The following is a 144179-nucleotide window of genomic DNA, read 5'->3' as shown; positions in this document are numbered from 1 at the left end:
AAAGAGTGTCATAACCACCTCCTGCATGTGTACTAAACCTGCTCAACTTCATAATTGAAAGTGTAATTTAACTGTGTGACTGTAACATTGGTATAATATTAGGACCACTTGAATGTCAAAGACATATGTGTTTAAAGAATAGTAATCTTTCAGTTGGGATTATATGAACCATACATTTTGCAGTTAACATTAGGGTGTATCACAAATTATAAGGACACTGATATACAACAGAAAATTCATCCATCTTGTAAACTCACTTGATACTTTTCATAAAAAAAAAGAGCAAATCATCAAAAGAACATGAGATTTGCTGCAAGAATTTTGCTGTACAATGTATTCTTCCACAGGAAAGTTTTTACTACACATGAGGAAATTAGAGCTGCTAAAACTATGGAATACGGATAATGAAAGACCTATTATTCCAGTGTACAGTAGGACAAGAGAGGAAGAAAAGCATGAACAGAGAAGTTTTAAAGAAAATGATTTCACTCCAATGAGGAAGGAGACATTAACAGTTATGTTTCTGGGGATTGAGGTGGATTAAATGATGTGAAAATTTAGGGAATGGTGATCCTAGTAAGATTTAAATTTAACTGTGGAGGAAAATGAGCAGCATGGTTTAAAAGTACTTAATGGACCAATTCATTTACTAGAAAGAGAGATATGGCCACGATAAATTCTAACTAAAAATTGGGAAGCAAAACAATCAATGAACTGCCTTTGAAAAGGTATTGTGGGAATAGTCAAATACGTTCTTACAATGGAAAAGACTTGACAATCAAAGCCAGACCTCTCTGGATGATGGAAAGAGAGTCAGATGCAGGGAAAGACACATGTGACATTTATGAGGCTACTCAGTGAGAACCATGCTCAAAATAGGATGTTCAGAAAGAAATTTGAAAAATAAATATGAGCAACTAATAGATTGAGAAGAGATTGGCAGTTAACATAAATAAGAATCCAGGATTCGTCTAGAGGTATAAAAATGGTAAAAGAGTAGCAAGAGGAGGGTTGAGAACTAATTATATACTAAAAAGGGGTCCTACTATGGATAGGGTGATAGAGAGTTTTGAGAAGATTTGTAGCTCAGGTTGAGGTTCTGGATGTAGGTTTGCTCGCTGAGCTGGAATGTTCATTTTCAGACGTTTCATCATCATACTAGGTAACATCTTCAGTGAGCCTCTGGACGAAGCACTGCTGATGCTTCCTGCTTTCTATTTATATGTTTGGGTTTCTTTGGGTGGGTGATATCATGACTAAACATATGAATGGTGATGTCAAACCCAAACATATAAATAGAAAGCAGGAATCATCAGCAGTGCTTCATCCGGAGGCTCACTGAAGATGTTACCTAGTATGGTGATGAAACGTCTGAAAATGAACCTTCCAGTTCAGCGAGCAAACTTACATCCATGGATAGGGTGAGGATGGCTGATTTACTAAATGAGGTCTATGGCAGCAACTCCTATCTTGGCAAGGACAGATGCAAAGTCATAGCTAAAGAGGAGATAGTGTGATGTTGGATGAGATAAAAATTGATAAAGTGTTTGGAGTTGACCGATGCTGAATATCTCAGATCCAAGACTTTCCAGGTTAGTCTCTTAAGTTAAGTCATCTTCAGATGCTTCTGAAATGACTTTCCCTCCATCATCATGTCATGAAGAGGGTATGTTTGTCAATAATTGTAGAGTGTTCGGCCATGTTCATGATTCCTCAGATTCTGAAGCAGTCTATGTTCACATCCAGGAAGATGTGGACAATGCAAAATACTAGCCAATGGCCATTGTTATGACACAGGGTAACCCCCTCTGCTAATTTAAAGTGATGCACAGAGAAGCTCACCTCGCACCACAATCTGTTGAATTTTGAGAGGCAAAAGACTATCCCAGAGGTCACTATTTAAAGTAAAAATTAACAATTTTATTCTTTAAGTCCAACAGTTTACAACTCCTTTCTCTTACATCTATCTTTTCCTCACACTCTACAATACTGGTCTGATAAATTCCCTCTTAAGTTTACGGCAAAATCAATTTCAAAGCCAGTCTTCAGATAGTCTTCAGATGTCGAACGTTCACTGTAGATTCTTCGAGGTTGACTTTGGTGTTCTGCTGCACAAATCTCTTATGGACTGGTACCTTTCAGGGTGCTATTCAACTAGCAGTCTGTTTATTGGTGCTCATTGCTGTTCTCCCCAACTGTTCAAAATATCCAGCTTTATACCCCAAAACATGGGATCATTTCATTGGTTTGATGTCATCCCAAGAGTAAAATTCAAATTTGATTGGTTTTGGTGTCTGCAACATAATTTAAACTGATTGGCTAAATTTGAATTTGTTTTTGTACCATGGCAACACAGCACCAGCTATTTGTGTCAACCAAATGTTACATTTTAAAATCTTTTAGCATACTCTGTGCCTCTTTAAGTTAGTGCCAACTTCCAGTCTCTCTTAAAGGTACAGTACGCACTTACACCATCACACCATCTCCAACAAAAGAGAATCTAACCATCTACCTATGGCATTTAATAGTATTGACACCACTGAATTCTTCACCATAAATATCCTGGGAGTTACTTAACTGCACCAGCCATATGAATACTTAGCTACAAGAGCAAGTCAGAGGTTGGTAATGTGTGGCGAGTAATTCGCAAGGCACAAGTCAGGAGTTTTATGTAAGCCTGTCCCAGGTGTATGGATGAGGACAGCTCCAACAACACTTAAGAAGTTCAACACTATCCATGACATGCAAACCACTCAATTCATTTATTTATTGTCATGTGTACCTGAGTACAGTGAAAAGCTTTATTTATGAGCAGGACAGGCAAATCAGAGTAAGCAAAAACATAACAGGTGAAAAAAAACTTAAGAGAAATATAGGTTACATTGCACAGGGTGTGTGCTAGGCAAGATCAACATTAGCAAGATCAGCATTATTTGAATTAAGAGAGTCCATTCATCGGTCTAATAATGGCCGGGAAGAAACTATTCCTGAATTTGCTGGTGCGTGAGTTCAAACTTTTGTATATTCTGCCTGAAAGAAGAGGTTGTAGGAGAGCATTACTGGGGTGTGATAGGTCTTTGATGATGTTGGCAGCCTTTTCCATGGCAATACGCCATGAAATGAAGTCCATGGATGGAAGGTTGGCTTCTGTGATGGTCTGGGCTGTGCTGTGCACACAAACTTCTTACTGTAGTTTCTTACAGTCCTGGGCAGAGCAGTTGCCATACCAGCCCACTATGCACCCGGACAGCACACTTTCAATGGTGTATCTGTAAAGGTTGATGAGGGTCCTTACAGATATGCCAAATTTTCTGAGCACCCGAGGAAAAAGGGACATTGTTGTGCCTTCTTGATGGTTGCATCTACAGGAAATCCAGGACAGGTTGTTGGTTATCATCACTCTTAGGAACTTGATGTTCTCCACCTTCTCAACCTCAGCTCCGTTTATGTAGATGAGGGTGTGTTCTCCTTTCTTTCTGAAGTCAATGATCTTTAGGTTTGCCGACATTGAGAGAGCTACTCTATCCACCACCCTAAGTATTGACTTCTTCCACCACTGCGACACAATGGTGGCAGTACACACCATCTACAAGATTCACTGCTGCAACTCATCAAAGCACTTTCCAAACTCTCAAACTACCACCAAGAACAAGAGCAGAATGAAATTTCCCCCCTAGGCCACACAATCTTGACATGTCATTATATCATTGATGTTTCACTGTCACTAGGTCAAAAATCTGGAAATCCCTTCCTAACACCACTGCAGGAGTACCTACACCAGAAGGAATGCAAAGTTTCAAAAAGGCAGCTAAATACTAGTTTCTCAAGGGAAATTAAAATGGACAATAAATGCCAACCTTACTGTCAATTCTCATATCCCATTAATTAATTTTAAAAAGCTAGAAAGGCTAGCTGTACTTAAAATTGAAAAGTCAACATAATTGGAATGGTTGCATTGAAGTATGCCAAGTGAAATGAGGGTGAAAATTGTGGCTGTACTGTGCATCCTTCTTAGATATGGGGAGCTGATGCCAGAACATTGAAAATTACAGATTTTGTTTCTTCGACCTTCGACAGAGGTGTGCAAGGATACAGGTCAACCTTTTAACTTTAGCAGTGGAAAAACTTTTAGATATTGGGATGAAATTACAAAATAAAACATACTGTTAGATGTGATTCTATGATTGTTCTGCAAGCGCTGCCTAATCTTGTACACAAACAGCTACAATACTAACCAATTTAAGATAATCAGTAAAGCTCCTAACTTAGCTCATTTATACTTGCTAAAAATGATAGGGAATACAATCATGTCTTGTGCTTACTTGAAGTACCAAGAAACTTAGGAACCCCATAATTCCTTGTTGCTTTCTCCATGGCAATGTTTTAGCCAATCAGCACCCCTTTCTCCTATCGTAAATCTTGTGGCCTTTTTAGGAATTTAAAATTAAGTTGCATTTGAAGAAATGTGGATAAGTTAAAGAATGCTAAAATTGACTTGTTAAAAACAAATCGTGCTTAACACCCAATTTAGATTTTTTTGATGAGGTCACAGAGTGCTTTGATGTGTACATGGACTTCAAAGACATTTGATAAAGTTCCACATTGTAGGCTTATGACAAAATTAAAGATCCTAGTGACAGTAAACAGTATCGATGAAAGGTCATTTATTCAGATTAGACTAGAGCTAAGTATATATTGGTGACCTCTGGGATATGCTTTTCTTGATGCTTATTAGTGATTAGAACAATTGAAAAATTTGATGGAGACATATATCTGGCAGAATTGTGAACTGCAAGGACAGAGAAAGACTGATAGAAGCCATCATTACATGCCAGGTTAAATAAAACACAGAATAGAGAATTCATAAATAGACCAGAGAGGATACATAAACAAATTATTGGAGAATGGGCGGTTGTAAAAATAGAAGGTATATGGAACTGCAACTTTTATACGAGAAGGCATGGAGTATGTGGCAAAGAAGCTATGGAAGTTGTGATGAACCTTGGTCCTTGCTCAGCGGCAATACTGCTTCCAATTCTGGGCACTATACTTTAGGATGTAAGTGATTTAGAGAGAAGCAATGAAGATTAATAAAAATTGTTCTAGGGAGGGGATAACTTTAGTTAGATTTAGATTTTATTGTCACATAACTGAGTACAGGAATACAAGATACAGTGAAAAGTGCACAGTTGCCATTCTCCAGTGCCATCTTAGTATACAAAAGACAGAATTAGAACAGAAGCAGAAATTAAAGAAACAGCCAAAAGAAATGCCCAGATCACTCCCATGCCTCTGCCATGAGTCCTCACCACCAGACAAAAAAAAGCCACAAAGTCCATCCCTCAGTCTGCGAATACTCAGGTGCCCCAGGTCCACGCATGCTGCCTCCATGCCACTGCCTTTGCCATCAGATACCTGGGCTCAGCCATGTCCTGGAGCCATGCTGCCGCTACTGGAACCATGTCACCATTCTTCAGCACTATCTTGCCTCCACTGACATTGCCACCATAAGCCTGCGCTGGGCTGACCTCGGTAATGCAACCACTGCTGAAGCTGCTGGGTCCCAGACTGGGCTCAAATTTGACGCTGGGCCCATCACGCCAAAGCAGACCGTGCCTCATTCTGGCTTACGTTGCTCCCACTGCCACCTCCTGGGACTGCCATTTCAGCAAAGGAACCTGCCACTGTAGAACTGTGGTGGTTAACCTCCCTACAAAAGAGAAAATTATGCGAAGATTTGACATGTTTTCAAGCATAAGAAATCAAGAGAGTAGGGAAAAACTGCTCTAATTTGTGGAAAGGTTGAAAACCAGAGAATACAGATGTAAGATGATTGGCAAATAAATGAAAACCACCATGAGGAAATTATTTTACACAACAAGTGTTTAGGGTCTGAATCTACCAAATCCATTTAATCATGTCTTTAAAAAGAGAATTGGACACAAAGAAGAGAACTGGATAAGTAATTGAAGGAAAAATAATTGCATGGCTACACAGAAAAAGGGTTACACTCGAAACGTCAACTTCTCCATCTCCTGATGCTGCCTGGCTTGCTGTGTTTTACACAGAAAAAGCAGCAAGACTGACTAAATTGCTCTTGCATGGAGCCAGCATGGGTTTAAAAGGCTAAGTGATATTCATTATCTAATGCTAACTAAATCAGTAGTACCAATTAATGGGAGTCACTCAGGACATTATGGACTCACTTATTAGTTTTCATGACATGGGAAATTCTCTATTTCTATTCCCTCGGCAAAATAATTTCAAGAATGCCTGAGGGAAAAGCTTTACTGCATAATAAGATTATCAGTCAGATTAAATAAAGTATATGTCAGGTCATAGTATAACTACTTACCCTTATGATCCAGGCTAAATCGAAGAAAACAATTTTGTATTGAGATTAACAAACTGTTTTACTCCGTTACAGATCTCCTTCATAATATTGTTAGAAGGGCCATGCTGTTGCATTGTCAACATGGAGTTGGTCTGATTCTTCAATTTTCAATTTAAAACTTGACATCTATCAGAAAAATTTGCCACTCCACAAATACAATATTTTCATAAACCGTACTGGCCAGTAGATTGCTTATAATGCTGTTCCAGTATATGATAAATTAATCCATCAGCAACCAAAGAAAAAACTGATTAATTTAAATAGCATTAGTTACAGGAACAACTCATTCTCTCCATCTGTGCTGGATTTAAACTTTAATTTTAGATGCTTGAGATGCGCATTAATACATATTCTGTTGTAAGTCTTGGCTATATTAACACCAAATGGACATCCAAAACAGAAAGAAAAAGTCACATGAATACCAATTTTAATAGGAGAAAGTTAAAGATGTTTCACATTTCATTAATTAAACTTACTTCAAGAGAAATTTTCATATCTTCAATTTTGCAAATGAGAGTCAGCAATCCACAAAAACTTACAAACATCAATCTGGTTAGAAAAACATAAATAAGTAATTGTGTGTGTATTTTTATGAACAGGCAAACATATAAATTAGGAAAAACAGTAGGCCATTCGGCCCCACAAGTTTGCTACGTCCCTTAATAAGATCTCTGCTAATCTGTTTGAGTTTTGAATTCGATATTTGTATCTGCTCAGATAACCTCTGAGTCCCTTGCCTAACACACGTCTGTTTACTTCCATCTCATAAATATTCAATAATCCCGCTTCCGTCAGCTTGAGGCGGAGTTCTAATGTTGCATTAGCTGCGAGGGAAACAGTTTCTCTTCAACCCCTATTTTCTAAATATCATAGAGTTTTGAATTTAACCACAAGATGGAACATAGTTACCACATATCCACCTTGTCAAGACTACAAAGGATCTGACAAAATTCAATCAAATCACCTTCACTCTTGTAAAGATTAGACTGGTGCTCGAAAAGCACAGTAGGCCAGGCAGCATCTGAGGAGCAGGAAAATCGATGTTTCTGACAAAAGCCCTTCATTAGGAATTCCTAAAGAGCTTTTGCCTGAAACATCGATTTTCCTGCTCCTCGGATGCTGCCTGACCCGCTGTGCTTTTCCAGCATCTGCAGTACCCACTTTTGCCTAGTTCACTCTTGTAAACTCCAGTGGGAATTAAGACCAGTATATCCAACCTTTCCTTGTAAGACAACCCACTCAATTCAACCAATTTAGTATACCTGAACAAGCTTCAATGCGTTTATTCTTTTTTCCTTAAATAAGGAGACCAAAACTCCACACTGATCTCGATATGGTCTCTCTAATGTCCTACATAATTGAAGAATTAGATCCTTACTTATATTCTCATTTCTTCTTATAATAAAGGATATCATTCCAGTAGTCTTATTAATTAATTTCTCTACCTGCATACTAATGTCTTAAGTCTCATACCAGAACACCTAGATCTCTCTGTACCTTAAAACTTTGCAGTCATTCTCCATTTAAATAATATGCCGATTTTTGAATAACTTTACATTATACTTAATCTGTCATGTTTTTGCCCACTCAGTCAATCAATCTGTTTGCAACCCCCATGTCCTCTTTCACAATGTGCTTTCCTATCTATCTATGTGTCATCTACAAATTTAGCTGCCATGTTTTTGATCCAATCATCTAAGTCATTGATATGAATTGTAGAAAACCACGGCCGCAGAACAGATCCTTGAAGATCCCACTTGTTATAACCTGTCAGTCAGGAAAAGACACATTTAAGCATATTATGTTTTCTGCCAGCCAGCCAATCCTTTATCGTTAATTCCTAATGTTATTTTTTATCCTGTAATTCCTATAAACTCTGACTGAACAATAATGTTTTATTTGGCACCTTGTCAGATGTCTTTTGGAAATCCAAGTACATCTATTGGTCCCACTTTGGCAACAGTATCTGGTAGTCATTCAAAGAACTCAAATAAATTGGTTAAAGATATTATTCTTCCACATAACCATGCTGACTCTTCCTAATTACCTTGAGTGTTTCTAGATACCCAGCTATAATTTTCTCAATGACTGATTCAAACACTTTGCCCACACCTGGCATTAGGTGGCTGGCTCTCATTTCCTGTTTTCTGTCTCTCTCCTTTCTTGATTAAAGCTACTTTTCAGTCTGGTTGAACTGTTCCAGAATCCAGCGAATTTTGGAAAATTAACACCAATGTATCCACCAAATCATTAGCCATCTCTTTTAATACTTGAAGGATGAGTCCATCATAATCCAGGGGTTTAATCATTGCACCTCCAACACATAATACCACTTCTTTATTACTGCAATTTTACAAGCATCTCTTCTTTCACCTCCTCATTTTCAGCTATTATTGGAATCTTGCAATCTATATAAAGCCCTGTATAGTTGACATTTAGAAATAAAATTGGAATTATGCATCTCATGGTAAGTAAAATCATAGTGTTCTTGTTAATTCAAATAATCCAGAACCTTTCCACATTAAGCATATTTTTTCCTGCCTGTGCCACCATTTGTATGATAGATGAAAACTGAAGTAAGGCACTGAAATGTGTTCTACTATATTTACCTTATTGTCTATTATTTTACATCTTTAAAAACAAATCTATGAACAGAAAAATTAACTCTTGATAAAGCACAAAAGGTGCGTAATGAAAAAAAGTAAAGGAAATGGCATGAAACAATTACGATTTTCAAAAAACATATTGTACAAAGGGATGGTCAGAAATCAAACTAGTAGCACAATTGTAATTGTGGAGCTGGGGAACAGTGAAGGAAGAAGAAATCTCCTTCTCAAGCTCTTTCCTTGCCTAAGACATGGTGACCCTCAGGTTAAACCACTAGTAGTCATCTCTCTTTAATGACAGTGAAGCCTTATGGCCTTCTGAGTCTGTGGCAACTTTACATGTACGTAAATAAGTATTAAAGGAAATAATCTAGCCATAATTTTACTTTAGATTAACACCCCACAACATTAACTAAAACTCAAATCCAACAACGAGATTGATTGAGTATTCTAAAGGGAAAGTAGAGAAAGATAGTGTTCGTTATGACATGGAGATGGAGAGCCAAATCAATTTCGCCTCTTTATCCCTCCATTCGCAACACAATAAAATTAAAGTACTCACTGACCCTCAAAGATGCCCCATTGTTCCTAAACAGACTTTTCAAATAACCAAGATCAGATTTTGTGAACAACCTCCACCAGACACCGAGTTTATAGCTTAAACAAAATAATGTATTAATTACACAGCAGCTTTAGAAAGTAAAGTCAAACAACTAGGTAATCTAATGTCTATGATTTAAACCCAATCTCCTTTGATTTTACACTCCACTCACACAAAAACAGACAAACATAGTTAAGGGATAAATCAAAAATAAATAAATTGGTCAGTTTACTTAAGCAGTCTTCCCAATCCATAGTATCACGGGCACTTAGGATTGAATCTTGCCTGGTTTCTGAAGACATAGTCAATGCAAATAGCTTTCAGTCAGCTCCAAGGAAAGTTCACTTGGTTCATATTACAGATTTTATTCTCCAAACATTCAATAAGTTGATAAAGGGAGGATAATCGGTGAGCACTTCAATCTCCATCTTGTAACTTTGGTATCCATAATCCTGCCATCTTCTCACAGTTCAAAACCTGTGCTAATTTTGCTTTGTCAATCTCTTGGCAGTAACCTGCTTGTGAGGGCCCTGTGAGGTAACATTCAATCATCTGTCACCTGTCTGAGCATAATGCCTCTCCTGAGTCAAAAATTCAACCTGCAATCAACTTCCTAGCCTCATCAACCAGTATCAGTTTGTTTGTTCTCTCTGAAAAACATATAAGCTACTGCTCACAGTCCAAAGCACACGATCAACTCCTAGCTTATTTTAAGAAGTAATAAAGGGGCAACAACTGCACAACAGAAGTATAGAGATTGTTTAGGAAGCACCTGCTGATAGTGCTGGGCAAGTTTGTCCCACTGAAACAAGGAAGGGATGGTAGGTTGAAAGAACCTTGGATGACAAGGAATATGTAACATCTCGTTAAGAGGAAGAAGGAAGCTTACTTGAGGTTGAGGAGGCAAGGATCTGACAGGGCTTTAGAAGGTTACATGATAGCCTGAAAGGTACTGAAGAATGGACTTATGAGAGCTAGAAGAGGGCATGAAAATGCTTTAGTGTGTAGGATTAAAGAAAACCTTAAGGCATTCTACACATATGTGAGGAACAAGCGGATAGCCAGAGTGAGGGTAGGGCCAATCAGGGACAGTGAAGGGAACTTGTGCCTGGAATCAGAGGAAGTACGGGAGGTCCTTAATGAATACTTTGCTTTAGTATTCACTCCTGAGAGGGACCTTGGCGTTTCTGAGGACAGTGTGAAACAGACTGATATGCTAGAGCAGTTTGATGTTAAGAAGGAGGTTGTGTTGGAAATTTTGAAAAAGATAAGGATAGTTAAATCCCCTGGACCAGACGGAATATATCTTAGATTACCACAAGGGAAAAGATTGCTGCGCCTTTGCTGATGATATTTGCATCCTCACTATCCACTGGAGTAGTGCCAGATGAATGGAGGGTGGCAAATGTCATTCCCTTGTTCAAGAAAGGGAATTACAGACCAGTTAGTCATACGTCAGTGGTGGGCAAAGTATTGGAGATGATTCTGAGAGACAGGATGTATGATTACTGAAAAACCATAGGTTCTTTAGAGATAGTCAGCATGGCTTTGTGAGGGGCAGGGCATGCCTCACAAACATTACTGAATTCTTTGAGGATATGACAAAACACACGTTGATGAAGGTTGAGCAGTGGATGTGGTGTACGTGGATTTTAGCAAGGCGTTTGGTAAGGTTTCCCCATGGAAGACAGAGGGTGGTGGTAGATGGAAAGTATTCAACTTGGAGCTCGGTGACTAGTGGTGTTCCACAGGGATTGGTTCTGGGACCTCTGCTGTTTGTGATTTTTATAAATGACTTGGATGAGGAATGGAAAAGTGGCTTAGTAAGTTTGCTGACGCTATGAAGGTTGGTGGAGTTGCAGATAGTTGGAGGGCTGTTGCAGGTTGCAATGGGATATCGACAGGATGCAGAACTGGGCTGATAAGTGGCAGATGGCGTTCAACCTGGAAAAGTGTGAAGTGATTCATTTTGGAAGGTGGAGTTTGAATGCAGAATATAGGGTTAAAGGCAGTATTCTTGGCAGTGTGGAGGAACAGAGGGATGTTGGGCTCCACGTCCACAGATCACTCAAAGTTGCCACCCAAGTTGATAGGGTTGTTAAAAAGGCATATGGTGTGTTGGCTTTCATTAGCAGGGGAATTGAGCTTAAGAGCAGTGAGGTTAAGCTGCAGCTCTATAGAGACATGGTCAGACCATATTTGGAATATTGTGTTTAGTTCTGGTCGCCTCATTGTAGGAAAGATACATTTAGAGAGGTACAGAGGAAATTTACCAGTATGCTGCCTGGACTGTTGTTATGAATGTTGAAGACGTGTACTGTACCTTTAACAGAGAGGGAATATTGTTTTGCACCAAGTTGACAAGCACCTGTCATATGACTAACTAGCAGTCCTAGAGAATGCTGGAAAATTGAAAATATGTAACATTTGGCTGTGAAATTGATACCTGAGTTGGTTGTTGTTTTGACAACAATTTGAATTTAACCAATTTAAATTATGACCCAGGTTACTAAAACGCAATTGAGTTTGAATTTGTTGTGCTGCCAACATCGAACCAATGAGACGATCCAATGTTGGGCGTGTAAAAAAGGTAGGCAGTTTGAAAGTCAGACAGAGCAACTGCCATTTGAAACATTCTATCAAAGGTATCCTTCTATATGAAACATCTTCAAAGTAAAAAGAAAGATGACTCCAGGAGATCTTCACCTGGAAGAAGAAAGACACCAGAGACGACAGCCACTGTGTGGGTTTTGAAATTAAGTTGATGTAATTTTAGTAAGGGTTTTATTGGAACAGTATATTGTTATAGAGTTGGGGGCAGGTAATAAGCAGTTAAGAGAAAGAGGGGTCTTAGAGTTGTGAATAGTTGTTGTTTAATGTTCACTTTTAAAGAATAAATTGATATTATTTTCTTTAGATACTGGAATTTGTGACTTCTTTGTCACTCATACATTAGCAGATTACGAGGTGAGGTGAGCTTTTCTGGGTGTTTGGTTTAATTAACTGTGGGGTTCACTGCTATGTCGTAACAGTTTGGGAACTCATCATGACATGGCTGTGAACCCTTCTATTAATTAAACCAAACACCCAAAAAAGTTCACCTCGTCTCGTAATCTGTTAAAATGTAAGTGACAGAGAACTCTCAAATTCCACCATAGTCTGGGCAACTGATTATTAATACAGTGACATGACCACTATGTCATCACAGCTTTGATTCCTTTTCTTACCTGTGATGGAAATCATGGTCCTGTAGGTCAATCTCTTGCCTGAAGGAAGGTCCAAAGGGAATCACTGTTGTATTAAAGGAAACATGGCAGACATGGCAGACAGCAATGTGACAAATAGCCCAATGATCTATTTCAGTGGTGCTGGACCTGAATTCTCTTTGAAATAGCCCTATCACATTTTATACTTTTTAAAAAATGAATTGTAACAATTTAATTTTAGGGTAAAGACAGATAGCAAAAGTTTCTATAAAATATGAAATTAAAGAGTAAACATTGTAACATGTCTAAATAAACATTGATCCTTTACAGGATGAGAAGGGGGGTTTATTAATGGGATATGAGGAAATGGCTGAGGCATTGAACAGATATTTTGTGTTGATCTTCACAGTGGAGGACACTAATAACATGATAGTAATTGACAAAGAGACAAAGGTAGGTGAGGACCTGGAAACAATCATTATCACAAAAGAGGTAGTGTTGGACAAGTTAATGGTAGACAAGTCTCCTGGCCCTGATGGAATGCATCCTAGGTACTAAAACATATGGTAGGAGAAATAGCAAATGCACTTGTGATTATTTTCCAAAATTCATTGGACGCTAGGGCAGTTCCAGCAGATTGGAAAACAACAAATCTGACACCACTGTTTTAAAAAGGAGGTAGACAAAAGATGGGGAACTATAGGCCGGTTAGCTTAACTTCTATAATGGGGAAAATGCTTGAGTCTATTATCAAGGAAGGAATAGCGAGGCATCTAGATAAAACTTGCTCCATTGGGCAGACGCAGCATGGGTTCATGAAGGTCAGGTCATGCTTAATTAATCTTCTGGAATTCTATGAAGACATTACGAGCACAGTGGACAATGGGAACCCTGTAGATGTGGTGTATCTAGATTTCCAAAAGGCATTTGACAAGGTGCTGCACGAAAGGCTGCTGCATAAGGTAAGGATGCAAGGGGTTATGGGCAATGTATTAGCATGGATAGAGGATTGGTTAACTAATAGGAAGCAAAGAGTGGGGATAAATGAGTGCTTTTGTGGTTGGCAATCGGTGACTTGCGGTATGCCTCAGGGATCAGTGTTGGGACTGCAATTATTCACAATTTACATAGATGATTTGGAGTTGGGGACCACATTAGTGTGTCAAAGTTTGTGGGTGACACTAAGATGTGTGGTAGAGCAAAGTGTGCAGAGGACTGTAAAACTTTGCAATGGGACATAGACAGTTTAAGTGAGTGGACAGGGTCTGGCAGATGGAGTACAATGTTAATAAATGAAAAGTCAACCATCTTGATAGGAGTAACAGTAAAAAAGACTAGAATGGTAACAAATAATTGTAGCATGCTTCTGTGCAGAGGGACCTGGATGTCCTTGTGCATGAATCACAGAAGGTTGGTCTGTAGGTACAACAGGTAATTAAGAAGGTGGATGGAATTTTGTCCTTCATTGCTAAAGGGATTGAGTTTAAAAGTAGGAAGTTATGTTGCAGTGTATAGGATGCTAGTGAGGCCACACCTGGAGTACTGCATGCAGTTTTGGTCTCCTTACTTGAAAAGGATGTACTACCCCTGGAGGGGGTGCAGAGGAGGTTCACTAGGTTGATTCTGGAGTTAAGGGTGTTGGCTTATGAGGAAAGACTGAGTAGATTGGGATTATACGCGATGGAATTTAGAAGAGTGAGGGAGGATCTTATAGAAACATCTAAAATTATGAAGGGAATAGATAAGATAGAAGTTGAGAGGATGTTTCCACTAGCAGATGAAACTAGGACAAGAGGACATAGCCTCAAAACTAGGGGGAGCAGATTTAGGATTGAATTGAGAAGGAACATATTCACCCAGAGGGTTGTCAGTCTATGGAATTCCCTGCCCAGTGAAGTGTTGAGGCTTCCTCAGTAAATGCTTTCAAAACTAAGATAGATCATTTTTTGAACAGTAAAGGATTTAAGGGGTATGGTGAGCTGGTGGGTAACTGGAACAGAGGCCATGTAAAGATCAGCCATGATCTTACTGAATGCGAAGCAGACTTGAAGGACCAGGTGGCCTACTCCTGCTCCTAGCTCTTTTGTTCTTATATTAGCAGAGTCAGCAGATTTATAAGAGGCACATATTTGACTAATCTCATTTTTAATTAAATAACAAGCCCGGTAAAGGGACATGTAAATGTTGTGTATATGGATATTTGAAAGGTATTTGATGAAGGATCACCACATTGAAAGCTCTTGGAATAGTCCATGTCAACTTGGAATTAAAACAAAACAGTGCTTAAAGGCAGAAAACAGCAACAGCTTTTCAGAGAAGAGGATAGTAGATAGTCTCAGTACTAGCCCCACTCAATATATAAATAACTTGCTCTTGGAATATAGAGTTACATTTCAAAATGTGCAGATAATACCAAACTTGGAAGTGTTACCAATTACCAGTAACAAGACATTGACTATCAGAATAGTGATGGAACTTCATAACAAAGAAATATGGGGTGAAGTATTTTGGCATAAGAGATTATGATTAGTGATATATATTTAATGGCATGATCCTAATGAATGAGCGAAGGGATCTGGGAGCTTATGTGCACCACTTTGACAAGCATCCACTCTCCACCACCAACACCAAATTGGGTTTCATTAAGTACAAAAGCAAGGAATATTTTCTGAAGCTTGATATAGACTTCGGAGCAACGCACAACCCTCCATCCCCTCCAACTCCAACATCACGATCAAACCAGCATAGAATGTGGTCACTGTGATAGTTTGGCACACCGACCGCTATACCGCTGAAGCCAGGCGCCAACTTGTTGATGCCTCCTCCAATTGCACCTCAACCATGACCTCACCTTCCATCACCAAACCGTCATCTCCCAGACCATCCACAACCTCATCACCTCAGGGGATCTCCCAGCCAAGGCCTCCAACCTCATAGTCTAGGAACTCCGCACCCCACATTCTACCTCCCCAAAATTCACAAACCTGACTGCCTCAGTTGACCCAATGTCTCAGCTTGCTCCTGCCCCACCCAAACTTACCTCTGCATACCTAAACACAGTCCTGCCCCCTTTAGTCCAGGTACTCCTCACCTATGTTCGGGACACCACTCACGCCCTCCACCTCCTTCCATGACTTTTGTTTCCCCAGCCCCAAATGTCTTATCTTCACCATGGACATCCAGTCCCCTGTATACATCTATCTGCCATGATGAAGGCCTCCCATCCCTCTGTTTCTTCCTCTCACATTGACCCAACCAGTCACTGACACTGTCATTCGACTGGCTGAACTGGTCCTTACGCTCAACAATTTCTCTTTCCAATCCTCCCACTTCCTCTAGACCAAAGGGGTAGCTATGGGCACCCGCATGGGCCCCAGCTATGCCTGCCTGTTCATTGGGTTTGTGGAACAGTTTGTCTTCTGCAGCTAAACTGGAACCATTCCCCACTTTTCCTCTGCTACATGACTGCATTGGCGCTACCTCGTGCTCCCGCGAGGAAGTTGAACAGTTCCTCAACCTCACTAACACCTTACAACCTCATGTTTTCCTGGATCATCTTGGACACCTCCCTCCTCTTACCTGACCTCTCCATCTCTGTTTCCAGCGATTGACACAATACAGACATTTACTACAAACTCACCGCCTCCCACAGCTATCTGGACTACACCTCCTCTCATCCTGCGTCTTGTAAAAACGCTATCCCTTATTCCCAATTCTTCTGTCCCGGCCGCATCTGCTCCAGGAAGACAAATTGCACCGTAGAACATCCAAGATGGCCTCCTTCTTCAAAGACCGCAATGTCCCCTCCCCTCAATGATGCCCTCCAGCACATCTCATCCACTTCCCACACCTCCGCCCTTAAACTTTATCCCTCCAAACACAACAAGGACTGAACCCTCCTGGTCCTCATCTTTCACCCCACCAACCTCTGGATATATCACATCATCCTCTGCTATTTCTGCCGCCTACAAACAGACCCCACCACAGAAATATATTTCCCTCCAACCCTATCAGCATTCCAGAGAGACGATTCCCTCTGCGACTCCATTGTCAGGTCCAGCTCCCACTTCAACCCGCCCTCCATCCCCGGCACCTTCCCCTGCCACCGTAAGAAGTGCAAAAACCTGCGCCCAGACCTCCCCACTCACCTCTGTCCAAAGCCCCAAAGGATTCTTCCATGTCCGACAGATTTACTGTACTTCCATACACATCATCTACTGGTGTAGGATCCGTTGCACCTGATGTGGTCTCCTCTACATTGAGAGATTGGACACCAACTTGCGGATCATTTCAGAGAACATCTCTGGAACACCCGCACTAAACAACCCCATCACCCTGTGGTTGAACACTTTAACTCCCCCTCCCATTCCGCAAAGGACATGCACCTACTGGGTTTTCTCCACCACCAAACCCTAACCACCTGATACCTGGAGGAAGAAAGCTTCATCTTCCACCTTGGGACCCTTCAACCACATGGGATCAATGTGGATTTCCTTATTTCCCCTCCCCCCCATCTTATCCAAGTTCCAACCTTTCAACTCTGCATCACCCCCTTGAACTGTCCTAACTGCCCATCTTCCTTCCTGCCTACTGCTCCACCCTCCTCTCTGACCTATCACTTTCACCCCACCTTCATCCACCTCCGCATAACAGCTACCTTCGTCCCACCCCCTCCCATTTATCTCTCAGCTCCCTTGGTCCACAAGCCTCATTCCTGATGAAGGGCTTATGCCCGAAATGTTGATTCGTCTGGTCCTCAGATGCTTCCTGACCAGCTGTGCTTTTCCAACACCACATCTTCGATTCTGATCTCCAGCATCTACAGTCCTCACTTTCTCCTATAGACTTCAGAATCTTTGTAAAGGCTACAACAAGGGTACTGTATCCAGTTCTGGTCACTATAATTCCCTAAGAACGTATGAGTTCTTGAGAGGATACAAAAAAATTACCAGAATCGTTCCTGGGATGAGAGATTTCATACACAAGATTAGTTTGGAGGAATGGTTTTCTTCTTGAGCACAGGAAGTTGACATATGGATGTATAATATTGACAGATTTAAACATGTTAGGCAAAGAAAATATGTTGTGCTTAGCTTGTGATATAAACCAAGGACACAGATTTGAGGTTTGGGTAAGAGATGCAAGGAAAGAATGTGAGAAAGAACCTTCTTCTTAGTGAATGTTAAATAATTTGGAATGCTCATTCCACGACTCTTGTAGGCAAAGACAACAATGACTTCAAAGGGAACCTGAATGGATGCTTGTACAAAAATAAATCTGCAGACTGTGGGGAGAGAATCGGACTACTCTACAGAGTCCACATGGACTCCACCAGTCATATAGGCTTTGTTTGTCTTCTAATGGGTCTATGAATAGACAGACAATCATTATCAACTGGGCTTTCTCAATTTTATCATGTAACACAATCACAGTAGGTATGGGGTGGCATTGGCATAGTGCTAATATAAAATCTGGTAATATAGAAGCCCAGACTAATGCTCTGATTCAGATCTCACCATAGCAGATGCTGAAATGGAACTCAAAAACAAAACCCTGTCGATTGTTTTAAAAACTTATCTGGTTACGAATGTCCTTCAGGGAAAGAGATATGCCATACTGATCTCATCTAGATTTGACTCCACAACCACAACAACATGGTTGACCCAACTGCCTCAGATACTGCCTAACAAACCACACAGTGGTATACAGCTGGTATAAAGTCTAAGAAAACAAATTAAACCAAATGAACTACCCAGCATTAACCCAGGCATTAGACACAATGGCAGATCCAGGCCCTCTGATTCTACAAAGACTTTCTGAATACATTCTGGGGAGCTGTGGTCATACCTTACACATATACAGTCCCAAACAACATCATCAGCATCACTGGTATGTCCTGTTCCACCAGAAGGACTCACCCACTTGAAGTAGTGACAGAGTGGTATACAGAAGGGATGAAGTTACTCTGGGAATGTTCAACATTAACTCAAGACCCCAAGAAGATGTCATGTTGCAGCTGTACAGGACATTGGTGAGGCCATTTTTAGAATACTGCATTCAATTTGGTTCAATGGTAGAATTCTCGGCTGCCACATGGGAGGCCCAGGTTCGATTCCCGTACAATGCATTGTAGCATCCTTTAAAGTGGGCGGCGTGGTGGCACAGTGGTTAGCACTGCTGCCTCACAGCGCCAGAGACCCGGATTCAATTCCCACCTCAGGCGACTGGCTATGTGGAGTTTGCACATTCTCCCTGTGTCTGCGTGGGTTTCCTCTCACAGTCCAAAAGCATGCAGGTTAGGTGAATTGGTTATGCTACATTGCCTGTAATGTTAGGCGAAGGGATAAATGTCAGGGAATGGGTCTGGGTGGGTTGCGCGTCGGTGTGGACTTGTTGGGCCGAAGGGCCTGTTTCCACACTAAGTAATCTAAAATTCTGGTCTCTCTACTCTGAGAAACATGTGCTTAAACGTGAAAGGATGCAGAAAAGATTTAGCTAGTTTTGAGAAGATTTGTAGCTCAGGTTGGTTTCCAGATGTAGGCTTGCTTGCTGAATTGGAAGGTTCATTTTCAGATATTTTTTTCACTATATTAGGTAACATCATCAGTGAGCCTCTGGATTAAGCACTGATGGCATGGCCCACTTTTTATTTGTGTGTTTAGGTTTCCTTGGGTTGGTGATGTAATTTCCTGTTCTTTTTCTCAGGAAAGGCCTGAGTAGGGCTTAGTAGAAGACTCACGCCACTCCATCCAAGAATTCCTGAAGACCAAAGACACCAAGCTAGAATGGGACAACACATCCATCCGAGGACAAGCCAAACAGAGACATGCATGACAGTTCCTAGAAGCATGGCATTCCAACCGGAACTCTATCAACAAACATATTGACTTGGATCCCATTTACCACCCCTGAGAAAAAGAACAAGAAATGACATCACCAACCCAAGGAAACTTAAACACAAATAGAAAGCAGGCTATGCCACCAGTTCCTCACTGATGTTACCTAGTATGGTGATGAAAGGTCTGAAAATGAACCTTCCAGCTCAGTGAGCAAAAATACATCCATATTTATAAGGATATTGCTGAGATTGCAGAGTTTGAGCGATAGAAAGAGGCTGAATAGGCTGTGATTTTTTTTTTCCTCTTGGAGCATTGGAAACAGAGGGGTGACTTTAGAGATTTATAAAAACATGAGAGGCATGGAATAGGGTGAATAGCCAAGGTATTTTCCCCCAGGTAGGAGAGTCCAAAACTAGACAGCATATGTCTAAAGTAAGGAGAAAGATCTAAAAGGAACTTGAAGGGCAATGCAGAGTGCCTATCTGGAATGAGCTGCCAGAGGGTGTGGTAGGGGTGGGTATAATTACAACATTTAAAAGGCATCTGCTTGGGTACATGAATAGGAAGGGTTTGGAGGGATATGGGCCAGGTGTTGACAAACGGGACTAGGTAAGTTTAGGATACATGGTTGGCATGGGTGAGTGGAACCATATTATATGACTATGAGTCTTGTGGATAGAGACTTGAGCAAAGCTTCCTGTTGATGACCAATTCCCATCTATTCCTGATGGATGAATCAGCACTCCATGATTGAAGGAAGCATAGAGTATATATTAGATTTGGGACTTCAAATATCTATCACCAAGATTGGTTCAGTGGCACGAGTACTGACCATGCTGCCAGATCCAAAAGGATACAACTGCTAAACTCATCTGCAGGTGACGAGGGAACAAGGAAAGATGCACTTGACCTTATCACCACCGATCTACATTTTGCAGTTGCATCTGTTTACAATCATTTTGATACCTCTGACCAGCACAGTCCTTGTGCTGTCTTCACTTTGAGGATACCCTCCACTTCTGCTACAGCATTATTCCACTGTGCAAAGTGGAAGAGGTTTCAAAACAGCCCAGCAACTCAAGAAACAATATGCTAATGACACTCCAGCCCTGGCAGAACCTGTACTCTCAGCTCCCATTAAAGCCTTCTATGAAAATGGGCAGAAGAGCTGATAGGAAGTGATAGTGACAACCCTCAACATTAAGGCAGCATTTGAGTGAATATGGCATTAAGGAGTCAGAGCAAAACTGGAGCCAATGGGAATCAGGAGAAAGCTCTGGCTGGAGTCAAAACTAGCAAAAAGGAAGATAGTTGAAGTCGAGGAAGGTCAATCATTCACGGATGTAGGTGTTTTTCTGGTATGGCCTATGCACAACTCTCCTCAGCTGCTTCAGTAACAACTTTTCCTCCAGATTTTTTGAATTCAAATTCCAGCATTTGCTATGAGAGATTTGAATCTGAGACCCCAGAGTATTGATGGGATCACTAAATTACTCACCCAGAAAATACCACTACATACTGTCTCCCCTCACAAGGTCAGAAGTGGGGATGTTCACTGATGATCACATTGTTCAGTTCCATTTGCAACTCTTCAAATACTAAAGTATCCCACATCCAAATGCAGCAAACCCGAGACAACACTCAGGCTTGGTCTGATAAGTTGTAGATAACACTTGTGCCACACAAGTTTTATCCAATAACCATCTCAAACAGAAGAGAATCTAATCAACTCCCCTTAATATTAAGTGGCATCATCTTCACTGCAGCCCCTGTATCAACATGTTGGGAGTTAGCAAACATGGACCACCCACTTAAGTACTTGATTGCAAGAACAAGTCATAGGATTGGAATTATGTGGCAAGCAACTCATACCCTGACTCTTCAAACTCTGCCTATCTCCTACGAGGCAAAAGTCAGGAGTATGATGGGATACTGTCCACATGCCAAGAGAAGTGCAGTTGTCACAATACTCATCAACATTCAGATAAAGCAGTCTCTTTGATGATCATTCCATCTAGTAATGTCAATATTCACTTTCCCCAATGCACAGTTGCAGAAGTGTACGATCTAAAAGATGCATTGTAGCAATGTAGACAGGTTCGTATGAATATTACCTTCCAAATCTGTAACCTCCATCACCTGGAAAGTCAAGCGTGTCAGATGAATGGGAACACCATCACCATCACCTGCAGGTTCTCCTCTTAAGCACATCCTGATTTGGAACTATATCATCATATCATTGGACGGCATGGTGGCACAGTGGTTAGCACTGCTGCCTCACAGTGCCAGAGACCCGGGTTCAATTCCCACCTCAGGCAACTGTCTGTGTGGAGTTTGCACATTCTCCCAGTGTCTGCATGGGTTTCCTCCGGGTGCTCCAGTTTCCTCCCGCAGTCCAAAAATGTGCAGGTTAGGTGAATTGGCTATGCTAAATTGCCTGTAGTGTTAGGTGAAGGGGTGAATGTAGGGGAATGGGTCTGGGTGGGTTGCTCTTCGGAGGGTCAGTGTGGACTAGTTGGGCCAAAGGGCCTGTTTCCACACTAAGTAATCTAAATCTAAAGAAATTGTCACGCACCCAAAATTCTGGAACTTCTTTTGTAGCAGCACTGAGTGCTCCTCAGCTACTGTATTTCAATGCTACAGCTCATAAGCACCTTCTAAAGGGAAATTCAGGATGGGCAATAAACAATGGCCTAACCAGTGATACCCACATCTCCCAAATGACTAGAAAAAGACAGCAATGAGAATATTGCTGCGATAAATATGAATTTCCTCAAGGAGAGCAGTCTTTAAGGAGTGCAAATAAAATAAAGGAATAGCAGCTCTTTCATTCCAGTTAGTGGACAACTACTGTATGCTTTCAAAACTAAAACTGGAGGCAGCAAGTACAGGTCTGCAGGATTGAAAATGCGAAGGAGCAAGTGAGGTTTCCTTGCTTAACACACCCTGGTAAGACTGGAATTTTTCAAGATTTGGGACATGTGCAAGCTTGAAAACTTCCTCTCAAACTGTTAGGAATCTCTCCCCCGGGCATCGAAAACAATGCCCATTTCGGAAAACTCTCCCAATTATCCCCTAGCATACATGCAGAATGTGCTGAAATGTGATATACCAATTAATCAAATCTGAGTAATAGTGTTTTAGCTCCATTATCGTATTCAATGGCAATTTAGAAACAAATTCTGTGGCTATAAAGATAGCAAGCATAAAGTTTTAGGGTATTGAACAAATTCCATTCTGGGCACCTAAGTTCATTTGGCATTGTTAGAAGCTAGAGTTTCCTCAGTTCAATCTCAAAAAGTGTTCTTCATGCATCGGTGACATCTTTTCATCTCCCACAGTACTGAACCCAGTGCTACTCTGGTGTCAATTTAGTGCTATTAAGAGCAGTTTGTGATGCACATCCATTCCTATCAACATGATTAAGATCAACGCTGCTGCACAGGATCTTTGATGCAAGAGTGAGGATCCTTTCATCCCATTTGAGTCAGCATTGAACCCATAACTCTTGCATCTACCAATTCAGATGCATCAAGTCCCCCTTGGAGACAAAGTAAAAATGCACTTTATACACTTTTAAACTGAAATTTATTGAAGAAAATAACAAATATTCATTAAAACATTCGAGCACTTTGCACATCTGTTCATTATTTATAAAGCAGTTTTATTTTCAGCCTACAAAAGGACACGTTTCTTTTTCAACAGCCACAATGGAAAGAATTAAAATTTTCTTCCAAGTAATAAGGGGACTCTTCCTATAAACCAAAGTAAATAGGTACATAACATTATACCACTGCCCACATTCTATTTTCACAGTGATTCCCTTTCAAGAGATGAAGCCCAGTTCACGTTAAGCCTGAGAAACAGCTGCAAATAAGAGCAACCATTAGATCATCTCCCAGTTGAATGTACCACAGTTCTTTTCATATTAACCAAAATATTAACCCACATGAAATGATATGCCCTCGTCAGTGCTGTCATATTAAACAGTGTTTTTGTTCAATGGGGAAGAGAGTATATTTCAACTTAACATTCTACAATGTTTGGAAATCAATTAAATCCTAAAACATACTCTGATAAATACAATCTCTTGGATGAAGGGAGATCAAAATTAAAAGTACCAGAATATGGCCTAAAAAAGAATTCAACTTGTGTTTATTAGCTATTGTTTCCCAAGATATTGAAATACCTGTGTATATCTCCAGCATTAATATTTTCCTCAGGTTTGGAGTATGAAGTTGGGTTTTTTTGACCATAAAGGAAATACATGCAGAATAGTTGATACTAGTCAACCGTATAAATCTAAATTCTGAAATTCAACTGCAGCAACAAATCTCTGAATGCCAATACTTTCAAAGACTGATACAGCAATGCAAAAGTTATCCCTCACAATGCAGAATTCATTTATATAAATGTAGAAAATTGACCAAACCTATTTTCAGATATTCAATGGAGATTGCACATCACCAGTAACTAAGCTTAGTCCGCCAGATTTTTTTTGGGGGGGGGGGGGATCGGTTATTGAGGCCTATAATTACACTGTCATATTAAGGCATATGTGATAGCTCTTGCATTCACCACAATTCTTTACGAAATACTTTCACACTATCTAGTGCTCAGAAATATCATAAATAGGTCTTTGATAACCCCAGGAGTGCTAACATTTTGTTTTCCAACAGCTGTCTTAGATCTCCACATGCTCAGCATTAAAGCACCAAAAATGACCTGCCAATGTCCGGTGCTGGGCACATGTGTAGCAAAATAGGCTAACTAGAGCACTGTGTGCAAATAACTTATTTATATTTTTACCTATTATGTTGGTTAATGCACAGGAACTATTTTCCATTTTTAGCAGTGTCCACATCAGATACACTTTGACTAGGTATAGCACAGGTTAAATTCAAAGAAAATATATTCTATACTTTCCCAAACATGTGTCAGAACAATACCTCCCATTGCACTGTACTTTTAATTTCCCATTTCAGATATTTCAATGAAACTGTCATCTTAATGAATTCACAGTATTAAGCAGCCCACGGTTTAACAAGAACAGCACTAAGCACTGACTGCAGACCTGCTCAAATCGATATCTAGTCTGAAATTTACAGCCAACAGCAAGAACCACCTTCAATGTAAAATGAATTCAAACTCAAGTACAAGAAGTGAAAACTCAGCGAGTGCTAAACTTAATATCCCATTTCTTTCTACATTAAACTGCAAGATTTCCCCACAGAAACTTTTTTTTACATTTTTTCATCACAAAGTTTAAGAGAACATCACTGGGAGCACAGCAGACTCTTAACGTAAATTTATTTGCACTGTGAGCACTTAGCTAAGGGTTAAAGTTGAAAAGCCTTTGACTGAATGCCCAACAGTCCCACATCATTACTTGTCATTCCTGCCTACTCCACCACTCCAAAAAGTAGAATGCATTACACTCATCCTGTTAAATAGGACAACAGTCAGTGAATTATTATTATATTTTCAGTAGGCAATTTTACATTTAATATTTGGCCATTTTTAAAAACCAGACACTAGGGAGAAAATGTCATTTTTGTCAGTCTTCCCTGGAATTCCCTTCCACATAAACGAAGTGTCCTAATTCAACAGCTCAGAATATAGTGATGAAACAGCTGCAAGTGAAAAGGCTTCCAGGCATCATTGGTTCACTTCATGGATGCTCTGTAGTTGTTTTACTGTTTATAAAGGATTCAGTGCAACCCTCTGATAATACCAGCAATCCCACTGTTGAATTCATAGTACTGCCCCAGTACTCAATGTATTCTGGTCAATTCTTCAACAATTTTTATCAGATCATCTACAGTTGCTTCTCTCTTCATTCCACTTCCATCATCAATCTGAAAATAAAACAAAGTCACGTGAGTGTCTGCAACGAACAATCCAAGCAGCATTTAAGATTCTTCCCTGATAAGATGCAACTGTAGGATAATTAAGAAAGGAGTGCCGACTGCAAGGCAAGGAATACTGCAGAGCAAAAGATCCTAATCAAACAGAGCAAATCCTCAGTAAACTGTAATGTCATCTTGCTGAAACTTCTTCAAAAGGGATTAGCGAACTATTTGGCTGCAGATGAGATCATAATGCAATTGTATAACTGCAGGCTGCAAATGCATCCAAATAAAACAAAGTGAGTGCATAATCTTATTTTGAAATGATACATCTTAAATCTGTGAACTGTCATTTTTCTTCATTTTTAACCATTATATTTACATTGGGAGTTTGACAAATGTGAACTTATGTTGCGATTTCACTCTCCCACTAGTGATTGCACTGCAGTACTTTTTCCAATAAAAGTGTTATATCATGAGATCATATAATAATTTTGCATTATAAATGTGCACTAAGAGCATTTTGCTGTTCTGGGAAACTGCAAGATAAACACACCATTTCAGAGGTGGCCAGAGTAAGTCTACTATCCTCAGAAACCTGGTGTTTAACAAATGTGTTCCTTTATGTACCAGAAGTGATGGGAAACACAAGGTTTAGTGAGAGGAAGGAACTGAAGTAAATCTGTACAAATCGAGAAAAGGTGTGGGGAAAAATTGATGGATTTGAAGACTGGTAAATCCGCAGGGCTTGATCATCTAATACCGAGAATACTTATGGAAGCGGCTCCAGAAATAGTGGCTGCATTAATGGTCACCTTCCAAGATTCGAGAACAGTTCCTGTAGCTTGTAGGTTAGCTAATGTAATCCCATTACTTAAAAAGAGAGGTGGACAGAAAACAAGGAATTGTAGACCAATGAGTGACATTTGTACTGGGCAAGATGCTAAAGTCCATTCTCAAGGATTTTATAACAGAGCACTTAAAGTGGTAGAATGAGAGACAGTCAGTAGGAAGTTACAAAAGGGAGATCATGCTCGATAAATCTACTGGAATTCGAGGATGTAACTGGTAGAGTTGATTGGGGAGCCAGTGGATGTGGACTTGCAACAAATGTAAGAGATTAATATGTAAAATTAAAGCACGTAGGATTGGGAGTAGTTTAGAGAGATGAATAGAAACAAAGTGGGAATAAATGGGTCTTTTTCTGAATGGCAAGCAATGATTAGTGGGGTACATAACAGGGATTGGTACTCAGACCCCAGCTATCCACAATAGATGTTAATGATTTAGATGATGAAGCTGGAGAAGGGTGAGCTGTAAGGATGCAGCAGACAGGTTTGGATGTGTGATTTGGATAGGCTGAGTGAGAAGGAAGGGAGGAAGAGATGACCTAGGGTGTGCAGTGAGAGAGAGGGACTCACTGAAATCCTTGTAGAGGGAGGAAGAGATGACCTGGGGTGTGCAGTGAGAGAGGGACTCACTGAAATCCTTGTAGAGGGAGGAAGAGATGACCTGGGGTGTGCAGTGAAGAAGTGAAGGGCTTATGCCCGAAACGTCGATTCTCCTGTTCCTTGGATGCTACCTGACCTGCTGCGCTTTTCCAGCAACACATTTTCAGCCGTGAGTGAGAAGGAAGGCAAATGCATGGCAGATGCAGTATATTGTGAACAAATGTGAGGTCATCCACTTAATAGCAAAAATTGGGGGCAGATTATTGTTTGGATGGCTGTAAATTGAGGGGAGGAAATGTTCAATGAGACCTGGGTGTTCTTGTGCACTAGTTGCTGAAAGTAATATAGATGCAGCAAGCAATGAAGACAAACCATATGTTAGCCTTCATAGTGAAAAAAATTTGAGTACAGGAGCAAGGATGTTTTGCTGCAATTATACTGGGCACTGGTGAGGCCACACCTTGAATCTTGTGTCAGTTTTGGTCTCCTTATTTGAGGAAGATTACAGAAGGAATGTAGCAAAAGTTTACCAAATGGATTCATGGGATGCCAGAACTGATGTATCAGGAGAGATTGAATTGGTTTGGATAATATTCACTCGAGTTTAAAGTATGAGGGATGGTATCTCATAAAAAAAGCATAAAATTCTAACAAGACCAAACAGGGTAAATGCAAGGAGAATGTTCTTTATGGTGTTAAAAATCACACAACACCAGGTGATGAAGGAGCGTCACTCCGAAAGCTTGTGTGCTTCCAATTAAGTCTGTTGGACTATAACCTGGTGTTGTGTGATTTTTAACTTTGTACACCCCAGTCCAACACCGGCATCTCTGAATCATGACGTTCTTTATGGTGGGAGAGTCCAGAACCAGGGGTCATAGTTTAATGATAAGCGTAAACCTTGTAGAACTGAATGAATAAATGAACTGAATGAAAAGAATTCTCATCGAGGAATGGTGAAGTTCACCAGCACAGAAGGTGGTTAAGGCCAAATCATTACATTTCCAGGGAGGCAGATATAGCTCTTGGGGCTAAAAGGATTTGGTGGTATTGGGGATTAGGATAATGAGTTGAATGATCAGCCATGGCATACATAATGGCAGAGCAGATTCAATCGGTTGAATGGCCTACTCCTGCTCCTACGTTTTGGTTCTAATTTATTTGCTCTTGCTTTCTATGTGGCACTAGTGTTTATGCTATCATATAGAAAAGGCATTCGCAGTAATATTCTACACATACCCAGTAATTTTCCTTGTATGTTCGTATACTGTGGACTAATCTTGCAATAGCTGAAAATTGAAATATAATGAAAATCTAAACCAAATTGCTGGAAATCAAAAATAAAAGCAAAATGTTGTAAACGCTCAACAGGTCAGACAGCATCTGCAGCGAGAATCTGTTCTTAACGAAAGGACATGAACCAGCAACATTTTGTTGCCCGATATATCCTCCCCAGGATAGTGCCCTAAGCTCAACCATCTTCAGCTGCTTCAATAACCTTTCCTTTATTTTAAGGTCAGAAGTAGGGATGTTTGGCAATGACAGACAATGTTTAGCACCATTTGCAACTCTTCAGATACTGAAGCAATATTTGCAAATGCAGCTACACCTGGACAATATCCAGGCCTGGGCTGAAAAGTGACGAGTAACATTCACACCACAACCATCTCCAATAAGAGATCATATAACCACCATCCTTTGTCATTCACTGGCTTTACCATCACTGAATACCCGACTAATAGCATCCTGGGGCTTACCATTAACCAGAAACTTAACCAATTCTCAAGGACAACTAATGGCAAACAATAAACTATGATCTAGACAGTGATGCCCAGGTACTATGAGTGAATTTTTAAAAATGCACAAACAGTCATTGCAATAATAGCAGCAAATAACGCCACCTGACTCCCCAACTTGTCCACCATTCACATAGCACAGGTCAGGAGCGTGATGGAATACTCCCCACGTACAGCCACAGAGTCAGAGAGATGTTCGACGTGAAAATAGACCCTATGGTCCAATCGGTCCAACTTGTCCATGCTGACCAAATATCCTATTTGCCAGCATTTGATCCATACCCCTCTGAACCATTCCTATTCATGAACCCATCAAGATGACTGTTAAGTGTTATAATTTTACCAGCCTTCACCACTTCCTCTGGCAGCTCATTACATACACGCACCACATTCTGCTTGAAAAAGGTGCCCCTTAGGTCCCTTTTAAATCTTTCCTCTCTTGCCCTTTAGATTTAGACTCCCCTACCCCAGGAAAAACACCTTGGATATTTACCATATCCACACCCCTTATGATTTTGTAAACCTCGATAAGATTACCCCTCAGTTTTTGACACTCAGGAAAAACAGACCAACCTATTCAACCTCTCCCTGTAGCTCAAACCCTCCACCATGGCCATGATTTAGAGCTGCCAGTGTTGGACTGGGGTGGGCAAAGTTAAAAATCACAACACCAGATTACAGTCCACCAAATTTATTTGGAACACTAGCTTTCGGAGCACTGCTCCCCAATCACCTGATGATGGAGCAGCACTCTGAATGCCAGTGCTTCCAATTAAACCTGTTGGACTATAACCTGCTGTTGAGAGATTTTTTAAAAGCTTTGTCCAATCCTGGCAACATCCTTGTAAATGGATATCGGTTTGCTCACCAAGCTGGAAGTTTTGGTTTTGGTTCCAGCTCAGCGAGCAGACCTACATCCAGAACCTCAACCTGAGCTAAAAATCTTCTCAAAACTTGCTTATCCTTGTAAATCTTTTCTGAACCCTTTCAAGTTTCACAACATTTTCTGACGGCAGGAAAACCAGAATTGAAAGCAGTATTCTAGAAGTAGCCGAACTAACATTTTGTACAGCCACAACATGACCTCCCAACTCCTATACTTAATGACTTGCCTGGATAAGGGCAGTTCCAGTAACACAAGCTTGACACCATCCAATACAAGGAGAAAGTGAGGTTTGCAGACGCTGGAGATCAAAGCTGAAACTTTATTGCTGGAACAGCACAGCAGGTCAGGCAGCATCTAGGGAACAGAAGATTCGACGTTTCGGGCACATGCCCTTCTTCAGGAATGAGCAGAGTGTGTTCAGCAGGAGAAGATAAAAGGTAGGGAGGAGGGACTTGGAGGAGGGGCGTTGGAAATGTGATAGGTGGAAAGAGGTCAAGGTGAGGGTGATAGGTCGGAGTAGGGTGGAGGCGGAGAGGTCAAGAAGAAGACTGCAGGTCAGGAAGGCGGTGCCGGGCTGGAGGGATTCGGCTGAGACAAGGTGGGGGGAGGGGGGATGAAGAAACTGGTGAAGTCCAAGTTCATCCCCTGTGGTTGGAGGGTTCCCAGTCGGAAGATAAGACGCTCCTCCTCCGACCGTCGCGTTGTTGTGGTTTGGCGGTGGATGAGTCCAATGACCTGCATATCCTCGGTGGAGTGGGAGGGGGAGTTGAAATGCTGTGCTACAGAAACTCCCCCTCCCACTCCACCGAGGATATGCAGGTCATTGGACTCATCCACCGCCAAACCACAACAACGCGACGGTCGGAGGAGGAGCGTCTTATCTTCCGACTGGGAACCCTCCAACCACAGGGGATGAACTTGGACTTCACCAGTTTCTTCATCCCCCCTCCCCCCACCTTGTCTCAGCCGAATCCCTCCAGCCCGGCACCGCCTTCCTGACCTGCAGTCTTCTTCTTGACCTCTCCGCCTCCACCCTACTCCGACCTATCACCCTCACCTTGACCTCTTTCCACCTATCACATTTCCAACGCCCCTCCTCCAAGTCCCTCCTCCCTACCTTTTATCTTCTCCTGCTGAACACTCTCTGCTCATTCCTGAAGAAGGGCATGTGCCCGAAACGTCGAATCTTCTGTTCCCTAGATGCTGCCTGACCTGCTGTGCTGTTCCAGCAATAAAGTTTCAGCCACCATCCAATACAAAGCAGCCCATATGACTGGAACCACATCCGCAAAAATCCACCATCAACACTCAGTAGCAACAGTGTGTATTACATAAAGTTGCACTATAGAAAGTCAAAGACTTTTAAACAACACCTTCCAAGCCAATACCATTTCCATCTAGAAGGGCAGGCAGCAGGTATATGGAAATACCACCACTTGCAAGTTCAACTCCAAGCCATTCATCACCCTGATTTGGAAAGGTATCACCATTCCTTCACTTCTGTTGAGTCAATATCCTGGAATTACCTCATTAGTGACATTTTGGGTCGACCCACAGTACATGGACTGCAGTGGTTCAAAGAGGTCATCATCACCACTTCTCAAAAGCAATTAACTAGTGGTGAGCAACAAATACTGGCCAAGACAGCAATGCCCACATCCCATGAGTGAATTAAAAAGAAACAATCCTACCCAACCTGTTGAGCATTTCCAGCATTTCCCATTTTGAATAGTGATAATTCCTTTGTGCATGTGTGGGGAACTTCACGTTACATGCAGGCACTTTTGAAGACTGGATTGTTGAGAAGTTTCTATTTGATATTTTCTAATCACCCTCTTTAGAGATGCTATTCATACCTGTAGAGCAGATGGGACTTGCATCCAGGTCTCCTTACTCAGAGGTATACTTCTATTGTAACACTAAAGCCATTAAGTTTCTATTTGATGACTGGCTTTTCGAGCAGATGAAATTGTTATGATGACATTATATTTAGGCTAAAAAGCTTTTTAATCATTTGTCGTTCACAAAGTGATGTTTACAATTAGTTCCAAAGTCATTCATTACCTGTAAGCCTGCAGCCACTTCCTGCATTTTAGGTCGACTGAGATCTAAGAAGCTCTCGATAAGGTCTCCATCTATGAAACCTGCAGCAGGTTCAGTTTTTCTCTCCGAGTGAAACGATCTCCAGGTACAAAGAAGTTATGGAAGAGTTCTTTAAAACAGCAGTTTGTTAACATAAAACAGCAAAGGCACTCCATATTAGAACTGCTTTACACAAACAACATAGATTGGATTAGAGTCAGAGTCAATGAGGTGTACAGTGTGGAAACAGACCCTTTGGTCCAACTTGTCCATGCCGACCAGACATCCCCACCCAATCTAGTCCCACCTGTCAGCACCTGGCCCATATCCCTCCAAACCCTTCCTATTCATACACCCATTCAGATGCCTTTTAAATGTTGCAATTGTACCAGCCTCCACCACTTCCTCTGGTAGCTCATTCCACACACGTACCACCCTCTACGTGAAGAAGTTGCTCCTTAAGGTTTCTTTTATATCTTTCCCCTCTCACCCTAAACCTATGCCCTTGAGTTCTGGACTCCCCCCACACCATGGAAAAGACTATTTATCCTATCCATGCCCCTCATGATTTTGTAAACCTCTATAAGGTCACCCCTCAGCCTCCGACACTCCAGGGAAAACAGCCACAGCCTATTCAACCTCCCCCATAGCTCAAATCCTCCAACCCTACCAACATCCTTGTAAATCTTTTCTGAACCCTTTCAAGTTTCACAACATCTTTCCGATAGGAAGGAGACCAGAATTGCACGCAATATTCCAACAGTGGCCTAACCAATGCCCTGGACGGCGCAACATGACCTCCCAACTCCTGTATTCAATACTCTGACCAACAAAGGAAAGCATACCAAACGCCTTCTTCACTATCCTTCCTTTTCCATCTCACACGCTGCCAGATTCCTCAATCCTGATAGTCCCTAGTGCACAATTTGATACAGGTTAGGTGAATTAGCCATGCTAAATTGCCCGTTGTGTTAAGTGGATTAGTCAGGGGTAAATCTAGGGGGGTGGGTTTCTCTTCGGAGGGTCGGTGTGGACTTGTTGGGCCGAAGGGCCTGTTTCCACAATGTAGGTAATCTAATCTAATCTAACATTTATGAGATGCTCACAAGGGGTGTTGGTAGAGGTACAACATTATGTTCAGACTGTTTTGTTGGACAGGCTGTGGAATTTCTCTTTCAAATATGTCTAAAAAGCTTTGGTGAAAACGAAAGATCCTTAGTAAAAGCACATGCCAGCCACTGTAAATTAGATTTGTAATTAATGGACTTTTTAAAAAAACATTTTGTAATTAATGCCCAAGTCTATGATTTCACAAATAATTAGATAAAAGTCTCTCTCTGAGTCTTAAATACATTTAATGAGCCAGCCTCAATAGCCCTTTCTGGTAAAGAATTCCACAGAATCACAACCCTCAAAAAAACCTCACCCCTATCTTAAGTGGGTGGTGCCCTTTTGGAGATTTTGCCACTGATATTAGACTCAAGGGACAAGCCACTTGTCCACATCTATCCTGTCAAGTCCCCTATTAACCTAACTTGCAATATGGCTGCTCCTCATTCTTCTAAATTCTAATCGTCACAGGCCTAACTCCTCAACCTCTCCTTATACTCAATATCAACCCAGTGAACCTTCTCTGGACTGCCTCCAATGCCAATATATCTTTTCTTACTTAAAGGGCCCAAAACCGTACATAATATTCCAACTATGGTCTAACTCGTGCCATGTACAGTTTTAGCAAGTTCTCCCTATTTTTATACTCCATTTCCTTTAAAATAAAGGCCAACATTCCACTTCTCATCCTTATTACCTGCTGAATTTGGATGCTCGCCTGGTGATTTCTGCATTCCTCCACGCTGTAGTTATTTTTTGCAATCTTTCTCTATTTAAAGATTATGCAGCTCCTCTATTCTTCTTGCCAAAGTGCACAATCTTAAACTAATTTTCCCCACATTACATTCCATCTGCCAATTTTTGCCCCACTCACTATCTGCAGAATGAATCATCCGCACCAGTTGCCTTCTCACCGAGTTGCGTTATCATCATACTTGCATATAGTCATTCACCTTCCTCATCAAAATCAGTAAAGCACATGATAAATAAATTGTGCCCTCAGCACTGATCCTTGTGGTATTCCACAAGTTAAAATATTTCCTTACCTCAACTCTGTCTTCTATCAGTTAGCCAATCCTCCAACCATTTTTAATATACTACCTTCAACACCATGCATTCTTATCTTAAATGCCTAACCTGTGGTATCTTACCAAATGCCAACCTTATGAAATCCAAATTATATCATACCCATTGCTTGCCTGTCCTCAATTCTACTTGCAACGTCCTGAAAGTACTGTAATAAGTTTGTCAGGCATGACTTCCTCTTTGTGAAGCAATGCTGACTCTGGTTGATCATTACCTATTTCGAAATGTTCCATTATGTAATCCTTTATAATAGATTCTAACATTTTCTCGATAACAAGACATGTGAGGCATTGTTAGGACAAAATATTTGCACTAGAGGTTGGTAGGTTTTGGGAAGTTGCCGCCTACAGGATAGTAGATTCAGGAACCACTATAATATTTTAGAAGTACGTACAGAAATACTGGAAGCACCATAGCATAAAAGGCTACAGAGCACATGCTGGAAAATAGAACCTGAGTAGATAAGTACTTGATGCCTCGGAATGGACATGATGGGCTGAAGGCAAAAGTGACTACTGCAGATGCTGGAGATCAGAGTCAAGATTAGTGGGGGTGCTGGAAAAGCAAAGCAGGTCAGGCAGCATCCGAGGAGCAGGAAAATCGATGTTTCGCGCAAAAGCCCTTTATCAGGAATGAGGCTGGGAACCTCGGGGATGGAGAGATAAATGGGAGGGGGTGGGTAGGTGCAATTGGTGGATAGAGGTGGGAGCGAAGGTGATAGATCAGAGAGAAGGGTGGAGCGGATGGATGAGAAGAAAGATTGACCGATGGGACAGGTCATGAGGACGGTGCTGAGCTAGAAGACTGGAACTGGGGTAAGGTGGGGGAGGGAAAAATGAGGAAAGTGGTGAAGTCCACATTGATGCCATGGGGTTGGAGGGTCCCAAGGCGGAAGATGAGGCGTTCTTCCTCCAGGCGTCTGGTGGTAATGGAGTGGCGATGGAGGCGGCCCAGGACCTGCATGTCCTCAGCAAGGTGGGAGGAGGAATTGAAATGTTCAGCCACGGGGCGGTGGGGTTGATTGGTGCGGGTGTTCCAGAGATGTTCTCGGAAACACTCTGCGAGTAGGGCTAAAGTACAACTCTATCAAAAAGACTAGAAAAAGTGCCTTTGATGGGTGTCAGGCAATGTACCTGCTCCATGGTTCCATGTATGGCAATTTCTCCTGAGCTTTGGGTGGTGTCAGAGGACTGCAGAATTGCAGGTGTAACACTCATGTTCAAAAGAAGGGCTGCATGGATAAACCCAGAAATTAGTCAAATTCAGAGGTGGGGAAACCTTTAGGATAAAATTAAACAGTCATATGGAAATATGTGGGTTAACGAGTAACAGTTAACAGTGAGAGCTGATGAGGGCAATGTTGTTCATGTGGTAGATGTGAACTTCCAAAATAGAATACCATGCAACAGACAGTCTGGGGGTACTTAGACAGAACAATCTGCAGTTGTTCAAGAAAGCTCAACGGCAATGAATGATGCAGAATAAATACTGACCTTGTTAACAATATCAACATCCTGAGAAAGAATAAATTCAAGCACCCTGGGAATCCTGAATCGCTGAGTTGGAACAGTTTCCACTAGAGTGAATGCGTGAAACAGATTCTGGGGACAAATGGGGAGCTGAGTATCCATTCTTGTACATTTGATAACATCAACAATCTAAAATGACCAACTGACTTCATGGAAAGGATATAATGAATGTTCGATCTTGCCCACACTTTTGATAACTTTATTCAGTCGATTTTGAACTTCCAAAAGGAAGTTGTACCAGCTCTCAGACAAGGAGGTAACCAGGCCTGTAAAACAATTAATAAGATAACCAAACTTGTGAAATAACATTGCATACATTTGAAGTTTGGTTTTAAAAAAATGAGATTGTTATATTGAACTTAACTCAAACAAAGTGGGATTATTTTTCACTGTTTCTGACTCTTCTGTCCATTTCCACTTAGATTTTTAAAAATACTTTCTCAGTTTATACACTTTTGGCCCCCTGATCTTGAGTCTGGCACAGTGACTTTCCATTTGGGAAATGACTTATATCCAGCTATTACTAAGCACGTCAGGCAATTTTTAATTCTTTTGTAGAAAAGGACTGCTGACATATCCTTGGTTGTCAATAGCACTGTAACCATAGGAATCATTGATGAGATTCTAACGTTACATATCCAGACAGTGCCCCTTCTCTCCAAAAAAAAAGTACTAGATTGCTTCAAGACCCTGCTTGTGGGCAGTATTACATATTGTAAGTGAATACCTGTACACTAAACTTCCTTTTTATATGTGCAGGACTTGTCACTGAGTTTGTACTGCAGATGGAAACTTTGATAAATCCTATTTCAGAACTAGCCAACTTGTTACACCAGATGGAGGGCCATTTTTAAACAAATTGTTCTGCATTTAATTAAGACTTCCAATAGTGATTTGGAATGAAGAGAAAATATTTTCCAGGTTATGGGGAAAAACAGAAGAAGTTCAAACTGAGTTGCTCTCAAAATGAGCCCTGCCAAACACGACATGGCTTCCTTCTGTGCTCTAACTTTACCATTTTGTAGCCATCCCAAGAACAGGAGAAGGGACTCACTGAGCTAGAAACTTAGTGGTTAGATTTGTCACATCAGCACTGATGCTGCCTGTTGCGATCTAATCAGTATCCACACAAAACAAAATTATAGAAGTAAAAGGCCTGTACAAATATTACAAGTTATATCCCACAAAATATTACAACTCATATCCCACAATGCACTATTATCAACATATCACTGACCTGGGAACTCTTTGCTAACAAGGATAGCTGGAACGGAAATGATCAATGATTTCAAAAAGAAATTAAGAGAAACAAACTTCAAGAGTACAAGGATAAAGCAATGAGATGAATGTTATTGGACTGTTCAACAGAAAACCACGTGAACTCAGATCAAATGGCCTACTTCTCTGACAATGAGTCTATGACCCTATAGCATTCAATTGCATACTATCTTCAGTACTTCTATTAGAATATAGAATCCCTTATCCAATGTGTCCAAACAGCCATGTTTCAGAAGCAAAAGTAGTATTAATCCTTTTTAGCTTCCTGAACTGCCCAAGATAAAGAACATATACCTTCCACCATTACCCATAAGAAGTATTATTAAACTAACTGCTCATCAATATCCACCAGGAAAGTAAGCAGGTAAATCATTGCTAAAAATGAACTAGCTTTCATGTTCTTTGGTAAACTTAAAAATAAGAATTTAAGTAAGCATTTTTGCACTTTTAATTCATTCAACGTTTAAATGTACTTTAAAAATTGGCTACTTTAGTGGATAAAATTTACTATCAATTGCTACAAGACAAGGAAACAAGACTTGTTTGACAAGAATGGCCACATTATCCATGACTTAATTGGAAATAAGGCAAGACCTCTCTGTACCTGGCATCACCAATGAGGCAAAGAGGACTACTCAAACAGCAGAAGTGGAGTTGCAAAGAACAACAAGGAAAATAAAGAACCAATGGCGAATTGAGAAAACTAAGGAGCTGCAATTCCTTGCAGATGAGCACAACATCCAGGATTTCTTCGGTGCCACAGAGGCAATGTACAAGCCCAACACTTTTGGTCTTAGACTGCAGAGTAAAGTTGTCACCCTTGTGAGTGATAGATAATACATCTATCTCTGATGGAGATAATATTTCAAAAACTAAGTGATAATACAATTATCAACAAGGATGTGTATGTGTATAAGGCAATTCTCTAACCCCAAAGATGATCTTTGGCAGATGTTGAAACCTCATCCGTTAGGAACAGGAAGAATAAAAAGGCTGCAAAAGTAAACTGGGGTCCAGCAGACATTTTCAAACAGAGCAGCAGAAATTATCCAACATCCACATCAATTGTTCCTGAAAATCTAGGAAGAAGAAATTCCTGTCGATCTCAGGGATGCTAAAAGTGCCTTCACAAAAGAAGACAAGGTGGGAATTACTGAGATCTCCCTACTGTTCCAACAATGGGAAGACCATCAACCAAATCCTTGCTAGGCACCTTCTTCCAGTCTTGGAGGAAATCGTTCTAAAGGCCAGTGTGGCTTCTGAACAAACCATGGAATTACGGACATGATTTTCATTGCTCAGTAATGCCAAGAGAAATGCAGGGGCAACATCAACCACTATATGGCCTTCATCAACCTGACCAAGGCTTTTGACTGAGTCAACTGGGAATTGGTCAAAGGTCAGCTGACCAGTGAAATTCAAGGATTGCGGCACGGTTGAAAGCAAGTAATTTAATGCTCATTGTGTGCATTGTTTGCAGAGCTGTGGGTTACAGCTTTTGTGCAGAAAAACTGCAGCCTGTCATGTCCAAATGGAGCTTTAGTTAGTAGCAAGAAACAGACTGTCATTGGTTATTGACTATTAGTCTATAAATCAAAGATGTGACTCTTAATTAATAAGTCAGAGACCTTTTATAAGTGTACTAGCTACTATACCTCATGCAAGCTAGAATTGTCCAGAGTCATGACAATATAATACAAATATAGAACACCTAACCAAACAACCACAATTTCAGTCTGTATCTAATTATAGGGAATCAAGTGAATTGCAAGTTAACGCCCATTATTTGCATGCAACTGATATAACTAAGAGTCAACATTTCTCTGCATTTCAATAAAATTGCAACTTTCCAATCACATTGCTAGTTACTTCTTTGCAAATATTCAAATCAGTATTCGGAGCAGTGTTTGACTATGCAAAACATTTCCTCCAAGAAAATGGAAACAGCACCAACTCTTCTTCATTTTCTGCATCAACTTTTAACCATTCAGAATTAAATTATGACACTAGGTGAAATCAATTGTAAAAGGTTCATACTGTAAAGTTCATCCTGTGTTATCCCTCAAAATCTAAGTAAAAGGCACTATTCTATCAGACTTTCACTTTGTTAGGAAGTAAAAGTTATTTTCTACTCTAATACTCCAAGTCTGATCTCCTGTGTATTTTGTTTTACCATTGTTACGACGTGGTTAAACCCTTCTGCTAATTTAAACCCAACACACAGAGAAGCTCACCTCGCGCCACAATCTGTTAAATTTTGCGAGGCCAAGAACTATCCCAAAGGTCACTACTTAAAGTAAAATTTAACCATTTTATTCTTTAAGTCCAACAGAGAATATCAGAACCACTATTTACAACTCCTTTCTCTCAAACCTATCTTTTACCTCCCACTCGACAATATTAGTCCAAACGTATTACAGATAAGTACCTTTCAGAGGGCTATTTGGTTAGCAGTCTATACTTATTGGTGTTTTTGGCATTCTTCCCCTAACTGTTCAAAAATGTTTGGTCTTATACCCCAAAAGATCTGCTATTTAATTGGTTTGATGTCATCAAAACACTAAATTCAAATTAGATTGGATTTTGGTAACTTGGGGCATAATTTAAACTGACTGGCCAAATTCGAATTTGTCGTGTACCATGGCATCTCGGCTGCACTATTGATTTTAGTCAAATGTTACATTTTAAATTCTTTCAGCATACTGTGCCTCTCTACATCCATGCCAGTTTCCAGTCTCTCAAAAGGTACAGTCCGCATCTACACCTTCACAACAACCAATGGTCATACGTCAAATACCTTGGCCTAAACTCTTGATGCTGCTTTAACAAGTCTCTATTTGTTCTATTAACTCCATATTTTGCTCAAATGATTTGCTAAATCATTTGTGAAGCACTTTGGAATATTTAATTCCTTGAAACAAGTTACATAAATGCAAGCTTTTGTTGCTGGATTAAGCACTCTGTGCCAGAGTTTGATCTTTTCAAGCAGCCTTCAATATTCCTGTGTAAACTCACCAATCATGCCGTTGACTGTACCAAACAATACCGAACCCAGTGTAGGTGTGGAAGTCTCACCAAGATTCTGCATTACCAGAGATCCATGACAGAACACATTAACAAACTCGCCAAGGTGGAACAACCCCACTTCTTGGAGGTGTTGCCTTTCTTCATCTGTTGTAGCCGCACTGAAAACAGAAACAAAGAACTATTTCTGCATGTACAATTGTATTAGCTCTCGCTTTATGGTTGAAGGTGGCAGAACTCACTGCAGATTCAGTATTCAATTGGTATTTCTGCTCTGCCCCTCGGAGAAAACATTCTCTCAGAACACTCTACATGGCGAGGAAAACATTCAACATTCAGCTGGAAGAAAAATAGGAAAGGGAAGTGACTGATGAGTTCTTGTAGGTTAGAAGCAAAACAGGCAACCAAATAAAGGAATTTTATTGAAGGCTAGGATATAGTGGCAAGTGGAATAGTTATTAATATGTAATTGAGGCAGAAGGGAATATAACCTGGCTGAAACACTTCACTCAGGTTAACCAGAAAAAGTAGCTGAGCTAAATCATCCAACTATGAGAAGCCAGTGGAAAATACTGTGACAGAGGCAAGGGGAAGCAAGAATATGGGAGATGGTATAAATGTTCTTAATTTGACGAAGGTAAAAGTTGGGAAGACTGGCTAGAAAAAGCAGATTGAAAGGTTTAATCCCATAATGGTACAGTACAAGCTCACATTCGAGTATTATGCAGAAATAGTACAAGCTGTTAAATTTCTGACAGCCAATTGGAGAAAGCCATAATTCAATCTTGACTTAATTTTAGATTTTTTCCACAAAATAAAACTGAACACATATGTAACTAACTTGACAAGCCAAGTGTCAACAAGTGGCCCTTCATTATGTTTCCACCCTGAATCAAATGGGAGGCGGGGTGGAGAGGGTGTCCCTCATTCTTAATTTGAGGGGAAGACGGATGTTTCTATTATAATTGATCTCAGTTCCCCAAAGCATGTAACATAGAAACATGTTTTTCAGGTTTATTGTCATCTTGAGGTCAGCTGAGTACAAGGAAGCATACAAGAACGTACGCTATTTTGTGGAAAGAACCTATAATTCTCTGAAATAAAAATTTCATTCTGTTCCTATGTGGCAATGTAAAAATACAAAAATGTAACAAACTTATGCAAAATAGATAATTTAGAATAAAATATGAAACTAAAAAGTATGATCAAGAAATTAACACAAAATAAATGAACGCTTTCAAGAACTGAAAAAAATTTATAGTCTTAATGAATGACAGTTTCTTGATTAGTCTTTGGTCCCAAAGCTAAACATCAGATGTAGGTTCTACTACCAACTGCTAACCCTTTCAAATTCCAATCAAACAGTTGAAGTTGAATGAGGGTCGAGTTGGAAATTCTGCCAGGTATTGGTGGAATTTCAGTGCTGGTTATAATTGCGATAAAGTGAGGACTGCAGAAGCTGGAGATCAGAGTTGAGAGTGTGGTGCTGGAAAACACAGGTCAGGCAGCATCCGAGAAGCAGGAGAATCGGCGTTTCGAGCATAAGCCCTTCACCAGGAATAATGCCTGATGAAGGGCTTATGCCCGAAATGTTGATTCTCCTGCTCCTTGGCTACTGCCTGACCTACTGTGCTTTTCCAGCACTACACTCTTTACTCTGGTTATAATTGTGCACATGTACAAGCAGTCAGCTCTTGCACCTGAACATGAAACAAGCTTGAATAACCTTTCTAAATGGAGCGGCCAAACTACATGTTTAAATTTAACTTGCAAATTTTCAAATTTGCCAAAAACACATCTTCAAATGGGTCTGAACATTTTAAAGCTGGTTGGGGATTCATCCTGCAATTGGTTACAATGTATAATAATGATTTGGATGAGGAAAATGAATGTACTACAGCCAGGTTTGTGGATGACAAAAATAGGTGGGAAGGCAAACGGTGAGGATTAGTCTCCAGGAGGATAAAACAGGTTAAGTGAGCGGGCAAAAAACTTTACAAATTGGAAAACATGAGGAATACGTTTTGACAGCAAGAGGAGGATCAAACTATTTAAATGGTTAAAGACTATATAGGGGTTTAGGTGTTCTTGTACATGAATCACAAAACGCTAGCATCCAAGTTCAGCAGGTAATTGAGAAAGTGAATGGAATTTGGCCTTTATTGAAAAGGGAATGGAATATAAAAGTAGGGAAGGGTTTGCTAAAACTGTACAAGGCACTAGGGTCAGATTACATCTGGAATACCAAGAACAGTTCTGGGTCCCTTCTCGAAGATAAACTGACCCTGGAGGCTGTCCAAAGAAGGTTCGTTAGACCAATACCAAGATTTGAAGGAGTGTCTTATGAGGAAAGGTGGAGTGGATTGGGCATGTACTCGTTAAAATAACAGAGGATGAGGGGTGACCTACTTGACAATTCGAACAGGACATGAAAGGGTAGATGTGGAAGAGTCATATCCCCCTTGTGGGATAGTCTAAGACCAGAGAGCATAGTCTCAGAATAATGGCTTGCATATTTAAGACAGAGAGGAGGGGGAATTTAATCTCCTCAAAGGTTGTGAATCTGGGGAATACTTTACCACAGAGGGTTGTTGAGGCTGGATTAGTGTATACAAGGCTGAGACAAACAGATTTTAAGTTTTAAAATCAGTGAGGGAATTGATGGTTATGGGGAAAGGCAGGAAAGTGGAGGAGGATTATCAGGTCAGGTATGATCTCATTGAATCTGCCAAGTATTGTTGGAATTTCAGTGCTGATTATAATTGAGAGAAAGTGAGGACTGCAGATGCTGGCTTAAGTGGGCTGAATGGCCTATTTCTATCAGTGTCTTCTCATCTTAAGGGTACTCATACTTGCTGTGATCATGCACCACTTGCCTGAGATTTGAGTATACTCAGCATACAACAGGCTGAATACATGCAACGATATATGGACGGTCTCTCTCAGAACCTGCTCACCTGTCTTTCTGACACACAAATAAGTTGAAAGAGTTTTCAGCACCCAGGAAGTTGTCATCATCCAGTATTTCAACAGCACTCATCCAATTAGGGTTGAAATCTCGGGCAATCTTATATAGAAAAAGCAAAATACATTTTAACATGTCTTTTAATAATATACTAATACCAAAAGGCAGACAGATACTTGTGCTGTACAATGAGATGCTTAACTCAGCCAATGCTCATTTGATGCAATCCACTATTTAATCTACTTCCAATACCGTGGACAAGATTTTAGATTAAAACAATTTCACCAACTAAGACATATATACTGGTGGTTTAACTTCCTGCTACTTCTGGAAATTCCTTATGTACAAACTGGTCATCATATTTACCCAGAAACCACAAGTATTCACACAAAGTGCTTTAAGTTAGCAGAAATATGTTTGAATATCTTAGAAACACGCTATAAAAATCTTTTGCAATGGTGAAGGCATGTTGTGGAAATTTTTTTTGTTGAAAGAGAAAAAGAATTCAGAACAATATTAGTTCAATATCTATGACCCTCTTGTATAGGAGTCACATTTTTCAAAACAATATTTTGTTTTACACTTGGGAGGACGAAAGGGAAAGGGTACAAATGATAAATATTTACGCAGATACAAAACGCTTATTTGGTTCGAGTCAAAACTTCATGATCATGAAGGTTCAGTCAGTCATAAATGATGATGGGCAATTATGGGTTCAAAGTTTCAAATATAACACAAGGGAGGGGACCCACTTACAGCTGACCACAAAAAAATTTCATTGGAAATGGGTCCTTCCTATCCTCTCTGGTGTAGACACCTCAAATTTTATATTTCAATTATATCTCCCAAACGTCCTTGGTTGCAAAATAAAACAGTCTCAACCTACTTCTTCCTTGAAGCTGAAGTTTCACACTTCTAGCAATATCCTGAAGAATCTCCTCTGCGCTCACTCTAGTGTGATCACATTGTTCCTGTAAATGTGGTAACAGAACTAAACTGCAGCACGTTATAGAGGCACTGTATTGTAACATTCCTATTCTAACCTAGTCTTGATCAATATAGTACACTTATGTTTTTGTAAACAACTCTATCTGTCCTGCTACCTTCAGGGATCTGTAGGCATGCACACCCAGATTCATACTGTTCCCTTGCACTATTATTGCATTCACTGTGTACACTAGACCTTTTTTTGGCCGAAAAAATCTGGAATTTACCAAATATCTCATGCAAAAGTTCACCCTAGTTCTTCTCAGATAACAGATCAACATTTGAGCATCAAGGCATCATCCTGTACATAAATATTACAATGAGAAAGTTTTTTTTTCCATGCTATTGTGTTCTGATGTACAATTCACACCAAATGTTTAAGATGATTCAGGTCAGAGTCAGGTAATAACCTCTGTGTGCAGCTCAGCTGCCCTATCGCACTCATGGAAGTGTCATATACCTTGTTAAACAGTGCAATTTTTCAGGATTTTAATGAACTTTTGTATTTAACACGTTTAAGATGTACCATGTAATTTAAAGGAGAAAGTGAGGAGTGCAGATGTTGGGGTGTAACAGCCAAAAAGTGTGGTGCTGGAAAAGCACAGCAGGTCAGGCAGCATCAAAGGAGCAAGACAGTCAACATTTCAGACATAAACCCTTCATCAGCGATGTGATGTAAATTGTAATTTAAAGCAATATTATATTTCTACTTCACTTTTTCTATGTATAAATAAAAGCTTACTAATTCATTTTTGTTTCTATTGACTTTGCTTGGCTAGTTGTTTTGTTCAGCCTTATTTCTTATCATCAAGCACATGACCTATTTTTGTTTCATGTGCAAACTTGCACATCATTCCCCTAGATTTAGGGCAAATTTTGTTACATTTAGTATAATGCAAAAAGCAAAGGACCTAATATTGAATCTTAAAGAAAGAAAGTAACCCTGCCATCAAAACCCTTACCCTTTAGCGACCTGACAACCCAACTTTGGATGTAACCTGCTGCCACTACTACTTATATCCGATGAGTTTGCACCTTAACAGCCTACCAGTGTGATCTTGCTAGCCAGCAATGGCGGTGTCCCACAAGTGAAATAACAAAAAGCTAAATCATGTGGGCTACATCAACCAGAGTGGTGAATCAATGGAATTCAATGCCACAGAAGGCTGTGGAGGCCAAATCACTGAGTACAGGGTGATCCCCGTAACCGCAGAATCGTTTTCTGGTGTTTCAGTTAACCACGGTTTGCCCTGGGCCGAACATATTATAGAGAACCTTCCAGAACCAGGGATCAGCAGGCTGCCGGAAAGATCAATTTACTATTTAAACGAATGGGTTTGTTCCAATTCACTGTATCGGGCTTCGGTAGGTCTTAGAACATATCCCATCCAGGTATGGGAGGACTACTGTATATTTGAGATAGATAGGTTCTTGAGTATCAAGGGGATCAAGGGTTACAGGGAGAAAGCAGGAGAATGGGGTTAAGAAACGTGATCAGTCATGATTGAATGGGCAGAGCAGACTCGATGGGCTGAATGGCCTAATTTCTGCTCCTATGTCTTATCAAAAGCACTACCTTTCATTCAGCAATCTTGATACTTTCTCAGAAATGTCAAACATTATTCAGGCATGATGTTCCCTTAAATTCATGTCAGGTCAACTTAATTATCCTAAATTGATGATATCGTACTGTTCAGTATTTTTTTGCAGTAATTCACCTAGCATTGAAATTAGGCTCATTGCTTAGGCTATCCATTGCCCAATTAATAAAAAAGGTACAAAATCAGCAGTCATCTTACAACACACCTGTGGTCAAAAAGGACAATCAGAGCTTCTTTTATACCCTAAAGTAATTTAATATGGGCATGGTAATGTACCAATACTCAAATCAGATGACTGCACATGAGACTTCTGAGAGGCGCCCAGTTAGTTAGTCACAATGAAATCAAGTCAAACCTTGAAAGGGTTCAGAAAAGATTTATAAGAATGTTGTCAGGGTTGGAGGGTTTGAACGACAGAGGGGGGCTGGGGCTATTCTCCCTGGAGCATCAGAGTTTTACAAAATCATGAGGGGCATGGATAGGGTGAATAGTCAAAATCTTTTCCCCAGAGTAGGGGAGTCCAAAACTAGACAAGATAGGTTTAAAGTGAGGTGAAAGTCTTAAAAGGAATTGAAGGTGCAACTTCTTCCTTGCAGAGCGTGGTGCGTGTACAGAATGAGCTGCCAGAGGAAGTGGAAGAAGCTGGTACAATTATATTTAAAAGGCATCTGGATAGCTATATGAATAGGAAAAAGTGAGCACTGCAGATGCTGGAGATCAGAGTCGAAGACTGTAGTGTTGGAAAAGCACAGCCGGTCAGGCAGCATCCGAGGAGCAGGAGAATCGACATCGACTCTCCTGCTCCTCAGATGCTGCTGGACCGGATGTACCTTTCCAGCACCACACTCTTGAACTGGGTATGTGAATAGGAAGGGTTTAGAGGGATATGGGCCAAATGGTGGGAAGTGGGGCTAAATTAGTTCTGGATATCTGGTCAGCATAGATGAGTTGGACAGGAGGATCTGTTTCCATGCCATACAGCTCTACGGCTTTATAACAGTTAGGGAATCAAAAGTGGTTTTAGCATCCTTGGATTAGGGAAGGTGGGCAAAAATAATTTTAGCAAATCATCCCACCTTTTATCAATGACCTTTCATTCAAAAAAGTGTGAATACAGATTTTAAGTGAGGATAAGTCCATTTGCTAATAGAGGAGTGCACACCACAATATTTCTGGACCTGTACATTATTGACCAACATGTGTTAGCTCTTTCTCAGCAGAAAACTGGGAAAAAAAAACAAAAAATGTAATATAAACTCAAGCTGCACTATACCTCTTCAAAATTCCCTTCCATTGGTTTATAGGCAAGCAGCAGCACTGAACGCATTAAGTCTCCTACTAAGATAAAGTCTCCCTTTGTTTTCAGATAGAGGGCCATGATATTATTGTAGTGATTGCACTCTGTGCGTAGCTCTTTTTCAGCTGTCCATTCATATAATCGCACCTATAGTGAAAATAATCCTGTTACTTTTTCATATCTTGCATACAATTCAGTGTGAATACATCAAGATTTGGTCCCATCTACCTGATACAAAAAAAGCACCGAGACAAATGATGAGAAAAAGCAGTTACTAGGATTTTAGTACGTGATAACGAATGTGAAATTTTACTCAACATCTACTTGTATTAAAAACATCCAGCTAATCTGTGAAGAACATTAATTACATGAAGTACATAAACTTACTATCAGCACTGACCTTTCTCATTATATTAGTACTGTCAAAAAGTTAAGGTTCAGTTTTCACGCAGGATTTAAAATTTTTTCCCACAACTTAGAGGTAAAAAATTCTGTCAAGGTCCTGCACTACATTTTTCAGTCAGCCAATTGCAACAACAGGTCATTCATCCACTGCTGTTTGGTAAGTGCTACTGGTGCAGATACTTGTCGCATTTACCTAGTCATTGCACTCAATTGCATAGAAGAGATTACGGAACAATGCCCCTGCCAATGACGAGAGCTGTTTCAGCATACAGCAAGTGATAAATGCAAGAATGTATTTTTATTTACTCAGGTGCACTGAGCTGCGTAATTCCTAACCTATATACGTACAAGTGTTATGAACTTTGAGAGATACATATCAATTTTAGAAAACCAATTTCGAATAGTTGCACACTTAGACTCAATAGGTTAAATTATTGACTCCATTCTCATATTGTGAAATGTAAGTGGGGTGGCAGAATTGGCTGTGACTGGTTAGTATGCAATCAGAAACCAAGTGGAACTGAGGTTTGAAATCTTCCTCCAGCCCAAGGAGAGAGATTTAAACAAAATATTAAAAAATACAGACAAACAACTCAAAGTTGTAGACCTTCCTGCATCAAAGAAAAATGGTTACTGAGAGATTAGGTGCAGCTACAGAAGCTCCATTTGAAGCTGAAGAACAAAGAAAGAAATTTTGAACCAATTTACATGCCAATTTTTAACAGGGAAAAAGGTCTATTTTTCCACTAGAACAACAGCCTGTATCACTGACCAACTTACATTCAATGAAAGACCATTTTGAACAGTCAGACTTCATGCTACCCCAGCAAAGAAATATTCTGAAAATCATATGGACTCAAGTACCGTGCTATTGATGCTTGCTAGCAACTTGCCATTGAACTCCACCATAGAATACACGGCACCTTTTACTTCTTTCTCTGCTATTGTCTGAAGCTTGCCTGTTGAATGAAACAATATGTTAGCTAAAATATCATCTCTGATCTTTGAAAATGAAGTGCATTCATAAGGGTGTAGGGTATCCTGGAAAAGTAGTGATTAGTAAATACCCTGAACTAATCGGCTGAACAAATAATCTTCTAACTGTTCCAGCTGTATCACATCTATTCTAATTGTATTTGAGAAGGGATGGAAGAGACAGGCAATAATATAAAATCTACTGCTATGTCAAAAATAGGGATTAAAAAAATACAGTTCCACAAAAACCTGGAAACAGATCCAGATTAGTTCTGCATTATTCCTAAATCTGCATAGTTGAAAGCATGGGGAAGTAATTATGGGCCATTATTTCTCAGGAACAGGTCAGGAAAGAGAATAAGTCAGTATTATTTAGTAATATTACTACAGGAACTCTATGGATTTCACTGCCATAGAATTTGATAGTTCAGGAGCACTTAGTCATGATGTAGGAAGAATACTTAGGTCAGAAGCAATCCCATTGCTTCTCACAGACTAATGCCATAATCTTCATGTTTCGGAGAGAAGGGGCTTGGGAACCTGAAGAAAAATACATGTAGTTGGACTTGTCAGAAACAACACAAGAGAAAGAAATCAATACTTGACTTACCATCAGAGTACTGGAATACTATAATACGTCCTTGTTTTGGTTCTGCTTCTTCAGGATATACCATTGCTGTACCTACAATGAAGTAAGTATTGGGATCTTTGCCCAACTTGCAGGACACAATACTTAGTGCATATTCATTCTGCAGGAACTGATGAGCATGAAGAACTGGAAAGGGGAACAAAGTAAGTGTCATAATCTCGAAGGCAATCTGAACACAACCTGGCTAAACAAAACTCTATGCAGATTAAAACACCGGAGATTTTAAAAAAAAGTTTGTGCAAGACAGGATAAGGAGTCTTGGTACTATAATTGGCATAAATTGCTGGTGTACAGAGAAAATAAAATTCATGTTTCCAATGACTATGCACTGATGCCTGCTGAAAAGTCTAAATGTAGTTCAGTGGCAACTGGAGCAACGTTTGCTGCTAACAGTCTTCCACAGTGCCGATTAACTGACATGTCTAGAATAAAGATAGCAGGACAATGTGCACAATTCTTTTATTTTGTCTTTGTCTCCCCATGCTACGTTTTCAGAGTAAAGCATGACTTTGACGTAGTAGACTCACAGTCACAGAAGTCTACTGCACAGAAAAGTCATTCAGCCCATTGAGTCTGTGGCAATCAAAACACCTACTGAACTATTCTAACTCCACTTTGTACTTGGCCCTTAGACTTGAATGCGCATCTAAATAAACAAACATTGAGGGTTTCTGCCTCAATCACTCTTACTATCCATCAGTTCCAGATTCCTGCTTCCCTCAGTGAAAACAACAATGTTTCCCTGTAACCCCTCTAACCTTCTGCCACACACTGAAACCTATGCTCCCTGGTCAGGATGGAGAGAAGTTCTTTCCTGTTTACAATATCTATGCCGTTCAATTTTGTATACATCTCAATCGTGTCCCACCTCAGTCTTCTCTGTTCAAAGGAAACAACCCTATTCAATCTCTCTTCATAATTAAAACTCTCCAGCCAACCAGTTGTAACTGTGCAATGAAGTCACCTGATCACAATATCTCCAAGAGACATAGTTGTATAAAATTCCAAGCAAACAAACCTTAAATTAACAAGTCAATGTGCGAAAATAAATTCTACATGAAACATGAAGACCAAATGAGTTTCACCTTGACACACCCATACACCATTATTATTAGAGGTTAGGCAAGTAAGGTGTTCGACAAGGTTCCCCATGGGACACTGGTTAGCAAGGTTAGATCTCATGGAATACAGGGAGAACTAGCTATTTGGATACAGAACAAGTTCAAAGATAGAAGACAGAGGGTGGTGGTGGAGGGTTGTTTTTCAGACTAAATGCCTGTGACCAGTGGAGTGCCACAAGGATCAGTGCTGGGTCCTCTACTTTTTGTCATTTATATAAATGATTTGTATGTGAGCATAAAAAGGTACAGTTAGCAAGTTTGCAGATGACACCAAAATTGGAGGTGTAGTGGACCGCAAAGAAGGTTACCTCAGATTATAACGGGATCTTGATCAGATGGGCCAATGGGCTGAGAAGTGGCAGATGCCGAGTATAATTCAGTATAAATGTGAGGTGCTGTATTTTGGGAAAGCAAATCTCAGGACTTATTCACTTAATGGCAAGGTCCTCGGGAGTGTTGCTGAACAAAGAGACCTTGGAGTGCAGGTTCATAGTTCCTTGAAAGTGGAGTCACAGGTAGATAGGATAATGAAGGCGGTGTTTGGTATGCTTTCCGTTATTGGTCAGAGTATTGAGTACAGGAGTTGGGAGGTCATGTTGCAGCTGTACAGGACATTGGTTAGGCCACTGCTGGAATATTGCGTGCAATTCTGGGTCTCCTTCCTATTGGAAAGATGTTGTGAAACTTGAAAGCGTTGAGAAAATATTTACAAGGATGTTGCCAGGGTTAGAGGATTTGAGCTATAGGGAGAGACTGAACAGGCTGGGGCTGTTTTCCCTGGAGCGTCTGAGGGGTGATCTTATAGAGGTTTACAAAATTATGAGGGGCATGGATACGATAAAAGACAGTCTCTTTCCTGGGGTGGGGAGTCCAAAACTAGAGGGCATAGGTTTAGGGTGAGAGGGAAAAGATATAAAAGGGACATAAGGGGCAACTTTTTCAGGCAGAGGGTGGTACGTGTATGGAATGAGCTGCCAGAGGAAGTGGTGGAGGCTGGTATGGTACAATTGCAACAGTTAAAAGGCATTTGGATGGGTATATGATAGGAAGGGTTTGGATGGATATGGGCCGGGTGATTCCAGATTGGGTTGGGATATCCGGTCGGCATGGATCGAAGGATCTGTTTCCGTGCTATACATCTCTATGATCTAAGTAATTTTCTAGCTATTGCATTATCTATGGCAAAGTAGGATTTTCTCAGGTTTTCTGCCATCCTGCAAGAAAGAAGCAATTCTTTACTGTGGTTCCCAAACAGCTGTAGAAAGATAGTTTTCAAAAAACATGACCAAAACAATTTTCCAAACTTGAACATTCTAGAATTAATGGACTAAACTAAATGGAATATTGGCCAGCAGGCTAATAAGTCATAGACTTAGCAGTACAAATGCAAAATGTATTTCTCTGATCAATGGCACTCCAGAATGCCTAGCAAGTATCAACTCCCTGAAATAAATCTACCAAAGTTTCATAACTAAGGTTCTAGACAAAGAAATATAGAAAAAAAACAGCAAAACAAAGACATTTGCTGGGTAATAGATAAGTTCTAGACACATTCAAAATTAATAAAGAGAAGCAATATGTCATAATAAAATTCAATGAAGTTATGTTACAGTTTGATAGATACCTACACTCAAGCAATCATTTGCCATTTTTGGGAAAGGGGTAACTTAGGTTGTTAGTGTCCTTTAGCATTAAATGTTACTGCATTACAACAGTGATAACACTGAAAATAAGCTAACTGGTTATGAACTGACAATATCAGGTCATCTGAAAGCAAGACTGCTGTAGAAATTTTCTTTCTTTCTTTTGGTGACCACATTAACAGAGCAGCAGGACAAGGTTAATTCAACTATCTTGGCTGATATCTGAGCGGCACAGTGGTTAGCACAGCTGCCTTACAGCCACTTGGGTTCAATTCCACCCTCGTGCGACTGTGGGGAGCTTGCACATTCTCATGCTTGCATGGGTTTCCTCCAGGTGCTCCAGTTCAAAAATGCACAGGTTAGCTGGATTGGCTATGCTAAATTGCCACAGTGCCCAGGGACATGTAGGTTTAGTGGATTAGCCATAGTAAATGTAGGATTACATGGGTCTGGGTGGGATGCTCTTTGAGGATCAATGTAGACTTGATGGTTCAAATGGCCTGCTTCCACACTATGATCCATTCATTAACACTAACTCTTTTTTTGATCAGTTAGTTCATATTTAGTGCAAATACAAAATAAATATTCTGCTAGAAATCTAAATCAAAAAAAACTAGAAATACTTGGTAAGTTACTCAACATGTGAAAAGTAGTAAAGTTAAGAAATTTTACAGTTGAAACAGCAAATCAGTTTTCCTCACGTTTTATTTCAAATCCAATTTCTTAAAAATACTTTTTATTCCTACCAACTGCCAAATCATGAAACACAAGAAATAACTGGCTCTACAAGATGTTACAGTATACTTAGTGAAGAAATAGTCCATTGGAATTGCCACTTAATGAAGAAATAGTCTATTGGAATTGCCAGTAATTTCTGCTTGTATCAGCAGCTTGAAATGAAGTTAAAGACAACAGGAGTGGTAAAGCATTTGTTGGCAGGTGGAAAGATGCTTGGTGAAACATGGTGAATCTCTTGATAATTGCTAACACTATTTGAGAGCTAATATTTACCTTCAAATGTATGTTGATCTATGATTAGTAGATTGTGGACCTCCACTTCATCCCCAAATGAGCTCTCATGCTGTGAAGTACTACTTGGGAAAAGCTTACTGGAGCTAACACTGGTAGAAAGAGCCTAAGAGAACAAGGAAGAGTTCAATAAAACAATGAAGCAGCAACACAGGGTATAGCAGCATAGAGATCTTTGCTATCTGTAACATAATCATTATACATTTATAGGAGTGCTTTTTAATGGTGGCATTCATTATACCCCTATGACTTACGACCCACTTGGCACCTTTGGGTACTAAACATGCCTTCATATTTCTCTTTTCCTTGCTCGACAGTTAATGGAAGTAAGAAAAGTTAATTAACAGGTGATGGCTACCTCAGTTTCTATTAAGTAAGGCTACTTAAACATAAACATGTAATGCATCCATTGGTCCAACATTTTTATTTTTCACATTCCTCCAGGGATATCACCTGACAGTGGTTCAATGATATACAATAGGTGTTCTTCTTTGGAGAACCACGGGATTAGACCTGTGTTTCAGGTTTGATCTCCTTGCAACTATGTTTTCATAACGGCTATGAGATTACTAATTTACCTTGACTTGCACCGTCCATTGTCTACCTTATTCTGAATGCTTCATGCATTAAGATGGAAAAGTTTGTTCTATCCTCAAATTCCCCTACATTTTTAATAGATCCTTGGTACAATATGACATAGATACATTCTATCTCTTTTATGATAATCAACCCATCACGAACCAACAACAGTACCTTATCCTTTAGCTTAATTTTCTAAGGGTACATTGAATCCAGCACCCCACAATTTAGTTTGAAGCCTAATGTACAGCCCTAGTTAGGCAATTTGCCTGGACCCTGGTCCAAATATGATTCAAATGGGGCCTGTCTCATTAGAATAGTTCTCTCTTTTACTGAGTACTGGTGCCAACGTCCTATCAATTTGTACTAGTTTCTCCCATCAATCTTTGACCAAATTTCATTTAATTTTTGTTGACAATTAACTCATGGCTCACTAAAATAGAGATCATCTTTTGGGTTTTGCTTTATAATTCAACCCCCATATGCTCATATTTCCTCAGCAGAACCTCCTTCCTTGTTCTATCTATATCACTGATAGCTATGTGAGCACAACAAATGGATCTTTCCCTTCCTATTCCTTTGCAATCCAGATGAAATATCCTGAAACTATGCACCAAACAGGAAACATGGCCTTCAGCAATCTCGATCTGGCCACAAGAATCTCTACTCCCTTGACTATACTACCCCTGATTACAACTATATTTCTCCTTTCTCCCTATCTTGAATGGCTCACTGTACCATGGCACTATAGTTCATTTGCTCATCCTTCATATTGCCTCTGCTGCCATCCACACAGGGAGCAAGAATCTCAAACCTGTTAGATAAGTTCAGAACAGAGCTCCTGCAGTACTACCCCCTGGATCCCTCTACTTGCCCCACCAACAGTAACATTCTCCTGCTCCTGACTACTGACCAAATTCAAGATACTTAATCTGAGAGGTGTGACTGCCTCCTGAAACACAGCAGCCAGGTAACCCAGCACTCTGATGTGTCTGATCGAAGCTCACACTCCAGCTCAACAACTCTGAGCCAAACTTCCACAAGTAACTAACACTTGCTACAGATGTAGTCACTGTGAGCTGCAATGGGATCCACCAGCTCCCACATAATGCAGCTACAACAGATTTCCTAGCCTGCACCTCTACTTAGTCCTTCATTTTTTAAAAGAATTTCTTACTGGTCTTTAAGTTTGTAACCTGTAATATTTCTATTTACATTCAATCTGAAAGTTTGCTTATAATTGATGATCATATTCGCAGCAATTACCAATGAACTTACGGTTTTCCTGTGACATCACTTTTAGCTTTGTGTTGGGCCCCTGATACTGGCCTTCAAATTATCCTGTTAAAAAGACCTTACAAACTATGAACCAAAAAAAAAGCATCTCTTCCTCTCTGCACTGAATTCCCACGTTGCTCCAAAATCTCAGAATGGTTTAGAATGGTGAAAAACGTTTAGGTTCAGCTTCTAGCTGTCACAACACAGCTAACATATTCCCAGAAATGGTGTTGTCTTGCAACATTTGAATCCATGCTTGGTCCTTTCTTTTCCTCAAATACATAATTTCATGCATATACAATTCAATATATATATGCAGATACAAAACTCAAAGATCAGTGGCACAGACAGAGACTGCAAGTAAATTACATCACTCCCTTAAACCATTCCATGCTTTTTGATTGCCACTTCGACACCAACTTGTGGATGGGACATAATGTTCACAGTTCGAACACTGGGAAGATCACAGCCTTTGTCAGAAAGCATCTTACTTCTGCAGTTAGAATCATAGAAACCTGACAGTGTGGAATCAAGTATACACCAACCCTCCAAAGAGCATCCCACCCAGACCCATTGTCCTCCCACCCCCATTTCATCCTTATTCCCTGTTATTCTGCATTTCCCAAGACTAATCTATGCAATCTACACATCTCCGAACACTATAGACAATTTAGCATGGCCATTCCGCCTAATCTACACATCTTTGGACTGTGGGAAGAAACCACAGCACCCAAAGGAAACCTATGCAGACACGGGGAGAACGTGCAAACTCCATGTAGACAGTCACCCAAGGGTGGAATCAAACCCATGTCGCTGGTGCTTTCAGGCTAACCACTGAGCCACCGTGCTGCCCATCATTGTTGCCTCCATCATTTTTCCTGGGTGTTCATCTGGCTAAACCAAATGCACACAAATTGTCACATTCACTTTGTTCCAGTGTCTTATGTCAAAGCCTGTGCCATTTCAAATACTTAGAATCCTTATTTCTAGCTCCGCAACATTCTATTGCCCCATAACCCCCATGTTACTTCCTTTAAACATAGAAACTTTTACCAATACTGTTCAAACTCATGCCTTTATCCCTCCAGTGTTCTGTCAATCTTTTTACAAACTGCTAATCAAATTTGTGTTGCCCACATCTTGCCCTATACTAAACACGAATCAACCATCTTCTGGGTAGGTTGCACTTCGTTGGGTCGGTGTGGACTTGTTGGGCCGAAGGACCTGTTTCCACACTGTAAAGTAATGTAATCTAATCTTCCTAACCTTAATTGATTGAGAATACACCTTGGTCTTGTCCAATAGAAACCTCTGAGCACAAGTGCATAAATTTGTACAAATTTCATTTTCTAGCATTGCAACTCTAACTGCTTGCATGTCTTCCACTCCTGCTTTAGTGAATCTGTTTTGATTCTCTTCTTTGGGATCCCATCTGCAGTTTTAATTTAGTAGAACTTAACGTTGATTTTGCCAGACCCTTTTCTAAAAGCATGATATCTCTTTGCTCCTTGGCTCGTTTCCATCTCTGAACAACAGATTCATTTCTTTGCATTAAATATTTCAAAGCATATCTGTTTTGCAAAGGATGTACATGATATTACCTGAGTGCTAGCACTTGGTCTCAGGACAGTGGTACCTCCACTGGGGTCCAACACTTCTATTCTGCTGCTAACCAGACCAAAGCACTGAGAGGCCTCTTGGTAACAAATTCTTCTGCAGAACAAGAAAACAAAATATAAAGACAAAGCACCAAATAAACATCAAAGAAAATTTCAGTGCAAACCTTATTTAAATGCCTCTTTCCACCTCTGCTCATAACATCCCTTAAATACAGTTAATACATAACAGCAATATAAGGCTATTTCCATCTTTTTTGGTCAATTTTATTTTTACAATATTTTCTTTGACAACACCTTCACCACCACGCTCAGTATAAGCAAAGCAGAACAAAATCATAACCAACTCTTTTTCTTTTCAAATTAAAGTAACCATAATCATAGACCAGACAATCTAAAACATGGGTAAGCAAAACAAAGTTGCCATGGTCAAAGTTCCCCTTATTTGGTGTTAGCAGGTTACAAGAGGCCACAGCTTGGACAACCAGACTGTTTGAGCACAGTACAGAAAGCTAAATGCCTCTTACCCAGGCATGACAGTCAGACTTGAACTAAAAATATTCCACTTCACAGCACAAAAGACCCCACCACTACTCAGTAATGAGCACAAAAATTCACACTCAAATCACAAAAATAGTAAATGAATTCCAGTAATTAGTTAATGACTATGATAAGACCATAAGACATAGGAGTGGAAGTAAGGCCATTCAGCCCATCGAGTCCACTCCGCCATTCAATCATGGCTGATGGGCATTTCAACTCCACTTACCCGCATTCTCCCTGTAGCCCTTAATTACTTGTGACATCAAGAATTTATCAATCTCTGCCTTGAAGACATTTAGCATCCCGGCCTCCACTGCACTCTGCGGCAATGAATTCCACAGGCCCACCACTCTCTGGCTGAAGAAATGTCTCCGCATTTCTGTTCTAAATTTAGCCCCTCTAATTCTAAGGCTGTGTCCACGGGTCCTAGTCTCCTCGCCTAACGGAAACAACTTCCTACCGTCCACCTTTTCCAAGCCATGTATTATCTTGTAAGTTTCTATTAAATCTCCTCTTAATCTTCTAAACTCCAATGAATACAATCCCAGGATCCTCAGCCGTTCCTCATATGTTAGACCTACCATTCCAGGGATCATCTGTGAGAATCTCCGCTGGACACGCTCCAGTGTCAGTATGTCCTTCCTGAGGTGTGGGGACCAAAACTGGACACAGTACTCCAAATGGGATCTAACCAGAGCTTTATAAAGTCTCAGTAGCACAACGGTGCTTTTATATTCCAACCCTCTTGAGATAAATGACAACATTGCATTTGCTTTCTTAATCACGGACTCAACCTGCATGTTTACTTTTAAGAGAATCCTCGACAAGCACTCCCAGATCCCTTTGTACTTTGATATTTGGTACTGCATCATAAATACTCAATTTTTGTTCTGATAAATTAAATTACATTACATTACAAGTGTTTAACTGAATTGTTTTGTAACTTGTCAGTTGTGATCCTGCATCAACAAGTTACAAACTTGATTATTCTTTTAGTTACACAGGCTATTCTCAAGTACATAAAACAAAATACTGTGGATGCTGGAAATCTGAAATGATGGCAAAAAATGCTGGAGAGATTCAGCGGGGCTGGTTGTGGTGTCGAGAGAAACAGAGTTTACATTTCAAGTCCATGATCTCTCTTCTTCCGAACTAGTGGGCGGCACGGTGGCACAGTGGTTAGCACTGCTGCCTCGCAGCGCCAGAGACCCGGGTTCAATTCCCACCTCAGGCGACTGACTGTGTGGAGTTTGCACATTCTCCCCGTGTCTGCGTGGGTTTCCTCCGGGTGCTCCGGTTTCCTCCCACACTCCAAAGATGTGCAAGTCAGGTGAATTGGCCATGCTAAATTGCCCGTAGTGTTAGGTAAAGGGGTAAATGTAGGGGTATGGGTGGGTTACGCTTCGGCGGGTCGGTGTGGACTTGTTGGGCTGAAGGGCCTGTTTCCACACTGTAAGTAATCTAATCTAATCTATCCACAATCATAGCTACTAGACTGGCACTTGTGCTGCAGTGGTGGTGGCCCTACTCTGGGTGAGAGGGTCAGCATCAAGTTTCATCTTGTTGAGAAATTTATAACAACATTTCTGAACAGGTTAATTACAAAAATTTCCACTAGATAAAAAAAAATTATGAAATGCGGCTGAGAAGAAAATCTGAAAACATCAGAAATATTTAGCAGAAGTGTAAACCTCCTTTTTTCTGAAGTGCTGGTGCATTTTTAATCTTTTGTCTTTATTCTGCAAATGTGCACTGTTCATCAAAATGGTTTGAATACATATTGCTAGAGTAAAGATCTTTCTATTCCCATTAATCCAGAGAAAGTTCTATTGAAGCTGTAGATTTTGTTTCTACTTGCAAAGGCTATGAATCCAGACAGTATGTTGCCTGGATTTGACTTGTTAGGATCATTTTATTTAACTGAAACCTAAGTATACATTGCTGCAAATTTGGCCTTAACAACAAAACAAAAGCTGATTACGCAACAGAAACAAAGATAAAATAGAATAAATCAAACTATTTACATATAATACAATGATCAAAGATTTCAAATCACATGGTAAAATGCAAAATTGCATCTGTTCCATCTGTACCCTTCACAGCACTCAACTCCAGAGAGAATTCTCTTCTCAATCACTTCTATAGATCAATTGAACTGTTGCTTTCAATTTCTGGTCTTGAGAATATGACAAATCTCTTCCTTGAATGTTTGCACAACTGAGGTTACACTTTCTCAGCTTCAGACTGACATTTCTGGTCTGGAAAGTTCAAATTAAATTCCTGACACTAAAGCAACCCATTTCTAAATCAGTTCGAACCTTTCTTTGTGAGAAACTGTCAAACACATTAACTTCCACTAAGATGACTGAAAAATTGCCAAAGGCTTTCCAAATAATGAGCATTTTACTTGAGCCAAAAAAAAATCTGATCATCCTAACTGAAAGTCGAAAGCATTTCATACATTTACCACTAATCCAAAATCCAAACTCAAACCAAATTATGTTAAAAATATATATAAAATCACACTTATTACAATTGATACATTATCTTCAGTTCAGTGCCTGCCATTTGTGTGTCACTTCTCTCTCCTCTGCTTTTAGCCAGGCTAGTCTTTGCAGAGCCAGAGGCATCACCTGCTTCTCACTCCAAAGAAGATTGAATGATAATTAATGTGTGAAAGCAGGAAATTGCAAAGCAGCCTTCATACATGTAGCAGGCCATTCCGACACACGGTAGAGTTTGCAGCACAAATCAAACCTGTCCCACTTTTTCACAGAAGCCACTAAATAGCAAAAACAAAATCAGATTCTGGGTGAATTTTATCTCCCTAGCCTGAGATGTTGAAATCAATTGTCGCAGACTGTAACTAAATGCAATACTCCAAGTACTGTTCAAGTACAGTGAGGTAAAGGCAAAGAAATTGGGCAAGCAAACAGAAAAAAAAAATTAGCTGCAAAGATGAAGGAAAGTGCCAAATACCAATACATTAAGAACATGAGGATGACATGCGTAGATACAGATGATGTCGCCAGGCTTCTGAATGAATATCTTATCTCTGACTTTACAAAGGAGAATTTAAACATTCCAGTTCAAGACGAATGTGGAATATTAGATAAAACAAGCACAATGACAATGAATTTACTTGGGGAATGAACTTTCAGGAATGAGGCTGTTAAAACGAATCCAGGAAGAAATAAAGGGTGTTCTGAAGATCACTTTGCAGGCAAGGTACCAGAGGACTAAAGGTTGATGACTGTTGTACCACTACGCAGAAGGATGCAAGGGATCATCGAACTAACTACAGCTTAGTCAGTTTGACCTCAGTAGTCAGAAAATTACAAGAATCAAAGTTAACTGCTAATTGGAAAGACATGGATTAATGGAAATACGGTTTTACCAAGGGGCGATCACATGTTACTAACTTAAATGAATTTTTTGAGGCAGTAATGAGCATTGATCAGAGTAGAACAGTGATGTTTTCTATTTTCATCTTTCTAGGGCATTTCACAAGGTCCTGCATGACTGAGCTAACATTTCAAATCCGGTGCCTCTTCATCAGAACTGGACTCAAAATGTGAGAAGAACGCAGATGCTGCCAGATCTAAACTTCACAGAAATTTCTGTTTTTGTTTCAGATCTTGTTTTTAAAAATCCTATTCGACAGATTGTTCAAAAAAAGTAAAACCCACTGGGTTACAGAGCCATGTGGCAAGTTGGCTTCAAAATTGGCTCAGGTGACAAAGGATCCTGGTAGAAAAATGTTTTTGCAAAAACAACAGTTTTCAACAGTATCACACAGAGATGAGAGTTTTTTTTTGCTGTTTGAGGCATATATTACTGATTAATACTTAATAGGAAGCAGGATTGGGGAATACATTGACAATACAAAACTTGGTCTTATCACTGATGGCGAAGAGGATGGCTGTCAACTGCATGATAATATCAATGGTTTGGTGTTCTTGATGGAAAAATGGCAAAAGAGAATTCAACTTAGAGTAGTGCAAGTAGTGGATTTGGGGACAGCAAACAACGCAAGGAAATATATAACAGGAAAATATTGAGAGAAAAAGGGAGCAAATGAGAGACATTAGAATGCATGTCCGAAGTTCCCTACAACTGGCACGACAAATAAAGAAAAGAAATGTGGATCATTAAATGACACATTTAAAAAAAAAGCATGCAATCCTGGAATTAAACAAGGTACTGGCTACACCACAGCTGGTGTTGCATACAAATTTGTGATCCCTGCATAATATAAAAAGCACATAATTGTACAAAGATGTGAGGAAAGATTGCATAGCCACTGAATTGGCATTAAAAATTGGTGGCTAGTTTATTCAGCCATTGCACATGGTTTGAATGCCTTCTGTGTTGTAATATTTATCACGTCTTTTGTTTACAATGAGTAAAAATGAACCTGGCTTACTGAACTGCTGCCGAGAGCAGTCCTGGACATCGATGGGAGCCCAGGTACCGTCTCCAAATGACTGACCACTCGCCCTCTCACTCTCTCTCCTCACACTTTCCCTGGAGTTCTACACAGGGGTGTATCCTAAACACCCCCTTCCTCAGATATTCTCTCCAATGTTGTCCTGTACAGGGCAAGGGGGAACCGGTCAAAAAGTTGCACGCCACATGCCTTATTTGGAGACTCACCCCACAAAGGCAGCAGCAGTCTTACGGTTGGTGTCCAGTTTGGCTGCCCCTGAGAGGGGGTGGGGGCAGATGGGGACTCACGGGGGCTGGGGGACTGGCTGGTTTGAACAGGGGGCAGGCGCAGGGTTGGTGGGATGGACGGGAGGACGGGGTTGGAGGGCAGACAGGGGAGGAAAAAAAAAAAAATTCGGGGGCTCGCACGCAGTGTGCTGCTGCCTAGTCTCCTGAATGGGGACCAGACTTAACAGAAAACTCCAAGCCCCAGAGGAGGGGCATTGAATCAATTGACCAAATAATCTATCCGAAATAAATAGTGCCCACCCATCTCATTCAAATAAGCGAGGTTCCTCTGTATATAGTGTTTGCATAGTGGACTGATTAGAGAAAACTGAATTCTTTGAAAAACTTTGTCAAAACTGAGGTCAGGTGAAGGAATTAACCTTACCTGTAGGCATTGGTTGCGATTTCCATACTAAATACAGCTGTACACAGCACTATGCAGTTTATTTCTCCAAAAGAGAAGTATCAACCTCAATGCTTCTACACTTTACTATTTTATGAAAGCCTTTTAATCTCTTCAAATCTAGGTCAACATCTTTATGTAGATCATTCAAAGCAAAGGTGTAGATAAAACAATGGTTACTTTCAAATACACTTTGTAACTGACTTGTTCATTGAAACAGTACAGATACATAATTACTGTTAAAAAGAATATAAATGAACAAACTGAGTGACATACAGATTTATAACACTTAAGACTACAACTAACTAAACAATTTATAACAATGTTGAGAGTGGCTAGTAGCCGACCACACAAATAGGAGCCATTTCTTGTGAACAGTTTGATTATGAGTAACAGAATCACATACTCACATTCAGTTGGAAACCAACATAGCCATAGGTATTAATCATACCATGGCTTGATTAGTGGCTTCTGACTTTTTACTCCAGCCACATCAGTACAATTTATAAAAGGTGTTACAAACAGCACCTGGATTAGATACTTCAGACAAATCTTCTGAACAACAGACTGGTAGAATTCCCTGTAACATGAGGACTTGGGACCAAAAAATGTAGCTTGGGATCCTGTTGAGCTGAGTTGGGAGTTACAACATAACTGAAGCAGAGATCAGAGATCTCCAAGTATATATGCCAAAGGCCCTCAACAAAATTAATAGTTGGCCCTTTTGTGCAACAGCCTAAATTGGCTTGAGTGCCATTAGTAACTATGACCAGAGGAAACCAGGTGATGTAACTGCCATTTGCCAACCAAAATGCTTTAACTGAAACAATCTGCAGCCATCCAATTTGTATATCACTTGACAATTTGCATCAATATTTTGAGTATCAAAAACAAATAGCTAAACAAAAGATAAATCACAAACAAATTGAAATTTTTGCATAATATCCCACTAATGTGCGCAGATGTCAAAGAAAAGGGAAACCAAAGCTATGTGCACAAAGATGTGCCACAGTTACGAATGAACTCCTGACACATAATCCAAAGTTGAATTAAAAAAAGGTATAAATGCTGGAAATCCAAACATTAAAGAATCAAGCTTCAAACTGACTCCATGGTATAAAAATTGTACGAGTTGGGAGAATGTGTTTTATCCACTCACCCCAAATTAAATTGAGGGATTTTCAAGGCTTAATTTAACATCAATTGAGACAGAGAATCTATTCATGCAGTTGAGTACTCAGCATGATCTTAGTGGATCCACTCCACTAAGAGACGCAACTGGTTTGTAAGCTAGCTTAGTGCTAAAACAGGATTTTTCAGTTATGCCCTGCAGCGCAATCTGCACAATTGCATACACATACAATATTTGATACAAGACACAGGCAACATCTTGGAACGCTTTCATATATGACTCCAATGACAAACATTGTAAATGAGGAACACTTACTTTGGAGATTCATTAAGGGGAACTGTTCGGATGTGTAGTTTCTGAATTTCATCAATAGTTCCTATAGTTAAAGTGCTGTTGTTGGCCAAGGCCAAGCTGTTAGATAGAGGAATAACACAAAAACCGACAGCAATTAGTGTTTTAATGAAAATGAAAGAGATCATAATTTGTAAATTGATGCAAGGAAAGGAATCAATCTTTTTAGTGTTTCTAACCTCTAGAGACTGTAAAGTCACCACCAACCTGTCAGGGTATCCCTCAGAGTTAAGAGGACACATGTAGTTCACTTCCTTGAGGTTAACATTTGAGAAAACAAGCTTGTGATTGCTGCTATAGATGACAGTGGGGCGGTCTGAACAAGCAAAAACATTCGTGGTAGACAAAGATCTGAAGGTTCGTAAGACTGTTGGCTGGGTCCCCAGTGTAACTTTCTTACGATCACTCAGCAAACCTAATTTAAAAATACAAGGAAAACAATTAGGTTATTGCCATCAGTTATAGATGTATAATTAAAATAAATTGTTCTCTTAGTTCTCCCTCTTCCAATTTTTCTTCCTCTGCTGAATTCAGTTTATGATTGAGTACAGTTGCTGAGGCTTATGATACTCTTTGGCATTATTCAAACAATCATTCTTCAGTGCTATGTTATGAAGATGTGGATGTACTTTGAGAGTTAAAAGCAGCAGAACCACCGGACACTGCACCAAGTGTTCTCAATAAGGCAACAATGTAACACTTGGTCGAACAACTCGATTAGCTTATTGCTCGGAGACAAAAACAAATTCGAATTCAGCCAATCAGTTTAAATTATACTCAAAAATATCAAACTCCAAATCAGTTTAAATTGAGTAAATTGACATCTCAAAAGCCAATGACATAATCCAATGCTTTGGGGGTGTAAGACTGAGGAAAATTGAACCGTTGAGAGGAGATCTGTCAAGCCCAGCATGTAAACAGACTTCCTGAAAAATGGCTCTCTTAAAAGGTACCTTTTCGACCAGTAACCTGTGACGAAGAAATTCCTAAGATGAAAAGAAGTCACAGGAAGATCGGAATAGAAGAACGAAAGCTGCCTGGCTTTGAGATAAGTGTGGCTTTGTAAACCTTAATTGGGAGTTTTATCGGACTACTATTATAGAAGGGAAGGTAACAGATAGGTTAGAGTAAGGAATGGTAAACAGTTGTTAATTATTCTCTATTATACTTTAAGAAATAAAGTTGTTAATTTTTTACTTTGAATACTCCTTGGCCATTCTAATTTTTACAGATTACTGCACGGAATAAATCTTTTCTGTGTTGCTGGTTTTAAATTAAGCAGTCGGGTTTACCCTGTGTCAGAACAGCTAGCAGACTACTTGGTTGTGGAATGGTTGCTATCAAATCTGATCACATCTGTGCTTTTTTAGCAGAGATCCGAACAGTGTGATCAGAAATCATTCTGAGGAAGGATCCAAAACAATTTCTCTCCTTAGATGCTGCCAGGCCTGCCGAGCTTACCCAGCAATTTGTTTTTTGATCAAAAACCAGACTTTTTTCCTCAGTTGTCCATTCTCAGTAACTTAATTTAGCACACCTATTATGCTATGGAGCTCAGTTCAGCCAAGTCAGAGATCAGAAGTAAAACCAGAGACTTTCCAAATGTGCATCAGAAGTTCCAACATTTAGTTATGTGTCCAAGCATTGAGTCTGTGGTATTTTGACTAGTTTATGTGACACATACTCAAATGAAGATGATGATCACTGCAGGGAACAGACCACTTAGAAACATCTTCCATTATAAAAACAGAAATCGCTGAAGAAATTTTGCATATCTGGCAGCATTTGTGCAAAGAGAAACAGCTGACACTGATTGCAACATGGTTCCTGAATTTTGTTTGGCAGCTGTCAAGGAGGAGAAAGGCACAAGAGAGGAGAAGGTGCAAGAGGGGTAAAGATAATTGCATCTCAATATGTTAGCGAAATAGGATTTTAAATGTGCACATGAACAGAAACTCACCTACATTGTTTAATTTGGCTGCTAACAGGAAAATGGGATAAATAATATTGTGACTGCTGCATTACAAAAACTGAGGTGATTCGAAAATGGCTCAAACAATGACCATAAACACTAGGTAAGTGCCAAGGCAGAGAACCAGGACAAGCAGCAGATTGTGATCATGATGTTACCTGAAAGGTGAAATTAAGCATTCAGAGACACAAAGACTTGCTGTGAGAGCCAAGTTAATGAACAAGTGACAAGTCTCAGAGTCATCAGATACCATTCAGGATGGGGAACAAAAGTTGGTGCATCAGTGATGAAATTTAGGTGGGAGTCAGTAATCCGCTCTAGGATGGATGGGCAAATAAAATTCTAAAACAACTTCAAAACTACAAATATCTGAGACCTACCTAATCCACACAGCTGTTGTCAAAAGCAAAGTGAGGACACTTTGCAATGTTGCTCATGAAATAGAGCCAATATAATAAGAACAAATAAAAGGTTGATTTTGAGTTATACTGATAACTTACCATTTGTTTGATGTATTAAACAGTAACACAGATGTTAAACAATGGATAAAACAATTGCAACTCTAATTACAGACACAAGTACACTCGAGACGATCTTTTACACTTTTTTCTGAGGAGCCTAACACCAAAATTTTCAATGCACTTTGAAATGGGTACAGTATAGCTGGTGAAATGAAAGTTGAGCATGCATGCATCAATGCGGCAAGCACAACTTAATATTGGGTTGTTTTTCAATTTTCATTCCTCAGAGTTGCATAGCCCATTTTGCCCATTGTACCCGTGGATACTTTGAACATTGGGGTAGTTATCCAATCAGTCTTGCACTTCTGCTTCTCCCACCACTTCCCCAAATCCTGAAATCTTTATTTCTACGCTGCTCAAATCTGTTACTTTCCTTAGGCAGACCCTTAGGATCAAGGATGGCATTCTCTCACTCCATTTCAAAGGCTCTGAGCTGTTTGGCAAGTTCAATAAATGTTTTACTCTGATCCTCCTCACTGTTTAGATACTTAAAAATAACTTGCCAACTTTGAAGTTAAGTCCTATATACCCAAGTCCAGGTAATATAAGTTTACCAAAAGTAATAATGATTCCTCCACTGATGCCTCTTGGCAAGCAGCTTTTTTCCAGTCTGAAAATAAACCATTTTATCATTATTCTTCCTTAGCTAGCCTATTGCAGCCACAGCAGAGTATATTTAAGACGGAGATAAATAGGTTTTGATTGTAAAGGGGATCAAGGATTAGGGGGCAAAAGCAGTGGAGAACAGGACTAAGAAACTTATCAGCCATTACTGAATGGCAGAACAGACTTTATGGGCTGAATGGCCTAATTTCTGTTTCAATGTCTGATGGTCTTCACCCAACTCAGGTCAAGTTTGCTAATGAATGCTTCAACTCAAGTAGACACTTCACTCTGAACAATACTATCACACCTTGGTAAAACAAGATTAGGATCTCAAGATATAACAAAACCTATTATTACTATACCTGTTTCGATTTCAAGTCCAAAATAAAAGAGAGCACCATCACCGAGAGCACACAGCAAGTAATGGCTGCCTTCAAATGTTGTCATTAAAATGGAACGTGGAATTATCTCTGCAAAAATGATCATGGCAGAAAATTGAGAAGGAGGGTGTGACATTTTAAAAGACAACCAACAGTAGATGACAAACATTTATAAGTACACCAAGCAGAAAAACATACATTTTAACATTAAACCAAAAATGAAGTTCAACATACAGTTCTCGCACGCCACTCTACTCCACTCCCCAAAGTTGGGACTTTGTTTACTACTTCACTTATTTTCAATACTATAACAGCAATATACTATGCACAAATGAAATGAAAGGCAGATGAACAATAGAGACATTACTTGTATTCTTGAATGGAATGACAGGATATTTCTGCATGTACAAAAGCCAAATCAATAATAAAGTTTTATTTTGACCTTTCTCATAGACAGAAATCCAAGAATAAAAATGCATTCAAAGATAATATACAAGATTATCCAAGACGTTATTGCTACAATCATATTTTGGAAATAGACTGCATAGAGTTCCCTCAAGAAACAATTTCTATTAAGCATGAGACTATTATTACTATCCACTCAGCAAAACTCAACAATGGACACTTAATTTTCTGAGTAGTTATAAATCTCTTATGGCATTCTTCCCACCCATGGGAGTTAGAGGTTTTGCTGATGTCTCTCTTCCCAAACCTTCTCAAAACTAGACACGTGAATCAGCATGTATGATTAAAATAAATATTTCCACTCAACTAAAGCACTGGTTTCATAAAGATTGACCTTGCCAAATAGTAAGGTAGTCTTAATTTAAAAGACAGCAAAGTTTCAAATATTTCCACTTTCCCTTGATTTCTTCATGAGGTATCAAAATGCAACAATTCATTTCAATGGATTTTGATGTATAATGAATAACAAATAATTAACTCTTTAAGACCATAGACTATTAAAAGCTCAACAATCCAGCTGTACTGCAAACTATACTGCCGCTCTCTTACCTCCACCAAGCATTTCTTTATGCAGGGTTTCAAATGATGGTAGCTTGAGGATCCGAGCTGAAATATCTGTCCAAAGCCCAACAGAGCATAGGGGTGACATACTAGTACCCTCAGCCAATGGAGTGATGTCTAGGCAAGCAACCTCATGCTCCATCTCTATAAAGCTAGGTGGGATTTTAAAACGGCAGTTAGTCAATTTCTACTGTTGTCTCTCAAAGAGTGCTCTAAACTTAAGATATAGTCAGAAAAATTATTTTTTTTAAATGGAGATAAATTGTATTGGTTTAGGTTTTCTGACAAATTGAGCTCTCATTTGAAGAGCCCCTTTGTTCTTCCACACAGATTTACCTTGACACTAACGAGGATCACCAGAACACATGAAACTGCAAATTCCAAAACAAAGCAGACCACCCATCTCACCCAAATGAGCACATTAACCACAGAAGAGCAAGGAGTGCAATTCTGCTCATACTTTCCCTTCAAAGTTATCCCATTAAAGCACGTAATGAGGTTCTACTTTCTTCCTTAAAGTTGGATGCTTCAAGTTAATACAACCCATTCAGTAACATGTTATGGATTGAAAGTGAAGAGGGTGACTGAGTTTGGGGAATTGAAGCAGTGTGAAATTGGGCTACACGATGTGCTTATAACAATTGGGCTTATAACTTGAAATGTTGATTTAAATTAAGATTAGACTTAAAGAATGAAAGTCTGTACTTATTGTCAGTGATTTATACAAGTTTACATCACATGCTGAAGAGACACTCCAAGCCTTGTCTGTTAAGTGCTTTATAACGGCCTCAGACTATGAAAAGGGCTCTGTAATGTCAGTAAATTCTTTAATGGGTATGGGATATAGCACAAAACTATCCTCTATGATAATCTGCCACTAACTGGCAACTTTTGAGAAGATTTGTAGCTCAGGTTGAGGTTCAGGTTGTAAGTTTGCTCGCTGAGCTGGAAGGTTTCAGACATTTCATCACCATGCTAGGTAACATCAGTGAGCCTCCGTTGAAGCACTGGTGTTCTGTCCCGCTTTCTATTTGTGTGGCTTTGTCTATTAAAGGTGGGTGATATCATTTCTGGTTCTTTTTCGCAGAGGTTTGTAAATCCAAATTGATGCGTTTATTGATGGACTTTGAGTTTGAATGCCAGGCCTCTAGAAATTCCCACTCGCAGATACCAATACTTACCAACAGGTGGCAATAGACCCAACTCCACAGCTAGAAAACTGTGCCACAACCTAATTGAAGAAACTTCATAAATCAGAAAAAGTTAACAAAACAGATCTCCAAAAAATGAAACTGGATGGAGACAACACACCCCACTTCCACAAACTACCTACACAAACTAGACCCCCTCCACTCCACCCCCCCCAGACCCGTGGTTACGTTACCTGGAACACCGACACAGACTAGCTAAGGAGCTCCACCGAAAACTGAAATACCTAGCAAAAGATTCATGACACTCCATTCATCCACTCAAGAATTCCTGGACACCAAGATAGAAGAGGACGAAATAATGGTCTCCTTTGACCTAACAACCCTATTCACATCAATTACTGTCAGCCTGGCTAAAGAAACTCTGACCACACTATTAGAGGAACCAATGACACAAAACACCAGACAGCACTAATTTCATCAGCAAGGACAATATCCTCAATCTCGTAGATCTGTGCCTCACCACCCACTTCACCTTCAATGCCAACATCTACAAGCAAATGGAACACCAATATCAGGATTCTTAGCAGAAGCAGCAATGCAGAGACTCAAACCAACAGTCCTCCCTATTAACCAACATGAATTGTGGGTCCGCAATGTGGATGACACCTTTGTCATCACAAAATGGAACAAATTAGAGGAAACCTACATCATGAAGAATATCCTTACTGGCATAAAATTCACAAAAGAGAACAGACTCCCCTTTATCACAGTGGAGCAAACAGCTAATGGCGAACTTCAAATCAATGTTAACAGGGAAGCAACACAGATACTACAGGAGCAATCATGCCAACACCCACAAATGGAGCAGCATCAGGACATTACTTAAATAGGCAACAACACACTATAGCACCCAGGAACTACGAGCAGTGTATTCAAGAAGAACAGGTACTCTATAAATATAAATCTGCCGATTCCTAAAGAACAAACCCAAACAAGCAGACAATGCACCAAGAAACTCTAGCCACATTACCATACAAAGATATCTCTGAAATGACTACCAGACTGCTTCAATACCTTGGCATCATGGTAGCTCACAAACCTACCAACACAACAACTGATGTACCTAAAGGATCCTATACAAACAACCAACAAAACAAAGGTTATTTACAAAATACCACGCAAGGACTATAACAAACACTACATCAGACAAGCAGAAAATCAGCCACCAGGATACACAAAACCAACAAGCCACCAAACGACATGACCCACTACCATGATTATCCTTACATACAGACGAGGAAGGGTCACTCTGACTGGGACAACACATCCATCCTAGGACAGGCTAAACAGAGACACGCACAGAAATTCCTCGAAGCCTCATGGAACTCCATCAATAAACACATCGATTTGGACCCCATTTATCAACCTCCGAGAAAAAGAGCCAGAAATAATATCACCCACCTTAAGAGACCAAGACACAAACAGAAAGTAGGACACAACACCAGCACTTCACTGAAGGCTCACAGATGTTACTTAGCATGGTGATTAAACATCTGAAAACAAACCTGCCAGCTCAGCGAGCAAACTTACAACCTCAATGAACTGGCAAATTTAAATTGATGCATTACAAAATAACTGGTGTACAATAGAAAGTCAATAGGCACCATTACAACGGGTCGATTACCTGATTTGTCTGAGCTCTTTCGGGTGAATCTCCAGGTAGTACAATACCCGGCCCACTGCTACCACAACTTGGCTGTTATTACAGGATGCAACACTGATATTCTTTCCGTTTGGCTCCTTCCACTCACTAACCAGTGATTTGGGTTCTTGACTGACCAGTCGCACCGAACCAGATGTTATCTGCATAGTTTTAACAATTATTAGCACGTGAAAGGCACTAAACTTCACTTAAAATGTTAGAACTCCATTTTGAAAATAATATGTGGACCGTACATATGGGATACAAGTCAATAACTCCACCTCAGATACAATAAAACTACCATTCATAATACAAAAGATTTTGAAGATGAAGAAAGACCCAAAGGGCAAAGTTTTGTCACAAAGCACTGGATTGGAATAATATTTGCATTACATTAGAGTTTTAAATTTCTAAGTCAAAAATCACAACACCCAGGTTATAGTCCAACAGGTTTATTTGGAACCACTAGCTTTCGGAGCGCTACTCCTTCATCAGGTGATTGTGGAGAATAAGAGATTGTAAGACACAGAATTTATAGCAAAAGTTTACAATGTGATGTAACTGAAATTATATATTGAAAAAGACCCGGATTATTTGTTAAATCTCTCATCTTTTAGAATGACCATGTTTGTTTCAGTTCTTTCATATGTAAATCACAAAACTTTTTTTATAAACAAGTTACATTCTCAAGTGCATTTTAACAGTGGGCTGCACAGTGGCAAGCACTGATGCCTCACAGCGCAAGAGACCCGGGTTCAATTCCCACCTCAGGCGGCTGTCTGTGTGAAGTTTGCACATTCCCCCAGTGTCTGCGTGGGTTTCCTCCCACAGTCCAAAAATGTGGTTAGGTGAACAGGCCATGCTAAATTGCCCATAGTTTTAGGTGAAAGGGTAAATATAGGGGAATGGGTCTGGGTGGGTTGCGCTTCGGCGGGTTGGTGTGGACTTGTTGGGCCGAAGAGCCTGTTTCCACATTAAGTAATCTAATTGGTGTCACATCGACCCAGATAAGGTATTGAAGGTCTTAATTCCCTGTCAGGCTGTCTATGCCACAATGGTCAGACCGATTCTAATCTAAAAAACAGATTTACAGAATCTTACGTGGATTCATGCAGTTTTTGAGCAAAGTAAAAAGCAATTCTGCATGTACAAATACACCCCACAAACTTATATGTGCATGCGTGTATATATGGGTTTCTAAGCATTTAATTTCCCAGTGGTGTTTCAGCATTAATGGCAAACCTATCGATGGAATTTTGGGCATTTATAATTTACTATTTTCTAATAGAAGAGTTAAAGAGGAAATGTATTGATATTGATTTAGGTCTTAGTAATGACGCTTTGTAGTATCAAACTTTGTAAAATCACACAGCCAACAACAGACTGACAACACTAGATGCAATCAAACTGGCAAAATTTCACATTTTAAAGACAGCCAAAATAACATTATATTCAGGCCAACTGGACAACTTTATTAAGCAGGGCTATCAATTAGGCAAAAGAAAAATTAAGTACCTTATAAGCTAAACTGATGAAAAGGAAGCCAACTTGTCTAAGTCTTGCTGCATTCAAGTACTGCTTCTTCAGCAGTAATTTCAAATGGAGTCAAAAATTACACAATTATCAAACAGTACACTAATTCCTGCAATTAAGGAAAAGTAACTAAGTGTCTGAGGGTAACTGGGCTTAGGTAGCAATCGACAAATTCTTGTAATGATTGGCTTCAACGAATCACAACCATTTTATTTGGTGTTGGTGTGATTCCAATCAGATTTCACCTGATCTGAGGAAGGGTCACTGAACCTGAAACATTATCTGATTCCTCTCCAGATGCTGCAAGACCTGCTGAGCCTTTCTAGCAATTTCTGTTTTTCTTTTGCCTGATCACCAACGCCTTTAGCTTTACTCGTGCACCCTCTTGCTACACATTGGTCAAATACTACCTTGACTCGTACTTCTCTAATATAAGACTATGCTCGTATTTGTATTAAGGTTGGTGAGGACTATAGTTGAGCAAGATGGCAAAAATCAAGCTATGCAGTGAGTATATAATTGGTGGCTAAGGTACATTTGTTGGCATTGTTGATCGTGCCCCCTCATTTTGTTCATAGCAGGGAATAGGCTTATTGGGCAATTATTGGCTGGTTTAAATTTGTCCTGCTCATGGGGCAGCAGAGATCTCTCAAGTTTTCGATATACTCTCTTTTTTTAAAAAACAGTTGTTCTGAGAAGGCCTCATCCAAATTAGGATTAGGAAAATAAATTAGAATAAGATAGAAAGAAATTCTAACTGTATGGCAGATTTAACATTTAATTATATTTACTTGTTAACACAATCTGTTACATGAATAATAGAATTTCAAATGCTGAATGACAACACTTCTTCCTTTAGATGTCTGATAGTGTTCACTGCAAGTTAGAAAATGGGGGTACAGATGTACAGGAACCAAAGATATAATATGTTCCCCTACTTGAGAGAAAGTCACATCAAACATATCTCTCACCTGAATGAGCTGCTGATGAGCCACATTTCCACAATAGAAGGTCTGTTGGTCATCAACGAAGCCTGGCATTTCAGTCTCTTCTACCTCCTCCCCATTGAGCATCAGCACACTACAATAACAATACACAGCAGTTAGTGAAAACTTATGCTGAATCAGCTTCAGCCAAATTTGTTTAGGAGTTTTTCTTTATTCAGTTGGCTTACTACTACTCAGATTCCAGGATAGGCTGGAGATCATTTTCAGTGGAACCCTCCATTCAAGTACACCAAATCAGAAAAGATGTTTGGGTTTGTGAAATGCATAAGAATCATCCACTGCCATCCCAAAACAATGAAAGAGAGCATGGACCCACTGATCACACAAATTTAACTCAAATACAGGACATCTTATTTTTACTAAAATATGGTCTAACTCAGCCACCCAGTAGCTACAAACTTCCAGTTACTTTATCAGACAGTTGTAATCCCATTTGTACTGTTCCAAGAAATTATTTGCACAGTAGGCGTTTGACAAAGTTCCTCATGGGAGAATGGCTAGCAAGGTGAGATCACATGGAATAAGGGAGGGCTAGCAAGGTGAGATCACATGGAATAAGGGAGGGCTAGCCAGCTGGGTACAGAACTGGCTTGAAAGTAAACAAAAGACGGTGGTGGTGGTGGTGGTGGTGGAGCATTGCTTTTCAGACTGGAGGCCTGTGACCAGTAGTGTGCCACAAGGATCAGTGCTGGGTCCACTGCTTTTTGTCATTAATACAAATAATTTGGGTGTGAATATAGGAGGTATAGTTAGTAAATTTGCACATGACACCAAAATTGGAGGGATAGCAGACAGAGTTACCTCAGACTACAATGGGATCTTGATCAGATGGGCCAATGGTCCAAGGAGTGGCAGATGGAGTTTAATTGAGATAAATGTGAGGAACTGCATTATGGTAAGGCAAATCAGGGCAGGACCTATAACCTCAATGGTAAGGTCCTGGGAAGTGCTGTTGAACAAAGAAACTTTGGAGTGCAGGTTCATAGTTCCTTAAAAGTGGAATCTTAGGTACATAGAATAGTGAAAGAGGCATTTGATACGCTTTACATTATTGATCAGAGCATTGGATATAGGATTTGGGAGGTCATGTTGCAGCTGTACAGGACATTGATTAGGTCACTTTTGGAATACTGAACGCAATTCTGGTCTCCCTCCTATAGGATGGATGTTGTGAAACTGAAAGGGTTCAGAAAAGATTTACAAGGATGTTGCCAGGGTTGGAGGGTTTGAGCTACAGGGCTGAATATGCTGGGGCTGTTTTCCCTGGGGCATTTTGGCCAAGGGGTGACCTTATAGAGGTTTATAAAATCATGAGGGGCATGGATAGGGTAAATAGGTAAGGTGTTTTCCCTGGGGTGAGGGCAGAACTAAAGGGCATAGGTTTAGGGTGAGAGGGATAAGATATAAAAGGGACCTAAGGGGCAATTTTTTCCACGCAGAGGGTGCTGTCTGTATGGAATGAACTGCCAGAGGAAGTGATGGAGGCTGCTACAAGTACAACATTTAAAAGGCATTGGGTGGGTATATAAATAGTAAAGGTTTAGAGGGCTATGGGCCAAGTCCTGGCAAATGGGACTAGATTAACTCTGGATATCTGGTCAGCATGGATGAGTTGGACCAAAGGGTCTGTTTCTATGCTGTACATCTCTATGACTTTAAATAGATAGAAAAGCAGAAGACAAACAAGGAGCTAATCTATTTCAGCCATGTGCTTTCAGCAACCGAGAACCAGCTAAAGTGCTTTTTCACCACACGAAGTGTGTACTAAGTGCAAAAGAATGTGGACAAAAGGGATAACTAAAAAGGGCAATTATAAAATATATTAACTTTTGAAAATTGATGCAATTCCCATAAGGATTGATAACTTCTAAAATGACATTTGAATTCTTAATCACAGATTTGAAGGAACTGCTTTCAATTTTTGAAGTGTTAAGGCTTTTAATAAAGCAGACTAAAAGCAATGTTAACTCAACATTGAGCAGAAGGCAATTAAGATTGTAAATGCCAAAAAAGGTAAGCCTTATTACTATCATCAAACAATTGGCAATCTAGTGTTGAATACACCATTTCTAAAATGCTCTACACAGAATTACATTGGTTAAAAGGGCACAGTCCAAATTCATACGCTGCTTTCAACTTGTTTACATCTCACCATTGCATTGGTTTGTAAGCAACCATTCAAAGGCATTTAGTTTTTGGCTTCATCTGGCAAGAACATGGATAATTTCTCTACCTTGGCCTTTAGATAAATCTACTTGAGTCTTGAGAAAAATAGGGTCAACTGCTTCAACCGGAAACTGTCCTTGCTTCTGCACTTTGCCTGGTAGTTTAAAGTCAGCAAGCTCCTGTCAGTTGACTGCTCAAGCTGCAGTCTTTTGTCCTTCGGAGGAAATCTCTCCTTTTTCTCTCTCCCAAAGAATACGTAGAGGCTGAAAGTCTGTCCAGTTAGTTCTGCTGCTCTTCCAGGTGTGTGTTGCGAATTGCTTTTGGACAGTGCCATGCTACTGTCGCCACACTGACAGAACTGCATCAAGCCATCTAAGATTTGTTGTTGGACAGAAATCAAATTAAATCTCCTATTTCACATGACACCATCTTCCCTTGAATAAAACAGACAGCCTAAAACAATAATCATCTTATAAAACCTTGCACTGGTCACTCAATACAGAGACCAACTATCTGAGGAAAAAGAAACTCAACAGGCCAATAAGTATTTTTTTCTTTCATATCTTAGAAGAATTACAACCAATTTTTAACCTTTGAAACATCAAATTTGAAAAATAATTTTGTCCACTTTTTAGAGAGTCATGGAGTACTAGGAATTTTCAAAATGTATGTTTGATTACTGTTTTGCTTTTGTACAAAATGTAAAAACATTGAGAAATAAACTGGAGCTTGACTGACATTAAGCTGTTATTGAACCATTTAAGCTTCTTTGGAAATTTGTGCAGCGCTGGCGAGTGTCAACTACATTCAATAAATTACCACTAATGAGACAGACTCCTCTCACTTACAGCTTTTAACATTGGACCAAACCTTCCACTCTCAAATTCCCGAAAGATAAACATCACTTCTGTGACTAACCACTATCATGTTTTACATTATTTGATAGTGTTAAAAATTTGAAAGCAGAAGTCACTGAGCAAAATAAGAAAGCACAAAAGTTAGAAAACAGCTCCTTACCGAGTCTGTCCAACAAATGAGAGAACCAACATATCATCAGTGTCACGAGTGGAATCAGAACGCAATGGCCACAGACCTAAGGACAGAACAACCAGGAAATGAAGAAAAACGTGCACTGTACAATGCATGTCAAAAATGCCTCCCAAACAATAAATAGAACATTAAGTTTGCACACAGCCTAGTCTGTTTATGCAACAAGTAACCAGCTATAAGAAAGATCACAATCAGTCTTAGGACATCATTTCAATGACCAGAGTTTGAAAATCATGTTGAGTGTTTCAGTACTCAAATCTGAAGTTACAAAAGTACTTGTTTTTCCATTTTGAAATTAAACCAAGACAAGATGGTGCCCATACCATCCTGAAATAATACCATGAGATCTTTCATGCTTACTGAACAACTAAAACAACTAAAACCAAGCTTCAACTCAACATCTAATATGACAAACAGCACTTCCAAAAACACAACACTTCCTCTGACTCGTCTAGAATCAAGAAAGTACAACTGTCAAAACTTTATGCAATCTGAAAAATAGGAGGACACAAATCCACTTTTACTAATTTTTACTCAAATAAATTACTACCTGATGATATATGCAAATAAGCTTTGGTACCTTAAACATCCATCTTCATGCGTGAACCTCAGCATGATTTTACAACTGGTAACAGGAATTGTATCATTGAACATTACTTAATTCTGGCAATGCACATTGCAAAATCTTTAAAAATTTGGTTTCAAAACTCCTAAATGATCACTTAAAGCTAAGTGGAGAATGACATCTTCTCTATTTAATCAGTTAAAGAACTTCCCTGCAAACTGTTTCAAAGGAAAAAGTGCATCAGATGTTGTGGTACTATGCCTGACAGAGCAAAGTACTGCACCCTCAATTTGAGCCCCACAATCTGCAAAATGAGCAGGTACAATAGTTGAGTGAAAATATTGGCCTGAAATGTACTTCAGAAAGTGATGGAAAGTATCCAAGCCAATTGTTCACAATATAGATCTTAAGTAATCATAGGTATGTCAGACCATGTGAAGCCACAATCTAAACTGACTCTGCACCTTCTGAGAAAAAGGAAAAAAAAAATTCAAAATTATCAAACACCTCCAAGTCATGTGTCACCAAGCTGTTCACAAAGCTTGAACAGTCTCAGTTAAAACAAGTGATGGTTGATGACTTGATAGTTCATAATCTGAGTACATACCTTTAATACCAGGAAGATCAATGCTAGCGTGCTCATGGATCCCAATTCCATTCCGAATTATTCTCAGAGAGCCTTCCTTAAATGCTCCTGAACAAGTAACCAGCTATAAGAAAGATCACAATCAGTCTTAGGACATCATTTCAATAGCCAGAGTTTGAAAATCATGTTGAGTGTTTCAGTATTCAAATTTGAAGTTGCAAAGATACTTGTTTTTCCATTTTCTAATTAAAAATAAAAATGTTTTTCTCCCCCTCCTCACCTGGCTGTGGAGTACTCCCATGGACACTTCCTACATTCTTATCATATTGTGGTCACGCTTCATATTTGAATCTGGGTAGTGATCTCCAAGTTATTTAACCATGAACGAGATAAACCCTTGCCTTCATCTGATGTCCACATATATGGACATGATGCATGGATCAGAAATTATTTTCTCAAATATTTAAATCACATTTAGCTGACTAACTAGCTACTTAAAAATAACTTCACTTCCACAGAAGTATGTCTTCTTTTGTTGTTTCCCTAAAGACTTAACTGTCTCCCTCCCTATCCCAGGGCAGAGATCAATTGTTGTTGCCTGCCTGCCAACCCTGTTCCAGCATGACCTACATGTGCCCGTTATCAGTGAGGTCAGCTGCTTCATTTTGTCTAATAACTTAATACAATGGATTCCAGCTGCAGGAAAAATAAATTATTGCAGAACTTGGAGCTGCACAGCAAATGATCTTCTCAGGGCTCAGTGTTCAACTCCATTGAATCACAAGGAGCAATTAACTAAAACCAACACATCACTAAAAACACAACAGCTGATACTAGTAGTTTTGGGCCCCATAGCTATAGTGACCCAACCAAACAGCAGCCAGGAAAAGGTAGGCCAGCTTTTAGTGTTTTACCATCTCCTCTGCCACATCCTGTGCCTTAAAAGCTTGTAAACTCACTGTACCAACAGAGATAAACAGTGACAAATTCTTACATTAATGTACATTCTTTGTAAATGCCATGCCAAAAAATTATATATTAACAACCTTGCCCTGAAATAAAATACTTAAACACAAAATTGTCAAGAGTTGTAAAGAACAGTGGTCAAAACTTCTGCCTTACCTGGCCCTGTCCTTGCCTTTCCAAATCCACTACACACATATCCACAATAGGACCTAAATTGGTGAAGGTTTCCATGCCAGCAACATAGGACCCCTGCTCATTGCTGTCCACATTTAACTGCAAAGACAACATTGAAACTGAATATTTTTCAGACAAGATATTTTGCACGTTCATTATACTCAAGTTATCCTGAGTAACCACATCAATCTCTTGAATTTCTACTTCTAAAATACACGAAAGTGAAACAAGTGGACATTTGTACAATTTCAGGAAGAAAATTGGTATGTTTCAGCACTTGAAGGTTCCCACATGTATAGAACAATGGGTTCTATACAAATCTGAATATATTTCAACCGACTACAAATCAGTGTAGCCCCCTGAAGCCACAATGTTTCAGAAAATACGTGCGAAGCATTCTACAGTGCCAAAATTAGTGAAAGGAATACTTGGATTCTACACAAGTATATCCCCGACTTCAGTCACCCCCATGGTCAGGTGCCAGTGTCACAGGAACAGCCTATTTATAAGCAAGTTAAAATCAAAAGGTCAATCATCCTAGTTTAGTATTTTTATATGTCTCAGTCAACGAGGCCTAGGAGCCAGTGTATTCATCAGGGAAACCAAAGTCGTCAGAAATAACCATCAGGAAAGCAGGATGTTATACATGACAATTTAGATATCGAAAAATAAACTCGAACAAAATCCAATTTATTTGACAGATTTTTATATCCATGAATATAATTATATTATGCTTTCCCATCACTCTACATAAAATTCCCAGATAGTGGGGAGGCAATTTTGCAGTACATCTTTCTCATATTCACTTTGGACTAGATATAGGGAGTATATGAAGGCAGCGCATTTAATGTTCTTCTTACACGAGATGTAAAGACCACAAACTCACTACATTGAAACATCCACTAAAGCCATAGTTATTAGTTCAAGGGCATGCTTTGCCAAATTAATAAAATGATACCCATATACCAGATTCAACGGTGATACGCTAAGAGAAGCTAATATGGTGAAATGTCCTACCTTGACAAGCTGAGAATCTCCAAGACGGGATCCAACGAATACAACTCCATTATCCAAATATGTCAAGCATTCTGCAATGGATGTCTGTGAAGGACAAGTGAGATTTAACATAATACTATGTATAGCACATTATGAAGTTATTCATTCTAACTGCATGCAATGCTCCCAATAAGATTACTAACTAGAAAGGTCAAAGATTTTGCAAATAGCAACATGAGTTAGTGTTGGAGCCACCATCAAATCTGCATTGATACTTGTACTATCACAATTTCTGTTAATGCAATATACCACATAATAAGTGCCAGAACAATGACCTACCAATTTGCCTTAAAAAGATTAAAATGAAAATTTAGCATCTGCAAATATTGATAGATGAATGCTCATTATGTTCCTAACACTCTTTTTCATTCACGATTTTAACATATCTATTTTAAATGCACTTTTGTGCTAAAATAGCACAATAACATCATTAGACCATATAATGTACACCATTCAGCCAATTGAGTCCACCGCGCTTATCAATGAGATCATGATCTGATAATCCTCAATATACTTGGCTTTAGTATCAAACAAAGTTACACACCTACAAAAGAATCATCAAAAGGGGTAATGTTACATTGCTGACCTCTCCCAACAGTTCTACACGGAGGTCTCTGACAGTGACATTTCCGTCCATTTGTTCTTCCCTCTCCAGTAACAGCATGAACAGACGACCTTCCATATCTCCCAGAAGGTATCGGGAACCATTGGGATCCACACGGTTGTGGCAAACAATTGTGCTTTGCTAGCAAGAGAAAACAGAAAGACAATTAGGCCTAATTCACATTCAAAGTAACAACTAACAATTGAATGGCGTGCTCGAAATCAATAGATTTTTCAGCAGCAATTCATTTCGAAGTGAATTCAACAGGAATCCACCTCAATTAAAGAATAATGGTGAGAAACAATGACACTTTGTCAGTACACGGGTTAATTAATTTTTTTTAATCTAACTTCACTGCTTATTTCTCTATTTTCCTCTGCCCACATGACAAATATGTTGTGATATTCCATTCCATAATTACATCAATTAAAAATTCATTATAAAAACAAGCCAATAACTCAAAGAAATTATAAATGAGTTGAATGTCTCATTAACAAACTTTTGTTGTCAACAGGATAGGTGTACCTCCTTAACTTTGCCACCTTATGCATTTCTTTCATGCTGCATCAACCAAACAAGTGGCCTCAAAAGACAGTGAATACATTGGTGATGATCTTCCAAAATTCCCTAGATTCTGGGAAGGCCCCAGAAAATTGAGCACGTAATACTACTTTTTAAGAAAGGGATACAGAAAGCAGGCAAGTGTCGGTCAGTTAGCCTACTATGTATCATAAGGAAAATGAGAGAATCAATTTTTAAGGCCATAACAGCAGGGCATTTAGAAAATCATAACAATCAGGCAGGATGATCATGGTTTTGTGAAAGGGAAATCACATTTGACAGATTTAGAGTTATTTGAAGGGTCAGTTGAATCACAGCTGATCAGTGTCTAAAGTTAATTTTCATATCTCTTCATATGTGCATTGCCTAACAAAAGTGTATCAATTCAAGCTTTACGATTTTCAGTTGACTAAGAGTCAGAGATGTACAGCATGGAAACAGACCCTTCAGCCCAACCCGTCCATGCCGACCAGATATCTCAACCCAATCTAGTCCCACCTGCCAGCACTCGGCCCATATCCCTCCACTTACTATTTAGATTTTGTTGAAGGAAGGTTCAAAACTTCCATGTGCCTTTCTGCAAAGAAGTATTTCACAACTCCACCCTCTAAAGCCAACCTTTTTACTGTTGACATTAAGAATGTCAGATGAATAAAAGACTAGCATTTTATTGAAATAACAGAAGGAACCATTGCTTGCTGTCTATATGGATATTTTTTAAATGCGTTTGATAAGGTATGACCACATTGAAAGCTGAACAAAACTGAAGCTCATGAAATAGTTAATGTCAACCTGAAATTTTTAAAAATGGCTCCAAGACAGCAAACAACAGTTTTTCCAGAGGGGAGGTTAGTAGATAGTGCTACACCACTTTTTTAACATCATGTATGATGCACAGAAAAAAAAAACAGAACTCCATTTCTAAATTTGCAGATAATGCCAAACTTGGAAGTGTGGCAAGCAGCAGGTATGTTACCAATTAAGTTCAATGAGACAGACAGCTAATGATGGAACTTTTCATAGAGAAATGGAGCAGCAATACACATTTCATTGCATGCTCGAATGAGTGAACAAAAGGATGAGAGCTCGCGTGCACCACATCCACGCCTTTCACTAGCAGCAGATACCACCTACAAACTGTACTGCTGAAATTGACCAAAAATTGTTAGACAGCACCTTCCACAACCACTTCATCTCAAAGAACAAAAGCAGCAGATACATGAGAACATCACCACCTGCAAGTTCCTCCCCAAGACACTCTCTATCCTTACTTGGAAATACATAAAACAGCATTGTAAGTCTACCTAAAGCACATGGACTGCAGCAGTTTGAGGCAGCAGCTCACCACCACCACCACCTTTTCAAGGGCAACAGGAAATGGCTAGCCAGTGATGCCCATGTCACATAAGAGAATTTAAACAAAACAAGATAATTACAGAAAACTTGAAAAGGGAACTTGTAGATATTGTATACTTACAATTTCTAAAGAGACATTTTCTGGCACAAAGTTTGCAAAACTAAAAAAAAAGTCATGGTGTATGGACTAACATTAGCATTGATAAAGAATTGCCTGATAGCTAACTAAAGCTCTAAAATACACTGAAGTGGAAACAAAAAGAGTATATGCGATAACCAAGTGATGTTCCAGTGACATTATTACTGGCTAATGTTTTAAAGGTTTTCTACTATTTCGCACTGAATTACTGACGGTTATGCTGATTTTCCTACCTTGATAGCTGGTGGTGCAATTGCGAGATACTTGTCGCCATTGTGGTATGTAATGGACTCCTGGCCTATGATTAGCGCTCCTCCAAATGGTTCTGGAACTGAAAGCAAAACATATCTGCATCAATTTAGAATACAAAGCGATTATTCTTTGTATTTAAGCTTTTATTCAATAGGGTCCAGTTTTACTTAATCATTTAGGGATTCTTGGAAGTTAGGCTAATTAACCTCAGCAGCACATTTCACAAACATAGAAATTAGAAGTAGGCCAAGTGATCTCATACACGGTTGATCATTCAGTAACATCATGGCTGATGAGTTTATGTTTCAAATTTCCATTTGTTTTGAATTCATTCATGTGGGGTGGGCATCACTAACTGGACCAGCATTTACTGAACATTCCTAGCTGTCCTTGAAGCTGTCCTTATGGGCGGCACAGTGGCAGAGTGGTTAGCACTGCTGCCTCACAGCGCCAGAGACCCGGGTTCAATTCCCACCTCAAGCGACTGACTGTGTGGAGTTTGCACGTTCTCCCCATGTCTGCGTGGGTTTCCTCCGGGTGCTCCGGTTTCCTCCCACAGTCCAAAGATGTGCAGGTCAGGTAAATTGGCCATGCTAAATTGCCCGTAGTGTTAGGTAAGGGGTAAATGTAGGGGTATGGGTGGGTTGCGCTTCGGCGGGGCGGTGTGGACTTATTGGGCCGAAGGGCCTGTTTCCACACGGTAAGTAATCTAATCTAAAAAAAAATATGCTGCCTTCCTGAAACCCTGTAATCCATACTTTTTGAGTTCTTATCTAGCCCTGATAACCTTGAAATCTCTTACCTAAGAACGTATTCACCTGAACCACCTTCTGGATAGAAAATTCCAAAATTCCACAAACATAAAGCCTCATCTGTCCTTAAAAAAACAACCTGGCCCAACACCCCCTCCACACACACAGCTGATAGTCATTGTGCTGTTGAACAAACTATAAAAGGGAGCATCAGCCTCTAAGTCATGAAAGGTAGGGATCACTGAGGAAAAATAAAACATCTGTACCTTACTTATGCAGATAGCTGAGACAGCTACTTGTGGTTGAGTAGTCAAATTCACTGTCAGCTTTGATTCTAAGCACACCAGCTGGGAGATACTTGGCTGAACAGGATGTTGCAAGTAATTCGAAAAGAAAGTGAAAATTAACCAGGATTGCTGTTCCTGATTTCAATTTAGTGGCCTCTGCCAGAAAGTCTATGAGCACCTTCATCAGTTGAGAATACAATTAAGCATTTTTGTTATGCCATTTGTAGGTAACCATGCTCACAATTAATACTCCCTCCAAACTTTTCCTTACTGTGTGCAGTCTATATATTTTAGCAAACAGTAACTTCAAACTTTGCTTAATTGGAGCACCTTGTGAGCAGCCAGTTCGGTACCTTCACAAATTTTGTACAGCCACACTCAGAAGAAACATTTTTCAACAAACTTTGACAAGAATTCAACAAAGAATGATCATTTGCCTTGGGCATCTGCTGAATGCCTGCACCTTGAAACCAAAGAACAGAATTAGAGACTATTTTTGTAAAATGTCTCTAAAAAGGTGGAAACAAACTCTACTGTGGATGTCGGCTTGCTCACCAAACTAGAAGGTTCGTTTTCAGATGTTTTGTCACCATACTAGGTAGCACCTTCAGGGAGCCTCTGGATGAAGCACTGGTGGCGTATCCTGTTTTCTATTTGTGATTGGGTTTCCTTGGATTAGTGATGTCATCTCCTGTGCTGACAGTTTCCTGTTCTTTTTCTCAGGTGATGGTAAATGGGGTCTAACTCAATGTGTTTGTTGATAAAGTTCTAGTTGGAATGCCATGCTTCTAGGAATTCTCGTCCATGTCTTTGTTTGGCTTGTCCTCAGATGGACGTGTTGACCCAGTCGAAGTAGTGCCCTTCCTCATCCGTATGTAAGAATACTAGTGAGAGAGGGTCATGTCTTTTTGTAGCTAGCTGATGTTCACGCATCCTGGTGGCTAATTTTCTGCCTGTTTGTCCAATGTAGTGTTTGTTACAGTCCTTGCAAGGTATTTTGTAAATGACATTAGTTTTGCTTCTCGTCTATACAGGGTCTTTCAAGTTCATTAGCTGCTGTTTTACTGTGTTGATGGGTTTGTGGGCTACCATGATGCCAAGGGGTCTGAATAGTCTGGCAGTCAGGTCAGAGATGTCTTTGATGTAGGGGAGAGTGACTAGGGTTTCTGAGCATGTTTTGTCTGCTTGTTTGGGTTTGTTGATGAGAAATCAGCCAACTGTGTTCATTGGGTAACCGTTCTTTTTCAATGCACTGGATTCCTCTGCTCTTCGCTGCAGTGCGAGGTAGCTCATTGAAATAAAGTTCTAATGCAGCTTCATGTGTGGATGTTGGGATGATTGTTTCTGTATTCAATTTCTGGTCCGTAAATGTTGTTTTTCCCATTTACAAACACGGGAGGGGGGAGACCAGGAAATGACATCACCATGAAATGTCACAGTAAATGACATCACCAACCCAAGGGAACACAAACACAAATAGAAAGTGAGCTACACCACCAGTGTTTCATCTGGGGGCTCACTGAAGGTGTTATCTAGTATGGCGACGAACCCTCTGAAAACGAACCTTCCAGCTTAGCGCACAAACCTATATCCAGAACCTCAACCAGAGCTACAAATCTTGTTAAAACTCACAAACTTAATTGTTTTAGTACATCTGGTGTTAACTTTGTCAGGACATCTTTGTACAGTTATGTACCCTATTTATGAAATAGAGAACGATCACCTGCATTTCCTTCACTTATTAACATGCAAAGCATAAATAACTGAAACAGAATAGCCCCAAGTGCTATTTTTAATAACAGTATCAACCTGCAATAACCATTGATGCTTCAGCCTCAACATTTTCCTGTTTCCAGGGTCCCTTGTTAAATTCTTTTTCTCTTAAGGATACTTCATAGGTCTTCACATGACGGCCCTGCGGATCCTGAAAAACAAAAGTACAAAAGGTTTAGAATAGAATCTTCAAGTATGTGAATAGACAACAAGTCAGTAATCACGCTACTATGAGACAAATTTCCAATTCTGGTCAAAGTCAGAAAGAAACAAAGTGAAAGCAAAGCAGCTACCCACTTTAAAGAGAGGAAAAAGATAATTCAAGGTTGCTCATCTGCATGTTACTGTAGTGAGTTCTGAAAACCCAGATGTCTCAGGATGATATTACTTGCTTGCTTCAATAATGATGCATGGTATCTGCGAAATGTCTCCAAAGGAGAGTTGGAACCTCAGAAAATAAAACTAAACCTGCAAGGCTGGACTTACACTGGAACCAAATGGATGAGACTGTTGTCCATTAATTTATAATAGAATACTGGACAGAAAAAAAAAAGAGTAAATACAAGCTATTGGATTATTTTATGCTTATCAAAATGTCTGATTCAAGTATCCACCATTTCCAAGAACTCAATGTCATATAGAGCATAGAACAGAAGGGCGCTGAATTGGCCATGCTAAATTGTCCGTAGTATTAGGTAAGGGGTAAATGTAGGGGTATGGGTGGTTTGCGCTTCGGCAGGTCGGTGTGGACTTGTTGGGTCGGAGGGCCTGTTTCCACACTGTAAAGTAATCTAATCTAATCTAAAAAAAAAAGTAAAGTTCTATTCACTCTACTTTGTTAGTACATCTTCAATCTCAGCACCTCCAAATGTACCAAAGACAACCCCCACGCATCCCCAACCACTTCCTACCTGGTTGGTCTTTCAAAAAGACTGCCAATTAGTCTTAAAATAAGGGCATTTCTAGACATGTACTGAGCACATGGATAAAAGAGCATGACAAGGACAATACAAAAGAAACCAAATGAAGAGGGTGAACAGTTACCAGGGAAAATAAAACAGTAATTATATTACACTAACATAATATACATGGGACATAATAACTTAAAAACTAGAATCCTGACCAGAATAAGGCGATAATGATTAAATAGCTCCTCTACTTCAGTGTTCATCAGGGAAACCATTCAAGGATTAGATGACAACAAATGAAATCATAGAGTCAGAGATGTACAGGACAGAAACAGACCCTTTGGTCCAACTCATCCATGCCAACTAGATATCCTAACCTAATCTCTTCCCATTTGCCAGCACTTGGCCCATATTCCCCCTAAAGCCTCCCTATTCATATACTCATCCTGATGCCTCTTAAATGTTGTAATTGTACTAGCCTCCACTACTTCCTCTGGCAGCTCATTCCATACATGCACTATTGTAACTGCAATTCAAGAAAAAAATTGAAATAAACTAATCCAACTTAATAGGATAAAGCCCCCAGTCAAGATGAATCACATTTTAGAGTAATTTATGGAAGAGATATCAAAGGTATTATGACATACTTATTAATTCATTAGAGAATGCTGTCATTAGACTGGCGGATAGCAAACATTATACCTATAATTTATGAAGGACGATAGAACACACCAGACCAATCAACTTAACATTCATAATCAACAAACAAAACCTTGTTCAAGTAAACAGGAAAACATCTCGGCCCAAATCTTCATAGTGGCAGTGATGAATGGATCGTCACTGCACTCAAGATCCGTTGGTTCAAATGGTGCAGTGTATCTATTCTGGAATTCCAGATCCCGGCTGTCAGAGAAATACATGGCATTCACTGGGAAACTCTGGAGCAAAGCAGAATCTGGGAAAACAAGTCATGTCCCTGTTTTACAGCATGAGCTGCTGTGTGTTAAGTTTAAAGGTTCGGTCTTTGAAATGATTCGAGTGTTGAGACACTGAGTAAGTAGGAAAAGTAATCAATGGAAGATGGGAGGTTCAAACCAGGCTGTTTCAGAGGGGTGGTTTCACCCAGATGTCAGATTAGGCTTCATCCTGGGTATCTATTCAGGCAAGGTATCGCAAAACTATCAAAAGTCTTCAAATTTAAGTCAAAGTCAGAAGCATTATAGCAGAAGGGTCTAAGAGAGCAGGCGAATTGCCCAACAGCAATCTAAATATCCAGGGCAATTCCCATTTAAGTCTGCATGTCAGGATTTTACATAGTCCTTATGCCCGTTTACAGTTGTATGTCTAGTGTCAAGCATTCTAAAACATAAATGAACAAACATGAATTTCAAAAGGGGAATGTCTTGCTTGCCCAACCTTGTTACATTTTTTTGAAGAGTGTAGATAAGTAAACAGCAACATATCTAGCCTTTCATCAGGTATTAGATAAGGTATCATATGAGAGACTAATGAATAAGGTCCAGAAAGTGTAAGGCAAGAAATTCATACCAAGGAGGACAGCAGCAAATATCTACAATAAACTTTAGAAGTGGATATATAAATGGCAAATTAATTTCAACTAGGATGAAAATGGCAAGAAAAGTAAGGTTACATATAACTGAGAAAGAACACAAATTGGGTAGAGGGAGCATTGGTGCATAAATTACTCAAATTAGCAGCACAGGTAAACCAGACCTTACAAAACACAAAATTGAGTACAATGGAATTATCCAGAAGAACAAAATTTAAAGCTATTTTAAAATTTGCAGCAAATCTTAGACTATTTTGGTTTACTGCATAAAATTCTAGTCATCATATTATTAAAACAAAAACTTAAGATACCAGAAATGTGATGGTAAATCTAACAATGAATGAATGCTGGATTTTTTGTGTTTTGAAAACAAGGTGGTCAATGGGCAATCAAAGTCTTGAAAATTATTGAAGACTTTGGTATACCAAAAACAGGGAAAGAAAACCAAGAACTAAGTGCCATCAATATGAGATAATCACCGACCAGCAAAAGGAGTAAGAAATCAAGATGTTTTTCTTAACCTAGAGTTAATTTAGGACCTACAGAAGGAGTGACAGAAGCAAACTCTATTGATTAAGAGGCAGCGACAAATACTAAAAAAACAAATTGATTGAAGGTCACACAGATGACAAAATCTGGAAAGAGGTTAGAGTGGAAGATAGAAGCTAGCACAAATTAGTTGAAAATGATGATGATTTTCTTTTACCTATTCTGTATGTTATTTATGTATTATTAGGAAGTAAGCATCAATATAAGACCAGCATTTGCTGCTCATTCTCAATTGCCCTTGAGCAAGTACTCGACAGCTTCTACTCCCGATAAATGTTTCCTCTTTAGCTGTGCAAGCAACTGCCCCGAAGTTTCATACTTTGTGAATGGCCTGCCTATGCAGATCACAATATTAACTTCTCGTTCCAGACACCGTGCCTGCATCTTGGGAGTTCACACAAGAAAATTATAGGGAAAGTGACCCTGATAGACTTGCTTGGTCATTTCAGAAGAGTCAACCATATTGACATGGATATGAAGTCACATGGCAACCTGACCTGTTAAGAATTGTAGATTGCAATCACTAAACAACATTAATCAATTAGATGGGTATTTATGATAATTCAGCAGTTTTGTTATAATTAATGGCACTAGTATTTTATTCCAGATGTATTAAGTCAGTGAATTTAATGTTTTTTAGCTTCAAATTAAGATTTGAACTATGACTCTGCAATACTATTCCCGTAACATGCACATTCTGCCCAAATGCTTCTTTTTTAATGAAGCTTTCCTACATCGTGGCGGCACGGAGTCTCAGTGGTTAGCCTCACAGTGCCAGGGTCCTGCGTTCAATACCAGCCTTGAGCGGCTGTCTATGTGGAGTTTGCAAATTCTCCCCATGTCTGTGTGAGTTTCCTCCAGGTATTCCAGTTTCCTCCCACAAGATGTGCAGCTTAGGTGAATTGGCCATGCTAAAGTGCCCATAGCGTTCAGGGATATGTAGGTTAGGTCATCAGTGAAGGGTAAATGTAGAGTTATAGGTCTAGGTGGGTTACTCTTCAGAGGGTTGGTGTGGACTTGTTGGGCTGAAGGGCCTGTTTCCACACTGTAGGGATTCTATGACCGTGCATATCTACCTGTGTTTCTATTGTGCTCCACTTATTTTTTGGAACAGAAGTAAATGTATAATATCCGACTCACTGCATGTTTTGGTCACCTCCTACACACTCTTGACTCTTACCTGATAGACAAAGCAAATGGTTGGGACCTGACAGCCATACAAGAATTTCACATCAATTACATGCAGTTCTTCCAGTCGGATATTGAATGCTTTTAGCTCTTTGTTGTCTCTATCCAATGGAATCACTTTAAAGAGCCCATCATACAGCCTGAGACCGATCATACGGCACTCAGGGTCCACAATACCTATGATTCCAGTCTCAGAGGGGCGGCCTATACGATCCTGAAAAGAACAAAAAAAAGTCACAATTTGTAGAATGACAAGTAGATGTCTGGAGGGTAGATAAAACAATTGAAGAGGATGATCAACATTAAATACACAGAGAAAGCTGGAGACACTCAGCAGGTCTAGAATCATTTGTGGAGACAGAGTTCATATTGATTCCAGTGCACCAGTAGTGGCCCTCTACTTTGCTTGTTCACTAAAGGATTGTAGATTCTAACCAGAATCAGTAGGATCTACAGATGGTGATGAAAACATGTTCTATTTTGGTCTACATTTTGATATTAAAACTAGGTTCCAGTATCTGAAATCATAAAATGGTCTACAGCAAACTTTGGCTTTCCCAGTATCTAGTTTGTTTGTAGGCACCCAGGGATCAAAGAGAAAACTGTTCTTGCATTTTAGTTTATTGGATATCTAATGTGCACTCATCTGATCCTTCTTTACTTACAACAGCAATGGAATATCTACTTCACTTGATTGTGATAAAGTTCTAAGTGCCAACTATTCCTATTAAATAGTAAAACAAAAGTGATTAATGACACAACATGGATTTTAAAATTTGCTCAATTTGCCATGAACTTGAAGAAAATTGTACCCAAAGTACGATATTGTAACAAATAGTCTTCCTTGCATCAGTCTAGTTTGCTAATTTGCCACCAAGTGTTCCTAGCTCATTTATTAAGCTTCAAACCGACACCTTAATGTAGTAGTAATAATAATACACTGAGAAATACATTGAAATAAAGCACATTTAAACATAGGTTTGTAAAATCAACTCAGGACCAGAATAGATTACCAAGATTGTGTGCCACTGATTCAGCATGAAAAATTGAGCCTGACATGTCTAATTAGTGTCAAGTGGTTTGGGTATCAGAAAATCCAGAAAGACAGGCCTCAGTTTTATTGGCACATAGCTGAAAAAAATGTTCAATCTCAAACAAGTAATCAAGTAATATAACCACAATTCTGAACTTATTGTTGGCAGCTGAGTGTCACTGTTGTACATGTAGAAGCTGACCTATATTTGCTGATATTACAGAAGACAGCAAATGGACAGTGCACTTATACAGACTTAAATACACACTGCTTTACAGTCATTAGCATTCATCTAATCAGTTCACGTGAATCCTGCATCAACTTTAATTGCTAAAACAAATCCTAATCCCACAGAGATTGAGGTTATTTTATTACTCCAAATAACTCTAATTCATCAAGCCATTTAAAGTTGCAAAAATAAGACGTTCTACCTGTACATTTCCATGAGCTCGTGTGATGATATCGATGTTTTCCCCATTTTGTTTGTACTCCAGAATACAGGCATTGTATTTTGCAGTCAGAATGAAAAGCAAGTCCTTGCCTTCTCCCTGTTTGAATATAGATACGAAATTCTCAACCATGGATAGAACTCTCATTAAAGATTCTTCAGCCTCGTCACAAAAATACTATCCATTTTTAGTTAATTTGAAGTTATCTAGCAACAAATCTCAGCACACAAAGACATATTTACATTCCTTCCATTAACTATTGAAAACAGATATTCTTCATGCTGTGATATGAAGGGAGTAGAAAGTTTATTAAAACAAAAGCGAGATGCTATTTGAACCATTATATGGTCGTTAAAAACTTGAATATCCCTAGTATGTTGCTGAAGCTTCAAATTGCAGTCATCAGGACAAACAACAATACCAAATTTCAAACAAACAATCACAATCATTTAAAATCACAGGAGAAAGAAGTGCTAATTAGTTGGCAAGTTGACTGACTGTTCAAGGCAATGCCTTGAACAAAGTAATGGAGCATTTTAGGCTTTCCATGCTCCCAGGTAATTCAAAAAGCAGTCAAATACTTGAACATATTCAATTAGCTTGCAGAGAAGGGGGGTTCAGGTATAGATGTTGCTTACAGCAGGCATAAAAAATGATAGAACACCACTTGTGGAACAACTCTGAAGTGTTAATAGTTACACTAACAATTAATTTATATAATCAGTCAAGTTTGTATACGCTCATGCATGCTTGTTAGAAATGACATCTATTCATATTCATACAGCAATTTGTTCAAGATTTGCACATTTTATTCCAATTTCACTAGAATTCTGGGAATACATAATTTTCTTTTGAATTTTCCATGGCAGCACCTTGGGTAGTCAGATTTAACTTGCCAACCAATCAACAGTCTTTTCTCCTCAGCATAAATTCCTGAGATTGCTTAAAACTTTGTGTACTTATATTGGTCCTGCTGAATGCAAGATGCCAAAGCTTTAGCTATGAGTTTCTTTTCAGCATTAAATTGTGTTTGATCAAACAAATAAAAGGAAAAACACTATAGGAGGACGAAAATAAGTACAAAGTTATTCATACAGCTTATAAACATGTACATCCACCTATTTAGCAGCTCACCAAGACCTGGGGTGGATAGTCAAAGATTCTTATTTTTTTGAAAGGTTACAATTGCTTGGTACTTAATTTTTCCTTCCAAATACAGTTCTACCAAATTGATTTGAGGATATATATTTCTTCAAATTTCTACCCTGGACATCCCCACAGTTTGCTAAGTAGCTTTATGCAGACATGAGAGGAATGGATGTAAAGGCACACTGAGGCAGGCAGTTAAAAACACATAAAACAGCTAGTGAAAGGAGGACCACGTGCCAAGCAGTCAAAAAAATCTAGAGGAGCAATGGGAAACGGACCCTAAAACAGAGCTAGATTCATTGTCATTAACTGAATGAATTTTGTTTGCTTGTTACATCTCCTAACCTGAAATTAGGGTGTCCAGGTTGAAAAACGAGGTTTTGGAACTCTAGCAATACAGGAAAACTGTGATGCATCTCCAAAGCTATGTGGTTAACACATTTAACCAGAAGTGTTCACGCCACAGATCATTATCAGGCATACTGTACGCACACGTGCACCAAGACCAGTCAGGGTTGAGCCTGGGAGTCAGGAGTCTCCCAAGTCTATCCCAAGTCGATCTGTTGAGCAAGATGGTGTAGTGTGGTGACTCTTTACAATCTATCCCCAGCAGATAGTCTCCTTACATCTATTATAATCACTCTTTTAAATCTCAATTCTATGACTCACAATGTTTTCTCAAATCTACTTTCAACCTCCAGAAACAACCAAACCTTTGGCCCAACCAAATCTGGCCAAATAAAGACCCCACTAATACCAGCCACTTAACTTCTCAGAGACCCAACCCGAGCAACAATCAGTGACCTGACTCTGCGGCCCCACTCAACCGCGTAGAGGACTGACATTGTGGCCCGACCAGACGGAGAACAGGACCCTCCAGAACACCGGACGCTGCAATCAGTGTCCAGGACACCACTGGACACCCTTTTGGAATAGCAGACTACCCACACTGACTCCCAGGCCCGACCACAAGCAGTCACTTACTCAGGAAACATGGGAGACACCTTGGCCTGCAGGTGAGATTGAAACAGCATTGCTTCAAGCCCAGCCTCCCCACCATACTCCTGGTGAATGTACAAGTTATTGAAAACAAGCTGGATGTACTTCAATCTAGATTCACATGCCAACAGGAATGGAGTCCTTGCTGTGTGCTATGTTTTACAGAGACATGGCTTACTCCAGCTTCACTTGACTGCACCTTACCAGCTGAGTGTTTCTCAATTCACCGATGGACTGTATGGCATCAATGGGCAAGGCAAAGGGTGGAGGCATCTGTTTCTTAATCAACATTTTCTCATATTCAGACGTGATGAATCCAACGAGTTACTGCTCCCCTGACCGAGATTATCTAACAGTGAAGTGCCATTCCCTACCTGTCGTGGTGTTCACTTCTACTATCGTGATGGCAGATTACATCCCACTCCAAGCAGGTTACATCAAGTGAAAACTGCACTTGATGAAATATACTCAGCTACAAATAGTCTTGAGATGGAATATCTGGGACCTTTCCATCGTAACTGCTGACTTCAACCAGACCAACCCAAGAGTGTGCTACCAAGAGGTCCAAACGACCTTGACCAAAGATGCTTATTGCTCCAACCCCCATCTGCAATTTGGAAAATCAGGCCATAAGGCTGTGCTCCTGCTCGTGGCTCAGAGCAGAAAATGAAGCATGAGGATCCAGTACAGAAAGTCATATAGTGCTGGTCGGAGGTAACAGATGAGCTGCTGTATGACTGCTGGGAGTCAGTGGACTGGTCCACAATCATGAATTCTGCAGCAAACCCAAGTTATTATGTCACAACAGTCATGGACTTCATGCAGTGTGTAGAGTGTGCCTAAAAAGTTAATGCAAATGTTCCTCAACCCAAAACCATGGATGAACTAGGAGATCCACCCCATACTGAAGTGCAGGTCTGAGGTGTTCAAGGTGGGTGACCTTGACCCATACAACAGAATGGGAAATCTAGGTATGAGTTTTGCAAAGCCATCAGGGTCACTAAAAGACAATACCAGGCTTGAGTCCCAGACTCAAGGCAGCACGGTGTCACAGTGGTTAGCACTGCTGCCTCACAGTGCCAGAGACCCGGGTTCAATTCCTGCCTCAGGCGACTGACTGTGTGGAGTTTGCACATTCTCCCCGTGTCTGTGTGGGTTTCCTCCCACAGTCCAAAAATGTGCAGGTCAGGTGAACTGGCCATGCTAAATTGCCCGTAGTGTTAGGTGCAGGGGTAAATGTAGGGGAATGGGTCTGGGTGGGTTGCGCTTTGGCGGGTCGGTGTGGACTTGTTGGACCGAAGGGCCTGTTTCCACACTGTAAGTAATCTAATCTAATCTAAAACTAACTACACACGTCGATTGTGCCAAGGCTTACACTATATAATGGGCTACAAAGTTGAGTAGCAAACTGGCAACAATGCATCCGTCCCCAATGAGCTCAATGACATTTTGAACAGAAGATCAGTGAAAGAGGTCACCTGCCCTGACAGGCTCAGATACATCTGTACATGTCAGATGCCTGGACAATGAACCCACAGAAAGCAACTGGCCTGGGTGGAGTCCCTAGCTATGCATTCAGATTCTGTGTGGATCAGGAGGCGGGTGTGTTCGCAGACATCTTTAACCTCTCTGTACTCTGATGTGAGGCTCCCACCTGCTTCAAGTTGACCACTACCATCCAGGTGGGGGAAAAAAAAAATCACACAGCATGCCATAATGACGACTGTCCAGTGGAGAGATTAGTCATAGCACACATCAACTCCAGCCTCCCACTCACTACAATTTAGCTATCATTGAAACAGGTCCATATCTGGCCCTACACTCATCATTGGACCATCTAGATAACAAGGACACCTACATCAGGCTCCTACCTATTGACTTGAGCTTTGCCTTAAACACCATAATTCCAAACAAACTCATCTCTAAACTCACGACAGCTAGAACTCTGCTCCTCCCTCTGCAACCAGATCCTCAACTTCCTGACCCATAGACCACATTAAGAATAGGTGACAACAACTCCTCCATGAGAATCCTTAACACTCAGCCCCTGTAGACTCACGACTGTGGTCAAATTCTGTTCCAACTCCATTTCACAAGTTTGCTGATGACACCATTGTAGTTAGTCAGATCTCAGACAATGAGACAGACCAGCAAAGACAGAACTTTGTAGCATAGTGTAAAGACAACAATCTCTCCTTCAATGTCAGCAAAATGAAGGAGCTAGTCATCAACATAAGGAAGCAAAGTGGAGGACACACCCCTGTCTTTATCAATGGTGCTGAGATGGAGATGGTCAAGAATGTCAATTCCTAGAGACAATGTTCACCAGCAATCTGTCCTGGTCCATTCACATCAATGCTACAATTAAGAAAGCACACCAACTCAGAAAGCAAAGGAAGTTCCACAATGACTTGTACCAATTTTTACAGATGCACCATTGAAAGAATCCTATCCAGATGTATCACAGCTTGCAATAGCAACTGCTCTGCCCAAGACTACAAAAAAAACTACAGAGTATTGTGAATGCAGCTCAGTCCACCACGCAAATCAGCCTTCCATCCAATAACATCTCTACTTCTTGCTGCCTCGGTGACTGCTCCCACCCCGGTTATACTCTCTTCCACCAGGCAGAGATATAAAAGTTTGAAACATGTGCCAATAGATTCAAGAACAGCTTCTTCCCCACTGTTATCAGACTTTTGAATGGACCTCTCTTATTAGAGTTGTAACACAATATTCTACATTCTGTCCTATTACCCTGATGTACTTATGTACAGTTTAATTTGCCTGGACAGCATACAAAACAATGCTCTTCAGTATTTGTCTCAGTACTTGACAAAAATCAAAACACTCAAATGATTTTTAATTTCCAATACTGGTGAAAGCAATGGCTCAGAAGAATGGAGCAAGAGCTAAACATGTGGCTTTTTTTCTGAAGTGGGCCAAGTATAATGGATGCCAAGAGTGGTTGGCAAATTGATAGTAAGGGGAACAAACAAGTATTTCTATGCCAGATATGACTCCAGGGTGTTACGTTCCTTCCCTGGTTCCAGGGTCAAGGACATCAGTGAGGCTACAAGACAATCTTCAGGGAGGGCAAAGTCAGACGTTGTGGTCCACATTGGCAGCAAAAACAGAGGTAGAACGAGGAATAAGGTCCTGCAAGTATGATTTAGGAAACTGAAAAGCAGAACCTTGAATGCAGTAACGTTATGTCTGCTCCCCATGTGCTAGTGCGCACTGAAATAAAAGATTAAGAAAATTAGTATGTTGCTGGAAAAATTGTAAGATTAGAGCTTTAGATTTCTAGGGCATTGGGACTGGTTCTGGGCAGGTGCAACATGTACAAAGATGATGAGACCCACTTTCGTCAGACTTACCCTTGCAGAAAGATTTGCCAGTGCAATTAGAGAGTTTAATTACTTTCTCAGGGAATGGGAGCCCAAGAGAGGATTCAGACACAATCAAAACATAGTTGGTTATCAGAACAATAAAAACTATAAGTGAAAGCAAAAAGTGGCATAGAATCAACCAGGGTCAAATTATAGAATACTGTTTAAAAAGGCACAATTGAAAGCACTGAATGCATACAGAATTTGCAACAAGATGGGTGAACACATAGTGCAGATAAAAATAAAATGTTATGTCTTAATTACCATCATGCAGACATGGCTTGGTAATATACTAGATAACATACTAGGTAATTTTAATGACCTCTAATTCTGTGGAGGAAATATTCCTGGGGCAGGCTTGAGATCAGTTTCTGTTCCTCCAGAAAACAACTCAGGCACAGGTTAGTTTACACCTAGCAATATGTAATGAGAAAAGACAAATTTATCAGTTTTGGTAAAAGAACATTTAGACCATAGTATGGTAGAATTTTCCATTCACTTCAAAACTAATGCAGGTCAATCTGAAGCTCGGGTCTTAAATCTAAACCAAGATAATTAGGAAGGTATGAAGAGAAAACTGGCTTTGATTGTTTGGAAATACATTGAAAGTTTTGATGGAGACAGGCATTGGCTGGTATCTGAAAAATTAATGCTTAGTTTTCAAAAAACATCAAATTCCTTTACATTTAAAATACCCAACAGGAAAAGCAAGAGGTCCATCCACATGAAGATCTGAAATCTGAACACATGCTGGAGTAACTAGTTATTGTCACGAACAACCATTTAATACATGCTCTTACTAACATAGGTAGCAATAAAATGGCTTCTTAATGCAAATAACGTGACAAAATGGCTTCTAGGCTGCAAATTGACAACTCTGCTTAAAGCTGCATCAAATGGCTTTTAACCCTGCTAAGAGCTGAATTAACCACAGTCTGTCTCAACAAAGGTTAGCAGACAATGCTTCCTTTACAGCATAGAAATAATTAGACTAGATAAGACATTACTAGCCATCCTAACTAACATCGCAAGTGCAGATGCAGAGACTAGGTTCGTGAGAGAGGAGGACTTGGATGTTGGAAAACAAGGTTGGTTCCCAGGAAATATCACTGGGTGAAATTGCTGTCAATAAAATAATTTCATCGTAATTGTTTGAATGTGCTCTGTGATTATAGCCTATACTTCTCTCAAAAAAGGTATAAAAGTGTCTGTCTTAAGCCATGTCCACAGTTTCTCCGAGGAACGCCGAAGTGTTTAACTTCTGTTACTGGACAATCTGTGCCCGGCCGAAATTGAATAAAGTGTGAAATCTTAAAGAACCAGACTGAATTGCCAGTGTTTATTGACTGATCACGGAACAGAGAGACTCCCGCCACACCTACCCCGCGAGTCCAGATCTTCACAAGGATTATAAGGGAAATTAAGATCGTATTAGAACAAAGGAGGTAGAACAAAGGAAGTTACGGAAAAAAAGTTGTAAGTCTCAGGAGATAAAGAGAGAATAGAATATGAATGCAAAATTGCAAGAAGCAAAGAGATTATAGAACTCCTGTAGATATGTAAAAATAAAAAGATGAGCAAAGCCAAATAGCAAGATTGGCTGCCAGGCAGAAGGCAGAGTTTGGGGATAAAAGGATCTTCTCAGGATGGAAGCTGGTGACTAGTGGTGTTCTACAAGGGGCAATGGTGGGACCAAAGCTTTTCACTTTATACATCGATAATCTGGATGAAGGAACTGAGGGCATTCTGGTAAAGTTTGCAGATGATACAAAGATAGTTGGAGGGGCAAGTAGTATTGAAGCAACAGGGAGACCGCAGAAAGATTTAGACAGGTTAGGAGAGTAGACAAAGTAGCAGATGAAATACATAGCAAAGTGAGTGGTCATGTATTTTGGTACAAAGAATAGAACATAGAACAATACAGCGCAGAACAGGCCCTTCGGCCCTCGATGTTGCGCCGACCTGTGAACTATTATCAGCTCGTCCCCCTACACTATCCCTAAATCATCCATGTGCTTAGCTAAGGATTGTTCAAATCTCCCTAATGTGGCTGAGTTGACTACATTAGCAGGTAGTGCATTCCACGCCCTTACCACTCTCTGTGTAAAGAACCTGCCTCTGACATCTGTCTTAAATCGATCATCCCTCAATTTGTAGTTATGCCCCCTCATACACGCTGACGTCATCATCCTAGGAAAAAGACTTTCACTGTCTACCCTATCTAATCCTCTGAATAGAGGCAGAAACAATTTTCTAAATGAAGAGAAAATTCAGAAATCTGAAGTGCAAAGGGACATGGGAGTCCTAGTCGAGGATTCTCTCAAGGTAAACTTGCAAGTTGAGTCGGTAGTCAGGAAGGCAAATAAAATTTTAGCATTTATTTTGAGGGGACTAGAACATGAAAGCAAGAATGTACTTCTGAGGCATTATAAAGTTCTAGTCAGACAACATTCAGAGTACTGCAGGCAATTTTGGGCTCCATACATCAGGAAGGATGTACTGGCCCTGCAGCAGGTCCAGAGGAGGTTCACAAGAATGATCCCAGGAATGAAAGGTTTAACATATGGAGGGACTATACTCGAGGGATTTTAGAAGAGGGGAGATTTAATTGAAACCTACAGAATAGAATCATAGAATCCTTAAAGTGTAGAAACAGGTCATTTGGCCCAACTCTCCAAAGAGCATCTCTCACCCAGACCCACGCCCTACTCTATCCCTGTAACCCTGCATTTCCCATGGCCAATCCACCTAACCTGCACATCTTTGGACTGTGGGAGGAAACCGGAACACCCAGAGGAAACCCACGCAGACACAGGGAGAATGTGCAACTCCTCACAACAGTCGCTCAATGCTGGCATTTTTGGGTCCCTGGCACTGTGAGGCAGCAATGCTAATCACTGAGCCATGACACTTTCTGGACAGTAACAGCATTTGTTTACATTAGGTGAGTTTATAGCAGACATAGTAAAATGTGTTGTGTACTGCAGTTAGATGATTACGCAAATCATTATTTATTTTTTGACTAATAAAAACACCAATTGCTGGAAGGAACTGACAGACCTTAAAAGAAACCCTTCTGGTTTCAGAAGGTTTGGAGAAATCTGGTCTGAAACTTGTGTAAAACAGTTGTCCCTGAAGAAGGGAGATTAGAATTGTTAAGAAATAGGTTACCTCAGTGTAAAGAGACTATTTTAAAGTTTCAAAGCAGAAATAATTGGTTAAAACCTTGAAGAAAATTTTGAAGCTCGAAAAGTTTAAGCTCAATTGTATGAATATTTGAGGACAAGGTTATCATATTCTCAAGACAGGAAATTAAAGGCTCAATTACACGAACCCTTGTACCAGGATGGAGAATGGCCTTCTACCTGCTGTGAGTACAAAGAAAGAGTATTGTTAGGTTCAACAGGATTAATACTTTACATTGTGATTTTAAATCTTTAAATTGTCAAATAATTGATTTATGATACTTAAGTTTTTGTTCATTTATTTTACATAGTAAACTTGAGTTTTGTTGTTCAAACAAAATTTGTAATAAAGCATGCTCATGTTTTAGTGGAAGATGATTTGTTTAAAACAACTAAGAAAAAACATTATAATCCATCAAGACAGATTTCATTCTATGACTTTACTTGTCCAATAATAACATTAATTAGAATGATAATAATTCCAACCATTTGAAACCAGAGCCCATATTTTCACTAAACACAAGTGAAGTATATCAGGGCTGGATAGGGAGGTGGCATCACTGAATAAAGTCCAAACTACTTAAACTCCTGGGTCTCTTACCAGCGTAGAGTATAGATGTGCAACCCATTATGGCAAGAATGATGAGCAAAAATCACAGAAATAAAAGTCATGGCAAGAGTCTCAGTAACCTTATTCAGCTCAACAATTATTGTTGAATTGCTGTCTGAAGCGGACATTTCTATCACAGGCAAAAACCTACAGCTAAAATAGCAAGAGGGACTGATGTGTCAAGATTGCCTCAAGTGGTGCTTATCTGTCATTAACTAATCAACTCTCCTTCCCAGGCAAGAAATGGGAGTTAATTGGAAAATTGCATTAAATTGTAGCAGGTCACCTCAGTCGCATTTGAAGGAAAGAATCTGTTTATTCACGCCAACTGATAGTCACCTTGTTGAATCAAAAATAGCACCATTCCCCATGCTTCCACAAAACAAATTCATTGATGATTTTGAGGCACAGCCTATGATCTCTCCTAACCCCTACTCCACCAGTCATTGCCCAGTTATTCCTTCTATCCATTGACTTTTAAAAAAACTCAAAACATTCTCCTCAGGGAAAGAGGCGAGGGACATTGTCAAATGCAGTCCACTACTTAACAGAGTGGATTTATTTGGCATCTTTAAATGGTGCAAAAGATCCAAGATATTTCACATGAGCAATATCCAACAAAATTGGACACAAGGTCAATATTAGAAGAGCTTTTCAAAAACTGTGCAAAAATAGTAAGGAGTAAAGCAGGAGAGCGAGATGGCAAATTTGACAGAGGAAATTCTTGAAAACATGAGTACTAACAGTGAAGTGATTAAAATTGGGGATGAGCCAAGAGGCAGAAAATTTGAGGAGCTCATACATGTTCTGGAGTGTTGGCGGACCAGTGCAATTGACAGAGATAGGGTGGGCTGAGCTCTTCAACAACATTGACAGCAACGATTAAAATTTTAAAATCCAATCTAAGCACTGCCTCGGCTATAGAGCCAACATGACAGCAAGTACAGGAGAAATACAATTTGGTGAGAGTTATTAAATGGAGCATAGGGCTTTGGATGAGTTCACGTTTGTAAGGTGGAACACGTACGACTGTTCAGGCGATCTCTGGAAAAATAAGCTTACAGCTAAAAATATGTTGAAGGCATCAGCAGTGGTTTTGTCAAACCAGTCATGGAGATGGATGAGGTAAACTTCAAGTTTTACTCCCTGACTACCATGAACTGAGGTTGGCAACAGAGAAGGCACATAACATGGCCTGGACAAAGTGGACATTGGCAAAAGGTTTCCATTGGCAGGAGAGACGAGGATCCGAGGGCACAGCCTTAGAGTAAAGGGAAGACTTTTAGAACGGAGAGAGGGAGAAACTTCTTTAGCCAGAAAGGGGTGAATCTGTGGAATTCATTACCACATAAGGCTGCAGAGCTAGGTCATTGAGCATATTTAAAACAGAGACATATAGATTCTTGATTGCCAAGGGGATCAAAGGTTACAGTGAGAAAGCGGGAAAACAAGGTTGAAAAATCTAACAGCCATGATTGAGGAAGCATAGCCAGAGTTCACCAGACTGGTTCCTAGAATGATAGCATTGCCCTGAGCAGACTGGACCTGTGTTCTCTCTAGTTCAGAAGAGAGGTGACTTCACAGAAACTAATAAAACTCAAAAGAGATAGACAAGAGTAAATAAATAATGTTTCCACTAGCTGTGGAGTCTGGCATTAAAGATACAGCCTCAATAAAAGGCAAACCATGTGAGATTGAGATGAGAAGGAACTTCTTCACTCAAATGGTGACAGACCTTTGGAATCTCCACTCGAGAGGGCTGTCAAACGTTCAGTCATTAACAATAGGTCTTGAACATAATTGAATTTCTTGTTATGAACGACACCAAGGTATACAGAGATAACTTAGAATACAGCATTGATGTACGGCATAATGTTGAATGATGGAGAAGGCTTGAGTGACTGAGCCCACTCCTATACTTATCAAAGAATTATTCAATACAGAATGGCATACACTTCATTTCAAAGTCAATTTTTTTCACTGAGAGGCAACCTGATAAACATTTATAAAATAATGAGACATATATAGAGTTGATGATAGCTATATTTTCCCTAGAATAGGAGATTTTAAGATGAGGGGTGACATCTTTAAGGAGAGAGGAGAGAGATTTCAAAAAGACAAGGCAAATCTTTTTACAGAGTGGTTTGCATGTGGAATGAACTTCTTCAGAAAGTGGTGGATGTGAGCACAATTACAACGTTTAAAAGACATTTGGATAAGTACATGCATTGAAAAGGTTTGGAGGAATATGAGCCAGGAGCAGGTAGATAAGACTAGTTTTGTTTGGGATTATGAACAGCATGGAGAAAATCTCATGTTGCAAAAGCAGAGCAGGTCAGGCAGCATCCAAGAGGCAGGAGAATCAACAGTTCAGGCATTGGTACTTATGTGCAATGGATTGAATTGAATTTTGGGACTTTATGATGATATTGAGTCGCCATTACTGGTTATTAAATACAAACTCTGTAAAAAGTAATATTAGTGAAGGTTTAAGTTACTTGCTGTTCTTGCAGACCACTCTACAGAACCTTACAGACTGCCCCATTGTCAATTCTAACGAATCAAATCTTACTATCTTATTTGAATTTGAATCACAACCCATTATTGTGGTCAGCATGGATTGGTTGGACCAAAGGGTCTGTTTCCATGCTGTATGACTCTATGATAGGAGATGCACTTTGACCAATCTGCATTGACAAAAGCCTCTCTAAATCCACATTAATCTCAATATTCAACACTTGTCATAGATTCTGGGCCATTTCAACTGCTCATCCTAGCACATGTTAAACAGTTGAGGTTTCCTGCCTCTAAAGCCCACCTAGGCAATGTATTCCAAATTCCAACCATCCTCTGGGTGAAAAGGTTTTCCTCACATGCTCTCTAAATTTCCTGCCTTTCACCTTAAAAATTATGCACCCATGTATTAACCCTTCATCTCAGGGAACAGCTATTTTTCTATCCACCTTGTCCATGCTCATCAACTTATGTACCTTAATTAGATTTCGTTTCAGCCTTCTCTGCTTTAAGCAACCCAAGCTTATCCAGCCTCTCAGAGAAGCTGCTCCATCCTAGGCAACATCCTGGTCAATCCTCTGCACCCGCTCCACTGCAATCATATCTTTCTTATAGTGCAATGACCAGAACTACACACAATTCTCTGTGAGCTAACAAAAGTTTCGTACAGCTCCCAAAAGTTTCGTACAGCTCCAATACTGCTCTTGTAATTTTTGCCGCAACTGTTAAAGGCAAGTTTCCTGCATGTCTTTATCATCATATTTACTTGAAGGTAGCAGGACAGGTTTTGTGGACAAGCATCATCTGTTCCTCTGAGCTCCCTATTGTCGAGTCATTCACTGACTACTCTCTTGTCTTCCAACTTCTGTCAAATTGCATCACTCCACAACAGAGCTAAATTCCATCTACCACTGATCAACCCATCTGACCATGCCATCTACGTTCTCCTATAACCTAAGATCTTCTACCTCATTGTCAACTACCCAACCAACCTTCGAATCTTCCACAATCTTATCAGCTCCCAAAATATTTTCCTCTATTTCACTTAACCACATGTTTACACGTTTAACAGAACATACTGGCTCTGTAAATAAATCCTCAAACTTACACCCTGTGCACTGCTTCAATCAAGAGCAACTTCTATTCAAGTCCAAACTATTTGCATTCCACAACTTTGGCTTCATCAGTTATCCTCCAAGTGTGAGCTGATTGGTTTTCAGAGTCAGGTGACCTCAATTTCTCTCAGATCTTGCTCATTGCTACATTGGGGGAAAGATACGTTCCCATTTTCTCTCCTCTTGTAAAGGCACAGACACTTGGAGTATGGTTCCATAGGCACTGGCCATTATACAAAAAAAAAATGAGTAAGTATGCTCTGAAGTTAGGAAACAAAATTACAAAATAACTGAATAAGTTTTTAAAATCATCCTTGTGACAAGCATGTAAGAAAGACACAGGCTCCATACAAGACAATCACAACCTCCTTGTATAACACACAAAAAATATTTTCATTTCCCTTTCCTTCAATTCAAAAAATAATCAAAAAAACAATTTGATCTACCCAATAGGTATCTGAGCTGCCTCCAATGCCAAAGTATCATTTCTTAAATATGGGGATCAAGGTTGTATATAGTTCTCGAAGTGTTGCCTCACTCTGTACAGATTCCAGGATCACTTCCATTCTTTGGCTGAACTAGCTGACTTAACTGAGAGCACTAAATCAATTGTGCCAGTTCTTTCAGCACCAAAGCTTTAAGTGAAAAAAATAGAAGGAAAGTGAACTAGTACTCCCACGACTGATCATTATTCAATGACTTCAACTCAGAGTGGATATGGACAACAGTGAGGACCAAAGTGGATTCCATTTTGATTTACAACAACCATTAAATAACCTAACGTTTCACAGTTTAGAATCACTAAAAATGCTAATTTATCTAAGAAAGTAGAGTGCAACTTCATCAAGGGAGGGACAAAAGGGGAAACAATGGCAGAATATATGGGAATAAAACATAGTCCCACATATCTGAGTAAATAATTGCCAATGTCTAACACATATCTTACCTTTGGGCGGAAGAGTTCCATTACAGCAATCTTGCCATACATGCCCACTTCCTTGACAGGGCGCAAACCCTCCGGTGTCACTACATAGATCTCCAACCTGGTGTTCTTGGCAATCAGCAGGTTCAAATCATCTGCTGAGGTGAAGTGACCTAGAACAAACAAATGTAAGCCAATGTTTTGAGATATGCAATTACATTCTGTGAACCCAATAAGCAAGCCATGGCAAGTATCAAATAACCTTTTTATTTCAATCTTCATTTAATTTTATAGGATTATAAATTCTGAAGAAAAAAAATTAAGTATTACGTCTTCAAATCGCACTAGACAAAGAATAATCCAGACTTGAAGTTTAATCTGAACTCAATACAGTTGAGTCACTGTGAATAGAATCTACACAACTAAACAAATATAAAGGTAAATAAGATCAGAAATAGGAGTTGGATCTTGATTGATTTTTGCTCAGAGTAGACCTGCTCTTTAATCAATTTCAATAAGTTAGCCTCCACACTTTTTGGGGGAGAGAATTCTAGTTCATTTGCTCACGACATGCCTCCAATAGAGTAACTCATGTCCCCCAGTTCAAGACTCCACCACCACACATTGGAAGCATCTTAACATCTACTCTGCAGAGGCCCCTCAAAATTGCATAAGTTTCGGTAAGATCACACCTCGTTCTTCCAAACTAATGAGTAAAGGCCTAACCTGTTCAGCCATTAATCCAGTAAGTCGCATCTGAACTGTCTCCAATGCCAAAGTATCATTACGTAAATATGGGAACCAATGGGTACACTGTGCTCCATGTTCAGCCTCACCCTGCACAGTTGTAACAAGACTCAATAAATGCTAAAAATTCCACTTGCCTTAATTACTTGGTGGACCTGCATAGAAGCTAAATTTTCATGCCAACACTTGGGTCCCTCGGTTCTGCTCCTTTTTGCAGACTGTCTTTATTTAAATAATTGTCTTCCTTTTGAATCTTCCTACCCAAGTGCATTACATCTTACTTTGCATAGTTTTGGCTCAGCAGTTAGCATTGCTGCCTTATAGTGCCAGTGACCCAGGTTCAATTCCAGACTCGGGTGATTGTCTGTTTTATATTTGCACGTTCTCCTCATGCCTACATGGATTATCTCCGGGTGCTCCGGTTTCCTCTCAGTCGCAAAAATGTGCAGGTTAGATGGATTGGCCTTGGTAAATTGTTCGTAGTGTTAGGTAAAAAGGGGTACATGTACGGGTCTGGGTGGGTTGCGCTTCGGCGGGTCAGTGTGGACTTGTGTTTATTTAAATAATTGTCTTCCTTTTGAATCTTCCTACCCAAGTGCATTACATCTTACTCTGTTTCCACACTGTAAGTAATCTAATCTAATCTAAATATCTTATTTCCTCCCAATTAATGGACTCCAGCCTGAATTGAAATGAATGATTTGTCATTTGCACTTTACAGTGAGTTACACAGTAAAATACAGTGAAAAGCTTGAACTATTGCCACAATCTGGCACCATTTTGACTAAAATTAAAAAGGAAAACGATAAAACTAAAAGAAAGTCTATCTTTGCTCCACTGCCTCCACCACGAGCCCTGAGTTTGTTCACCAGCGATACCGGTGTTGCCACCCACACTGCCTGCGCTGGACTCATCACTCTTCAGCCATTATTTTATCTCTACTGGGCCCACCTCCCCCCCACAACCAGGAGTCCCAACTTCTGCAACCACCTTTGCCTCTTCAATAACCAGGAGTCCCCACTCTGGGCCTACTGCAACTGCAATCAGGAGTCTGTGACTCCGCTTCCGCTTTGATGGCGCCAGAGTTCCTGCACCAGGCTACCGTTGCTACAACCTTGCCAATGCCAGAAGTCCCCAGCTTTGTCAGGCCAGGGTGCTACGTCAACAGCTCCAGCTGCCCTCCTCAGCTGTAACCGTACCAGCGCCACCACCTCCAATCGCTGGAAAAGCTTTGCCAATGCTGTTGAAGCTCTGAATGAGGACGTCTTTGCTGGTGCTGCCGCGTCCAAATGCCAGCAGATGCCACGACTGCCACCGCCTCCAATCACCAGGAGGATGCATCCACTCCACCCACGGCCCTTTCTTGCTGCTTACTGATGCCACCGACTAACCCAAAGAAAAGAAAAATAGTTAGAAGAAAGCAGGTGGGAGGAGATGAGCCCCAGGCAAGAGCCCACCAGCAATCAGCCCTGCTACTCTGCCGCCATCTTGGATGTCATCAGCCTTTTCCGAACAATAAGTTAGGCTAACTAGCCTATAATTTGCTGATTTGTCTCCACCTCTTCTTGAGCAGGATGAGACATTAACAATTTTCCAATCTAATGGAACCCTCTCGAAATCTAGTTAGTTCAGGAATATACCATCTCTCCAATCACTTCCTTTAAAACCCACGGATGCAAGTTATCAGGTCCTGGTGACTTATTTGCCTTTAGTAGTATTAGTTTGTCAAATACTTTGTCACTCATGATAGGGACTGTTTCAAGATTGCTCCTTCTATTAGCATCTTGCATGGCTATTGTCCATGCGATATTTATCGTGTTCTTTGTAGTGAAGTCTTATGTAAAAATATTGGTTTAAATTATGCGCCATTTCCCACTTCCTTTTTAATTCTCCTCCAAGGATTCCACACTTTAGTTACTTTTTTTAACTTGTTGCAGCTTTTGCTGTTTTAATATTTGTGAATTTACTTTCATAACCAGTTTTCTCACTTATCATCATCTTTTTAGTCACCGGCACCAAGTTCCTAAAATAGTTCTAACCGTCTAGCCAAGCATTACTTTACGCTGCGCTACATACCTTATTTTTGGATAAGATAGTCTCCTTTGTTAAAGGCAAGTATTTAACTTCCAGAATAGCTCTTTGCTGAGCATTATGAAATACCTACTTAAAATGTCTGCCTTTGCTCATATTAAAAAAAGTATTTTCTTAGGCCATTGCAATTGCCCTTACATAAGCTGAGGAAACTGTTTTGAGACTGGAGTTGCTCTCCCTCATGCAGAATTTCAAATTATGTCATGTGAAAAGATCGACAATGATGTTGCCAGGGTTGAAGGATTTGAGCTATAGGGAGAGGCCGAACAAGCTGGGGCTGTTTTCCCTGGAGCATCGGAGGCTGAGGGGTGACCTTATAGAGGTTTACAAAATTATGAGGGACAAAGTCTTTTCCCTGGGGTCAGGGAGTCCAGAACTAAATGGCATGGCTTTAGGGTGAGAGGGGAAAGATACAAAAGAGACCTAAGGTGCAACTCTTTCACATAGAGGGTGGTACATGTATGGAATGAGCTGCCAGAGGAAGTGGTGAAGGCTGGTACAATTGCAACATTTAAGAGGCATTTGGATGGGTATATGAATAGGAAGGGTTTGGAGGGATATGAGCCGGGTGCTGACAGGTGGGACTAGATTGGGTTGGATACCTGGTCGGCATGGACGGATTGGACCAAAGTGTCTGTTTCCATGCTGTTCAGGATAAAGTCTCTTATTAATCCAAGCTCATTACAAATTTCTAGACCTAAAACAGCCAGCTAGGTTGTATAATGAACTGCCCAAAGAAGCAATCTGTGATGCACTCTACAAATTCATCACCAATGTTATCCTGCTCATCTTGATTTGTCTAATTCATATGCTGATTAAAATCACCAATTGTACAGCTCTTCTTGCGCATCTCTATTATCTCCAGATTTACACTATCTCAGTGAAGGAACTTTGCAGGGGCCAATAGATGGCTTCCACCTGTGACTTTGTTCCCTTGTTATTCCTTATTTCCATCAACTGATTCCACTTTCACGATCTTTTAAAAACTTCCCTTCAATTGAACCTTGTGCCCACTAAAGAGCAACCAAAAGAAAATCAAGTGAAAATGTCAAAGCCACCAGTCAAACAGTCACAACAAAACAGCTTATTTTCACAAACTTCAGAAGCCCTATCTTAATTAAGAAATGCATTGCCCAATACAAGACAGCAAACCTACTTGCTCCCTTCGTTATCTTACCCAATCAGCATACTCTTCTCTTTATTTCTGCTTCATATGCTTACCTAGCACATCTACATTTAATTGTACGTTCTCTCGCTCAAGTTATCCCTTCTCCTTAATATCCTATTGGATTTATTAGAGATAGCTTTAGATTTTCTCCTTCCTGATCTTATACTGGAAAGGTGTGCCTTTGAAGACAAGAATAAGATTTTGAATCAGCCATGATGCAACTCAGTAAAATAACTTGCCAACGTTTATTACGAATGACGTTCTAGAATGCTGTGAACTGTAGAAGAGTGTCTTCATATCCTACAGAACTTCCAGAAGAGGAAACAAACATTTCATTCTGATCCCTCTACAAAGGGGGATTATCAATTGGACTCTTCTGTACAGCATGGAAACAGACCCTCCAGTTCAACTCATCCATGTCACCTAGATATCCCAACCCAATCTAGTCCCACCTGCCAGCACCTGGTCCATATCCCTCCAAACCCTTCCTATTCATGTACCCATCCAGAAGCCTTTTAAAATGTTGCTATTGTACTAGCCTCCATCACTTCCTCTAACCAATCATTCCATACACGTGTCACCCTCTGCGTGAAAAAGTTGCCCCTTAGGTCCCTTTTATATCTTTCCCCCTCACCTAAATCTATGCCCTCTATTTCTGGTCGCCCCCACCCCAGGGAAAAGACTTTGTCTATTTATCCTACCCATGCCCCTCATGATTTTGTAAACCTCTAAGGTCATCCCTCAGCCTCCGACACTCCAGGGAAAACAGCCCCAACCTATTCAACCTCTCCTTATAGCTCAAATCCTCCAACCCTGGCAACATCCTTGTCAATCCTTTTTGAAACTTTCAAGTTTCACAACATCTTTGCGATAGGAAGGAGACCAGAAATGCACGCAATATTCCAACAGTGGCCTAACCAATGTCCTGTACAGCTGCAACATGACCTCCCAACTCATGTACTCAATACTGCGACCAATAAAGGAAAGCATACCAAACGCCTTCTTCATTATCCTATCTACCTGCGACTCCACTTTCAAGGAGCTATGAACCTGCCCTCCAAGGTCTCTTTGTTCAGCAACACTCCCTAGGACCTTACCATTAAGTACACAAGTCCTGCTAAGATTTGCTTTCCCAAAATGCAGAACTCGCACCTCTAAATTAAACTCCATCGGACATTTCTCAGCCCATTAGTCAATCTGATCAAGATCCCATTGTAATGAGGTAACCTTCTTCACTGTCCACTACACCTCCAATTTTGGTGTCATCTGCAACTAACTATACCTCTTATGCTCACATCCAAATCATTTATATAAATGATGAAAAGTAGTGGACCCAGCACCGATCCTTGTGGCACTCCACTGGTCACAGACTTTCCGTCTGAAAGACAACCTTCCACCACCATCCTCTGTCTTTGACTTTTCAGCCAGCTCTGTATCCAAATGGTGAGTACTCCCTGTATTCCATGAGATCTAAACTTACTCACCAGTCTTCCATGGGGAACCTTGTCGAAGGTCTTACTGAAGTCCACATAGATCACAGCTACCGCTCTGCCCTCATCAATCCTCTTCGTTACTTCTTTAATTGTGCCTGCAGTCTGAATGCCCATTTCCTAATTATGATTTTTTAAAATCATAAATTAGAAAGTGGGCATTATTAGTAATTATCACATTAATTGGGTTTTCACAGCTGAACTCAAGATCTACCATCATCTAGAAGATATGTGGTTATAGCACCAGTGCTTTTAGGTAGTGGGCTCCAGGATTTTGACCCAACAATAATTGTAGATACCATTCATCTCAACTGAAATAATGTCTGTTGAAGGCTTTCGTAAGAATTTGGCCTTTGGAGAAATAAATTGGTATACATTTCATGACAGTGCATGAACTTTCCATAACATGCCCTCCTCCGCTTCCACCAAGTGTTATAACTTTCAGTGACTCATGAACAAGGACACCCAAATTGCTTGTTAAGTTGAATCCTTCCCAGTCTCTCACCATTTAAGAAACATTGTTTTTCCCCGTGGAAAACCTCACGTTTTTCCAACTGGATTCAATCTGTCAAAATTTTGCCCATTTTTCCCATCCAAATCCTCCAAGTCATAGAGATGTACAGCAAGGAAACAGACCCTTCGGTCCAACTCGCCCATACCAACCAGATATCCCAACCCAATTTAGTCCCACTTGCCCATATTCTTCCAGACCCTTCCTATTCATATGCCTTTTAAATGTTGCAATTATATCAGCTTCCATCACTTCCTCTGGCATACACATACCACTCTCTGTGTGAAAAAGTTGCCCCTTAGGTCTCTTTTATATCTTTCCCCTCTCACCCTAAACCTATGCCCTCTAGTTCTGGACTGGCCCACCCCAGGGAAAAGACTTTGCCTATTTGTCCTATCCATGCCCCTTATGATTTTATAAAGCTCTACGATCACCCTTCAGCCTCGAGCGGTACAGGCAAGGACTGATTAGGGATATATGCCTATCTTGGAGAGGTTCTCCTCCTCTCTCTACAAAGATCTCAATGAGTCTCTATCTCATTGCAAAAGGTTGCAATGATTAGCTACCTTCTCCCCAGCCCCAGCCTCCCCTCCCATTTATCTCTCCACCCCGGAGGCTCCGAGCCTCATTCCTGATGAAGGGCTCCTGCCCGAAACTTCAATATTCCTAATCCTCGGATGCTGCCTGACCTGCTGTGCTTTTCCAGCGCTTCTCTAATCTTAACTGCTTGGAAAATCATGTCTCACGAACTTGATTGAGTTTTGTGAAGAAGTAACAAAGAGAATTGATGAGGGCAGAGCAGTAGATGTGATCTATATGGACTTCAGTAAGGCATTCGACAAGGTTCCTCCACAAGAACTTCTTCAAAAAACTCAATCAAGTTTGTGAGACATGATTTACCATGCACAAAGCCATGTTGACTATCCCTAATCAGTCCCTGCCTTTCCAAATAAGTGTAATTCTGTCCCTCAGGATTCCCTCCAACAACTTGCCCACCACTGACGACAGACTCACCGGTATCTATTTCCCTGGGTTGCCCTTACTACCTTAAGTAGTAGTACCACATTAGCCTACCTCCACTCTTCCAGCACCTCATAAATATCTCATCAAGTGGCCCAGCAATCACTTCCCTAGCTTCCTACCAAGTTCTCGGGTGCACTTAATCAGGTCCTGGGGATTTATCCACCTTTATGCATTTCAAGACATCCAGCACTACTTCCTCTGTAATACTGACATTTTTCAAGATGTTACCATCTATTTCCCAACATTCTATTCCTCTTGCAGCATTTTTGCATCTTTCCTACAATTCACACTTCCACTCTGGATAATCTCAAATCTTTACATTTTACCCCTACATCTGAACTTGATACAGATTGTCAACAGATAGGGCAAAAACACATATCTTACTAATATGTTACCATATCTTTAATCACAGCTTGTCAACCTGAAAAATGACCCATTAGATCTCCCACTTTGCATGCTGTCTGTTAACCAGTAAACCATTCTAAAGGTAGTATCCTACTTAGAACTGTAACAAATTATCTTATAATGGGAAGTATCACAATTTACACGAAATGTGTACTAGGCTGGATCAAAGGGCAGCACCTTTCAGGAAAAAGAAAATCGACAAAACCTTTTAATTTAAAAAAAATGGCAAAACACAAAGCCAGAAACTACCTTTTGGATTTAAGCATTATGCAGAAACAACATGATAAAGTTCTTCAAGGAATCACTCAGTACATGTATTAATTTAACATCATAGAGTCCGACAGCACAGAGTCAGGCCCTTCAGTCCATATTGGTCCATGCCAACTTGAAGATCATGTTAATGAAACTCAAATCGACTGTCAAGCCCCAGACCACCTGACGGAGGGGAAATTATGCAACACAAGAATATAGGATTAGCATTCAAAAGCTAAGGAAAATATCAATTCTCACTTTCCAGCATTCCCTACTTGAAAGTCTTACATGGGTGGAAAATCAAATCTAATCGACGTGAAACACAATTGTGTGACTGCCTACAGACATCCACAGTATAGATTCAATTCGCACCTGTTTAGAGATGTGCAATAACATATCTGAGTCTGGTTAGAAAATATCTAAGGTCATAAAGTATGGATGTCCACTTTAAACATAAAAGGGTTACGGGCATTCAGATTAATGCAGCATGCTGAACACATTCAAGAAAAAAAATTGTGATACATTGTGTGATTTAAGATCCTTCTGCCCTGTTCTTTGTACAATTAACTATTCAAACAGTGCACAGCTTTGAGCAAATAACGGAACTGCCGAAACAAAAATTTCGTGTTCAGATAATGAATATTAAAAAGGAACAATATTTTCAAGAAGTAACTTCATTTAGCTTTTATCTGGGGAGAATGTTCCCACAAGCTTCATGTACCAAAATTTTAATAGAAGTTATTAATAGACAAAGAGTTGTCACACCTTTTTATACAGCGAATGCTCATTTAATATTAACATCTTGCACCAATTATTAAGCCGCATAAGTACCAAGAAGAATCAACTATGCACTTCCTAACTGCTCCAAAGAGTGCTGCAGCATTTACCTGCTAACACACTACGTTGAATGTTGTGACTAGGCCTTAATTAAGGCCTGACCCTACCAGCCCGATCCCACCGCACTTCCTTCCCCAAAACCCAAACTTTTTTCACGCCGGGAGAAGTGAGCAGAAGAGGAATTGGCGATTCTTTCCCTGTCGAGAATATTTACCGGTAACGCAAGCGTTCACGGCCGTCGGTTTTTGCGCTGTCACTACATAGTTGTAAGACATGGTTGCAACCCGCGCAGTTCAACGACACCAGCTCAGCTCCCTCGCGCTCGCACCGTCTATCACGTGATCAAGAACGGCGCAACGGCAGCTACCTCACTTACAGCAGCCATCTTTGATCGAGGCAAATGTAGGCACCTGGTTCCGCAGATGGCAATCCAGTCGAGTGGTTCAGCATCTCTGCAGAAATTGCACTGTGAAAAGAAAAGACAAAACTAACAGAAGGTTAAAAAACAGAATCTGTATAGCTTGATATAAAAGGTAGGAAATGACCAATGAAAGAATAGTGCGGATCACCCAGTAGCAGAAAAGAGGTGGATGAACAAATATGTTAATAAATGATTATTAAAATAAATCATGAGACATTTTAACTATCTCCAAAAAAATTACGAGGGATACACGGAATAAAAACAGAAATTGTTGGAGAAGCTTCTGAAGCAGTTCTTTGGATTTTCTGAAGAAGGGTCACTGGACTTGAAACATTAACTATATTTTCTCCACTGGTACTGCAGATCTGTTTGTTCATCGATTTCAAGCTCTGCAGTTCTTTGTTTTAGTTTTGGGATAGAAGGGATGTGCCTTTTAGTTTTATGGAATATAATGGTTGAATTTAATGTTCTCACTCAAGACAAGTTTTGAGACAGTGGTATTTAATCAGTAAGGGGCCACATCTAAACAATAACAATCACAACAAATTTATGTAACAATATATATAATAAGCTTTAAGAAAAGGGATTAGTGTGAGAGAGAAAGAATTTGGCAAGCATAGTGTATTGACCCCCAAAACACTGATAATCCTTGATTCACATTACTGTCCCCGCCAACCCCCAGTGAACCCACAGGTACCTTCCCCTGCAACCAGAAAAGATGCAAAACCTGTTGGCACACCACCCCCCTCACCTCCATCCAGGGCCCCAAACAGTCCTTCTAAGTGAGACAGAGATTCACCTGCCTCTCCTCCAACCTAGTTTTCTATATCCAGTGCTCTCGATGTGGTCTTCTCTACATTGGGGAGACCAAACGTAAACTAAAGGAACGTTTCATCAAGCAGCTCAGCTGTGCCTGCAGGGGCTGACCTGACCTACCAGTCACCGCCCATTTTAATTCCCTTCCCACTCCCCTTCCATCGTGACCATCCTTGGCCTCCTCCATTGCCACAACGAATCAGACCGCAAATTGGAGGAACGACACATCTTCCTCCTGGGCAACTTACATTGAGTTCTCCAATTTCAAATAACCTCTCTTCCCATCATCCAACTCCCTTCCCAGGCCCTGTCCCTCCTTTCCATTCTTCTCATCGACTCTTCCTTCCAACCATCAACCGGATTCATTCCTCCCATCAACCAACCAGGTCGTACCCTCTGTCTGTGTTCACCTATACCCACCTCACCACCTGCCCCCCCAACCCCTTCATCTGCAGCTCCCCTTACGCCCACCCCCAGTCCTGAAGAAGGGTTATTCCCAAAATGTTGACTTCTCCACCTCCCAATGCTGCCTGGCTTGCTGTGTTCTTTCAGTCTTCTGTTTGTCTACCTTGGATTCCAACATCTGCAGTTTTTTTGTCTCCAAGTAAGCAGGCAGTGGCAAACATTTAAGGAGATAATTCATAACTTTAAGCAAAAATACATCCCAGTAAGGAGGAAAGATTTTGAGAGAGATTAAAAAAAACTATGATTCAAACCTTCCATACCCAGAATCCTTCTAAACCCTCTCCAGCTTGATAATATCCTTCCTATAACTGGGCGACCAGAACTGTACACAGTTTTCTGGAAAAGGCCTCACCAATGTCCTGCACAACCTCAATATGACTTCTCAACTCCTATACTCAAATGAGCAATGGAGGCAAGTGTGCCAAATGACTTTTTAACCACCCTACCTATATGTGATGCAAACTTCAAAGAATTATGTACCTGTATACCTGGGTCCCTCTGTTCTCCAACACTACCCAAGGCCCTACCATTAATTGTATAAGCCCCACCCTTGTTTGTGGTACTAAGATGCAAACCTCACATTTATCCAGATTGAACTCCATCTGCCATTTTTCAGCCCATTGACCTATTTGATTAAGATCCCTTTGCAATGAAAGAAAACCTTCTTCACTGTCTACCATGCCACCAATTTTGGTGTCTTCCACAAACTTACTAACCATGTCTCCTATATTCTCATCCAAATCATTTATATAAATGGCAAACAAAAGAGGATCCAGAACAGATCACTGTGGAAAACCGCTGGTGACAGGCCTCCAATCTGAAAAGCAACCCTCCATTATTACTGTCTCCTGCTTTTAAGCCGATTATGTGTCCAATTTGCAAGCTCACCATGAATCCCATGTGACCTAACTTTACTAATTAGTCTACCATGCCGTAGACCATACCATGTCTACCATTATCAAAGGCTTTACTAAAATCCAAATAAACAACGTTTACTGCTCTGCCATCATCAATCTTTTTGATAACTTACTCACACAAAACCATACTGACTAATCAATTTTTGCCTCTCTAAATGTCCAAAAATCCGATATTTTATAAATCACCTCCAACAACGTACCCACAACCAAAGTCAGACACAGAAGTCTTTAGTTCCCCAGTTTCTCCTTCCAGCCTTTCTTAAACAAAGTTACGGCATTAGCCAACCTCCAGTCATCAGGTACCTCACCCATAGTTACAGATGATGCAAATATTTCTGCAAGGGGTCTCATAATTTCCTCCCTTACTTTCCACAACATTCTGGGATACATTAGATCAGGTCCTGGAGATTTATCCACTTTATTTCTCTGCATTCTGTGCACTCCATTTTGTTTTTCAGTTGCAGAGGGTTCAGATGAGATTTACCAAGATGTTGTCGGCTATGGAAAATGTGAGTTATAAAGAAAAGCTAGATAGATTGAGACTTGTTTCACTGGAGCATAAGAGGTTGAGAGGCAACCTAAGGGAAGTTTATGAAATAATAAGAGGTATAAATAGAGTTAATGGTAGTTGTCTTTCCCTAGAGTGGGGGATTTCAAGACCAGGGAGCACATTTGTAAGGGGAGAGAAGGGAGATTCAAAAAAGACATGAGGCGCAAATATTTTTACACAGAGGGTGGTCCGCATGTGGAATGAACTTCCTCGGGAAGTTGTGGATGCAGGTGCAACTACAATGTTTAAAAGACATTTGGATAGATATGTGAATAGGAAAGGTTTGGAAACATATGGGCCAGGAGCAGGCTGATGGAATAAGTTTAATGTGGATGATGTTCGGCATGGACTGGTTAGACTGAAGGATCTGTTTCCATGCTGTATGACTCTATGACTCAGTAAGAAAGGAAAGTATTATGTTGAAAGAAAAGGCATATAAGGAGCCAAAAGGTAGTGATATCTCCGAAAACTAGCTAAATTCAATGTCCAGTAAAGGAGGACTAAAAAAATCAGACAGAAAACAAAATTAGCAATGAATATAAAAACTGACAATAACAGTGTCTTTAAATATATGACAATGAAGAGAGAGGTCAAAGTGAACAAACACCTTTTAGAAAATGAATCTTGGTAGATGGTTATGGAGCAAAAGAGTTTAACAGATACTTTGCATCAGTCTTTATGGTGGAAGATACTTAGAATATCCATTAATCCTAAGAATATAGAGCAGGAATTAAGTATCATGATCATCGCTATTTGACAAGATTACTTGCCCTGTTGGCTTGCATCTTAGGATCCTAAAAGAAAGTTTCTACACCAATCGTGAATGCATTGGTTATAATTTTCCAAAGGTCCTTGGATTCTAGAGAAATACTGGAGAATTGGAAAATTGCCAATGTGAAACCCCTATTCAAAAAGCAAGAGAGGCAATATCAGATAACTCTAGGCATTTGATACAGTACCTTATAAAAGGTTAGTCACATGAGCCCATTGTGTTGAAGGTGGTATCTTGGCATGAATAGTGAATTGGCTACTGGGCAGGAAACAGCAAGTGGGGATTAAAGGTTCTTCTTTGGTTGGCAACCTGTAACTGGTGGCTTTCCATAGTGATCAAAACTGGGACTGAAACTGTTACTATATGAATAACTTGGTCAAAGAAAGCGAATATAATGTCACCAAATTTGTAGATGGCACAACAGTAGGTGGAAAGGCAAGTTACAACAGGGGTACAAAGTTTATAGAGAGATAGTGATAGGTTAAGTAAGTGGGAAAAATGGAGTACAGTACAATATAAGAAAATTTGAAGTTCATTTTGGAAGGAGAACAAAAGAATAATGTTATTTAAATGAAGAAAAACTGCACAAAGCTACAACACAAAAGGGGCTTGGAGGTACTTGTGCACAAAAGACTGAAAGCTAACACATTGGTGCAGTAGGTAATCAAGAAGAATGTTGGTTCTTATTTAAATAGAGTTCAAATTGGGAAGTCTTACTGCAACTGGTGAGACCATATCTGAAGTACTGTGAGCAGTTTTGGTCTCTTATTTAAGAAAATATATTATTTCATTGGATGCAGTTCAGAAGAAGTTCACAAAGATGATTCCCAGTAAGAAAGGATTGTGTTGTGAGCAAAGGTGAAACAGATTGGGACTCCACTCACATGAAATTTATCAAAATGAACGGTAATTTCTTTGAAACATATTGGAGACTTAAGGGTAAATGAGGAGAGGATATTTCCCCTCATTGGAGACTCTAGGACGAGAGGGCATAGTCTCAGAATTAAGGGATGCTAATTTAAGACTTGTATGAGGAGGAATTCCTTCTTTCAGAGGGCTTTAAGATGTTGGAACTTCTTGCTATAGAGAGTTGTGCAGGCAGAATCCTTGTGTATATTTAAGGCTGAGAAAAGACAGAATCTTGATTGTTAAGAGAATTGAGGCTTACAGGAAAGGGCAGGAAACTGAATGTGAGGAATACCACGTCAGCCAGTGACCCTATTGAATGATGAGAAGGCTTGAGGGGCTAAATAGCCTCTTCCTTCGTCTTATAGTATTAGCAGACAGCTAATGTAGCTTTTGGCATTGTAAAAGTGAGATATAAGAAATCGAATCCAGGGAAATCCCTCAATATCCAGGGTTAATTAAGTGAACCTTCTCTAGACTTCCTCCAATGCCTGTAGATCGTGCCTTAGATAAGGGGACAAAACTGTTCACAGTATTCTACGTGTGGTCTAACTGCGCTTGTATAATTCTAGGAGGACTTCCCTATTTTTATATTCCATTCCTTTTGAATAAAGACAAACATTGCATTTGCCCATTACATGCTGAGCAGAATCTAATGAACACATCACTGGCATATCTGTATAGCTAGTTGAGGAAGAAACTCCCCAGATTGCTGGAACTCAGAGGACTGCAAGGCATTATTCAAAAAGGCATCTGCTAAGCCTCAGGCAGAATATATCACATGGTGTCAGCCATTAATAACTTCATGCCAATGCAAAGATAGACACAGAGCAGCTGACAGATTTGTCATTGACACTCAGTAAATGGAACAGAAGTTTGGAGAAACTTACCATCTTTATCAGTACTATGCTTGTTCTCAGATCCCTCATCATTAAGGGAGTCTTGGAAGCTACCTTTACTTAGCACCATACAATGTTAGAACATGTATGCATGCATCTGGCTGTCTCCGTGCAATCCTGGAAAGCTATGTTCAGCAGAGTGCTCAAAAACTTCTGTAAGTGTCCACAGACTTGCATCTCCATTGCTTTTGTTGGAGCTGGAGCTCCATATTAGCTCCCATAAGTTTTCTCTCAGAACACTCCAGAGGTGTCTATCCCTGCCATCGCCATCATGCCTGCAATTTCCAATTCTATAGAAGTTGCAGGCAAGAAGGACGAGCCTTCATCTGGGCAGGCTACTGTCTTGTGTCTGGGCCTTCCATCTACAAATGCCTGTGGGGTCTTCTACCCAAACTTTCAAGGCCAAGTGGCTTCACTACAGAGTAGGTTCTCTCTTTTGCAGCATACCCCAGGACTGGACTTAAACGTATGGGAGTATAAGAAAAAAATAATCTGAGGGCATATAGGTGGCACAAAAGAGACTTTGTAAGTAAATTCAATCCTCACCTATATGTTGGATTGTTTTTTCTTGTGGGACTGTAACTGTATTATGTCAGATGTAAGCAGCCTCTTCATTCATCCCAAGAAGAATAGAAGTTACATTCACAAGGTATTACCTATTTTTTAAAAGTATTCTAGGTAGCTATAGATTTCACATATCCTTCAACCCTTACATTCATGACTGTAGATAAGATTTTCTGCTTTGGTGAGGCAGTTAGTATTTGCAAAGTTCACAGAGGCACCTTGTACTAGGTCCTTGTTTTCACTCATGTTCTACACATATGACTATATTGTGCATTTGTGACTGCATAATTCTCTGGGGGCAAAAGTTCATCCATTGATGTGTTTTATAAGCAACTGCACATTCATTTCGGAATGAGCAATGTCCAGTACCCATTAACATCCAAACTGTGACTTGAAGGGCATTGTTCTGGTTTGAAGAATTGTTTGACTGCATAAATTTAGATATTGTTGTGAAACTGATTAAAGCATTGCATGCATATTTCACAGTATATTCCAGACATTGAAAGCTGAATTTTGATTGCTGGCTGAGAAGTCAGGATGCCTGTCAGACTGACAATGACCATGACCTGAAGTCGTGCTCTCAGATACCTGATCATTAAGGGAGTCTTGGAAGCTAACTTTACTTAGCACCATGCAATGTTAGAATGCTTATGAATGAATGCTAATCTTTCCCTAACACCCATCAGAACAAACAATGTTGTCATATTTTGAATGTGGAAGCAGTTGATGTTACAAAGCATTCAAACAGTTGAATGCTTTGTGGGCGGCACGGTGGTACAGTGGTTAGCACTGCTGCCTCACAGCGCTAGAGACCTGGGTTCAATTCCCGACTCAGGCGACTGACTGTGTGGAGTTTGCACACAGTCTGCGTGGGTTTCCTCCGGGTGCTCCGGTTTCCTCCCACAATCCAAAGATGTGCAGGTCAGGTGAATTGGCTATGCTAAATTGCCCGTAGCGTTAGGTAAGGGGTAAATGTAGGGGTATGGGTGGGTTGCGCTTTGGTGGGTCGGTGTGGACTTGTTGGGCCGAAGGGCCTGTTTCCACACTGTAAGTAATCTAGTCTAATCTAATCTAAATATTTAACAAACATTAACTTTTATTATAAAACAGGAATGGGCAAAAGGAAATTACAAAGAACCTGCATTTACTTTGGTAAGTAAACCTTGGTTCTTTGCCTCGACAACAATTAGTCACTCAATAGTGCATCCAATTCTTATCTTTGGAAAGTAGTCACAGCATGCCAGAATTATGCAACATAGTGTATCTGGATATTATGCCCCTCTAGCTCAGTCCAAGCATGGAATCTTATCTTGAGTGGCCTTGTCATCTCTTCCATAATGGCTCCATCCAGCAGGAAAATCAAGTCAACTGGTGCAAGAGATATATTGGTCTGATGTATCTTATGTATGCCAAAATGGAGGTCCAGTATAACCAGTAATTTCACTTCCAAGTATTCCACACTAGTCCCAAGTGGATTTGTGATATAAACCAGTCACATAATCATCAAGTGTTGTTGTCACCACAATAGCCATTGGATGCCACTCACTCCTTTAGAGCTCAAAACCTGCTCCAGCGTACCATACAGTTCCATTATGGGGTTCTCAAAATCCTCCATCTGCAGCTGCTTCAGTAATCTGGTGGAAATGACAGTGAGTCTTGGCCATCGAAACCTCCTCTGCATTCAATTACTTCATGCAGAGGTTGTGTCATTATATAGATGTACTATATCATGTATGTCGGTAGAGATGGGATGGTGGGGGGATGGATGACGGTGCAAGGTAGGAGTACATAGTACTGCCACAATAATAAATATCCAACTGTATACAATCAGACGATGTTTGTGTTACATACATCTGCATAAGATGTAATATCATTACATAGTGAAATGCCCTATTTTTCTTTTGAGACAATTAAAATTTGAAACCATGTTAGTTTCTTTTTTCAAAGATCCTTACAACTGCAAACACCAATTTCTGTGAACAAGCAAAATTTATTACAAGCTTTGGAGAAACCCTAAACACTCCTCACCCTGCTTGCGAGGAGTGTCCAGAGAAGCTCCCAAAATAAAAGAAACAGTCCTTCCTTTATACTAAATCTTTACACCTCAAGTTAGTAATGCTCACAAGACAACCCCCAGTCACTTCCTCACAGTTACATGCCACTCAAGACACAATGCAGTGACTACATCATCTCCAGAAACAATGTAATGCAAAACATCGCTTAATGGCCAGATCTGGTGTGAATATGTTTTTGTAACTATAGGGAGTAGTCAGAATTCCAATTGTAATGTTCTTATTGATTTCAGAATAGGGGATGAAAATATAAATTGTTGACTCCTACTATGTAAATTGCTCTGAATGGCCAGGAAATGGTCGTGTAAATGGCTTTGAATAATAGGAGATCATAATGTAAATTTTCTTACAATCTATCTGTAAGCCAGAGACATCCCACCCTAACCTCACAAAATCCAATTTCCTGCAGGTCTGCAGAACAAGTTAACTCTAATTTCACACCATGTACTTTGATGGAACAATGTTATGGAACAAGGGCTCAGTGATTAGTACTGCTGCCTCACAGCACCAGAGAGTGGGGTTCAATTCCAGACTCTGACAACTGTCTGTGTGGGTTTCCTCCCACAATCCAAAAGATGTGCAGGTTAGGTGAATTAGCTATGCTAAATTGCCCATAGCGTTCAGGGATGTGTAGGTTAGGTACATTAAGTCAGGGAATAAATATAGGGTAGGGGAATGGGTCTAAGTGAGTTACGCTTCTGAGAATCTGCATCGATGTGTTAGGCTAAAAGGGCCTGTTTCCACATTGGAGCAATTCTATTAAAAGACTTATCTAGAAGGTGGTAAATAAAACCAGCACAAGTAACAGTTGTAATCTCAGTGTGGTAGTATTGAAATATTGGATATTTGGAATCATAATTGTTTCAGAATTTGATGATAGGGGAGAAAACAGAATGTGATTGGTCTTGCCTTTTTATCCAATTACTTTGACGTACAGATGAGGATATGTTATTCAAGTGTTTTCATAGTGATTGTTCCATGCAGATCATTAACCTGCTGATAAGTTTAATTGTTCATGACAAGAGTCAAATTTACTTTTATTAATTTCTTGCAGAGCGATGCATGTAAAGTCTGTTCCACAATGCAAACTGTTGCCAGATTGATGGTCTGCCATCCTGTATACCACGCGTTTTAATTATAAACAAATAAAAAAAAAGTTTAAAGCTGCTGCCTTTTGTCCCCACCACCAATGATATGTTTGTCATCAAGTCCAACTAGTTTCACTGAATTTTTTTTGAAATAGGTATTGCATGGATTAATACAAGTGTCACATGTACAACAATCCAACAAAAGATGCCATCCATTCAAATCAGGTGATGATTTGCTATTATGAATAGGAATAGAGTATTAGGCTAAACAAAAGTTTAAAAATACCACACCGTAGAGGGATGATTCTCTTTCACTAAAGCATATCCTCATTTGTGACTATCATAAACTGTTTTGGGAAGAAAATTTGACACAAAAATTCAGATATCCAAAATGCAACCATTTGGAAGTGACAACTTCAAAGAATTTTGATTTACTTACCACAAGCCTAGGATTTCTTTTATATTTTAGCTTAAATATCATTAAACTTTAAGATGTACCCTTTCATGCAGGCTGAAAATGCAAATTGCCTAACTTTATCTTAATCTGTTGTTGATTAATTAGGATTACATTAGTAATTGTGACAATCAAAGCTTTAAAATGTTGATGTGGTTCTGTTCGCCGAGCTGGAACTTTGTTGCAAACGTTTCGTCCCCTTGCTAGGCGACATCAGTGCTTGGGAGCCTCCTGCCAAGCGCTTCTTTGATGTTTCCTCCGGTATTTATAGTGGTTCTGTCCCTGCCGCTTCCGGTTGTCAGTTTCAGCTGTCCGCTGTAGTGGTTGGTATATTGGGTCCAGGTCGATGTGTTTGTTGATGGAGTTTGTGGATGAATGCCATGCCTCTAGGAATTCCCTGGCTGTTCTCTGTCTGGCTTGCCCTATGATAGTAGTGTTGTCCCAGTCGAATTCATGTTGCTTGTTGTCTGCATGTGTGGCTACTAAGGATAGCTGGTCGTGTCGTTTCGTGGCTAGTTGATGTTCATGTATGCGGATAGTTAGCGGTCTTCCTGTTTGTCCTATATAGTGTTTTGTGCAGTCACAAAACGACACGACCAGCTATCCTTAGTAGCCACACACGCAGACAACAAGCAACATGAATTCGACTGGGACAACACTACTATCATAGGGCAAGCCAGACAGAGAACAGCCAGGGAATTCCTAGAGGCATGGCAATCATCCACAAACTCCATCAACAAACACATCGACCTGGACCCAATATACCAACCACTACAGCGGACAGCTGAAACTGACAACCGGAAGCGGCAGGGACAGACCACTATAAACACCGGAGGAAACATCAAAGAAGCGCTTCGTAGGAGGCTCCCAAGCACTGATGTCGCCTAGCCAGGGGACGAAACGTTTGCAACAAAAACTTCCAGCTCGGCGAACAGAACCACAACAACGAGCACCCGAGCTACAAATCTTCGCACAAACTTTGAGCTTTAAAATGTAGTTGACAGTGACTTACTGGTTTGCTTTGTAACATCTACCAAGATCCACATTGTCACATGCAACTGCATCAACAGCACAAAGAAAATATTTACATGAGTGCATATATTAAACAGTGAAATTCTGACATGTTTGTGGTCATTTGTTTCAGCAAACAATGGTAAACAAGTTTGACATGATCCCTAGTTATATTCAATTTTAGTACACTTCACAACATACCTGTTCTGTATTCCTGGTGGTTTAGGTGAGAAAATTTAAATATTAAAGAGATGTAAGAGATACGCATCTGGTGAAGTTGAAACGATTGATAGAGTCAGTTTAGGACAGGGATTACAAAACCTCTTGCTATTTTACTAATAGTGTCTCAGCATTTACAACCAAAGCTGAAATCCTGCACCTCAGATTTGACATAATTTGTGCCTACTTTAAACTATGATTGCAATGTTTTCAGTTGAAAAGCTTTAAGTTACTTAACTTTGTGCTAGTGAAGTTTATATTCAAGCTTATATTTATTAAAGACTTAGCACAGAAATGTATTTAGAGGAACAAATCAAGTCTTCCACTTCCTTGCACAAATGGTTACCTCTTTCCACCAAATTCAAAGTTTTCCTACTTCCAAATCTTTATCTTCTGTTGGAAGACAGCTACATTCTTTCACTCAATAGCATGAACAGTAATGTGACAACAAAATACCCCACAGAGCGTTAAACAGAATTTGTTTTTGAAAAAAAAGTGCAACTCCAAAAGAAAAATACAGGTAGTTATATAAAAAAAACCACGATCAAACAAACATTCTCTAGGAAAAGCAAATGCTTCACTTATGTTCATAGTTGGAGTTTATGCATAGTCAGATCAGCAACGAGGGGTTTAGAGATGAAGTAAAATAATTTGAAGACTTGATAAGTATGCATGCAGTAACAGGAAGAAACTTGAATGCAGTGGAGGCCAAGGAAAGCTTTAACAAAAAAAAAACGCAACAGATTGCAGTTTCTAAAATTGGGAACAGGCTTAAAAGTTTACAAGTAAAAACTAACACCCCACTACAGTTTAAAGGAAAAAAAGTTATGCAACCTACTGTTAAAGTACAGATTTGAGATGGCCCAGGAAATCCCTTATAAACTCAATCTGTAAGCCTCTCTCATGGTTCGTTCCAGAAATCATACTCTTTGGTGGTTTGGAATTTTTTGAAAAAAAAAACCAAGTCTTACAGACAGATTAGTTCAATTTTAAATCATTCCCTTCATTTACTAATAGCATCACTGTTACAACATAACACGGATACCTATAAATCAAGCTAATTGGATTCTATTAAACCCCAGAGTAGGAAATCACTTCTTTCAAGAGCCCTAGCCAGTACGACAGAGTAGCTATCAAAAACAGACTATTTTTATACACAGGCTTACAAAGGCATTACTGTCACAAACACAAAAGTTAATGAAAGCACTGCATGTTCTGAACTAGACAGATAATAGCGAAGGACAATAATTCAGGAAAGAATTTAGTTTGACAGAGTTTTGTTCCAAGGTCAGAGTTAAACGTTGTGAAATTAATTAGCTGTGAATGTTATCACTTGGCGTTGGTTTATACAGATTCTTATCTTCTCTTGCCATACTATTTTTAGTGTGCAGCAAATGTGTTCTATAATTCAAAATTACATTTTAGTTTAAATTTTTTAAAAGGACAACATTTAAGGCTATTAACTTTCTCATTACCTCTTCAATTAAGTTGATGTTCATGCTATTACTGGACAGCATTACTAATTAATCTCTGTAGAAGCAGCTAATGAGTTGAGCTTTGCTCCTTGGTGACTTTTATCTTCCTCAATTCTGCACCCATTATGAGGTGCAGTCTTACAGAAGGCATATTTAACTGAAATCATGTCTGTAAGACACCCTAGCAGTATTTTTAAAACCAGGGATTTTCCTATGATGTACTGGTCAATAGTTTTCCTGTTATCCACATAGCTTAGATAAAAAGAGTTCTGACTTCAGAGTTATTGTTGGACTTGATTGACTGCTGTATAATATGCACACAATCATTTAACTGGTAATAAAACTTTTTTTTCAAAAAAAAAGTCCTGCAGAGTCAGGATGCAAGACCAATTTTCTTCAGAGGAAACAATAGCAATATGGATTAGCCCCTGCAGTTTCAATTTAAGCCAATTTAAATATCTGCACAAATTCCCTTTCCCAGAATGGAAAATGAAATTACAATTTGAAATGCTGAATATTCAAAACAGTACAATTGTACTTCTAAATTTGGAACTGGTAACCTTTAAACTAGCTGAATTGTAGTGTCCTAGTCCACTTAAAAATTACACTTCAGGCGAGCAAAAAAAAAATCAACCAAATCCAAGTCATATATTTAAAGGTTGACAGTATCTACAAGTGTTAAATACATTTAAGAATTTTTCATCTTAGAATCTTAGGTGATTACATTTAAAAAACAGCAAATAAATTTATCAATTTTCTTTTTCCTTCTCACAAAAGATTCTACACTTCAGAAAGAGTACATTTTTAAAAAAGAACAGGCCAACGATCAACAAACAAGAAAATAAATCTGAAAAAGTGCAAATATACAAGAAAGCTTTTGCTGGAAGGAGTAAAAACTTAAATTCTGGCAGAATATCATTCATCATTAAGTCTCAAGTACCAATCTTGTGCAAACTTTTTTTGAACTGTAATCATATGCCAGTTTTGGACATATGAGATTCCTCAAATTTCAAATCAAAAGACATAAGCATCATGAGAAGCCTCCAATAATTGAAGCTGGATTCAAGCCTAATCTCAAAATGAAAGTAAAATGCTCAGCTTTGTGGTGCAAAAATTTAAAAGCCAAAAAGGTTACATGTGTCCTAGCATGTGACAAAATGCAGTTCTTTCCACAAGTTAGATTCTACATGATCAGTTCTTTTCCTTAAGAGGGGTTACTCTGGAGTAAGTGCAAGCAAGTGTTCCACAAAAGTAAAAAAACAAAATAGTCTCAAATTTGGAAAACAACAGAAAGGTTTCAAATGACAACAGGTCAACATTTTAAGCCTATAACTCTTTCTCCCTCTTCCCCCAATATTAAAAATGGGTCAACAGTTTCCTAATTGCATTAATCATGCTAATGGAGTTTCTGGCTTCAAATGAAAGTAGTATTATACAACGTTTAATTTAAGTGGTCTACTTACAGTCCTTCCTTGGAACAGACTGGCTAAAATCAGAAGTGTAAAGCAGATACAGGAGAAGGTCTATTCCACCCTCTTATTCAATTTAGATCCTGTCTACTTTTAGACTTCACAAACTAATACTAAAGTTCCTTCAAATCATTGCTCTAGGGAAAGACCATAGTTGAGGAGTCAATTCCATGCAGCATAACAGCAACACTATACAAATCTCAACTGCTTCTCCAACTGCATCCGAAAAGCTTCAGCTATTCATCATTTAGTCTTCAGTCAGAAGTGGCTTAAAAAGAAAAAAAAAGAAAAAACAACCAGTTAGAAAGTATATGGTAGCTTTATGTAGAGATGCATTTGCCATTGACTGTAGTTATTGCAGATAACAAGGTCGTGCTTTATTAACCTGGCTGCCGCATGGGAAGTACGTACGTGTAAAAGACAGTGTTCAACCCAAAATCAAACATGTTCTTCATCTTCCTAAACCCAAATAATATCTTAACATCAAAGCAAAAGCAGAACTAGAGATTGGAGTAACTTGACAAACTTGGCTGTAAGAATTGATGTTTCACATTCAGTCTAATACTAGTCTATTCAACAAACCCTTATTGGGTCAAAGTCAAAGTCTCACACCACAGTTGCTGCCAAACTTGCTGGATTTTTCCAAAAATCAGAAATCTCCAGCATTCACACAAATTTTGCTTTCATGGTTTTTTTCAGTACTCTTCATCCTCAAGGTGGAGAATAGCCAAAATGATTCAAGTCACAATGACAAGAATGTACCCTTCATCGGTGTTTTGGATGTCAGCTTGTACTGGAATATAGTTCCACAGAAGAAGACAGCCTATTAAATTCACCTGATTAGTCCTTCGGGACTACAGATGAATACTGGCTGGATATCCTTATCTAAATACAATCCTTTTTCGTGAAATACATGTAAAACATGCCATTTGATGGCAATTACTCAGATTGACAACAAAGCAAAAATTCATCAAACTTGGCACCTTCTGGTCACTAGTCCTGTGGGATGGTGGCAGGTATGTTCCCCATTAGACAATCAGGTAGATGATATTATTAAAAAAAAGGGCCAAATAACAATGTACCAAATTCAAAATGAACAATGTACAAGTGTTCATTTCCTTTGGCTTAAAAAGGATGTGAAATCATTTATTTCACATTTAGTTGTGTCTGTTGACACATTGTGTGTGAACCTCAAACAAAAAGATGAGGCAGCTACAAATTTAGCATCACAACATACCTCTGTGGCATCACCAAGTACAGATTCACGTGCATTTGGACGCTGCCAATCACGCTTAAGGAGCATCCAGGCAACAGTCATGGAGAAACACAACAGAATCACTCCCAAAACATTGGCCAGACATGCTTCAGGTGGCAGATTCTTGTAGGAACTAGTTGAATTTGGAGCATTACTGAAGGGGAAAAACAGTAGCATTAAATATTTACCAGTATATACTATAAAACCAGTAATTAGTTTTTGAACAGTTCAAACAGCAAATCAAATTCTCCCCTATCACAAGAGGAAATGGTCCTCAACCCATGTGTAATTTAGAGCAGAGAAGTGAATAAACAAGAGACTGAAATGATAAGAAAAAAGTTTGAGGTATTTGATATGCCAGTCTGTGGCTCAAGGATTGCACTATTTACAATGAGATTCAGTTAGATTAAATGCTTTGTTATATTCTATAAAACCTTTGCAGACTTCTTACTGAGTGTTTATGCTATGAAGTAATGTCAAAACATGTATTTAATTTTTGTGCCTAATGTAATAAGTGCTTTATAATTTGAGCATAAAGCCAGAGCTGAGGATAGCAGACCTTAAATTTGGTCAGAAGTAGATCTTAAATGTGGGCCCTGAAGAAAGGCTTACAATCAAGGCAACTGAAGCTATAATTACCACTAACAGAGCAATTAAATTCCAATCATATCCAAAACTGTAATTTTATACAGTATTTTGGGGAAAAAAAAACACTATCAGGGAGGTACAAGTTCATAGTCCCTCACATTCCACTTACACATCCTTGGTTGGAACCCAGTCTTTTTTCCCTAAAAACCATCACTTTTCCCTAGGGAATCTTACATTAGCATTTTAGTTGTCTGAACAGTAGCCACCTGGATGAAAAGCCTGCTTAGAATTCTGGTGAAGCTTTGACTGTGCAGGATATCAAAGCCAGAACGCAGTAAAGTTGCAGATACCTCTGATGGAGATCAAAATTTGGAAACTTGGAGGACTTCACCTCAATCTTCTGGACAGTCCTAAATTAATGTAATTTAGTTTCACTAATCTGTTTTGTGAATCACTAACTTAATACATTTTTCATCTCTTTTCAGATCCTGAAAAATGTCAGTTTCCAGAAGATGACCATAAAAAGAAAAAAGTTTTAAAGCAATTATTAATTGAGAGTTTCAAAAACTGGAGAAGGACTTTTGTCCTTTCAAACCAAAACTTACAGCACAAATATTAACTTTTCATTAATTCCGGACAGAGAAGCAGCAATGGCCATTACTAAGATGCAGAGTCCAAAGAAGGCATGCAGATCTTTGTAAGCAGCTCGAAGCCAGAGGGGTGTGCAGGGCAGTAAGAAGGCCAGGAATCCCAGCAGCCACTGTAGATCGAAGAAGAACAAATTAGAATGTTACAAAATTAGACTTATACTAGCAGGAACAGTCCTACATACATGGATGTTTGACAAGCCTCTCAGAGGGTCAAGTAGGACATAAATGAACTTCATGAGGTGATACAGTTGAAGAATCATGCTGGCAAGACAAAACATCATTCTGCAACTGCCAACAAAATCTTACAGTAAAATCTCATTTGAGCACTTCAAACAATACATAAAATCGAGACCAAGTCTTATCAGGTTCTATTTGAAGCCTGCATTCCAAGTGGAGGCAACATTTGTACAGAAGCAGCAAAACTCCAACTGGTCTGCTCATCACATGCTGATAAAAAAAAGCAGCAACACAAAAGACAATTTAATTTGAAAGTCTTATCCAAAATGCTTCCTTCACTGTTCCCTAGTCACTTATTACTGAAATGATTTTCAAAAAAACTTGAAGACAAAGTTCTTTGCCATCTTCTCTGGAATAGGTTCACCTCATGAGTGATTCCTCACTTAACTGTGTTAATCATTCACACGCACCTTGAGGAAGCCACCAAAACATCACCACCAAGATAGTGCATGACACATTTGAACAGAAGCCTTGTTGTGGTTGATGTTCATTATGAAAGCATAAAACTTGTATCAAGGAAGTTGGAAGGGAAGTCAAGTTGTTTTTCAGAATCATCATTACAACTGTAAAATTCCAAGCTAGTTGACAAAGTTTCAGGCTTTTTGAAGCCCCCCCCCCGGAAGAAAGGGCAGATGGAGATGTATGAAAATTAAGGTTCTCTGCAGTTACATCTTGCAAGCATAGATGGATGAAAAAGGTAACAGTTCAAGGATAAAGAATAGAGAAGCCAAGAGAAATGACAAGATAAGATTCATGACTATTGGTGATTATACTACATGAACCATTGGAACGGAAGTTGTCCTAATTAAAAGAATGCTACACTATATACAAACTGAATATGCATAATCCAAACTATTGGTCTTAAATTGTAAAGACTGTTTTATTTTCTGGATTGTTAATTGTGGACTGAAATGGGATAAGAACGGTTTAAAAAGAAACTCAGGATTGTGAAAAGGAGTGCTCCATTTTTCTTAAAAATCAAAAGTAGTTACCTGATATTCATTGCAAGTGTTACTGGAACAAGCAACATTGATATGGAAAAGGACTGCCAACAGGCTATACAACTAGATTTAAGTGGCGAAAAGTAGCCAACTGGTCACCATTCCTCAGCTCAAATGACAAAGACGTTTTGCTTACAAGCAACTATCTGATTGGACTTCGAGTAACCAAACAGCTACTTTCGTTAGAAGCCAAATCGATAGGAAGGTACTGTCCTTCACCCTATAGTTTTAACCAAATTAAAACAAAGCCAGTTTATTTCCCCCACAGTTGTTGGAGGCTGTAGGTTTGAAATGGAAAGTCAGGCAGAGTGTCCAGACAAAAATAAAAAGCTACTGATGCTAGATATCTGAACTTAAAAACAAATTGCTGGAGAAACTGAATAGATCTGACAGCATCTGGAGACAGAAATCAGAGGCAACAAGTCCTACAACCCTTATTCAGAACTGGAACATTACTGGACTTGTAATATCAACTCTGCTTTCTCTCCACTCATGCTGGCACACCTACTGAACTTAGTTATTTCTGGTTTTTAATTTTAGATTCAGATGCCTTCCCCAAATCTTTCCATCCACCCATACCCTTACACACAGACAAAATAAGTATGTGGGATTAGAGTTTTGAGGGGGTGAGAGTTTTAAAACAAAGTCATATGTCAAAGATTGACAATCTTTACCTGTACCTCACATCCATTTCTGTAATAGACAAACAAAGTCACTAGTTAAATACAGAAACCAGGTCTGTATGTTTAAATCAACATGTGCCAGAAAAAAAAAGAAGGACAGTAAACTGGGGAATTGTGTACTTATAGGCACTCTAACCTTTTTGTAATGACTCCAGAATTGCAGAACCAGATTTCCAGTGTGCTATCTCATGGAGGTGTAACATAATCACTTCCTGTGATTCTGCATTCTAAGTGGTCTCGAGTAAAGGAACTTCTTTTCATGTCCCACTGCAGATTTATTAGTAACTTATTACACAGCTCAGTTTTAAGACCAATCCACAAGTGAAAAGGTTTTCCATAACCAGTTAACTCAATATTAAAAGATAGAAGAAAAATAACAATTCTAAATTTTACTGTCATGTGAACCTGTGTGCCAAGGTATGGTGGAAAGGGTTGTCATACATGCTTTACAGGCAGATTGTACAAGTGCATCAGAGCAGAATGCAAGATTCAATGTTACAGCTGCCAAAAAAAAGTTGCAGAGATCAATATTAGAGGTCCATTCAAAGTCTGATAAGTGGGGAATAAGCTGTTCATAATTCAGTCAAGGTCTAATATTCTGGTGTCTCAGTTCTTTATTATAAGAGGATTATGGAGACCTCAACTGCAGTATGGTCTGACTAAATTCCTTCACAAACAGAACCTACAGGAAGGGTTTAAAGATGGATATGGGCCAAGTACTGGCAAATGGGACTAGATTAGGATTTCTAGTCGGCATGGACGAGTTGGACCAAATGGTCTGTTGCCGTGCTGTACATACAAATTCCATGTCTAAATTAAGGTCTCATAACTCACCTTGTAGATTTGCTGAAATTGCGACTATTTGGTGGTCTACAGTATACCCATTTCAGTAGACTCCATCTTTTGATATAATCCAGATTGATTCTATATCTCATTGCTAGTTACATCTCGCTAGCACCCTTTAATCACCATTGTTTTACCATCATTCCTTTCCAAATGTTACATGAAACAATAATTCTCCTTTGGTGGTTGTTTAGGTTATCCCCATTATATCCCATGAAGAGGAGCTAAGAGAGGACTGGTCATCAGTTAATTCCAAAGAGGGCAAGAGAGCCACAGCAGCAGCATTCCCAAGTCTGATTTCAGTTTCAGTCTGTTCCAGAGGGGTCACATATGTCTGACCAGGTTGATTACAATAACTACGATGGAAGTAAAAGTGGCCATGGCATATTAAAGAACTGTGAATAAGAGACACAGAAAACAGAAGTATGTACAGTTGGTATCCAGAGTGACACTAGCAATATAACTGAATGTGAATGAACAAAATTAAAAAGACGCATGGCTGACATTAAGAGAGAATGACAACTGTTAGTGTACAGGAGGCCATTCAGCCTATTGGCACGAGGTAATAGAACTTGTGAAGGTACAATCTCCTGCCTTCTCTCCATATAAATGTCATGCAGGAATATCTCTATAGTCATCCAACGACCTCCTGAAATCCAATGTTTCCACCATATTTCCAGACAGTGATAATGAGTCACCCTTCCTACATTTGAGCATTATTGAAGAATAAGAGGACATTGATTTGATGAGGGGGCAGAGTTTCTCTTACCTATTCTATCCAACCCGCTCATGACTTTGAAACTTGCGATCAATCTCCTCTTATCTTCCTTCTCACAAAGAACAGCAGTCCCAACTTCTTAAATGTATCCTCATACCTGAAACTGCTCATTCTTGGAACTATTCTATGACTCTTCTGCGATCTCACCAATGCAACCACACCTTTCCAATAGTGTGATGACCACAGCTAGACATAATACTCCAACTGAGGTCTAACATGGATCATGTTAGAGTTCAATATCACTCCTTGCACCAGATCTCCCAATGGTCTCCTCTCTATTCCATTTAATAGGAAGCCAAAAAATTGGGAACACTATCTTTCTCAAGGTTCAGAAGTTGTTACACAATTAGAAATGGTTTCTGTAAAAATCCAGTAGCTCAGCAAAATAACCCTTCATGGTTGCCATGGTTTAGGTGTTAGGCTATTTCAATCACGTGGAGTCAGATGTATAGCACGGAAACAGACCCTTCAGTCCAAATCATCCATACTGATCAGATATTCTAACCCAATCTTGTCCCATCTGTCAGCACCCGGCCCATATCCTTCCTATTCATATATCCATCCAGATGCCTTTTAAAATGTTGCAAATGTACCAGCTTCCACCACTTCCTTTGACAGCTCATTCCATCTGCGTGAAAACGTTGCCCCTTAGATCTGTTAGATCTTTCCCTGCTCACCTTTAACCTATGCCCTCTAGTTCTGGACTTCCTCCCCACCCCAGGGAAAAGACTTCATCTATTTACACTATCCATGTCCATCATAATTTTGTAAACCTCTAAAAGGTCACCCCTCAGCCTCCGACACTCCAGAGAAAACAGCCCCAGCCTGTTCAGCGTCTCCCTGTAGCTCAGATCCTCCAACCCTGGCAACATCCTTGTAAATCTTTTCTGAACCCTTTCAAGTTTCACAACATCTTTCTGTTAGGAAGGAGACCAGAATTGCACACAATATTCCAACAGTGGCCTAACCAACATCCTGTACAGCTGCAACATGACCTCCCAACTCCTGTACTCAAACCAATAAAGGAAAGCATACCAAATATATTCTTCACTGTCCTATCTACCGGTGACTGTACTTTCAAGGAGCTATGAACTTGGACTCCAAGGTTTTTGTTCAGCAACACTCCCTAGGACCTTACCATTAAGTGTACAAGTCCTGCTAAGATTGCTTTCCCTAAATGCAGCACTTCACATTTAAATCGAAATTAAACTCCACCTGCCACTCATCAGCCCATTGGCTCATCAAGATTCCAAGAAGTAAATGTTTTACAAAGTACTCCTACAACCCTAATTTTGTCAATATATTGACAGATGTAGATTTCAGAAACTATTATTAATAATAAAAATTGGCAAGATTTTTTCCCCTTCAAGGGCACCACACTAAGTGTAGCAGCTATGTCAGAGTTCTGACTCACTTGGGCTCTAACACCAATACATTCAATGAAATTCTGGTCTATATAGCCAGTTGCATATATTCAGAAAATCAAGACAATTTAAAAAAAAAATACATTGTTCAGGCATTACACAAGTTAACTTTGTCATAGAAGTGGAAGCTTTGTTATTTCTTCCTTTCACAATTGTGAGCAGTCAGATTTATAAGAAAGGTCTAAAATTAAAGAAAAAAAACACTTCTTACCTGAAAGCCAAAGAGAATAATGGCTGCAAATCCCACCCAGCTGTGTATGGAATACAAGTTGGGGATGTGCATCTTATTGTGGAACCCAAATGCTGCCACCAACCCAATAATGGCAAGAGAAAATGCACCAAGGTTCAATGTAGCATGAACTAGCTTTACGAGCAACTTGCTCCTCGACTGGGTGAAGGGCAATCTGTATACAAGAATGGCTGAAATAAAATGTAATTGTTTAAATACATGCAAAAATCCATCAGGAAACAAATTTGTAAATTCAAATCATTTACCCAAGTGTACAAAACCCCAGCCTGTATTTTGACTTGGAGATCAGTAGCTTGCAATTTAGTAAAGAGTTGGTGAACACAGTTGAAAACTTGAACTATTGTTGCAGTTGGTAGGTGAACGCTTATTCTCTTTAGAAGTCTAACCTGAACCTGTCTGGACAGCCAAAATGGTCACGGATCACCTCCATGCATCTCAGTTTTACAATACAGCTGGTAGCTTAGGGAGAGCGAGAGAGCAATCACTCAAAACCCCTCCTGTTTTAGGATTGCAGCTTCTATCAGCTTGCAACAATCCCTTAATCTGGGATGTCAATACACTTAATATCTTCCAAAGTGTCGTCACAGAGGAGCTTCTGGTTCATCAGTACAAAAAATTTATGATGTTTTATGTTTCACACTTGAAACAGTACATGGGGACCAGAAGAATCACAGCCAGTCAGGCAGCATGTCCAAGAGCCAATATTTCAAGCTTAACCGTTCAGTCCTGACGAAGGGGGTAGCATCCATGACTAAACAAGAATAAAACAAAAAACTACTTAAAAAAGGTCACATTAAAAAAAGTCAGCAGCAGCCTAAAACAAAAAGTTGTGAAACTTGCTTTGTTATTTCATTTAAAATAAAAAAAGGTAACTTATGAAAAGTGCTAGCATAATACTGAAGCTCTTGTTATCTATTTTATAACTATAAACTCTGTTCCCTTAAAGTTAAGGTGAATGTTTGTATCTTGGAGGGAGAGACTGGAAATTAATAGTTCGGCGAGTGGTAGAGACATTAAAATCATTACTTTACCTCAGTTCAGTGGAAGACTGAAGTATCATCCCAATATTGACATGTAATGCAGAGGTAATCCTAAGAGAAAGAACTTAAACAACTGTCATCATTGGGATGGGCAGGGATTGGGGGGGGGGGGGGGGGGGGGGGAGAAGGAGTGGAGTGAGCAAGAGCCTCAGTTTTCAGATTGAAGGCATATAAATTTACCCAGGGTCTTGAAGTGGTAGACAGTGGATCCATTGATAGTTTAGAATATTCTAAACTTCATTGCTGGAAAGGTTCCATGGATTAGTAAGAGAAAAAAAAAGGTTGACATAAAACACTTATTTTAAAAAAAAAAAGAGGGGGCATCAGAAGGTAGGAAATTATGGATCAATTAGTTAAATTGGTATCATTAGGAAATTAAAGCAGCAAAAGCAGGTTATTTGAAAAGTCAAAACATAATTCAGAGTCAGCATGGTTTTATGAAGGGTAAATTACATTGACCAATTTGCTACAGTTTTTCAAAAACAAAACTAGCAAAGTGGATAATGGGGATCATGTCAATGTACTATATCTGACTTTCCAGAAGACATTTGATAAGAGGTTACACACAAAAGGTTAATACACAAAAAGTAATATCAAATGAAGTTAGGGATTTTTTTTAAAGCTTAGATTGAAGATTGCTTTCTGGTGGTTAGCCAGAGTCTGGATAAAGTGAGCCTTTTTCTGATTGGGAAGACAACTAATAGGATGCCACAGGGATCAGTGTTCAGGCACCAATTATTTATAATACATTAGTGACTTGGACACAAGAAGAGAATGTACTACAGCCAAATTTGACAAGTAATACTAAAAATAGAAGAGAAAGCAACATAAAAATCCAAAAGTGGATATGGATAGCTTAGGGGAATGGACCAAAATTTGTCAGATGGGCATTTAATGTGGCTAAGTAACATTATCCATTTTTGTCAGAAAAATATAAGAAAAGGCAGAATTATCTGAATGGAGAGAAACTTTAGTGTGTGTCCAATGCAGAGGGATCTGGGTGTCCTTGTGCATGAATCACAAAATACTATGCAAGTAATAAGAGGTGGCAAATGGAATTTAAACTTGAAACTAAAATGAGATATGACCTCAAATGTATGAGTGTGTTCTCACAAGTGCATTTTACAGTTGCAGCAACACTGTTCAACTTTGTTTATTCCTTTAGCAATAGTGCTGCAACTCCACAAGGCATTCATGAGACCATACCCAGCATATTACTGACAGATTTGGTCCCCTTGAGTACTTGCACTGGAGGCAAATCAGGATGTTCACTAGATTAATTCCAGAAATAGGAGGGGTTTCTTTTAAGAGTGTTTGGAAAGTGTAGGCCTACACTCGGGTGTTTAAAAAGGAGATAATTGAAATGTATGGAGAAATTAAAAAGATTTAACAGTCAACATAGAAAGGTTGTTTCTACATGTAGGGTGATCTAGAATGAGAAGTCATAGTTTTTAAAAACAATGACACTTTCTCCTAAAACTGATTTGAAGAGGAATTACTGCTTTCAAAAGGGTTGAGAATCTGTGGAATTCATTACCCCAGGATATAGCGGATGCTGAGACAGAGTCAGTTTAAGAAAATAGATAGATTTTTAATTTGTAATGGGATGAAGGGTTTTGAAGAGTGGGTAGGGTTATGGAGTAAAGACCAAGGAGGAAGTTAGTCATGATTGTCCTGAATGCTGGACCAGGCTCAAGAGGCTGTGTTGCTTTCTCCTGCTTATTTTGTCCAGAGAGTTTGACAGTTAAAACAAATAATGTAAATCTCAATAGACAACAGCTTCTGTCATCTCTTCACTGGTACATTAAAGTCATGTGTGTCTCATATTTTGTTTCAAGTTTGAAATCTGGAAGCAGAGTTCAGTGCTGTGCAAGTAAATGAAACTTAGGCAATTTTCACAAAATGCTTTTTTCCCCCACTGTAGTCAACTAAAAAAAAGATCAGCTTCCTTCAAGTTGAATGTGTTCTTGGTGTCCAAGACTGCCTAATGTCACAACATACACATGGATAAATTCAGTTTTGAAAGAATGCAGGGACAAGTTTAAACAAAGGATTTGTACTTTCTACTGTTTCTGGATAAAATCCAGGTGTCAATGTTCACACAAACCACATCGTCCAACTCTGATCAGTCCATACCAGTCAAGAATGTGGTGGCCATTATGATCAATACTGCCAAGGAAAAATGCAATCGACAATTGCTAGATTGGCAAGGATGATGTCAAGTAGTTTTGTAAATTCTAGCAGCTATCTAGATAGACGCTACGTTATCTAGGGTCTTCAAGGTCCATCAAAGTACATTGAATGCATTTTCTATCCACTGCTTCTTCCAAGTTGAGCTCAACATAGAACATCTTCAAACCATCAGTTGAGGGACGCCATTTGGTCTGCTCAGCAAGAGGTTTCCTAGTCTGTGTTTAATTTGACACAGACTTCTTTGGGTCCAGAATCAATTGACTCACAGGACTGCACCCTCTTGATTGCATATCACTGGGTACCAACACTGGTGAAATGGAGTAATCTCAGACATTTACTGAAAGGCATAATTATTTCCTATTACTTGACTGATCCACAGTACAGCTCTCCCAATACTGGCACAAGTTTCCACATTGGTGAAGGTGATTTTGCAGGTGACCTGGCAAAGTTTGCCTTGATATCTGCTGCCTCATTGATGGCATTGGATTGATCTCAATTTAGCTTTGCTGCAGAACTTCAGTGTGACAATGTATAGTGAAGCTGCATGGAAAGTGTAGACTAAAGCAATTTTCAGATGCTAAGTATGATACAAGCATGATCAAAAAATTACACTCATTAGAAGTATTGTTTGAAAAGATTGCCAAATGTCACTAGTGCAGTGCAGCACCTAAATTTTCAAGAGGAAATTGGGGCTTTGGGGCAAATATGATCAACCAGCAAGCCAATTTTAAAAAGCCACATTCCAAGCTTACCATTCCCATAAAGGACAACAAGCCCAGTCACCATGCAGACAGGATGCCAATTAAACATCTTCGCCGAGCCATCCCAGGCAAAGCCTCCTCTGTAGACCTTACTCCAAGTAGTCACAATTATAATACAAATTAGACCCAAGAGGAGAGACAAGGTGTAGATAAGATAGAACACATGGCAGCTCTTCATTTTTGTCCTGCACAGCAAAAAAGAGATTGAGAGAAGGTGGAAAATTGAACATTATACTTCATGCCAAGGTAATGTTGGGGGGGGGGGGGGGGGGGGGGAAAAAGAGAGAAGACATGAAATTTGCAGACATAATTTAAATCAATTTTACAGAACAATAATAATCCAAATATTGCTTTCCAGTGTGACTTGATTTTTTCAATCCCATTCATATTAAAATTTAACATGCAGAAGGTTCTTCCATTTGCCAAGCATATTAACCCTTACTGCAATAAGGATAGCTAAAATATGGTAGCCCCAAAATGTCCAGCGAGTGAGTGCGTAAACCGAGTCAACAGGTGTTGATATTGAGTAGGAGTGTTGTGGGAGAAGGAAAATGCCTAATATCCATATGCAGACCACCACAAGTGAAAAGACTGATGGTAGAATTAATATGCACATTTACTTTTCTAGTTGGAGGAGTCAAAAACCAGATGGGAGAGGGTTATTCTAGGATCAGGGCTTCCTAAAGGAGTAGCAAAATCTTAATTTGTAAATACAGAGTATTAAATGCTACAGGACAAAAAGCAGGTCAGTAAAATATAGATCAATGGTAAGACAGACTAAATGAGTTGAATGACATTTGTTCATAAATTTCACTAATCTGAAACATGGGTCAATAATATTTAAAAAAAAATAGTACCCAACTATAAGCAACTGAACAATTAGACATTGTTACAAATGTGTTTTGCGGTAGATGCGATTTAGTACAAAACTATTCCCAAACCAGTGAAACAACAAAAAAGCATAATTGCAACTGAAGTTTCGTGGATTTTTGATTATGAATCATCTTGCTTTCAGAGGTTAATTATATTTGTTTAATTAGGTCAGAATAGAAAAACCAGGTCATGGAAACAGTAAATGGTTTAAATAGTTAGAGACCTGGGAGAGTTTAAAAAAAAAATTTAAAAGCATGCTGTGAACTCTGAAAGGCTATTAAATTCATTAACTCAGTACAGTTTGTGATCAAGTTGTGTGGAACTCAGGAATGCTTTTCTACACAAGGGGTGCTTGCTGAGAGAAATTAGTTGCAGTTTGGAATGAAAATTGTTAAGGCAAATTAGTGGCTTTTGACAGCACTAGTGTTGCTGTTAACTTCTCCTGCCCTAATTGCAGGGTGTCTGTTTTTGGGAGCCAGAGATAATTCAGCACAGCTGAGAACAGGTGAAATAAACCCAACGTCGTATTTGCTTGGTGGAGCTCAGAACACCAAAGGAAGTATCACATTGGGAAAGTGGTTTGTCGGCAAAAGAGCTAAAATGGTGCTTATGTGTATATGCTGGAGTGCAGTCTCTGGAACCTCGACTCCAGGGAGGAGATTGAACTACTAAAACTTTGAGTAGTTGATAAGGTAGGTCAAGTCAGAGAGACTTGAAGAGAGTGCTGAAACCAGATCTTCCAAAACAAAATGGAATCCTTGAAAAAGGTGACAAAAAAAAATTAATGTCCTAGACCAGGTGAAACTAATTTTGAGTGGAGTTCCTGAGAAATCCAAGGGGTGTTTTGGTCACATTTACTATCCCATGCATTCTGCAGAATGTTCAAGTTCGTGGGTTTTCCATTTTTAATCCTAGAGTTTAAGAATACAAAACTGTTACAAAACGTAAGAGATTATTTTGCTCTTCAAACTTCATATTATAAAGCTCAGGTTTTTTTTTAAAACGTGTAAACTTATGGCTTCAATGTTGCCACTATGAATAATATAAATCTTGGTCTCCAAACAAAACGAGAAGTTATTAGTCCCGGACCACAACATAAATCTGGAAAGGAATATAACAACGCTAACTTTTTGATCCAATTGACCAACTCTATAGCCTTTACAGCAGCCAGTCATTTAGGCAGAATCATTTTTGATGAAATTTAAATACGCAAAAACGCTTCACTTGCCCCAAAGACAAAAAATACACAATTAGATTTGTTTTTTAAAAAAAACTAAAGTTAGGAAAGAACAAAACACGATTTATAAACCAAAATAGTAAAAAAAGTTCAATAGTTGCCCAGAATTGCGGGGAAAGTTACATCTTTTGATGTAGTCTTGAACTTAGCTCAAAGGCTTTCTTGTCTGACAAGTGTTAAGTTCTGGTGCTGGAACAACTGTATAGCTTTTAACTCTTGAAAGTTGCATAGGCAGAAGTATCACCGCTTGTTTCAAACCCAAAAAGGTGAACATCTGAATTGTGAAGTAGAGATAATACTTACAATTCTCGAAGCGAATCACTAATTGGCATTTTACAGTTTCCCGTGTAACGTAAGTTATAAGCATTAATCATGGGATTTGTATAGTATAACTTTAAAAAGAAACGTATGAATCGCATTCATTCAATTTAATTAACATTTTACAATTAACATGCATTTATGAGTTAAGTGTTGATGCCAACTATGATGTTGTTACCGTTTAAAAGGTAATTAAATGTTTTGTTGCGGAAATAAATAGTTAAGACGACTCTTGAGACCTTTCCCTAACAGTACATAAAGTAGCACATTTAGCTTCATTTAAACAGTGAAATGGATTGTTAAAATGTTCAACTTGCTCATCAGATCGATTTGGACCAACGATACTTGCGGAATTTAAACAGAAACCACAATCTTGAAAGACACAGACAAACTTCACCAACGACAAAGATCTGCAAAATTCCCAGACACAAAAGGATAGAGCCAGCTTTACCTAATAAAATTAATGCTCCTCAAAGTTACAATTTCTTACCGTACACCTTCACTGTTTACAACTATAGGTCATCCTTACAGCCCTTTTAGTTAGGACCTGCTTGCACATCCTCCAATCGTCTGAAGTTCCGCATTGGACGCGCGTGCGTACTAAGTATGTTGCGATATGGGTATTATAGTCTTTGGTAACTAACTGGACTACAACTAGTTCCGTACACTGTCTTTCTATGGAGGACAGCTCCTGAAAGTGAAAGTTTAGAATTTATGACCTTGTTTCTTGGTATTTCGGTATTTGTGATAATGAGGATGATATAAAAAGGTTTTCAGCCTTCGTCAGCCATCAAACGCAGCTATAAAAATCTAACTTATCTTAATGTATTTATATTTCTGTGCAAAAAAAGCTTTGCAGTATTTTGTTGTCATCTTGAAGGAGGAGAAAGTATGTTCTACTCAATTTTCATATGTTAACCAAGGGTCCCAAATTAAATCATCATATGATGCTTGCAGTGATTGTAACAAGGTCAGCAGGTGAACCGCATAGAATGTGAGTTCCCAGATTGGAGTCCTGGCTTACCGATTAGGTCAGGAGCATCAGACATCTGCAGTCCTCACTTTCTCCCAGGAGCATCAGACATTCTGTTTACTCTGAGAGAGCTGGATCAGTATCAAGGACTCTGTACATGGAAATAAAAGGTGATTTTCTGATGGAATACAAGCTTCTGTGGAGTTATTTCACTGGCGACAAAAATAGGATTAATGATGTAACCATGCAAAAGTGCCTACTAGTTGAAGCCAAACTGGACTTCAAACAGGCACTACAACTGGCTTTATCATTGGAAAATGTGGCAAGTGGAGTATATGAGTTGTAGGGCATTCCAAAGCGGACACCCTCTCCCATCCGACTGAGCTTGGGAACACTACTTGAGTGAAAGCAATTGCACAGCCTCACTCAGAACACATCCTGAACAGAGTGACACTCGGTCAGCCCACAGCAAAACCCCAAAACAAAGCCAAGCCTCGGTCAAATGGTGAAAATTGTCTTCAGGATCCGGACTGGATCCAGTTGTACTTGCTGCTAGTGTGAGGACTCAAGGCAGCAAAAGAGTTCCACCGGACCTAAGTTGAGTAAAATAACTCATAGGCCAGTATCCAAGTGAGTGCTCACCCTGGAAAGTTCATCTGTATCTGGTTTTACAAAAAACAAATCTAAATCAATCAAAATAAATGGTCACCTAATTATAATGGAGGTTGATACTGAGGGAGACATTTCAGTGATTGCAGACCCAGTCTTTAATGAAATTTGCTCTGGACTTTAATCCTTCAGTTTGCACAAGACCTTGGCGAGACTGAGAACCTAGTCCAGGAAATCCTGACAGATTACAGGTGCAACTTTAGTTCTGGTCTCTTATGAGAAGCAGCTGGTTAAGTTACCATTGATTGTAGTAAAAGGCACAAGCTAATGCTCAATGAGGTGAAATTGTTTGAGAAAGATTCATCTAGATTGGTTCAACATTTCTGGATTAGAAAATGGCTGCCTGAGTGAAGTCTTAATTAAATATATGGAATCTTGTTGGAAAGGTCTAGGGATTATCGAAGGAGCCAAGGCCATCATGCATATTGACCAAGAAGCCATTCCAAAATTCTGTAAGACCAACCCTTACTGGCACAAATAGAGGCAGAAATCAGAAGTCTGGAAAGTGACAGAATCTTCAAACCAGTTCAGTTTGCAGAATGGGCAGCACTGATTGATTAACCAATGGATCAGGTCACCTTTGTGGGGATTGTAAACAAACAAACTACTTTTCACAGCTCGACAAATACCCACTCCCTTGCATAGAGGATTTATATGCAAAGCTGGCATTGGGGATGTCCTTCATGAAGCAGGACATATTTGCATTCCACAGACCATTCCCTCTGGAACTCCCTTGTTAGGTCCACACCCACCATCAACTCACCTTCCCTTACAACCACAAGAGGTTTAAAACCATGCACACACCTTCCCCCTCACCTATGTCCAAGGCCCCAAAGGATCCTTTCACATCCGGCAGAGATTTTCCTGCATGTCCAAACAGCTTATCTACTGTGTCCGTTGCTCTTGATGTGGTCTCCTCCACACTGGGAAGACAGAATGACAACCTGCAGAAGGTTTCAGGGAAAATCTTTGGGACAGATTTACCAAAG

General features: G+C 39.7%; 2 protein-coding genes across 2 annotated transcripts; both read right to left on the bottom strand.

Annotated features, from left to right (window-relative positions):
* Positions 1-23217: 23217 nt before the first annotated feature.
* ddb1 (damage-specific DNA binding protein 1) lies at positions 23218-113597 on the bottom strand. The gene is made up of 27 exons (XM_043706085.2): positions 113534-113597; positions 104820-104968; positions 90892-91008; positions 89420-89641; positions 85249-85363; positions 82382-82479; positions 80075-80233; positions 79450-79533; positions 78415-78531; positions 77314-77416; positions 76109-76184; positions 72890-72998; positions 70368-70546; positions 67521-67684; positions 66489-66596; positions 63235-63442; positions 62992-63087; positions 55868-55979; positions 52392-52515; positions 48578-48742; positions 47857-47951; positions 46564-46734; positions 42695-42804; positions 39729-39898; positions 35599-35701; positions 31693-31816; positions 23218-25504 (listed from the first exon to the last, which is right to left on the bottom strand). Exons 1-27 carry the CDS (start codon positions 113592-113594, stop codon positions 25421-25423), a joined length of 3423 nt encoding a protein of 1140 aa, XP_043562020.1. The 5' UTR covers positions 113595-113597; the 3' UTR covers positions 23218-25420.
* Positions 113598-125455: 11858 nt separating this feature from the next.
* LOC122557893 (lysosomal membrane ascorbate-dependent ferrireductase CYB561A3-like) lies at positions 125456-142142 on the bottom strand. Its single transcript, XM_043706090.2, has 6 exons — positions 142039-142142; positions 139112-139305; positions 135088-135296; positions 129866-130020; positions 128655-128826; positions 125456-127685 (listed from the first exon to the last, which is right to left on the bottom strand). Exons 2-6 carry the CDS (start codon positions 139296-139298, stop codon positions 127665-127667), a joined length of 744 nt encoding a protein of 247 aa, XP_043562025.1. The 5' UTR covers positions 139299-139305; positions 142039-142142; the 3' UTR covers positions 125456-127664.
* Positions 142143-144179: the final 2037 nt, after the last annotated feature.

Source organism: Chiloscyllium plagiosum, unplaced genomic scaffold (assembly GCF_037043375.1).
Source record: "Chiloscyllium plagiosum isolate Xiang-an unplaced genomic scaffold, Cpla_swu_hap1 HiC_scaffold_18, whole genome shotgun sequence".
Lineage (NCBI taxonomy): Eukaryota > Metazoa > Chordata > Chondrichthyes > Orectolobiformes > Hemiscylliidae > Chiloscyllium > Chiloscyllium plagiosum.
The sequence above is the reverse complement of the archived record's forward strand: the minus strand, read 5'-3'. Positions and strand labels throughout refer to the sequence as shown.

Excerpts from the sequence above, each read along its gene's own strand:
- ddb1 (XM_043706085.2), bottom strand. The coding sequence starts at position 113,594 with ATGTCTTACAACTATGTAGTGACAGCGCAAAAACCGACGGCCGTGAAC. Across the intron at positions 82,480-85,248 it reads AGCATCAATGGTTATTGCAG|TTCCAGAACCATTTGGAGGA; the intron begins GTTGATACTGTT and ends TTTTGCTTTCAG. Across the intron at positions 39,899-42,694 it reads TTTGTGTGTCAGAAAGACAG|TGCGGCTACAACAGATGAAG; the intron begins GTGAGCAGGTTC and ends TTCTGTTTTCAG.
- LOC122557893 (XM_043706090.2), bottom strand. The coding sequence starts at position 139,298 with ATGAAGAGCTGCCATGTGTTCTATCTTATCTACACCTTGTCTCTCCTC. Across the intron at positions 135,297-139,111 it reads TGTTGTCCTTTATGGGAATG|CCATTCTTGTATACAGATTG; the intron begins GTAAGCTTGGAA and ends ATTTTATTTCAG. Across the intron at positions 128,827-129,865 it reads GAAAAGTTAATATTTGTGCT|TAATGCTCCAAATTCAACTA; the intron begins GTAAGTTTTGGT and ends TTTCCCCTTCAG.